General features: G+C 38.3%; 5 protein-coding genes and 1 long non-coding RNA gene across 15 annotated transcripts; 4 read left to right on the forward strand and 2 right to left on the reverse strand.

Moving 5' to 3' along the window:
• Window positions 1-834: 834 nt before the first annotated feature.
• On the forward strand, window positions 835-39,891 carry clmna (calmin a). Its single transcript, XM_077239155.1, has 13 exons — window positions 835-1,244; window positions 21,983-22,044; window positions 24,340-24,435; window positions 24,525-24,608; window positions 24,703-24,795; window positions 26,933-27,126; window positions 27,213-27,406; window positions 28,098-28,180; window positions 28,259-30,250; window positions 31,407-31,570; window positions 31,928-32,006; window positions 32,710-32,768; window positions 38,277-39,891. The coding sequence occupies exons 1-13, from the start codon at window positions 1,160-1,162 to the stop codon at window positions 38,440-38,442; spliced, it is 3,351 nt and encodes a 1,116-aa protein (XP_077095270.1). The 5' UTR covers window positions 835-1,159; the 3' UTR covers window positions 38,443-39,891.
• A 1,331-nt stretch (window positions 39,892-41,222) lies between these two features.
• On the forward strand, window positions 41,223-43,817 carry LOC143746915 (uncharacterized). The gene is made up of 3 exons (XR_013206622.1): window positions 41,223-41,363; window positions 43,348-43,397; window positions 43,694-43,817. It is a non-coding gene; the product is annotated as an uncharacterized LOC143746915 (long non-coding RNA).
• Window positions 42,780-53,578, reverse strand: map7a (microtubule-associated protein 7a). Of its 4 annotated transcripts, none has more exons than XM_077239156.1 (15): window positions 53,239-53,578; window positions 50,288-50,401; window positions 50,047-50,121; window positions 49,786-49,949; window positions 47,358-47,463; window positions 47,101-47,214; window positions 46,792-46,940; window positions 46,551-46,666; window positions 45,663-45,880; window positions 45,154-45,310; window positions 44,780-44,951; window positions 44,351-44,452; window positions 43,932-43,982; window positions 43,663-43,855; window positions 42,780-43,417 (listed from the first exon to the last, which is right to left on the reverse strand). In XM_077239156.1, exons 1-15 carry the CDS (start codon window positions 53,369-53,371, stop codon window positions 43,407-43,409), a joined length of 1,875 nt encoding a protein of 624 aa, XP_077095271.1. In that variant the 5' UTR covers window positions 53,372-53,578; the 3' UTR covers window positions 42,780-43,406. The 4 variants fall into 4 exon arrangements, with proteins under 4 accessions (XP_077095271.1, XP_077095272.1, XP_077095274.1 ...); XM_077239157.1 differs by having other exon boundaries at window positions 46,792-46,916; window positions 53,239-53,486; XM_077239159.1 differs by lacking the exon at window positions 47,101-47,214 and having other exon boundaries at window positions 46,792-46,916; window positions 53,239-53,486.
• On the forward strand, window positions 52,703-70,531 carry LOC143746913 (uncharacterized). Of its 6 annotated transcripts, none has more exons than XM_077239161.1 (8): window positions 52,703-52,712; window positions 62,248-62,274; window positions 63,761-63,899; window positions 65,229-65,292; window positions 67,964-68,034; window positions 68,141-68,217; window positions 68,406-68,491; window positions 69,232-70,531. In XM_077239161.1, the coding sequence occupies exons 3-7, from the start codon at window positions 63,772-63,774 to the stop codon at window positions 68,447-68,449; spliced, it is 384 nt and encodes a 127-aa protein (XP_077095276.1). In that variant the 5' UTR covers window positions 52,703-52,712; window positions 62,248-62,274; window positions 63,761-63,771; the 3' UTR covers window positions 68,450-68,491; window positions 69,232-70,531. The 6 variants fall into 6 exon arrangements, with proteins under 6 accessions (XP_077095276.1, XP_077095275.1, XP_077095280.1 ...); XM_077239160.1 differs by having other exon boundaries at window positions 69,415-70,531; XM_077239164.1 differs by lacking the exon at window positions 52,703-52,712 and adding an exon at window positions 53,257-53,391 and having other exon boundaries at window positions 62,198-62,274; window positions 67,964-68,033; window positions 68,146-68,217.
• A 1,425-nt stretch (window positions 70,532-71,956) lies between these two features.
• On the forward strand, window positions 71,957-81,970 carry znf395a (zinc finger protein 395a). 2 transcript variants are annotated; one of them, XM_077239167.1, is made up of 10 exons: window positions 71,957-72,290; window positions 75,008-75,230; window positions 75,333-75,520; window positions 75,607-75,713; window positions 76,686-76,879; window positions 76,982-77,082; window positions 77,183-77,414; window positions 77,577-77,675; window positions 79,660-79,778; window positions 80,475-81,970. In XM_077239167.1, the coding sequence occupies exons 2-10, from the start codon at window positions 75,087-75,089 to the stop codon at window positions 80,584-80,586; spliced, it is 1,296 nt and encodes a 431-aa protein (XP_077095282.1). In that variant the 5' UTR covers window positions 71,957-72,290; window positions 75,008-75,086; the 3' UTR covers window positions 80,587-81,970. The 2 variants fall into 2 exon arrangements, with proteins under 2 accessions (XP_077095282.1, XP_077095283.1); XM_077239168.1 differs by lacking the exon at window positions 71,957-72,290 and having other exon boundaries at window positions 74,975-75,230.
• Window positions 81,971-82,927: 957 nt separating this feature from the next.
• On the reverse strand, window positions 82,928-110,314 carry pnoca (prepronociceptin a). The gene is made up of 3 exons (XM_077238200.1): window positions 110,228-110,314; window positions 90,757-90,909; window positions 82,928-83,975 (listed from the first exon to the last, which is right to left on the reverse strand). The coding sequence occupies exons 2-3, from the start codon at window positions 90,877-90,879 to the stop codon at window positions 83,382-83,384; spliced, it is 717 nt and encodes a 238-aa protein (XP_077094315.1). The 5' UTR covers window positions 90,880-90,909; window positions 110,228-110,314; the 3' UTR covers window positions 82,928-83,381.
• Between the last annotated feature and the right edge of the window lie 18,909 nt (window positions 110,315-129,223).

The following is a 129,223-nucleotide window of genomic DNA, read 5'->3' on the forward strand; positions in this document are numbered from 1 at the left end:
GAAAAACTGAAACACTAACAGGGCCTAAATTTAATAGAGATACTATTTACAATGTTGGTCTAATACACTCCTAAATATTATGGATCTTTAATTTGCTTCTTGGAAACAGGGAACATAATTATTGTTTCTTTCTATTTATTTATATATATATTTATTTAGTGTTAATTTTGTATTTTGAAGTAATTTTTAAAAAATAAAAAATAAAAAAGGAAACCTAAAAGTTGTAGGCAAATAAGTAAAAGTTAGAAATACCTTAAAAGTTTCAAATATTACGACATACAAACATCATTGTTAGATCTAGAGTCAGAGACAATTTCTCAATATCATAAATCATAAGTCATTTTTATATGAGAATTATTTCTAATTACAAACGTTCCTTATGATGGCATATAGGCTAGCCTACTCATAATTATGAAAAAAAAACTTTCGATTATTTTGAAATTCTCAATATATTCAGATATTAACTCATAATTCCCCAGTTTTACAGAAGAGTCTTAAACCTAGCCCTAGACTAAATTGCATGTTTGAGCTGTTTTAACTGAAAGCAACTTGTATAGGATATCTTACAATATGTCACTGCCATTGTTATGCCTCAAGATGCACACCAGTAATGTTTTTTAGAAGGCACGTTTATAAACTGTTTATCTCTTATGAACTAAGACCTAACGTCTTAATCTAAGCCCTGTCTGTGAAAGAGACTCATATTTATTTAAACATGCTTCCATTGCTCGCTTCGCCAATCGGTTCGGCTGGGGGAAAAAGAATCAGTTCAAAACAATGATTCGAGAGGGAGAGAGAGAGAGAGAGAGAGAGAGAGAGAGCCCTCAGAGTATCAGTGGTAGTGTGGGCGTGCACAGAGAGAGAATCCTGCAAACATTAACCAGGTGGTTATTCCTCACACATTTCCCTCTCATTTTCCTCATCCAAGCTGCGCTAGAGAGACTTTCCTGTGCGTCACGAGGAATTAAAGTAACTTTACTGGAGCAATGCGGGAGCCGCAAACAAGCATCTCTTCGGATACAGACCCCTGAAACCCCCACAAACTCCACTCATGGCCACCGCCTGGCCACCCGCCACATAGAGCACTTTATAAGAGAGAAATCTGTCGAAATCACGGGACGAGAGCCTCATATAACGAGCAACTCGCTGTTTGATCCAGATGGCGGGACACGAGTGGGATGATTGGTTTGAACGGGAGGAATTGATCGGTCAGATCAGCGACATCCGAGTGCAGAATCTGCAAGGTAAGAGTGCTGGAGCCTGGAGGCATGGGATGGGTAAAAGAGATCACGAAGACACGAACATTGGTGTATAACTAACTGGAGATGATCCAATGTCTCCATTCACCTCTCGCTTTGAAAAAGAGATACATTTACATGTAACAAATATACCGGCGAGATATAACAGCGTTGCGCTTTAGTGTTCCATTATGGCAAGCCAATTTAACATGCATTCCTTAACGCAATGTATGTATTTTTGTTATAGCCTACCTGTTTTCTAAGTATTAGCGTATAATTAAATTAGTAGTGACTGTTATATATTTCAGTCTCATTGATAGGCTAACTGTTCAGTTGGATACTTAGATACAAGGAATGGTCACTGAATTTAAATAGTGAGTTCAACTAATTATTTTCTTATTCACACTAGCAACAGCTGCCATTGGCAATGCAACAGAGTTGACTGATTTAGATTTTTTTAGCATCTTGTCATGATTAATGGGATGATGTGTCAATGTTTTAATTTCCCGAAACCTATTTGACTTGATATTAAGACAGATTAGTACTTGTGTGCGGTTTCTTACATTTCCTTGGCCTTCTAAAGCCCAAAGTATACTTCGGTTTTTATGAGTATGCAAGGGTCCGCGTAATAGTAGGCTATGTGCGATTTTTGTAACTTTTTACACGCAAGACGTCGCACATGCTGAATTTGTTTTGCACAAATCACCTATTCCTAGGGGTCTAATGCTATGTCACGATTCGATACTTATCACGATACGTTATTATCGCGATACTCCAAGACATAAAAGGTTAACAATTTTTTTTTTTTTTACTGTTGATTAAAATGCTAAATTTGAAATTACATTGTGGGTGTAAATGAATAGGCTTGGACTTGGTGCTGGTAACCCAATGAACAGGACAATAGTGACACCAGAATACAAATTTTCATGATTCTGAGGCTGAAAATACATAATTATTTCAGACGAATACGTTAGCACTCTGTCACTAACTAGATATAGGCTATTTAAAATAATGTAGGCCACTTTTAGTTTTTACTGGTAACATAAAACATTTGGCATTATCAGGAACCACAAATATCCCCCCCATTGCATTACTATATATTATGTTCAACATTATATATTTAGTAGTTTAATTTAGTTCCGACAATAAAACTCTGTAAACTTTAACTTTTTTCACAGAAATTTTCATTTTTGGTGAACTATACACAATACAGATTGTCACTATCCACGATAGGTTACATATTGTTAGAATTTTGTATCGCTATATATTGTGACACATTATATTGTTACACCCCTAGTTGTTCCACAAGGTTGTTTCACAATAGAAAATGAAACTAAATAAAGAGATGGAACAACAACAAAATACCGGAGACTGCAACAACAACAGACTCCCCCATTGATAAGCACTTGTGTAAAGGCATTATTAGATAGCTTCTCAAAGAGGCATTTTTATCGGTCATAACTTTTGGAGAAAAATAGCTCAGACCCTGGACAAAGATGAAAATTTCTAGAATGCATGTCAACTGCCTGCATTCGCGTACGCTATCAAATAGTGTCTATTTTGAAAGGCTATGCTTTCCACTGTTATTTTTTGATTGAGTCAGTTAAATTGAGTTCCCTATCCGTCGGTCACTCTTGACGTACGTACTTCCCTGTCTGTGTTCGCCGCGATCGTTCCCCTGCGTGCTTCAGCACCAAGGAGAGCAGTTCCCTGAAAGAGCTTTCACGGGTGGAGCGCGTCTTTTTAAAGATGTCAATTTACATGTGTGTTTCTGGATGCGGTCGTTAACTGGGATCGCGGGATGGTCATGAATGTTGCATCGTGTGTCTGGCGCACGATGCCTCTGGCGCGATCTAACCCTCCTCAGAGGTTTAGTTCAGGCGGTGGTGCGGGTGACCTGAGGATTACAGTGAGCGCGCTTGCTTCGGGGAATCAACCCCCTCGGAACCCTCATTCCTTCCACACTCCGCAACCAGTAGAGCGGCCAACGGAATGTGCTGGACCATCCACGAGGTGTGTACCAGTCGCTTCCTTCGGCGCTCCCCGCGATGAACAGATGTCGATCGCTGCATCAGAGGGTGGGTAAGACTTCACTGCGGAGGACGATTCGGAGCCCGAGTCGGACGCGGAGATGATGGCCATGCTTTCTTGGGCCGCCAACCTGGTCTACGCACCCGTCGCATGTCACAACTCACCGACCATCTCCTCTGGAGTCAGAAGCATCTGAGGTCGCTTCGAGCCATGTATGTCCCCGGTGTGCTCAACAGTGTGGCCGACGAGCTGTCATTAACTGTGCTCCAGGGAGAATGGCGACTGCACCCCCAGGCGGTTCAGCTGATCTGGAGAGAATTCGGGGAGGTTCAGGTAGACCTGTTTGCTTCCTCAGAGACCTCCCATTGCCTGCTGTTTTGCTCCCTGATCGAGGGAACACTCGGCACGGACAGACTGGCACACAGCTGGCCCCGGGGACGAGGAGCAGGTCCTTCTGGTGACTCCCTATTGGCCCACCCGGACCTGTTACGACGTACGCCGAGAGTCTCGGTAACGTATGGTAACCCCCGTTCCCTGAAGGAGGGAACGGAGACGTACGTCCCTTCACCACATCTGCTGTGACTAGCCGGGGCAGCCAGCTCATCGACTCGGCTCATCGGCTCGGCTCCTCAGCAAAAAACTGAAGTGCAATCGCACCTACTGCTCATTATATACCCGTGCTGCGTGGCTGAGCAGCTGATGCAAATGATTGCACGCCAATGTGCATTGGCTCGTTTAGTTTCACTCAAAATAGATTGGCCTCTCTATCAAGATTCCTGTTCGTCGGTCACTACGCACGCCTCCGTTCTTTCCCTCAGGGAATGAGGATTACCATACGTAACCGAGATGTTACTCTTTTACCCATTTATTATATTATTAACAAAAAGAAACACCATTAAATTATATGGAGAGATTCTTTACAATATTGAATTGGATCATATAATTATTTCTTTTTAGAATGTTCTTTTGTATGTTGAGATTGTGTTTTTGAAGTAATCTTTACTTGTTGTTGGTTATTAACTGTCTGACTTTGAAATAAGACTACAACTTATTTTTCAGGCAACCCATCATTTACTCAATTTTTGAAAATATGTACTTGTCGTCAAGCATAAAATACTAGTGAGATGTTAGTATTAACATGGACTCAAAATTTTAAAAATATTCTAGTCACACTATTGGATAATTTCTATTATTTAATAAGTATATAAAATAAGTATGAGTAACAAGTAGTTAGTTTTAAGGAATAAATGTTACAGGGGCTTGCCTTAGTAATTATTATTATTATTATTATTATTATATAGTACTTTGTATGATTAGTAACTTGACAGCTGATAGAAGACCCCTATACATATTTGAGAAGTTCAGACAACCAAGTAATCATCCTGACTGAATTATGAATCTGTTGTTCATGATGCAGAACCAATGGGTTACTGAAAAAGACAATGAATTTTGCCCTTTTTTTTTTTTTTTTAGAGACAACTTTCTTGATAAGGGAAGCAACAGTTATCTGAATATAGTCTGCATGTGACTGTTCACCTGCAAAGCAGCATTAGGTCCTACTTATTTGATGCATAAACAAGAATAAATCGTTGCCCTTGAAATAATTGATTTAATGAGCAGGAGTTTTACACATCACTGATTGTGCATCACTGATTGATTACTTTAATGTGTGCCGTTAATCGCTGGTTAGTGTTGGCCGGTGGCATTTACGGCTGTTATCTGTGTTTAGAATTGCAGGTTTCATGACTATGAATGACTAAATACATGTCAAGAAGTGAGAGAATGAACATTAGGCCCTCTAAAGTAGCTCTCTGAAAACTTTCAAATTGAATATAAGCCCTCTAGGCTTCTTCTGTGCCCTAGTGCTGTTCATTGCAATAGGGATTTAGGATGTAATGTGTCTTGGATTTAGGATGTATAGGGCTTAGTAGCAAAGAAATTACTGGAGAATATAAATGAAGCATTGCAGAAAACCGATGCTGGAAGCGGATTACATGATATCTTGTCTTTATTGACAGAGCTATGCCCTATGCATTGGACCTCTGGAATATCAATTCAATAGTCTGCAGGCCCTTGAGAGCTTCTAGATAATTTGGGATGCAGACTCATCTCAGTGCATGTCTTCTGCAGGTTTGTTTTGAAAAGGAGGCAAAATCCATATCTATGCATGCACACATGTTCCACTATAAAATATTTGGTGACAACTTGACAAATTAAATTTTTATTGTTGTTTTTTTATTGTTGATAGTACTTACAGTTGATCATTATGGTATATTTTCTTTTTTATGATTGCCATATCACTTTGAGGATTATTTTGACATCTGTGCACTGTTATGCGAGTGAAACAAATATATTTCTTGCATTCTACTAGTTGATATCTTCACTAACAATATAGGACTTACTGTCACAATACTGCGTGTGGTCAATTCAAGAGTTCACAAAGACTAAGATAATCCAAACAATTGTATAATCCAGGAAGACGAAAAGTACATGCACGCGCGCACACACACAGGGTAACATGTACAATCACCAACCAGATGCTGAACAGAACAGGGAGACTTTATAAGGGGACTAATGAGGGAGACCGTAATCAGGGAGAACAGAAGCAGGTGCGAATGGTTAACTAATAAGGAGACACAATGAGGGCAAATGAACTGAACTAGGCGTGACAGAAGACATAACAAAAGTTCATAACCATTACACTTACATTAACTTTTTTCTCACCAGCCACTGTTGCTAGTTGCTTTTTTTTCTTTTTTTGTACAAGTTACATTTTATTAGTGGTGTGAAGATACACTTAGCTCACGAGACGTTACACAATATTGGGTTCACGAGACAATATTTTAACACATTTTTACCAAATCTTTAATGACAAAATATATGACTGGAAAGTAACCAAATGCACAACAATGCAGGAGGGGTGTATTTTGAAATGTTTTGACTAATCTAGGGTTGTCTGTCACTTATTATTGTTTTGGCAATCGAGTAATTAGTCGATTATTCTGACGATTAATCGAGTAATCAGATTTTTTGTGTAATAATAAAATAGATTTTTAAATGACGCTTTTAAACTTATAATAACAATGAGCTAAAAATAATTGGTTCAAACAAAGTATCAAAATCAATTATTAATTTGGTTTAGTTGAACAACACGGTTAAAATACTAAATGTAATGCATAATAGAAACATAATCAAGCTATGCACACATTGCGTATTATAACAAATCCCAATATTTTAGACTTTTTGATTTTCCCTTTATTTAGACTGAAGCTTATGCTACAAGAAAAGCATCTGTTTGTATTCAGGGTTTAACTTCAAACTTGGTCTTTTAGTGCTTTTTATCATAAAGGTCTAAAAATCTTCTAAAATGGTGATAAACTTGCCACAAAGCAGAGCGCTGCTGATGATAGCAGTATAGAGTAGATATAAGAGTCGGACATCTGCTGAAGCGTTCTGAAGTGCTGAAACAGAGCCAGTGTGCGCTAGAGTAGAAAAAGTGCAATAAAGTAGAGATCAGTGCGAATATACTGGACTCTTATTGGATGAGTTGTCAAGCAGGACAGATTTTCATATGAAGTGTTGAATGAGAAATTACTCAAGTACCCCCTCCCTCCCTGTTTCACATGCACACTTACATACGTTTTAGGCAATGTTTTTCAGGAAACCCTGGTCTACATTAGAAGGCTTTTCAAGAAGAGTTGACCCTAGGGTAGAAGACTGGGTTTGCAGAAATGTCTGAAAATCAGAACACTAGGCCTATCTCCCTGTCTTTTCCGTTATTCTCCTGTTTTTATCTGTAAGTTTCCTCGGGCAGCTGATGCTACTCCGATATCCACTCAGGCTCAGCATAAATTAGCCTCACTTAAAATTCTTCTCCTCTGTTCCCTGTTTATGCAGAGAACACAATGAAATTATGAAATCTAAGTAGTTAATTCCTGTTGTATGGCATGCTGTTTGGTTAAAGGGATCCTTTACTCACCCTCATCATTTACTTTTCCAAACTGTTATGACTTATTTTCTTCATGGAACATATATGAATATCTACCAACATATCTATATCAACATATCTATAAAGAAGATATGTTGGAAAAACTTAAATTCTTTCATCATTACTCATTACTACCCCTTCAAGACCTCATCCTCAAGTTGTTCCAAACCTGTATGAATTTCTTTCTTCTGCTGAACACAAAAGAAGATATTTTTTAAAATATGTGTTACCAAACAGACAGTTGATGGGCCCCACTGACTTCCATAGTACGGGGAAAAATACTATGGAAGTCAGTGGGCTCCATCAACTTTTTGTTTACCGGCATTCTTCAAAATATCTTCTTTTGTGTTCAGCAGAAGAAAGACATTCATACAGGTTTGAAACAACTTTAGGGTGAGTAAATGATGACAGAATTAACATTTTTAGGTGAACTATCCCTTTAGAGGTAATGAACTTTTTGAAACGTGCTTTCCCTGTTGTTTATCTTCAAGCATAGTTCTATATGTTCTTGGAATTACCTGAACGGTCTCAGATTGAAGTTATTATAGTGCAGAAAGGAACTTGGAAAACATGGAAAGTCGCTGGCATTTCCCATGACCCTCCTTTTTAGATCTGAGGGATTCTGTTTGGCTCTGGAACACCCAGAGCCGCATCATCGGTGGAGGAGAGCCGTGCTGTAGTAGGTGTATCTTTATCTATATTTAGCCAGCACTTTCTCCAGCACGCATGAGTGACTGGCCTGCCTGACATAGGCTGCATGTAAGGAGGATGCAGCTGAGTGCTAGAAACCTCTGCAGCTGAGAAATTATGTAAGCTTGGTTAACTCTATAGTTTCCAGGCCAGGCTGTTAGTAAGTATTTCTTGTATCAGCATGAGTTTAGATTTTCATATTGATTATATCATGGAGACAGTGCAATTTATTAGTGATGGTTCCCAATGAAATAATAATATTGTTCACATCTGGTTTTCTTAAGTCATGGTACAAAACTTTGGCATTTAGCTTGTTTAAAACATTGCCCATTGACTTCCATTGTATTTGAAAAAAGAAGACATTTCTAACATAAATGTTTCCATTTCATGCATTGTACTGGATTTAGCCAAAGGCTATTTTTCATCTGTAGTCCCCAGGCAGGTCAACACTAACATCAAATGCTACAAATTTTCCTTTAGGTATACCGTGAAAAACATTGGAAGAAGTTACTATATTATTTTTAACTCTTTTTCATTAATTTCCATGCAACTAAAGCTAAATTATGATCAGATAACCCAGTGATCAAATTATAACTCTTGATTATCCTTTCGGGTTTATTAGTAAATATTAAATATAAGTGTGTCTTTGAAGATTTGGCAATTCTTGTTGGCCCTTTAATTAACTGATTTAGATGGAATTTATCTACAATAGTTTTCAATTTTTTCCTCTTTAATTTATCATCCCATTTCAAATTAAAATCACCCATTAGAATTATTTCTTTGTTATGAATACATTCTTTTAAAATTCCTGTAAGTTGATCATAGAATGTATTGTTTGCAGAAGGAGGTCTATATACACTTAAAACAATAAATGACATTTGAGGAGATAGAATCATTTTCAACCCCACAAATTCTAAATGATTAACAGAGTTAAACATGAGACGTTCACACTTAATGCTGTCTCTAACATATATTAACACTCCCCCTCCCCTTCCTGAAGATCTATCCAGTCTAAAACATTGATATCCAGGCATGATAAATACACTAGAAGATGATGATTGTTGAAAAAGTAAAGCAACTCCTTTTTGCATTATGGAGGTGAGTTTTGCATGGGAAAAGTAGTAACACATTTTTTTCATGTCAACATTTATTTTTATACTAGCTGCCCAAAAATAACTTTTTAATACTTGAAATTTGATGTAGATTAATTTCACTTTTGTACACTTGTGCCTTTTCTGATGGTTACTGAACTCTTTTTTTTTTCTGTTTTAGAATAATGATAACATCAAGAAAGCTGTTTTATTAGTTGCAGGTGTTTCTGGCGGCTGGCACAGGCCAGTGGTGATGAAAGATGAATAGTAACAGTGTTCTTCTGTTAGTTTTATAAGTAGTCTCATTGTTTAAACAGCCTAGTTTTCCTGATTAGACAGTCATGATAGAAAGATGATAAAAGTCTTATTCTAAAGCAAATGGTGTAATGACTTGGACTTGAATGAATGGCATTGTTCATCATGAAACATCCATCTTTTGTCTCTAAAACAGAATATTGTGGGATTGCCATATTTTGTTCTCATGATACACAAACTGTCAAGAGTCACAAAGGTTTTTTTCCATGACAGTTATTGTTAGTTTTACATTGTTCACTGCAACTTGCTTATGGAAAGAAACAAGCTCTAATTGCTCTTACATAAGAGTCTCTTGGTGTCAAGTAGAGTTTTGCGAAGGGATTAATTAAATTCTTTCGGCTGACAGATAATAGCCATTGTCCAACAATAACACCCCTTTGCTGATATTCAGAACTAAATGCTCCAGGCTTACAAAACTGAGATAATACAACTTTTTTGATTGTAGGCCTATATGTGGGATTAAAATATGTTTTTCAAAATAAGATTTTACAAAAAATATGTTTGTGCTGTTCTTCATTTACTCAATCTTTTCATCTCTTTATACATTCTGCATATCTCTGATTGGAGGTGAGCTCTTTTCCCTTGACATTGCACATCTTGACTAGTTCCCTCATTCGCTCTCCGGGGACATGTGTACGATTCGTTTGATGTTTGAAAACTGCTATTCACATTGTGAATCCTTAAGCCTCTAAAGATATATAATTGTGACGATCCCTTTATAAGCATGAAAATGCTTGTGTTCACCTCTTTTATCTGGGAGTAAGTGCTGCAAAATACTTTTTATTGGTGAATCTTACAAAAATAATAAAGCCTTTTTAGGACGATAAAGAGGTTTTGCATTGTGACAATTTTCATGACAATTAAAGGCACAATATGTAAGATTTTTGCATTAAATGTTTTGTTCACTTGTGTACATCTATGGCGTAATGTCATTGTTATCCTCGTTTTTTCTCTTTTACTGACTTAGAAACCATGGCAACACGGTGAGTCTCATGAAAAAATGCGGAAGTACTAGTTGTAGCGTCTTGTACGGATTCTGTCGCCAAAGATAACACGTAAAACTGCACTGCTTTACCTCACCATTTAATTCGACAAATAAAGTGACTTGTATGAGTAGTAATTTAGAATTAAACATTACGTTACGTTTAAATAAAATCATATGATCAAGCGTAACGGTATTAACTTTATTTCATTCATGTGTCCCGTCAGATTGATTTCCATCTGCAGTGGAGGTTAAGATGACAAAACCCATCATTCCTTGCTCCTTCACAGCGTCATCAAACTACGCTTTTGTTTTTGTTTTTAATATGCGACCTGTAGAGGCAACACTTACATACTGTGCTTTTAAGGACATATTAGTTTGTCATTACCATAATGCAAATGGTAATACCATTATACACAATACCAACTCCATTTTTAATTACAGACCTTATTACAAACCTTAAAAGATAAAACACTTGGATGCATTCCGGTGCATGAGAATTTGGCTGGAAAATCTATTTAATCAGCGTGAGCAGAAAGGTACAATGCAAAAAAGTAAACTTTTTTCTCTATTTGACCTGAGCATATAGTGCTTTCCAATAAAGTAGCATTCTCCGTCTACTAAGGCCGCAGGGTGTCTGTGTAGCCCACACAGTATTGAGACAGAAGCATATCTAAATGTATTTATTTAAACAGGGAAAACATTGACAATCTCACAATGGCTGCTTTCAGAGTTTTAGGAAAACTGAGACTTGTTGACATTATCTTTTGTGCTATCTTTTAAATGAAAACAGTACAGTTTTTGACCATTTAACTTTTGTGTGGAAACCCCCACAAATACATTTCACAAGACCTTCTTTTGACTTCAATGTTACCCAATATATGCCGGTCATTCCACTGACTCCTCAACAGCTGTTTATATCAATGTCAATCTCAATATAGCACCGTTAAACACAACCAGGGTTGACCAACGTTCTGCACAATAAAAACAGAACACTAAGACAAAAAAAATCATTACTAAAATACAGTGCAATACAACTTCCTCATTGATAATGCCAAATCAAAAAGATTTTTTAAGTTAAAGTTAAAAACAGATAGTGATGGTGGAGATCTACTACAGAAGATTCCACAGCAACCGAAAAGGTGAGGTCACCCCTACATTTCAGCTTTGACTTTGGGATGCACAAGCACAACAATCTCTGGTTGGACGACCGGAGATACAAAACTGGACGATTTTCAATCAGTAAATCCGAAAAGTAAGGAGGAGCCAAAACGTTTAAAGATTTAAACTCTAAAAGAGAAATTTAGAAATGTACTCGATAACGCACAGGCATCCAGTGGAAAAAAAAAATACGTAAAACCGCCGTCATTTTGGTACTAGGTACAAGTATTGCAGCCACATTTTGAACTATCTGCAAGCGGGATAGAGCTGACTGACTAATCTCAAAATACAGTTAAAGTAATCCAACCTTGATGTAATAAAGTTTTTACTTGACAGACTAGGTTTGACTTTTGCTAGCAGTCGATGCTGAAAGAAACATGATTTGAACACAGAAGAGGATAACTGTTTATACAAGAGATTTCTAATTCTGATCCTGCACCAGCCAATCAACTTCCATTGAGATGAATGGGAAGGGTAACAGTTTATAGACCTCCTTGTTTGCGCCATCAATCAAACTCTAATGTTGTGCTTTTGGAAGCCCTTTTCATGACTACATAAGTGACTAGTGGTTTCTGTTTCATTCCCCTCTCCTACTATATATGGGAATCTCTCCTGTTTGAAATTCACAATGTCGCCTGGTGATAAGAATGGTTGGTTTCCTGCTGGTTGATATCTCACTTGGCAAACCCATTCTTTGCATGTTAAGCAAATAAGAGTCACATAATTCAGAGTCTGCATAATTTATCAAGTGACTGAAAGAGTAAAGAGTCCTGAACAATAATGATTCTGTTTACTGAGATGTGATAACTTAAGTGATTCTGTTGGTTTTGAATTATTAGCATTTGATTCTGAATTTGATCATGTTCTGCAAATCTGACCATCCTAAGAGATAATTGTGTATCAGAGAGAAGGTTCTTCCACAGAATTTGCATTTCACCAGAAGAATTATGTCATTCTGTTTGGACGAAACATTGCTTTCATGAACGGATGCATATATCTTTGCTTTGTTATTTCTTGATTGATTTACTATGGATAACTAATTAAGTTATATGTGGAGCCTGGGAACTGAAAATAGAGCAGAGTTTGCTTTGTTAGGCAAAATTATTGCAAATCAGCTAATACTTGGCATGTGAATAAAACCTAAGTATATCACTAAAGCCGTCATGTTTTAAATTCATTCAGCCCTTGACATACATAATACAATAACAATGAGGGCTGCAACAACTAAACGATTAAATTGTTTATAAAATACAATAATGAAAATGACTGCTTCATTATTGATTACAGTTTATTCATTAACGATTTTATTATTGATTAGTTGAGTCTTCACAGAGAGAACCTCCGTCAGTGATGGCACTTTGAAGTGTTGAAAAATCAATTTCTATTAAAAAAAATCCATGTACTTACATTTTTGCAGTAAATGCAATAATTTCAGTTTTGTAAAAAACCTTTGTTGAGGATTAACTGTTGCTTTCACCATTAAACTTCACATACTTAATGCACAGGGAAAAAGCCCTTCCATGGACAAGTGTTGCAAATGAGTTTAGCTACAAGCACTATGATACACACACATTGAATGGCTGTTGTCACAGTTTTATCTGTTTATTGTATCTGTCCCTATACAAATAAAATATTAAATAAATAAATAACAGAGAATGAAAGCGGTCATTTTGTTCAAAATAACAATTTGTTGTTGTTGAAAATCTATTTAAGTTTTAAATGAACTATAAAGGGATCTTAATCTTATATGAATGATAACTTCAAAAGGAGTAAGTGTTGGAAATACTTCATTTGTTTTCGTTATTTCTATGGGTGGATCTCACAAAACCATTCGAAAAAATATCTGCCTCATAATTCTCACCAAAAACTAAAGAAAGAAATATATAATTGTTTTTACTCAAAGAAAATGGGGGTGGAAGATTCGATAAATCAATGAATAAATCTTAAGATTAATCAGTTTACATGCTGTATTTATAAATACAAACTGAACTGCTGACCACAGGACAAACAAACTACAGTCCTAACAAAGACATTCTCATGAAAGGTTCCAGCTCTGCTCATGTTGAACCTTCAGACACACAGAGTTCAGGCCCGTCTGTCACACTTGAGAGCTCAAAGCTGTCCTGCTTTGTTTGAGCGCTGGCTCTTTGGAGCTGGAAGAAGGCCCCCTCATTAAACAGACATGGTCTGTGCGGAAAGATGGAGAGGGCTGTGTTCTTGGCTGGGGCCCTTGGCCTGAAATGCTTTATAGATACTTTGGCAGGGAAAAAGAAAATGGAGGCTGGGGTGTCAATGTTCTTTGTGATTTCTACAAAGGGATTGCTTTTGTAGTACTGTAAAATTGATACTGCTTTACTAAAGATCAAAGTTATTATCTAGTTTCATATCTTTTTTATGATTTTATGCAGTACACAAACGTGTATCATCTAATATTGTAGGAACCGTTCACACAAAACAAAATATATCAGGTATATTTTTGGCAGATTTTTTTTCTTTTTAAACGTTTATCACTATCGGTCAGTATTGAGTATTTGTTTGTGCATGTGCATTTTTTCTTATCTATTTTTACATTGAGAAGAATTTTGCCATTATCAAATGCTCACTTAAGATTAATTTAATAACACTGCTTAATGTAATATTTAGTTAATTTCAAAATGAATATCCATTTTCACACTGTACATTATAATATTATGCCAATATTCGTTTGTTGCGTTTAAATTGTGGAGTGTTAGATTTAAAATGTATTTAGTCAAAGTAGTACAGGATTTAAATATCAGCCATTTATTAATTATTGACTCATCATATTGTTCATTAACTAAATTAAACATAAATTAATAGATAATTGAATGATGCATATGTACACGACCAACCATTAAAGATAGCTTATTTTAGTGTGAACAGACATTTATCTTTGGGTTTGAAAAAACAGCTAAAGCGCTGTAGGTGATCAAAACTTTACCAACCTCCAGCATGTCATACTGGGCTTGGTAATGCAAAAGCAGTCATTTGAAACCAGAATCCTTTGCAAGGATTAGCTCTTTATTAGGGCCGACCAGAAAGAACTTGGGTTAGTTGTTGGAAGCCAGGAAACACTGTTTCATCAAACTTTGCATTACATGTTTAAACATGGGGGTGTTTTTAGTTAATATTTATTTGAATTCAAGAATATGTAGTCAAATGGAAAATGTAGATAAATATGTAAAGTGTTTTAGTTGGCGTAATTTAGCACTTGCTGAATTCAAGGAGACATTTAACAGCGGCCACATTACCCTAACATTGAATGATGGATTATTTGCCAAAATAATTTTTAGTAAGAAAGCGCTCTGCTGTGAAGCATTTATGGTCTTATTAAAATGTGTTGTCACAAAAATGGTTTTAACTTGGCCACTCTCTGAATGTGCACTATTGTGCTGTTGAGTTCTGTGTATGTGGCGACATGCCTAGACTTCCTGTTAGACTGTTGGGTCATTATTCCATCATGGCATTTAGACCACAGTTATTGATTCCAGCAAATGGAGCCTCTTTATGTTTTGGCACTAAATATAAATGAGGAAAGCCATGCCTCCAGTGATATCCCCATCAGGATCTTCCTATTCCTTGTGTGTGTGTACTGCACACCTATAAAATCCAAATGAGCCGCCGGCAGAGGAAAAGAAAACTTGAGAAGAAAGCATTCGTCATGATGTAGACTGTGTAGACGCTTTGCCTGACAGATCATGTAATCAAGCACAGTCTCATGGGAGGCTCCCCAACCACCACCATCTCTTTAGGCCAGATGTCTTTTATTTCAAAGCGTGTACACAAGGTCCAAAGAAATATCTGACCTTTCAGTGTTTCCCCTACCATTGTTTTGGGGGGGCGCCCCGCCCCCCCAAAACGACCCCCCGCCCCCCCTAAAATGCTGACGAAATCCAGTCATAAAAAAGGAATTTAGTGTATAACGTGGAATTTCACGGAATTTGTAAATTTGAGGAAAAAATAGAAAGCAGTTCAGTACACTTGAAATCAAATCGCGATGTAGACTAGTGTGTGTGAATATTAAAACACAAAGACTATTTAAATACGAATCCTGCATGTTCTTTGTGAATGAATGGTGCCGCCGACGCGCAGTTTCATTTACCACACACACACACACACACACACACACACACACACACTGAAGCACGTGTGACGCTTGCGCTATTTTTTGGCCTATATGAAGACACAAACGCATGAACTTCCTCTCCAGGCTCTAGATCCACTCTGAAAGTCACTTCGTAATAGGGTTGTGAACCGAGAACCGGTTCTTATGCAGAACCGGTAGTGTTTTTGGTTCTGATGCGATGTGTGGACGAAGTGCTGGGAGCTTATCCTTTAATAGCGACGTCTCACCACATAAATATTAAAATTGTAATGAATGCACTGTCCCTCGCGCTATTTGTATAACAAGTTAAAAAAAATTGCGTCAGATATCAACGCAGAGAGAGAGAATAAGACAGTAGAGCTGCACCATTAATCTTTAAACGATCTCGATTCAAACACCCACGCGATCTTATTCCTAAATGACAAAAACTTCACACCGGGACATTCAAATCTGTTTGCGCTGTCGCTGACATGAAACATCTAACGTTAGCTTTACTTTCTGTCTTTTCAACAACACAGTATCGATATTTCTGTGTTAAAAATATTCAAATGATCACAGAAGTACTGAGATAAAAGTTTATAGTTCGAGAATAAACACTGATGTTAAAACAGTTAATCACCTTTTGAAAGTCGCTTCAAATAACGAAAATTCGCTTCAGAATTTACAAAATGTATATAATGAGCGATTACATCATGAATGCCTTTTTTCAAAACGTGTTTTTGTCTTATCCTGAATCACTACGGTAAGGCTGTAATAAGCGTTTAGACTCAGACTACTTTACACTGGTCGGTTCGGCACTGCTGCGGAGTAGCCCAGTGCCTGCGTGACTCACTCGCGTCATTGACATAAACATAGAGAAGTAGCTCCGGCTACAATGTTCTTCCGCAAGACGCATGCATTTCTGTTTATTAACTGCTAGAGCACTTTAATCCAGTAAGGAAACAAGTGAAGTTTCACAGAAATCAATCATTCAAACCGATTTAAAAAATATTATGTTTCACCTGTCTGGATCTTACATGTGTGTTCAAGCATATTCTACCCCTTCTGAGAGGGTATTCCACTGCTGGATATACAATAACAGGGTTCCCACGCGTCCTGGAAAACCTGGAAAACCTGGAAAATGAAAGACCAATTTTCCAGTCCTGGAAAACACATGGAAAATGGGAAAAAAAGTAAAATGTCCTGGAAACTTTTGTGTTGTCCTGGAAAATAATTTTCCCTCCTTGTGGATGAACGCAAACGGGTTAAACATTTTACGCATGAATGTCTGTTTTCAGCTGCCTTCAAAGGGTAATATTGGGCTGAAGCGCTTGTCTGCTTTCATTTCTGCATGTAGCCAGCACAGCGCCCCACGTGACACAAACCTGCCAATATGTACGCATTTTGCGTAGCAGGTACGCAATTTGACATCTCAGTATGTAGGACTTGCCCCTGTAAACTACGGACATGTGACAACACGATGCAGCAGCGTGGTGAAGCACTTTCAGCTAATCATTGTAGAAAAGCGGAGAATAACGAGTCTACCGAACCTACAACGTAACATTCCCGTCCCTCTCCTCCTGCCCTCTGCCTGAATGTTCCCCATTCGCTGCAGTTGGGCTTAAAAAGGTAAACTGTGTGTGTGTGTAGGCCTGTCGCGATAGTCAATAAATCAATTAATCGCACGATAAAAAAATGAGCTCGATAATCTTTCCGGTCGCAATAATTTCCATTTGCATGCTTGTGTGTTTTCCTCGTCTCTCTCTACCAAAGAGACTGGATGACAACTCTCGGTTTCTTAGCGTGAACTAGAGCTTAGATTCTCTGCCCGAGCCCGAACTTGACCCGACCCGCGGGCCGATATTTCCCGACACTATCCTCGGGCCGGGCCCTTGATCTAGAGACGTACGCACTCCCAACGCAATAGAGTGCGGCGCGGCACTAGATTTGATGGCCGAGTGCGGGCGCGGCCGGTAATGCACTCACTCTGTGTGTGCGGATTGCGGGAGAATAAAACGCAGGGATGCAAACAGCGCGCTTTTCGGCGCCTCACGCTTTTTTCACTTCAGTTTGGGTGACTTGGGTCTGAGACTGAGAGGGTCTTATTATAATTTCACAAAGTCATCTGAAGCCATTCCATAGCTTAATGTGAGGGACAGAAGTCTATTTACATCATTAAATTAAAGTTTACGGAAACTCGTTTGTTCCCTCCTCTGCGGCTGTCAATCATTCTCCATTCAGTATTCAAACAGCGCGCGCGCCTCGTCCGGTTACAGCAGGATGCACGGTAAAACTCTCTCCAATATGATATATTCACATTATAGTGCTTGATCTGTAGATAAAAGGCTGTGGATTTGCATAAAATTACTTTATTTTGTGTATTTGTATATTATGTTTGTTGCTGTTTTTAAACGACTCGCTACCGTGCCTGTTAGCACAAGGACTATGAATCGGCATCAAACGCACAATAACTGGAATTTAAAACTGTGAAGAAACAAATGAACAATAAACTGTTGGACAGATATATGAGAAGAAAAGAAAGGAGCTCCACCAAGACATAAAAAATGTCAAAGCAAAACAGAGAAGAATAATGAAAAGCAGTGAGATGATGCAGAAAGAGGCAGACGAAATGGCAATGAAAGCAGAAAAAAAACAGGACTTCACATTACTGTCCAAATCCAATGCTTATCGCAAAAGTGTGGCCGAGAAAATGGAAGAGCTGCAAGCCCTAGCAAAAACACTGGAAGACCTGCAGGAGAGTGTCAAGAAGCTACAATAACAGATTTTTTTTAGAGTAACATTTTAATTGAAATGACATTGCTTTGTTTTATATTGACCTTTTTGCACTACAGGATAGGATTTGAGTTTGATATTAATATTTTTTATTCATTTTTGTAGTGATTTTCATTTTTACTTGAAGAATGCAGGTGTCAGATGCACTAAGTCAACTGTAAGTAAACAGTAAACAGATAAAGTAAAGGAAATTGTTTTGGTGATTTATTGAACATAACATATTTTGTGGAGAAAGTACAATAGAGAAAGATTGAGATGAATAACCATTTAAGCAATATCTGGTTAAATGTACAAAATATAAGGTACAATTGTAGAAAATAGCAATTCTCCAAAGCTTGGGATATATGATATATACCGGTATTTTACCCTAGTTTGTCAGAATATTTTACTTCAGATCCATTTCATACACCAGTAGGCTAAATGGATTTTGCATTTAAACACATTTAGATTTACAAAAGGTCTATCCATTTCAGCAATATAATTGACAAAAACGGTTACAAAGATTTGATAAATCAAAATAATTTAGAGTCAAAAACACACAACTCATCAGTTTATGCCATTATGTATACCAGATGCGTAATGTGCCTTGGTGCGGGCAGATGCAATTAATTTAGAATTCCGATAATAGTTAATATTTTCTAACGTTAGTGACTGATTGCGAATACTGCTTGACTGTGAGAGTTTGGACTTTTAAACTGATATCAGCAAGTAAAATAGCAGTGTATGAACTAAAGTAGATAATAACTTCTGTTTTAGTAGTGTGGCATTGCAAGTAGAGGAAAGCAGGTGGCATTGTGAAAGACAACAATCTTTGCACAACTATAATACAGAAATAACGGTATAGGTACAATATCACATTTGTTTCAAAATATATCTCGATATGATAATATCGGTATATCGCCCAGCCTTAGTTGTGATAACTTGATTCGCACTGTAGCAGCTGAAAAAGTCTTGAAAATGTCCTGGAAAAGTCCTGGAAAATCATTTCAAGAAAAGAGTGGGAACCCTGAATAAGATATAGGAGAGGTCCCAAATTATCCTTGAGAATGCAACATTTTTTATTTTCCTTCAGAAAAAAATATTGCTAAATAATATGTTGCATTTGTTGACATTGCCAGTCTGTTAAACTCATTTGACAAGTAGGGCCTATCAGAAATAAAACACAAAAAGGATTGTGTATTTTCCCCGTACTACTATTTGTATTAGTTTTAATAATTTTTATTGAATGGGAACCGGAACCGGAATCGTTTGGCGGAACCGGAATCGGAACCGAAAAATTTCTTACGATTCCCAACCATAGACAGTATGTTCCCAACCCTACTTCGTGATCATTTAACCGCTTCATTTGAGAACAACTATCATCATGACATAAACACACAGAAACTCAAAAGGTCTTCACGGCAACCCGTCAAAATAAAAGTTCGGTTTAACTTGACAGAAATATATTACTGTTGTACATTAGAATTTAGATATGTCCCAATGTAATAATACACTAACACTAATCCAAATAAATTATCATCAAAACTGAAATTTTTAAGGAATAATCCATGTTTTAATTTTAACAGTAAAGCTCATTGTGCAGCAAGTTATTTGACAAAAAGTTTATTTAATTTCACATGATTAAAATTGATGATAAATGATACAATTTTTGTTTTATGTCTTCATTTTATTACCAGAAAAAACACAACACAGAATTAGTGTTAGTGTGAATTAGCGCAGAATTAATTAGTGTGACATTTTTTTTCATATATTTTAAAAAAAAGTATTGTTTAATGATTCATAATACATGATTTCAATTAATTAGACATGCTTTTTGATTGCAAAAAAATTACACCACATATCCGTAACACGCCCGCTCCGCAACACTAGCAGTACCCCCCCCCCCCCCCCCCCCTAAAAAAGAATCCTAGGGGAAACACTTTGAGGAAACACCTTTCCTCCCAAACATGAAGTAAAAGAGTCACCACTTGGTACCATATCTACCTTTTTCACATTAGAAGCAATTTGTTATTGGTCATACTGTAAGTCAGATGTGATTTATTTTGAACATGTTTTTGTTCTGTTGATGAAGAATAATGATAAAGCTTGACAGAAAATGCCACTCAGCTGGTTTATGTGGCTTGTGTGACGAACTACACCCCTTACTATTATTTGAGACAACATAAGAAGGATAAGATAAAGCATCAGTTACAGAACTAATTTTTTATTCTTCTTATTTTTTTTAATGAACGTCATTGGGTCTTGTGGAAGCTCAAACGTGCTAGGTAACACACAAGAATAAACCTCATTAGTTCTTGCAGAAGGTCAAACGTGCTTCGTAACACACGCAAATTAACCTCCTTGGTTCTTGCAGAAGCTCAAACGTGCTGCGTAACATGAGAATGAACCTCATTGGTTCTTGCTGAAGCTCAAACGTGCTGCTTAACATGAGAATGAACCTCATTGGTTCTTGCTGAAGCTCAAACGTGCTGCTTAACATGAGAATGAACCTCATTGGTTCTTGCTGAACCTCAAACGTGCTGCGTAACTCGAGAATAAACCTCATTGGTCCTTGCATGTCAAGCAAGCATGCGTGAGCATGCATTTAACATATCTGATGATTGTTTATTTGTGAATAAAAGCCTAAAAGAAATCTCTTCATCATATAAAGTGATCGTGTCTCTTCAGAAAATTTGGACTGAACCGCTCAATTCATATGAATTAGTTTTACAATCTCTTTATGAACTTTTTGAAGCACCAAAGTGGTATTCATAAACTGTCAGTATAGAGGGACAGAAATTCTTCAGATTTCATTAAAATATTTTTATTTGTTTAGAATATGAACAAAAGTCTTGCGCGTTTAGAATGACATGATGGTGAGTAAATTATGTCAGAATTTTAAAAAAGCCAGGTCTGCAGATACCCTGAATAAAGCAGTTTACATGCAAAGCGTAATTGGGCTGAAAGGCAAAGATGTAGGTGTGTCAATCTGGATTTTGCATAAACAGTTTATGATCTTTACACAAGCACACAAAAACAGTTTGAAACATTTCATGATGTTTTAAGCATATTATATAATCAGTGAAACTGCATATGAACCCACTCTGATTGCACTGATATGCAAAGTAATTTATGGTATATTTGCAAGAGACAACAACCTTACATAAAGTCCATTGCTCAAGAGCACAATGATGGTAGTTTTTTACTAGCCCAGACCCTCTCAAAAGCATAGTTTTACTCATTGCATTTTAATGTTTATTCTACAGCAAAGTGTAAAACATTTAGGTATTAATGATGTTTCTAAAAGTGTTTGTGGAATCTTAGCATAATAATGCAAAGGCAAGCAAAGTTTGCAATTGGCTGCTCATTAAATAAAACCGCTCAGTGGAGGTTTGCCGTTTATAGTCACTGGTCATTCCACATTGACTATAATGATTGTGTGCTGTTTGGGCTTTGTTGCCATGGCGTGCTCACAAGTGAGCAATTGCTTCAGGCTACATGTGATTAATGACATGGAGCTGCTGTTTTAGATGAAGCAACTTCTTGCCGTTTCATCTCCGTGCATCATTTACCTCCGTTGACGTGACGCTGTTGTTTTTGTTTCTCTTCCAGTTGAGAGGGAGGTGGTGCAGAAAAGGACATTCACAAGATGGATGAATCTACATCTAGAGAAGGTCAGTAGGAATTTATTTGGATCCTATGAACCCAGTAGATGGAGTTTATAGACTTCAGATGTTCAGATTATCCTCCTTGTGCACAGATCGAGGCGTATTTGTGGTGGTAACATGAATGAATGAATGAATAATTTATTTCTTTTCTTTCTTTTTCCTCTTCAGAACATGATCATTAGTAACAGAACATTTTTTAACAAGATAATAAAAACAAAATCTCAGCATGTTCAAAAGAAAAGAAAAAATACAGAAAAAAAAGAAGGAAGAAGCTAACTTATATTTACCTTCCCCTTGTAACATGTAGCATACTACAAACAGGAAATGTATACCTCCTTCTCTCTGCTGAATTATTAATGAAGGAAATTGAAATTGTAATTTCTTAGCATTAATTATGCATGAGGTTGAAACATTAACCTGAGTTGTAGGAAGAATATCAGGGCTGAGGAAATGTTTTTTTGGGATGTACTATTTTTTCCACATCAGCCAATGGCGTTTAAGAAACTGCGTTTTGCTCAAATTTGCTCAAATAAATTATTTACTTACTCAATTTTATGTATGTATGTGTGTGTGTGTGTGTGTGTGTGTGTGTGTGTGTGTGTGTGTGTGTGTGTGTGTGTGTGTGTGTGTGTGTGTGTGTGTGTGTGTGTGTGTGTATGTGTATATATATATATATATATATATAAATCAAAACATGAAAAAAATGTAACTAATAATAGTAATTATTATATATAATATATATATATATATATATATTACTATTATTAGTTTAATTTTTTTCATGTTTTGATTTTTAGGGCCAGATTTACTAACAGCTATGATTTAGTGCATAAAAGTCATGGACACAGTTATTTTTGCGGCTGACCTTATTGCATATGCATTTTTAGGAGTTTCCCTTTCAGATTCAATTTATAGGAGGAGAGTGTTTAAATGAATCATGCAAGGTGATTTACTAAGGTTTGCGCTAGTCAGTTTACTGGTATTCGTGCCATTATTTAACGGGCAAAAAAAAAAACACTTCTAAACCAGACGCTAATTTGCGCTGCTTTTGGTACAATCCGTTGGTCATCATGGAAATGATCCGGCTGCATCTGTGTTATTTAATTTGTGCATCGTCAGTAGATCACCTGCAGAACTTTCCCTTCCTATCTGCGCTTTTTTTGGAATTGCGCTCCCACGCTAATTTGCCCTGTTTAGTAAACCTGGCCCATACTCTTCTGATGCTCCCTTCGCCCACTTTCACTATCATATTTTCCCTACCAGAAATGGCGAGACAGACACAAAACACACACACATACATTTGCATAAGGCATTAGTCATTGAACACAACTCGTTTAGGCCTGCTCTTTTGTTTTCTCTGGCTGTCCTCCGCGGCTCTTCTTGTGTTGTAGACAGCTTATAGATTGTAATGCTGCCATTCTTCAGAGCCTCATAATACTGACTGAAAACACTCAACGATGAATTCTTTGTTTTCATGCATAATGTCGCTCTATTCTGTGCCCCTGAGTTTTGGCTTCTTGTCAAAACTTCGACCCACCACCGGACAATTACACTTTGTCTGTTCTGTTTTGGTGGAAAATTTCACCTTTAACCCTCCAGTTTCCACTGTTGTCCCATCATATCCTTTGTATTCTTCTGAGTAATGTTATTATTGGAGAAGAGTGGGATTTCCCTCCTACAGATGTTAGCTTGTTATTTATTTATTTAAGATACAGTGAAATTTACCAAGAGTAAACACAAAAAATGAAAAATCTGAAAAATCATTTACTCTCCCTCATGTCGTTCCACACCTAATCTACCGCCTTGAGTTTGACCCTTCAAAAAGTTCATAAAGAGTTGTTACATATATAATAGAACTATAAAAACAATGTGGATTATCATAGACGTGCAAACATTGGTATCTTTGAGTTGAGGTGAGTTGCAAAAGACTTCAGCAATTGTCAACATTTGAATTTGTTATTTGACATTTTAATTTTTTTTCATAATACTGAATTTTAAAAAATATATATTTTTCTGTGACTTCTCTTATATGAGATCTGTATTTTATTCAAAGGATCAAAAGACTTTATAGTCGTTGTACTGCTGTGCAAAACAACAAGATGATGTTGGTATCCCTGTGTTCTCAAACATTCACATAAGACTGAAGCATAAAAAAACTCCACAAAATTTAGACAAAAACAACAAATAAAAAAAAATGTAGATCAAATGTTTAAAAAAGATAAATAAGGTAAAACAATATCACAGAAATATTATCTTTTGTATAAGTTTAGATACTGAACTACATGTTTTTTTGCTGTGCAGTGTAACCCTCGTTTGGAGGTGCGGGATCTGTTTCGTGATATCCAGGACGGGAAGCTTCTGATGGCTCTACTTGAAGAACTCTCAGGATGCAAACTGGTGAGAATCATTTCAGTAGATTTTCTGAATTATTTTACTTCATCTGTTCTCACAAACAGCTAAGAAAACGCTGACCTTTGATCTTTCAGCTGCATGGGTTTAAGCCATCCTCGCATCGTATTTTTAGGCTCAATAACATCGCCAAGGTATTGACATTTCTGGAAGAAAGAAACGTATGTATCATTTGAGGTTACACATCCTCACAAATAGCAAATAAAACACCCTGAATGCTTTTCCTGAAACTGTGATAAATCTGTCTGGTTTTAGGTGAAATTAGTCAGCATTGACGCAACGGATATCGCAGATGGCAATCCATCCATTGTGCTTGGGCTTATCTGGAATATCATACTGTTTTTCCAGGTAGCATAATCTTGTTTTCTTCCTTTTTGTTTCTTTATTTCTACATCGTTATGCTTTTACATTTGGACTAGTCCACATTTGATTGAATTAAGTTGTGGGAAATGGTTAATCAGTGGATTATTTGCGACTCAAGAGTCTTTTCTATGTGGTTTAAAGTGGCTGTGGGAAACAAGGTCTGATTGGACCAACGATTGCTTATGATATCCTTAGGGTCCAAAATGTGCACTAATCTTATCTTGTCTTTGAGACAGGACAACTCTCTTATCACTCATTTCTAATATAGGGATGGTAACAGATGACCGTTTGACCGATGGTTGACCGTCTCAACGTTAACCGATCAAAGTTGTCGGTAGTCGGTAAAAAAAAAAAAAAGAAGTGATCTCTAAATTAGGCTATTATAGACAGCGGACTAAACGCTACTACAGTTAGCCGTCTTATTCCAAGATATTTTTATGTGAAGTGAACTAATCCCTCACACTCAATTTTTCATAACTCGCCTGTTTGTACTTAATAAACCAATAAAAACATTTGGCGCGAGGTCACAGCGTTTGGGTTTGCGCGCTCACAAGGTTTGCGAAAAGTAAAGGCTACAGGCTAAAAGACTGGAGGTTAGAGCCAGGGCAGACGACAGGATGAAGTGTGCAAAGAAACGTAGTGTGTGGGACCATTTCACCAAAAAGAATGACACAGTAAGTTGCAACTTGTGTGATACAATGCTTAAATACAGTAGTAATACTGTAGAAATACATTACATCTACATTTCAGTGGTAACAGATAGGGCTGCAACAAACGATTATTTTGATAATCGATTAATCTAACGATTATTAGAACGATTAATCGACTAATCGTCGATTATTTCACAGACTAATCAGTAAGTTTGGAACGATTATTCAGCTTTTTCAATTACTTAAAACATTGAGTTATACATATTCTTATTATAATATAAAAAATTAAAATCAGTTCAGCTTTTGAAATAGTTGTTTTAATGAACTTTGAGCCAACTAAACAGGTCATTCTCTTTAAGTTTTCAGATTTCGGTCCAACTCAAAAAACACACACAAATGCTCTCCAAGCATTGTTGAATAGGCCCACTGCTTTTCTTAGAACTGAAACAGAAAAAGGGACATTTACTTCAGGACACAAAGAATGGTAAAATATTAATCTGCAAACCATTATTATAAGTATAAAATTACAACCTTTTTTTTACATGACAATTGAGCTGACAGAGACGTTCTCATTCACCTTTTAATTTACAGTATGAAAAAGTAACTGCCATGATATTCTTCCTGACATCTCCTTTTGCAAGTCATGATTATGGAACAAAATACAGGCAAGTGATAAGACTAAAATACCTAATAGTGTTACAATAATAAAAACAGCCCTGACTCCTAAGCTCGATCAAGTTTTATTTTATGCAAAATAAATCATTACATTACTGTAAATATATTATTATTGATAATATTATTAGTAGTATTGCATTCTCTAATAAAGAGATTTACCGCTAGTTAGTTAGCTCTAGCTGGAGAACACTCAATTCTCACCGGCTCCTCTTGTGCCGGGATGTTTCCTCTGTAAGTGCTCCAACGTGCATGTTGTGCTCCCGTGAAAAGCAAGTTCCGCCTTGGATGTATTGCACACGATTCGTTTGCACTCCATCATAATTCGCGCTGTTTTTTCTTTTACCAATAGCATTTGTAAGGGCTGCATTACACTCTAGATCAGCAAATCTACACTCTACAGCGTCGTAGCGGCCAAATCGCGACATGGGACTCATGTTTCGCGCTGTAGGGGATTTTAAAAAAGTGACGTGAGTGGAAGCGCGGCGCCGGGGCAATGTGTGTGTGTGTGTGAGCGGGAGGCAGAGAGAGATGTGACTGAGTTGCGAAATTGCAGGCGCGGCTCGAAATGGCTGTTATTTCAAATAGCGTGGCATATTTTAAACTAATCGGTTAACCGGTTTCAACCGGCTACTGAGGCTCGGTGGTCGGTCAAGAAAATTTTTAGTTTTCGCCATCCCTAGTCTAATCAGTGTTTAGATAGGAGCGAAGAGTTTCCTGAGCAGCATGATAGGAAAAGCCACCACGCTGATTCAATGGTTGTCATCTACTCGTTCAGTAATGAGCTGTTTGAATTACAGATCAAGGAACTTACAGGGAACATTAAGAGCCAGTTCCCCTCCTCCTCCAGCCTGTCCTCCATACCCACCAGCTCTGATTCGGACACTTCGCATTCCAGCACACCTTCAGATGAGAGAAAGCCCACCATTGCACCAATAGGTCATGGGAAGGCAATTAAGACCCTCTTGCACTGGGTCCAGAGACGCACTAGAAAGTAAGAGAGATTTCAGTGGCCACTGGGAATGTTTTTACTTAGTTATGCCAGATTTCAAAGCATTGCTTGCTACTTTGTTCTTCCAGATATGGAGTTGCTGTACAGAACTTTGGAAAGAGCTGGACAAGTGGTCTGGCTTTCCTTGCTGTGATAAAGTCCATTGACCCCAGTCTGGTGGATATGAGGAGGGCTCTGCTCCGAACGGCCAGAGAGAACATTGAGGAAGCATTTAGGACAGCACACTACAGTCTTGGCATCGCAAGACTCCTAGAACCTGAGGGTAAATATTAAAGAGTCGGTTGATATATAGTGGCCTCAAAAATGTACACTACTGTTCAAAAGTTTTTGAAAAACGGCATTTATTTGATCAAAGTAGAGTAAAAACAGTAGAATTTTGTCAACTTTGCAATCGTCAATTTTTTTTGGATTCATTGCATCCTTGCTGAATAAAGTATTAATTTCCTTTAAAAATATTATATAAAATGATATATAATATTAAATAATTTACATATTTAACGCGTATACATTTGTAAATATTTTATATTTATACATATTTAAATGATATATTATTATATATTTTTATATTTACATATGTGATGCGATCTGGGCCCAAGATCTTTTAAGCGAGCGGCTACTTCAGACTCGTTGTTCTCTTATGCTCCACTCTGCATCTCACGATAATATTCTGGATAAAAAACTTTTAAAAACTTGCGTGCCGTTGTAGTTTACACAGGACGGGCGGGAAATGCGCATTGATATACCTTTATTCTAGATGTTATTTGGTTTATTTTAATAGGTGAACTGCCTTTGTAGTGTTAAGAGAAGGAGAGCTGTGGGCGATTTTGTAACACAATGTATTTCAGATACATTTCAGAGGTCTTGAGGGCATTTGTCATATCTTTGATTTGTTTTAATATACAGTAGCTATTTAAATACATTAGCAGAGTTGAACTAAAAAAGTCCTTCCTCAGATGTGATGTTGAATCCCCCTGATGAACAGTCCATAATGACCTATGTGTCCCAGTTTTTGGAGCACTTTCCTGGAATTGAGGAGGTAGGAACGTTTCAATGAATTACAGCAACAATATACAAGTCTCATACATCTCAACTAAATTTGCTTTATTTTCTCCAGGATGAAAAGTCAGATATTCTGGAAAGAAGTAAAGCCAGTGCTCGTATGAACGAACCTCCTGTTCGGAATGGGGTTCAGAGAAAACGGGAGTCTTATACGGTCAAGAGAGACTTGGTTCAGCCACCGCCCAAGATCTTCATCTCCTCTGTGTCTGAAGATCGTGAGCAGATCACCTCTCCAGTCCTATCACAGACCCCTGAGGACAGACCATGGACCAGTGAAAGGTCATCAGTGGGTTCAAGTCCCAGTCCTGCAAACGACAAGCCCCTTTATCACCCATTGGACTTGAATAAAGACGTGTCCACCACAAGCTCTCCGCAACCTTCGTTCTCGGATTCTGCTGTCAACTCGCCCGACTCGTGGAGTGAAGTACTTAGCGAGACTACTAACTCTCACCGGATCAATAAGGATCCTATAAGCGAGAGCAGTACGGCTGGTACTGTTGAAGTGACCTCAGATTTAGGGTCACCATTTTCACCAGAGAGCATGCCGGAGAATCATTTGGACCGTGAGCTTTTCATAGATGAGGGAAACTATTCCCTCGGCTCCATGGATAGTTTACATGCCAAATCCACTGCGCCATCTGAGGAGGACAATGCTTACAAATATATCTTAGATCTGAAAGAAGAACAATCTGCTTATCATTCGTCCAGCGACAACATGAGTAATAAATCAGATACAGGATGTTTAGAACAAACTGAAACCAATCCTTTGGAGCAACAGGAACCAGTCAAGCCATCTTTTAATGATCCTTCATGTTTGGAAAGTGACCCAGGATACTTTCAGGATAACAAGGAAGCCATGCCAGCTCAACCGGAGGATGAGAGAACACTTACTTTCACTGTTGATGAAGAAGTGAGTGGTAATCTGGACTCTGAATCTTTGCAGGACAATGTAGAGTCTTCCAATACAGATGTTTTGCATAGGAATGCTTTCGAATTGACAGATGGACCTGAGGAGAAGCCCTTCATGATTGATTATGACAGTGAGCCGGAATGTCCAGTCTTGCAGTTTGAGAGGGTTTCTATATCAGGAAGTGAGGAGGATATTAAACTGTGCACTGATCTGGCTGAAGAACCAACAGAGGAACCAGGCAAAAATGATCTTGAAAATGGTCATTCTGACACCAACAATGATAGTAGTGACCTCCGTGATGGGGAACAAGTAAGTGTTTTAGAAATTGAGGTAAAGAATGACAACCTGGAAGAACCTGTCTCAGACCAGAGCCAAACAGAAGAGGTACCTAATGAAGATCAGGTATGTTATATGTGTGGATGTTCAGTTGCAAAGAGCTCAGCTGAATCAAGCGAACAGGGTGACAATTGTCTGTCCCATTTAAACTCAACTGAGAGGGACTGTAATTCAGATTCGAGACATTTCAGTAAATCAGAAGCAGGTGGAAACACTGAGGACAATCCAAGGGAACAGAACAATGAATTAAACGGATCTGTAAGTGATCTCAAGAATGAGCCAAGAGAGAGTAAAGGTATTCATGAAGATCTGCTTATTATAGGTAAGAGCTACATGGAAAGTGGGTCAGACGGCATAAGGAGGACTGAGTTTTCCCACAATTCAAATGGTGAAAGCCAAGCTCAGGTTTCAGACAATACGGAGCCTGGAGGGGCCAAGGATAACAGGCCTGTATCAGTAGTAGACTCTCACTATGGCGTTCTGAAATCTGTCACTGAAGCCATTGTGGTGCCTCTTTCTGACTCCACCAAGCACGATGGAGAAGGCGACTCTACATCAACCCAGCGACAGTGTCTAGAAGTTTCCAGCTTTGAGTCACCAATTGAAGCGGAAACCACCTGTGAGGACTCAGAGACCATTATTGGTGTACGTGGGTACCTTGAAAGACATCCCGCGGAGCTACGTCTGTCTCTCAGCATGACTCCGCTTCAGCCGGCACCTCCTAAACGTTCACTTACCGAATCGGATACGGACACCGAAGACACTTCAGAGGAACACGGCAAGGGATTTAAGTCGAGAAAGGTTATTTTTCATTCTCACTTTCCTTTAGCCTAGAAAACAGGCTCAGTTTAATGCATAGACTGACCTACAAACAGAAGGTATCAGCATATGAGCTGTTTTAGGGTCATGACCTCCTTTTCCAAATGTAGTTCACTTGAGCGCATTACTCAAAATGATCCTTTTTTTAATGATCTATTACAGTTGCTATTGAGTCCTGTGTGTATAGCCCAAGTATTCAGAGCCAGAAGAAATAATACTGTTTTCATTTACTTCTCTAGCACGCTTTCCATTCACGATTAAAGATTGATAGTTGAGACGAACTATGAAAGACAAGTTCATTTCCCTCACATAACCAGTATGTGGATGAGCTCTCTGTAGAGTTGGGTTCAGTAGTAGTGTCATCCACTCTCCGTAAAACCATTAGATAAGGGATAAAAAAGTATTTTGGCTTTCTCGGAGCCGCACATGCTGAGGCAGTGTGAGTTTGAGTCAGGTTCATGCAATTTCCCTATTCGCTCTCCTTTTTTTCAGTTGACCTTTTAAAAAGAGTTGTAAAAAGGCCAAATGGGAAAACAATAGTGTTTGAGATTCTGTCATATTCACACAGACTAAATTTTTTTTTGGAAGAAACGCTCACTAAGGCTGCATTTATGTGGTCAAAAATACAGTAAATAGTAATACAGTGAAATATTATTAAAATTACTGTTTTTATTTTAATACATTTTAAAATGTAATTTATTCCTCTGATGGCAAAGCCGAATTTTCAGCATCATTACTCCAGTCTTCAGTGTCACATGATCCTTCAGAAATCATTCTAATGCTGATTTGCTGATCAAGAAACATTTCTTATTATTGTCAATGTTGAAAACAGTTGTGCTGCTAAACATTTTGTTGAAACCGTGATAGATAATAAATATTCAAAAGGGCATCATTTATTTGAAATAAAAATCTTTTGAAAGATTATAAATGTCTTTACTGTCACTTTTGATCATTTCAATGTATCCTTGTAAAGTATTATTTTTATGGCCTTCAGTATACTTGTGCAAGAATGGTCATCACAATGATAATATTACCAGAATGGATATTAAATAGCTTGAGTCTGTATTCTGGATATTGAACTTTAATCTTGCATTATAAATTCACTCTATTCTGCATGTGTCCATTTATGTCCATTTAGGACAGACTGGGATCTTTGCATCTCCAAGACCAAAGCCTGTTTGACAGACACCCAGGGGAATGGGGTGCGGTGGAGCCTGATTCACCAGCTGAGCATTGTGAGCTCATTAAGACAGATGAGGACCTGACCAGCGCTGGTGCCAGAGAAAACACTGGGGCTCTGAGGTACGGCTCTATTAATAGAGACTGCTACAGAGACAGTCTGTGCCACAGGGGTGTGTTCTGTTTTCTGATAGATGTGACCTCATAAACTTCTTAGAACCATTGCAAATTTCCTTAAATGTACTTGTTTAGATTTGAAAACTTTGGTTGACTTTTGGTGAACAGGTCATATCCATTTTAGATGAACGATGCAAACATTTTGATCTCATAGCATGTTCTGTTACTGTATAAAAATGTGCGTTTTCCATTACAGCTGATTGAAGTCATGAAATTCGCTCTTTATTTTCCATATAAGAGTTCAGTGAGGCATATGAAACGTGTGTTTTATCAACCATAACACATTTATCATGCTCTTAAAAGGGACGAAGTGTTGACGGATGCAAGCCAACCATTGACTACTATACACTTGAGAAGGGTCGTTGACACCAGCGAATCAAAGGTTTGCTAATGTTCTTGATTGTGCCCCCCCAATCAGCCCTGTTAAAATATAATTATATCTTATGATAAACACTACCATTCAAAAGTTTGGGGTCAGTAAGATTTTCTTTTTTTTAAAAGAAATGTATACTTTTATTCAGAATGGATGCATTACAACGATCAAAAATGACAGTAAAGACATTTAGAATGTTACAAAAGATTTCTATTTTAAATTAATGTTGTTCTTTTGAATTTTCTATTCATCAACATGATAATAATAATAAATGTTTGTGTGCACCAAATCAGCACATTAGAATGATTTCTGAAGGATCATGTTACACTGAAAACTGGAATAATGATGCTGAAAATTCAGCTTTGCCATCACAGAAATAAATTACATTTTAAAATACATTAAAATAGAAAACACATCAACATTTGAAATTGCAAAATCTCACAATATTACTGTATATTACTGTATACACAATATTAATTCTTACTGAATTTGTTATCAAATAAATGCCGCCTTGGTTATCATAAGAGACAAGTTTCGAAAACTTTTAAAAAATCTTACCGACCCCAAATTTTGGAACAATAGTGTATGTAATTATATCATCTTAGGTGTCCAGATGATTAACATTTATAAAGGCTGACAGCCTTTTCTCTGGTACTAAATATATTGACTTCACTTTTTTAATTTCACAAATCTGTTGGTTTATTTTTAATAGGGACAAAAGGGGAAAGCTTTAGACTGCAGCAAAATGGACAGTGCCATCATAAATAAAAGGTAACATAGATTTGTGTTTCTGTCGGTGGGTGCCCAGTGCCCATACTTCATACAAAGCGCAGTTTTGAGACACACACGTCCATTCCTGACACTTTATTTTTTGCACAGAAATGCACTGTAATCTTACATAATAAGATGTCTTTACTTTTACTTGACTTGACATGGTATTTTTATTATTTTTAATGTTCCTTGAGGTTTACTTGTAATAATGCGTTTTCACGAAAAACCCATATATACAGTATGTGGAAATCTCATTTACAGACAAAGCATTATAAAATCGCTTTCTTAAGATTGGCGATGTACAGGTCCTTCTCAAAAAATTAGCATATTGTGATAAAGTTCATTATTTTCCATAATGTAATAATAAAAATTAAACTTTCATATATTTTAGATTCATTGCACACCAACTGAAATATTTCAGGTGTTTTATGGTTTTAATACTGATGATTTTGGCATACAGCTCATGAAAACCCAAAATTCCTATCTCAAAAAATTAGCATATCATGAAAAGGGTCTCAAAACGAGCTCTGTAAACCAGGTCAGGCACTTCTGCCGCTGTTTCTGGTTCAAAAGTGGCTTGACCTGGGAAATGCGGCACCTGTACCTCATTTCCTGAACACGCCTGTGCACGGTGGCTCTGGATGTTTCTACTCCAGACTCAGTCCACTGCTTCCGCAGGTCCCCCAAGGTCTGGAATCGGTCCTTCTCCACAATCTTCCTCAGGGTCCCGTCACCTCTTCTCGTTGTGCAGCGTTTTTTGCCACACTTTTTCCTTCCCACAGACGTCCCACTGAGGTGCCTTGATACAGCACTCTGGGAACAGCCTATTTGTTCAGAAATTTCTTTCTGTGTCTTTCCCTCTTGCTTGAGGGTGTCAATGATGGCCTTCTGGACAGCAGTCAGGTCGGCAGTCTTACCCATGATTGCGGTTTTGAGTAATGAAACAGGCTGGGAGTTTTTAAAAGCCTCAGGAATCTTTTGCAGGTGTTTAGAGTTAATTAGTTGGTTCAGAGGATTAGGTTAATAGCTCGTTTAGAGACCCTTTTCATGATATGCTAATTTTTTGAGATAGGAATTTTGGGTTTTCATGAGCTGTATGCCAAAATCATCAGTATTAAAACAATAAAAGACCTGAAATATTTCAGTTGGTGTGCGATGAATCTAAAATATATGAAAGTTTAATTTTTATCATTACATTATCCAAAATAATGAACTTTATCACAATATACTAATTTGTTGAGAAGGACCTGTAGAAGCTGTCAGATCCAATAGAGCTGACTGCTTCATCTGTCAACAAAAGTTTCTTCTGTCTAAAGAATACTAAACTGTGCCTTGTTTACAAAACAATCTGCAGTCAAATTCTCTGAACAAACATATAAACCTCCGACGCGATCCAGTACGCCATTAAAAAATAAACCATTCACTTGTTCCTGACGCTGGTATCAAGTCTGTAGAGAGACACAAATGAGCTGTTTAAACAGGACACATCGAAACGAATGTTCCTTTACGCTTCTAAAGTGAACAGGGATTTGTATACTATCCAGTTTAGACAGCGTCAGTGTTTATAATGGGTTCTATTTGCTTTTTTTTGGTGATTTATTTATTTATTTATTTATTGCGAGGTTGAACATGGTCCACATGTGCGACCACAAATAACTATATACAAGACCAGGGTTTGCTTGTAAAAGAAAGAAGAAAAAATATATAATAGATAGATAAATAAATTAGGGGGTGGATTAACAACACCAGCACAGCTCCAGGATTTCCACTGCTCCTCCTTGATAACGTTCTGAAGCAATCAGTACTGGTGGCCTATTGAGTTATAATATGAGAGTCCAGTCCAGTCCAGGCCTTAAATGTTTTTGGTTTGGCTTTGTTAATTCTCGCTGTAGTGAGTTCTAACAGCGCAATGTATTTAATTTCTATGAGCCGCAATTTGGCTGCTGGAATTGTCGGCTCATGCCAAATCTTGAAGATTATCTTTTTGGCCGCAGTAAGAGCAGTGTGAACAATCCTACTCTGGCTAACAGTCAGATCAAGTTCCGCATCATCATTCAACAAACAGAGACTGGGGTGCTTACGGATAACCTTATCACATAGTTCTGCCACAACTTGAAATTCCTCATCCCAAAAGTTACCAATATATTGGCATTCATAAAACATGTGCATATAGGTACCCACAGTATTTGAATTACAGAGTGAGCAGAAGAGGGTAGGCAAGCGCTTCATTTTGTGCAAGATATTTAGAGTAGCTTAAGCCTTATGAAGCAGTTTATATTGTATTAACTGATGGGCAAGATTTTTTAACATCGTTGGAATAGTGCTCCATTTTCAATCCCCATTTAGTTTGCAAGGACCCAATTCCTTTTCCCATAACGTAGTGATAGGAAGCCTACCACAGCCGTGCTTGAGCAGTCTGTTGTAAATGAATGACACTGATCCTCGTGCCTGTGAAAAGTTCACACAGTCCATCAGAGGGTGAGAGTCCAAGTTACAGTTTCACGTGACTCAATAAGCGCGCATAGCGCTTCTCAACCTTAAATACAGAAAATAGGAAATGTCCAGGAAGATTATAACACTTTTTCAGATCTTGAAAGAACTCTGGACAATTTTTAAGTTAATCTTGATCGTTATACCTTTGTGAATACTGTCTATAGAAAAAAAAACTAACCGGATTGGTGCTTGCAACACGGAGCAGTTACAGCTAATGCCCAGAGCTCCAATTCAGCTAAAACGGCAGTTAACGGGGCATTTATATAAAGAGTGTCTTTGTGCCTCTTAACAGACACAAAATACAATTAAAATGTCTGTCCAACATGAACAGGGCCCTTACATGTGAACAAGATCCGTTTAGCAACTTAGCCATTGTTTAAATTCACCTAAATAGTGTTTTAGACGGCTAGCTGTAGTCTCGCGCTGAAGTCCCTTGGAAACTCAGTTGTAGCAGGAAAAATGTAAATATCTCTCCTCAAGTCATGTGTGCCCAAATGGAAGGATAAATAAAGTTTACATTACCTGCACAGTGGTTGCACCCGTCTTCGTCCACGGAATGGCTTTTTTCTTCAACCGGCCCCCTGTGTATCCTTGTCAATCTTTAGCACGTAGTACTCAACTTGTATAGGAGTTTGCAGATCAAGTTGAAGTACAACCATCCACAACTACAGAATCTCGAGGTCATGGAAAGGAAGACGATGAAAATTTAAGTTCTTGTATTTTCGCATTCTGTTGCCACAATTTGGAACGGCACAAACGCAAACCATTTCTTCTACCTTTCTATTTACCTTTTTCCGGCTACAACTGAGTTCCCACGGGACTTCAGCGCGAGACTACAGCTAGCTGTCTAAAACACTATTTAGGTGAATTTTAACAATGGCTAAGTTGCTAAACGCATCTTGTTCAAATGTAAGGGCCCTGTTGATGTTGGACAGACATTTTAATTGCATTTTGAGTCTGTTAAGAGGCACAAAGACACTCTTTATGTATATGCCCCTTTAACTGCCGTTTTAGCTCGAGTTGGAGCTCTGGGCATTAGCTTTAACAGCTCCGTGTTGCAAGCACCAATCCGGTTCGTTTTTTTTTTTTTTTTTCTATAGACAGTATTCACAAAGGTATAACGATCAAGATTAACTTCAAAATTGCCCGGAGTTCTCCTTTAAGCCCTGATTATCAAATATGTCACAAAGAGTATTTCCACCTTGATCCGACCATGGTTTAAACACAAAAGGTCTGTTGTCGGATTGTAAATTATGATTATGGCTGATCGGAGATTCAGATGTGAACTTAGATGAACTTCCCATGAATTTGCACACCTCGTGCCAGATTATAAGAGAATTGCACACAATTGTATTCCCAAACCTCAGGTCTTTCTTTGATAAACCCGTGAATAAAATATCCTGGAGCTGATGCGGAAGCACAGCTGATGCTTCAACGTCCCGCCAGACGATCTGTGAGTCAACATTTAACCAAATCTTAAGAGAGCGCAGCTGACATGCCCAAAAGTACAATTGTAAGTTCGGAAGTGACAAGCCTCCTTTGTCAGATCTTCTCTGATATGTTGAGAGTTTAATTCTTGGTTGTTTCTTGTTCCAAATTAATTTTGGAATCAAGGAATCCATTTCTTTAAAAAAGGTTCTACGGGGAGAAAAAGGGATTAGAAATAAAAGTCGAGGGAGGATATTAATTTTAATGATTGCGATTCTGCCTTGCAGTGAGGCTAAAATAACGTCCCATCTCTGTAAATCTTGTCTGATAGTAGTAAATAAAGAACTATAATTTTCCTTAGAGATAGTCTGTAGTGATGGAAAGATCTGAATTCCCAGATATTTAAATGTCTTACTAATTGGGATCGAGGAGGACGCTAATGCAGTATTGGTTGACGCCAAGGGCATTAATACAGATTTGGTTCTATTTGCTTTTGACGTGACGCTCGTATGCGGTGTAGACAAGTGTTAGCCGTTAAGTGACTGAAAGGCAGTGGGCGGGGCCTATGGTGTGATGATGTATAACTATTCGTTGATGTTTTGCTATGGAGGAAGGCATATGCAAATGCATATAACCATGTGACGTCACAAATCCCCCAACATCCATATGAGCTTGATTGAATAAATGCTTTGTTTATAATGAGGAGGACTTTCTATGCTCTGAAACTTGCAGGATGATTTGATGGTACAAAGACCTCTTAAATGTCAAAAGACCAAGGCAAATTTGATTTCTCATGTCATGACCCCTTTAAGTTTCATTTTCAACACACCATGAAGTCACTTGACAATCATTTGTCTCCATTGTTGACATGTTTCTTATTTAAACCACAGTGCCAGATGATTCATATACCGTATATTTTTGATTAGTTTTCTTGGAAGAGAAAGACTGTACATTTTAAATGTGTATATCTGCAAAAGGTTAATTTAGTCAATTCAGGAGTACTCCAACATATAGATTAGCATCAAAGCTAACAGAAACAGACTAAAACAAACTGATTTCATAGGGTATTTAAATTTATTTAAATTGCCCCTATTATGTTATTAAAGGTCTAACTACAAAAAACACTTTCATTTTCTCATTATATACATCTCAACATATCCTCTTTTCTTAAAGTGTCTGAAACATTTTGATAAAGGATTCGGTCTCTCTAAACTCCTCCTTTCCGAGAGCCAGTCTGCTCTAATTGGTCAGATGATCCAGTCTGTTGTGATTGGTCTACCACTTACAGAGTATGTCATATTTGTCAACACATGCGAAACTCTTCCAGGCCAGGTTCGTGCATTAAGTAAAACTATTTACTATATACGAATTACTGACAACTCGTTTCAGGCAGTTCAGAATCGGTTATTTTAGGAGACAATGACTCAATTTATCGTGCACTTTAATTTTAGAAACTTTGCAGACTTTTTACATTCACATGCAGCTATATTACACACTACATGAAAAGTAATATCTGAAAAAAAAAGATAATAGGGGCAATGGGCTGAAATTCTAATATTATGTGTGTGCACTTTTGTTTCATTACAGCTTGGAGAGCAAGACTGCTGTGAGTCATGAAAGCACATATGATACAACCTTGTCCGAACTGGTCTACATCCTCTTGGCTGCTTGGCTCTTCGTGTACTGCCTTCTTGTCCTGCCTCAGATTGACTTAAGGATGCTTCCTAAACTCCTCTTCAACATAGATGAATGACTGCAATATTATTATACAACAGAATTGATGCTCACACCTACTACTCAGATCATGTTCTAATAGATCAGCTTCCTGACATACAGTAAAAGTAAGAAAGTACAGACATTCTGATAAAGCACTCCCTATTGTGCTGTATGGAATGTGAGGGTGAGTAAATTATGACAGATATTGTTTTTTTTTTTTTAAATGAACTATCCCTTTCACATGAATCAGGACCTGTGACCCAAATGTTTTAGTAAATAAAACAGATTGGAAAATTTGCCATATCGATCAGCTTTGTTGCCTTTCATATTTCCATTGACATCTGAACACAATGAAATATATATATATATATATATATATATATATATATATAATTTTTTTTTTTTGGTTGAAGGTTTTTTGTAATCACACACACTATTACAGGTCCACATGCTACGCAATTAACAAATAGATTATTTATAATGCTTCAGAAGAACATGCTTTTTGGCCTTTTATGTTGTTTGTACGTACACTATATGAAGAAAAGCATCTTTAAGACTGCAACTGTTTGTATAGAATAAGCGAAGGTTCTTGGTATGCTTTAAAGCTGTTATGCTACAAGTTTTCGAATGTATCTTTTGAAAAAAGTTATCGCATTACATAGACCCCTTTATTTTTTTGCATTATTTTTAGTAAAAATGAAGGCTTTCAGCACAAATAAATGATTATGTTCCACCAACTTTTATATTTATACATCACATAGGGCTCTCTAAGTTAAGAGACACTTTTAAGGTGTCAACAGCACTTTTTAAAACTCAAGACAAGAACTGCCAAAGATTCAGTAAAAGAAACCTATTCCCAACACAGTGAACAAATTATGAATTTGCCTATTCTTTTAATAATAAATCCTGCACTTAAAGTATATATTTTATCCATTTTACAAAATGCAATAGCACACATAATTTACATTTATTAGTGACAAAAATAATGACACATTTATTAGTCATTTTACACAAATAAGTTATATTGACTGAATTTGTAATATTGACACTGAAGTTGTTAGTGGTGGTTTCCCAGGTCTGGTATAATTCCCTAAACGGAAGGTTTTAATTTGAGCCTGTGGGGCTTGTAATATGTTGTAAAAAATTTGCTTTTTTACTTATCTGAAATGTACACTTCCACAATATAAAACAAGCACACTGGTTGCTGAGTGCTTGTCGCATGATCATAGCAAATTAAAGTGAACTCTGGACTAAGCCAGAATGTTAATGCATCCTGATTCATTTATACGCCTATACAAAATATTTCCAAAATTGTGAACAAGCCAAACTTTCTGCATGAGAATGTGTATGGGAAGTAACTTTTGTCTTTAACATTTTTAAAAGTCACCAAATGAATCTATGTCCTGCTTTTGTAATGAAAATTGTTAAATTTTCATGTTAAAATGCACTGGAGTGCAATAAATGATACATTCTTTGGTTGCCACGACTGTTGTGTGCTTTTTTGTATTTCATTTTATTTTTACTTTATTTTTTTTAACTACTTACGATTAGTTTTCATCTTTAAATGACTAAACATAATTTAGGCACATATCAAACCCCCCAGCATCATATTTTAACACATCAGGCATTAAAGACCTTTTATTAATTTTAAAGTTCTTTTTTTTCAGATTTAAGCACTTACTGTAACAGATTTGAAGGGAGACATTGCCTTTAATTCTCTCTCTCTCTCTCTCTCTCTCTCTCTCTCTCTCTCTCTCTCTCTCTCTCTCTCTCTCTCTCTCTCTCTCTCTCTCTCTCTCTCTCTCTCTCGCCCTTCTTTCTCGGTCAACATATCTGCATACACAACACAGTCTTTCTTCTGCTGATATGGCTGATAGAGGATGCTTGTCAATTCTTAAGTGGACACATTACATTAGATATTCTATTTATAACAAAATTGTGAGTTGTCCTGATTTTGGTAAATATATTTACTGAAACCATGACTACTCAAAATGACCACTGCTGCTTGTGTAGAGTAGGAGAGTAGAGAAAAAATTAATTAAAAAGTTGTTAAGCTTGATGGTACCCTCCCTGACCTATAGTACGCCTCAAAAACATGAATGAAAAGTATGATACCATCTTCTGCACCACTGTTAAAGAGACCTGAATTATCTCATTCCTGGTAAATGATGTCACATATGAGTGGAGTCTAAATTATTATGGGCGTAGAATGGTTGGCGTGACGGGGTTGAGTTCAGACTAAGGGACATAACTTTATAGTCTGGTTTTTATTCAAAAATTATTCAAATGCAATAATTCTTTTTATTCATTATATTGGAGTTACCAAAGTGTTGTGAAAAGTCACTGACATCACCGAAATGCAAGAAATTACCTGTCTCTCTCTCTCTCTGTGTGTGTGTGTGTGTGTGTGTGTGTGTGTGTGTGTGTGTGTGTGTGTGTGGTGCAAAGAAAATATCACATATTAATACACATACTACTTTTTAATAGGAAATGCTGGAAATTGGATGCAGATGTGGATTCAATTCAGCAGCAGAGTGAGTGGATCTTGCTCTAGTCTCCGGACAAACGGAAAATCCTAATTAATTTGCTTGTAGCGTCACCTGCTGGTCGACTCAAACATCTACGTTTGTTTATATCTTCTGTCCACGTCGAGCTAATCAAGTTGTCGAAACACCTCAGATTAATATAGCTGAAAACAAACTACTGGCTAAGCACAAAGCGATATCATTTGCATACTTCATATTCTGCTTGTGTGAGATCACATATGATAGAGGAAGAAACAGTTGGTCGACTCTGACAGTCAAGCAGTAACTGTGGACAGGTGATCCAATTAGCCAAAATTTAGTTGTGAATTCCACTGTCGTCTTCAAAGAACGACGCCATTGTCATCTAACGCGGTTTAGCTCAGATGATTCAACCAAATTGTTGTTAAAACTCACTTTAATCCCACAAAATCTGGTAAGTGCTGCAAAATTCAATCCCCCCGAGGTTTAGTGTCTGTTATGTTGCATATCTGTCACTTTCCAGGAATAGTGTACAATGGATGTCCCATTTTGTCCGAAATCGTACTGTATGTCCCAAAAATCGTATTTTTGTCAGATAAACTATTATCTAACATGAAATCAACCTAACATGACAAGTAGATACTTTTAAATGGAGCATTTTTGTCCTGTCAAAGATTTAACGTTAAAAGTCTTGCCTGTAACGTTAGCCTATAACGTAACTATTAACTACAACAATGTCGCATTTCGGGCATAATCTGTTTAATTCAATTGTATTAAAATAAATGAAAAAGTATTACAAAAAAATTAACGGGGCTTATCGACATAACAATTATTGAAATAACCTTATTTTATGTTTGACCTTTTTCTTTTTTATTTATTTAAAATGTATTTATTTATATAAAATGTATTATGATATTTAGGTGTGTGTGTGTGTGTGTGTGTGTGTGTGTGTGTGTAGCAGACAAAAACATGAACATGATGAATAGGACATGTGGCTTTGCATGGTTAAACGACATACAACTATTATCACTTAGGGTGTACTCACTTTTGTTGCCAGCGATTTTGACAATAATTGAGTTATTTTCAGAGGACAGTAAATGTATACTGCTATACAAGCAGCACATTGTGGTAAAAAACACACCAACAACCAGTCTGTTTTTTTTAAGCTTATTTACTTACACCAATAAAAAAAATTAATTAAATGTTTACATCTTTACACCTTATTTGCATAAGCCTTTATCATTGCACAAGGTCAGCGGGTACCGGCACACTATTAATGTTCATAAGGCAGATGAGCACGTAATAATCATACATTTTGATTTGCAAAAAAGGGGTGCGGAAATGTTCTTATTTGGAACAGCTAAATAGCAGCAGTGCAAAACCAGCTACAAAAACTGGAGATTCATGAGCTCACTTGCGTGGCATAATACTGTGATTCAAAAGCACTATTCAGCAATAAGGACAGGTGGAAATGACACCTGTATATACTTGTACCCTCAAAACAACAGCATTGCAAAGAGAGATCCTTAATTACATGAAAACACAGATATCTGGTTATAAAGAAATACAGTACACATATGCTAACATTCAAAATTTTGGGGTTAGTAAGATTTTTGTTCTTATGCAGGCTGAATTTATTTGATAAAAAAGCAGTAATATTGTAAAAATATGATTATAAATCAAAACAGCTGTTTTTCTGTTTTAAAATATTTTGTCATTTATTCCTGATGCAAAGCTGGTTTTTCAGAAATTATGCTAATATACTGATTTGCTGCTCAAGAAACATTTCTTATTGTTATCAATGGTAAAAACCAGTGTGCTGCTTAATATTTTGTGGAAATCATTAAACATTATTTTTTTTCCAGGATCCTTTGATTAGAAAATGTAAAAGAATTTGTTTTAAATATTTTTTGTAACAATCTTAGTCTTCACTGTCATTTTAATGTATCCTTGCTGAATAAAAGTTTTAATTCATAAAAAAAAAAAAAATGATACTGACCCCAAACTTTTGAACTGCGGTGCATTTGTGCATGATAAGTTCTGTTTATATGTGCCTGATAAGACAAATAAATCCATAAGACTATTACATCACTGCTCAGAGATTCAAAGAGACATCATTCTCTTCATAACACCATAAATGTACTGACTAAAACATAAAATATGACTTGACTAAAGCTAAAATATGAAGCATTCAAGTTTTATTTGGTGGTTGTACCTTTAAGACATTATTTCTATTATTATTATTAAATCACCCAAAGTTATCTGGCTAATTAGCGATGCATGATGTCACTCTAGCAAATCAAGCAGTAATTGGCTGTTTTAATTGGGCAGTAAGGTAAAGAACTGTGTTCTGTCGAAGGAATTGTAACTTGTTACTACAGGGTTTTTAAAGTGCTGGGAAATCATGTGCATATGTTGTTTTTATGTTTTTTTTTTAGAAAGACAAGCTTGCTGAAGTTGCCCTGACGGTCGTGGCATCATATGACAGGTCCGTTGGTTAAATAACCTCTAAAGCATAGGGGAGGGAAAATATTTTGTGTATACAAACTGAATGACAACTTGTCAAATGTGAATTTATCTAAATCTAATGTATTAATAATATAAAAACAGGTGGCATGCATTTAATAGTATACTAATATTTAATCTAATCCTTGAATAATCAAATTTATTCTTGAGTTGCATAATATTAAATTGTTATGTTAAATATAAATGAAGATTTCAAAAGTTATCCACGGATGAATTTATTCGCATACCAGTTTGTTGATGGGCTTGTATCTCATCCAGGCCAGAAAGACTGCGGAAGGATCGGCGCTCCTTGAAGGCCACAGTAGGAAGCATATCCTCCTCGTCCCTCAGCTCCAGATTTGGCGTTTTTCCTGGACCTGGTAGCCTGATTACAGGCTTCACATTCTCACAAGGCAAGTTATCCTTCACCGATGGGGTTTTCTAATGGGGACAAAAAATGAGCAGGGCTTCTAGATGAGGCATAAACAAAGAGCCTGCCAGACAGTGATAGCTTTACCTTTTCTTCAGAGTCTGTCTTTCTTGTCCTTTTCATGATTTGTTCCAGGCGCTGATTTGGATAAAATTGAAAGCACAATATATATGTACGACTACAATATCATTTTTTTTAAATGTAAGTCTCTTATGCTCACTAAGGCTGCATTTGATTCAAAAGTACAGTAAAAACAGTTATATTGTTAATTTATAATAATGTAAAGCTGAATTTTCAGCATCATTACTCCAGTCTTCAGTGTCACATGATCCTTCATTCTAATATGCTGATTTGATGCTCAAGAAAAAAAATTCTTCTTATCAATGTTGAACATTTTTCATTTGAAAAAGAAATCTATTTTTTAACATCATAAATGTCTTTACTGTGACTCTTGATCAATTCGATGCATCCTTGCTGGATAAAAGCAGACATATCCTAAAGCATACCTTTTTCCGTTCTTGGCGTTCGGCCTCCTCTCTCTGGAAATGACTCTCTCTTTCCAGTCTCTGCTGTTCTGCCAGCACCCTTTGACGAGCCTCTTCCTCTCTCTGAGAACACATTATGGAGCAATATAGGAATTTTTATTCAATCTGCCGATGATCCATCTAATATGATATGATCCTAGCTTTATTTTAAGGGGGGGAAATGGTCTGAAGCAAAAAAGATGGTAACGTCAGTAAGAGTAGCATACTCTTTTGTTTGCATTTTTGCAAAAAGTCTTGAACAATGATTGTTTCCCAACATATTTCCTGAGCACTCCTCCTTCTGTCACTGGTTGGACAAATAGACAGTCCTGTCTTAAAATCACAGAACACTTTTCATATGGCCTTATAATTTTCTCCGTATTAAACCGAGTATGGAAAAAGCTTTAATGCCTGCTGCTGAAGCCTTTTTTCCTCCTCTTTCTGTCTGCGAGCGTTTTCCTCCTCAGCCTGAAGTCGCTCTTCTTCCTCTCTCTTCCTCTTCTCTTCCTCCAGTCTCAGGGCCTCTGCCTCCTGGCCGGCTCGTTCTTCGGCTCTCCAAAGCGCCAGTTCCTCTCTGCTCTTTCTGCAAAGAGGAGACACAAGTTCACTGAGATACCTAAACCACTTCGGGAATTTTTAACTCTTTAGTTGCTTCAGCAAAGAAACAGCCTAAGTTGTGGCCTTTTTCACTTGCATCGATGATAATCAAAAGTTAAGCTTTAAAATACTTAGACACAGAATAAATCTTACACTGATAGAGGAAAGGTAATAATCCTAAAGTATACCTCTCTGTCTCCTCTTTCTGTCTGCGTTCCTCTTCCTCTTTCTCTCTCCGGAGTCGGGCTTGCCTCCTTTTCTCTGCCAGTATGCGAGTGGCCTGCTCCGCGTCTGTAGTCCAAGTAGTTGGTCTGACTTGAGCGCAGTCACCAATCTGACATGGTTCTGAAAGTGAATCAAGTATAAGAGAGACATATTTCACCAGGGTATTACAAATATACTTCACAATATCCACAAACACTTTTATGGTGTCAACAGGACTTTTTAAAACTCTGCCAAAGAATATTAGTTAGATAGTGAAAACTATTCCCAACACAGTGAACAAAAGATTGAATCTGATTATTCTTTTAATAATAAATCATGCACTTACAGTATATTTTATGCATTTCCTATTAATCTTTTAATAAAATCCATCCCATCCCACCAAATCATTTCAGCATAAAAGGTTCTAAACTGAATTATAAATATCATTAAATTGTGGGAATCATTGGAAAATGTGTTTGAGTCTTTTACTAACCATTAGGAATCTGAGAGCCTGCTGGTGGATTCAGAGGCCCATTAGTAGCTTGGTTCAACTGGAGTTGGTTATCTCGCAGACGTTGTTGAGTTAGTGTTTCGTCAGGTTGTGGATGACCGGAGGAGAGTTCATACTCTGGTTCTAGATCCTCTTCTGGCAGCGGAGGTAAACTATCTTGTTTAAGTGTGGCGTGTCTGACATGCGATCTGTTCTGCAGCCTTGGAAATGGTTATAGAAAAAGAGAATGGGTCAAAATTACCCACAGTAATTTTTTGGGTTTTTCTGAGTGTGAGGAAACTTAAGTGTTACTCTTTCTTGAAGGAAAGAAAAATCACAAGTGAGATCTTTTTAAAGCTGTACTACACAACTTTAGCCTCTCTGTCACTGCTGGAGTTGTTTCTTATGTCATCTTTGCTTTGCCACTGCTCTTCTGCATGACATGCAAGGACATATGACATGAAACTGAAATTTACCTCCATATAGTGCAGCTTTATTATCCCGATTGTTTACCCGGCTTAGACAGTAATGATATTACAAGGAGAAAATGTTTTAAATTGACATCATTTACTCCCCCTTATGTTGTTCCAAACCTGCATTAGTTTATTTTTTCCTTTGAACACAAAATAAGATATTTTAAAGAATGTTGGTAACCAGACAGTCGACGGGAGCCATTGACTTCCATAGTATTTTTTTTTTTTTACTACTATAGCAGTCAATGGCTACCGTCGACTGATTGGTTAACAACATTCTTAAAATATCTTCTTTTGTGCTTAACAGAGGACAGAAACTCATACAGGTTTGGAACAACTTGAGGGTAAGTGATGACAAAATTTACATTTTTGCGTGAACTATCCCTTTAAATCTAAGATTACAAAAAATAAAATGTACCATGATGATGGAAGGACAGTATGCCCCGGTGGGTTTGTGTCCTGTTTGGGCTTGATTTCAGTTGTTTGTAGTTGTGGCTTTTTCAAGTCTTGTTCCTCAAAATCACCTTTTGCCACCTGATATAACAAATGTAAAAAAAAAACATTTACATGCAGTACTCCATGCATCAAAGTAACTTCTGGCGTGGTGGAGGGGGGGGGAGGGATGTTGTATTTAAAAACTAAAAGGTTCTAACTCCCACCAGCTCTCTGTTGGTTGTTCTGCGGATGTTGACTTTTGGACTTGAGCTCGCAGGCCTGCTTGGCACTATCCCACAATGCACCTTTGGCTTTCGCATGGTGCTGGAGTTCATGGTATGACATGAGGCTGAACGATGACAAACATGAACAACTGAAGACGTATGGTGTTTTTTTTAGATACGGATGAATGAGTACAGAGAAATCATGTGAAGCAATGAGCAGGAGAAGAAAACAAAGTTTATATTTGTTACACAAAGCTGCAGACTTTGGTTTTGACTTGAAAGATGCAGTTTGTCACTCTAAAGTGATACCTGTGTCTCGTGACAGACACACAGCACTCTTGCTTCTGGCTAGATAAGAGACGGTAGGGGTCTGAAGACGACGGACAAGGTCAATCTCCCACTGACTAAGAGAGCGGTGTTTAGCTAGAGAAGAGCAGAAAGCAGAGCGACCAACAGGAAGTGGTCAGAAAGGGAGTTGGGAAAATAGATGCGAGGCTAGAAGACCGTTTTAGTGCCAGTTACTGCTGTAAACGGTTACGTTTTGAATCATGCATTGAGATATTCACCATTTTTGTTTTCGTTCTTGGTGACCCTTCGTGAGCAGTGGCCAGGTTTCGGTTTGGCCTTCTGACTTTTTTCCATCGTCTTCCGCACCACAGACTCAAAACGTTCCTAAAACATGGGATGAAAACACTCCCATGATTCCATGCTCCATATATTTTTAATCATGGTTACAAAATCTCAAGAGCACTTTTTCATCATCGTTGCTGCACTCAGTGCTACAGTGTTTATGAAACTGATGATATACACTACTACCAATCAAAAATGTGGACACTTCGCTCAACTTATGAGCTTAAAAACCTTTTGATCTACATACATGCATACATTTATGCATTTAGCAGATGCTTTTACCCTTTTGTAAATAATGTTTGTGTGTATATGTATGCTTGTATATTATTAACAAAAATATATGGGCTGTTAAGTGAGTAAATGACAGAATTTTCATTTTTGGGTGAACTATACTTTAATGGGGTTTTTATATGATTTAATTTTTTAATTTATTTTATGAAATGATAGTCTAAATAAGAAACTAAAACTGCCAGCAGGTGGAGGTAAACGTCTAAATGACTCATTGCGTCATACGAATTGTTGAAACGACTGATTCATTCAGGAATGAAGTACTTGGGTCTCTTTATGAACACAATATTAACTTATTTATTAAACTGTTAAGTAAAATGAATCATTTGCACTCATGCTATTCAGGACAAAAACTGCACTTGTGTGGTATTGCTTAACATATCATGATATAAAAATCTGATTACAAACTCATACAGGGGCGTTCTTGCCGTGACATCTTGAATTTTAGGGGCATTCTAACTGTATAGGCACTTTTTTTCAGACAAGTGTGTTCACATAGAGGACAATGTGGATAAATCTAGATTTAAATTCTCAGAGACAAGATGTTCAATGCATGACTTGTCATTTAAAACGAGGCGATCTGAACATTATGGAGTGCTAACACTCTTGTGTTATGTATGTTTCATTCATACTCAAAGCCGGAGGGCGCTCTCTTACAGAAAGTCCAAAACGGATTCATAGAAGAAATAACTTATGGCGTTCCAGGAAATCGGATAAAGACCAAGCGGCAACATTCTAATCTGAAAAATGAAGCCTACCCGAAAAACTGCAATACATCGAAAATCCGCTAGGGGCAGGTCACAAAAGGGAGCAAATGTGCATAGGACCCCCATGTTAAAATGTCCCTTTTTCACAGCATAAATTCATGTTTTTACAGGTTGGTCCCATGGACTTTAATTGTATTTTTCGATAGGTTCCGAGTGCCTGACAACTGTGAGGGGGTGAATTTTTTTCTAACTCGTTAGTTTAGATCGTATTTAGATATAAAATGTATGACAAACAAGGGCGTGGTTAACTTTGATTGACAGTGTGATTGACAGCTGATAACGGGCTGTGCCTGGAATTCCTGAAATTTGACGTCTCGGCCATGATCTGACACAACACATCACCACCTCTGTATCCTTTCTGAACAAGATTTTCTAAGATGGCGCCGCCCATACCCCCCATAAACGGCCTCAAAACCGTTCTTCAGAAAGTCTATGGGTGACGTCACAGACACTTTGTCCATATTTTTTACAGTCTATGATAAAGACATCCAGCTGTTTGCTATAGCAGCGGCCGAATAAAAAGCAGATACGTTTTGACTGAAACGTGAAGACAAACGCACGATTTCGACAATATAGGGTTTATGTGTGTTTTTTAAGCCATCTCAATGTATTTATTGCAGTATCAAAAGTATATCAAAGTGCTCACCAAGGCTGCATTTATTTAATCAAAAATACAGTAAAAACTGTAATATTGTGACATTTTTATTAAAATTTAAAATGGCTGTTTTCTATTTTAAAATGTATTTAATCCTCTGATGGTAAAGCTGAATTTTCAGCATCATTACTCCAGTGTCACATGATCCTTCACAAATCATTATAATATGCTGATTTGCTGCTCAAGAAACATCTGATTTATTATCAGTGTTAAAAACAGTTGTCCTGCTTAAAATTGTTGTGGAAACCATAATGCATTTTATTATTCAGGATTCTTTTATTAATAAAAAAAGTCCAATTAACAACATTACATTTATTTATTTTATTTATTAAATGGAAATCTTTTGCAACATTATAAATGTTTTCACTGCCCCTATTGATCAATCTAATGCATGCTTGTTGAATAAAAGTTTTACTTTCTCTCTTATTATTATCTTACCACACATGTTTGAATGGTATCATGTTTCCCACAATAATATTAAATTATTGCGTAAAATCTATTTATATTTATTTATCTTAGGTCTGTTAATTTAAAAATTATTACCGATCTGAAAAACGTATATATATGTGTGTATATTGGTAGCATATATAAGCTATACGAAGAAAATCTCCCCTACCAAGCATCAGTCACAATTTATCTCATGCACAAACTCACTCTTTCTTCTTTGATCCTCTGTCTGCGTTTCTCCTCAACCGCCATCCTCCTCCTTTCCTCTCTTTGTCGCTGCTCCTCCAACTTCTTCCGTCGCTCCTCCAGGTGTTTCTCGTAAAACTGCTTGGCCCGCTCCTCCCTCACCAGCCAGCCGTGCTCGCGCAATGCTACAGTTCAGGAACACCAATAAAAACTTCAGAAAAAAAGCTTTCTGTTTGTTCTTCAGTTGGTAATAATGTTATATGTTGAGAGTAAGGAAGATACCCAGCTGTTTTTGGTACACCTCTCTCCGTTCCCGGGCCAATCGCAGTCTCTCGTCCACTTTTTTCGCGTTTGACTCTAAATGACAAAACAAATGTATAATACATATAATATAATAAATTCAACTGTTGGTATAATAAGTCTTTATTGACTTTGTATCCATGGCAGCAGTATCAGGAAATTGAAGGGTTTGAGAAAGGAAAATGCAAATCGAATTGATGGATAAATATTAGCTATTTCAGACCTGTATTATTTCCATTTCGTTTATGGATATTAATCTGTGCTGATTTAATGTGCTGTGGAGCACATGCTTTTCTTTTCTGCTCCAGGGCCGTGGGTTTCACATCAGATCTGGAATCTGGGGGAGAAACAAAAACAGACTACTTGTATTTAGAAAAATGGATATATGTAAACACCAAACATAAAAATCTTAGTTTTTTGGTCTCTAAAAATTCTGCTGAAATTGACCAGACTTTCCAACCCATTTTGAAAAGCAGACTGGCAGTTTAGAAGTTAAGGGATGTTATGATTTACAACATTATAACAAGAATGAGGAATGCTTAGCTGAATGCTTGGTTCCCAAACTTTTTAGAGTGGCGAATCCTCTGAGGCATTTAACATGCTTTTGCATACCCCGTCTCTTCTACTTGGATTGCAGTCACTCCTTTTCCATTAATGGACAAAATTTGCCCCCTTAAATTGTTTTCTGGTGGATTTTTACCTTTTATAAAAGTCAATAGAGAATTATGCAAGGATGGTAAAAACAAAGTGATACTTTTAAATATTAAACTGCAACTGCCAGTAGGTGGCATTGTCACTGTCTTAATGAGTGAGCCATCTAGTCAGTCAGTCATTCATTCAGTAAGGAAGCAAGTGGCTGTATTTATGAATAAGTCATTGAATCATTGACTCTCCCGTTCAAAGCCGCAGATTCGTTCACTAACGAAACACTGCTGTGTGTTGCTTGGAGACTCACAACAGTTCTGCTGTGGTTTTTGTTGGAACTATTATCTCATGCAAAATGGAACAAACAAAATTGATAATACTGTGTGAACTGTTGTATTAAACCAATGTCACATTTGCAATCGTGTGGATATTTGTGAAAAATTGCATTCTTGCCCATAACATATCAACATTAAAAACAAGAACTCACACAGGGTAAGTTTTTGAATTATAGATAGTTTGAGTCTAAATCGATCTCTATGCAGTCTGTCTATTTGTGCTTAATGGTAGTAAATGCTAAATCCCCACTTTTACAAAGGTTCATTGTTGAGAACGGCAGTGATGTAGTGCAATTTGATAAGGCAGCATAATCTGCACGCCACCTATCATATGCACTCTGTTTGTGTGGATGCAGTAAGTTTTGACCGAAAGAGATGAGGTCATTTGTTTGGATGTCATGTATTTGACCTGTTACAGCACTATTTTGCCTGTTAGAACTACATGTTCGGTTTTAATGTTATTTTAAGATGGGGTGGAATTAAATGAATGGCAAACCTCAGCATTTTGCTCATGTGTCCCCTTTGTCAACTCGCGTAACCCAGTTTGGGAACCACTGGCATAGTGGAAGCCTTCATGGTGATCTATATCTTCAAAAATTCTTCAAACAAGCTCACAATTATGTTAATTCAAACATTTGAGTGGCGCATGTATTGGTTTCATAATTGTTATTCAGATTTGCACCAATACCGTTGTCTCATGAGTGTGGTCAGTAGAATTTGTGAAGAAATTAAGACTTCAGCAAAGATGCATTAAATTGATTTAAAAGTGTCAGTAAGACATTTTTTATGTTACAAAAGATTTTGTATTTCAAATAAATGTTGTTCTTTTGAACATGATGCATTTTTTTTTTCAGGATTCTTCGATGAACAGTTTTCCACAAAAATATTAAGCAGGACAACGGTTTGCAACATTGATAAGAAATGCTTCTTGAGTGGCAATTTAGCATATTAGAATGATGTCTGAAGGATCAGACACTGAAGACTGGTTATGTAATGATGCTGAAAATGCAGCTTTACATCACAAGAATAAATTACATTTTTAAAATGCATGAAAATAGAAAACTTTTTTTTTTTAAATCAAATAAATGCATCCTTTGGGAGCATAAGAGGCTTCTTTCAAAAACATTAATAAATCTTACCGAACCACAAAATAATGAAGAAAAACATGTTGTTAGCTAATAAATATATCTTGAACCATTTTAGCCACATACAAAAAAGGTGTTTTAACACTGGGTTATATTGTTCAACTTTTCATACTGATCCGGTTTTGTAACTGAGACAAACCCTGGGTAAAAAGCGGTGCTTTACTAGTATGAAACATTGCTTTAGCCAGAATAGTGTCCTTAACCTGGGGATAAAAAAAAGATAATTTAGATTTGTTTAATGTGATAATCCTATATATTTAACTGATTAGTGTATTAAAGCAAATACATGCTTGGCCTACCATACTATGCAGACCTCTCTCTATCACAGCAGTGTCTTTAAAAACACCTTTGTAAACACAACTTGTGGGCCAAAAGGCAGATATAAAGATGAACATGAGACCTGTCTCGTGCCAGTTTTGACTGTCCTATGAATCAAGAACGCCCAAAGCTTGTACACCATTACAAAGGCAACATTTGTTTTACTGTTGCTGTGTAGAACAACAAATTCAGCGCCTGACTGAAGTGTTAACAGTGAACTCTTGAGGGGAACTTAACACTCCAGAGCACCACAACAGTGACATCGAGGGTTGAAGTGTGGAGCAGGATGCATTCAGAACTGCTGAATTTGCATGCATGAACATTTTAATCAGTTGCTCTAAGAAAATTAAAGCAGATGTACTTGTCATTGGGGCACCTTACATAACAGACGTCTACCATGTGACGCAAGACCCTTATAAACCCCCTTTAGCTCAGCTAGCCTCATCTCTCTCTCTCACACACACACATTCTTAATACGCCACTATCTGAGCTAACCATGAAGAAATACCTTGTAATTTAGTATATACTGGACACATGGGTAACGATTTTGTTTTTATGGCTCCTAAAGAGAATTAGTCCATGTTTGTGCACAGTATTTTAGGATACATATACCCGGTCAAAGTTGTACGCAGTTTATTTTTGGACCCTGAATTAGCAGATGCAGTAAATGTGAACAGAATAGCAATTTATGATGAGAATGAATGTCATATTTTTGCCTGCTTCTCACCAACCTTTCCGTTTCCTCGCAGTGTCGCACATCTTCAGCTGTCCTTTCTCTGCGATCGCAGCGAGACCCAGCTCTGCCGTTCTTCCCGTCTTCCTCCACTCCCGTTCCTGCTCCGCCAGGCTCAGATGAGCTGGCATCTTTCTGTTTCAAAGCTCCTGTGAGTCTGTGTGTGTTCGTCTAATACATGCAGCGCATCTGTGTTCCCTATGCAGAAATCTTCCGCTCCAGCTAACCGCTTGTCAGGGCATCCCTAAAAGGGAATAGACTGGTTGAGAGAGAGAGAGAGAGAGAGAGAGAGTGAGAGAGAGAGAGAGAGAGTGAGAGAGAGAGACCGAGTATGAGACAGAAATTCTTCCTGAGGGAAATTGTGTGAGCAGCTGATTTGCTCCTGTCTGGGCTGCGTCCAGCACACATGCACGGCAAGCAAACTCAGTGAGCATACGTATGTACAGAGTGCATATGTGCCATCCTACGACAAAAGAAAAAACCCATCCAGCTGGTAGCAGCTGTGATTATTGGAGGTGTGTTTCTCTTTTAAAAAAATCCATAGAGCCCCTTACATTGCATTGCCCAGTCACATTGATGGCATGCAAGCAGCTGTAGCAAGGATGAAATATTCACAACACAACAAATAAGATTCTAAGTGGTTGCCTGGGTGATCTGATATGCAAAATTGTGAGACTGAATGGAGGCATGACATTGCATGCCAGTGTCCAGAAATAGCAGCAGACTGTGCAACCCTGCAAAGAAAACATGATTTCAATCAGCACAAGTACCTTGTAACATGAAATATACAACTAGTCACAGATGAGATTAATGGGGAAAGTTCTTGTCCTGTATCTTGGACATGCTTTTCACATCCCATAATGCTTTTCTACAGATCGGCTGCCTGTGCGTGAGGATCTGCTCTCAGACAGAAAGATGACGTTATGCGTTCACTATCAGTAACACCTGTGATTCCATATTAGTAGTTTTATATACAATAGTGGTTCTCTTGTGTTATATTGCATCAGTTTTCTTTTAGCAAATACTTTCTATCCAATGCAACATGTTTCGGGACAAACGCCCTTGAGGAATGGGTTGGGGGAGCTCATAAATCACCCTTTCAGCACTCCGTTTTGAACCTTCAAGCTAAACTGTAAACCACTAAGACACACACCACTCATGCTTGTAGTGGAGACAGGCTGTAGTAGGTTGTCACACTTTTCAGCACAGTTTACCCCATATAAATTCAATTTCTATACAAAAACCTTTGGCTACAAAAAAGCGGATGAAAATTCCTACCATTATTGCATAGAAAAAAAACAGTTTATTGAACATAAATTGGTTTTAATCGGTTCTGGGGCGGGGCATGTTGTCACAATAGAAACTTGTCATTAAATATCCTGCTATGGGCGTTACCGTAAACTTTAAACGGTACAACAATTCATGAAACGGCAAAAAATTTATATAAAGACATTCATGTCTGATTTCACAGACAAGGCTCAAGTCTAGTAAAATATGTCAGTGCCATTGTTTTATTCTCATGATTTTTTTTTTCTAAGGCACATTTTTAAAAAGATGCCTATATGTTGTAATTTAACTAAAGCTTAATTCTTGCTTAATCTAAGCCCTGTCTGTAAAACCAATCTTAACCCTTATGTGCTGTTGTGGCTGTTTTCAGCCACTATGGGGTATTTTATGAAAACAGCCACTACTTTAAACTGCTGTAAAAATGTATCAGATAAATATTTTTTTCAATGTTTTTTGGATAAATCTATTAATCAACCTCAGTCCTGATGAAAACTACTAAATTGTTTTTAAAAAAATCAGGATTTTAACTCTTTAATTGCCAAATTCATAAATGATGTCACTGATTTGGGGGAAAAAACACACAAAATGACTTATTTTCAATATAAAATGTGATTGTGGACTGGATTTTTTTTTAACCTTTTATCACAGTCTTGGACATGTCAAAGATGAGAAACAACATTGGTTTTGATGCAGCATCAGATTTTAACTTTTTCTCCCTGATTTACTGTTCGTGGCTGTTTTTGCCCCATTGACTTCCATTATAACCACATTTTTTGATTGCAAAGCCATGACACCATATAATCATGCATTTTTGATTGTTGGTGGTTTTCCCTGTTGGGAAGAGGTAAAATCTATAATTTTTACTGTTGATAACCAGGTGGCACCATTAACCCTTTAGATAGCCCTGTGCAAAAAAAAGCTTATTTTTCTGGGCTTTTACATGGAGTATAATAGCGTATTAATGTGTGTGTGTGTGTGTGTGTGTGTGTGTGAGTGTTAAAGAGAGAGAGAGTGTGAGAACTCACCTTGATGCGTCTGAGAAAATCAAAACATGCACCTCAGCTAAACAAAAACAAAAGCGGGTGGATTTAAACACTTGCATGCAAGCCTGCTGGTCATTTGATGGTGAGAAGAGCAGCAAGCAACATGAGAAAGGGCTTGACTTGTAGTGAAGTTTTAGAGATGATTATGCAGCCTGACCCCTCCAGTGAGCTGCAGGATGTATTGTTTTCTCCCTCTGACACCACAGACTCAGAAGAGTCTGATGTGGCACCCTCATCATCCTCTCTAGCTTCTACTGAAGGCGAGGAGGATTCAGAGGCTCCTGGATCTGGGTGGATTGGGAGAAACGGCGAAGTGTAGTTTTCCACCAACGTGGAGACAACTCCCTTTCTTCAGCCTGCCAGAGGCGTGACTCCAGGGCCGACACGCTATGCCATCGCAAGGGTCCAGAACATGGATTCGGTGTTCGGTGAACAGCTCCCACCGCCTCTCAGCCCGCGCCTCAGGCTGACGCTCGACGCCGCTCGCGCTCCCACAACCGCAAGCCGCCTCCTGAGCGACGGGGTCCTCGGCCCAAGATTGTGCTGAACCCTGAGCCTCGAAAGCCGTCCTAGCCACAGGAATGAGAAGAGAGAGTGCGTGTCTCGCAAAAGCCGGACCACTCTCTCTGCAAAAGCTCAAACATTACCCAGTCCCCTTACAATTGTATGTCCATACAGCAGTCAATGGGCCAGTCACAGAGCTCGCTCACCTGCAAACAAACGCCGTTTTTACGGCGACGCACAGAAAACACAAAAAGAGTATTTTTCTGCCTGTGTCACTAAGGGTTCACATGTCCACAAAGTGTGCATTCCCAGATACTGTCAAAACAGTGCCAAATTCATTCCCAGCTCAGGCTGCGCCCCCCCATGAATGTAGATCACGTGCCTACGGTCATGTACGCACCACTACACACAAGCACTGTTCACACAGTTATGAATTCATCCCCAGTAAAAGCGGGAAACATTATAAAAGTGACGCGTGTGCCTACCACTGTTTATGCACCCCCACTTATAAACACTGTCCTTACAGTGTCAAACACAACCCCAGCTCAGGCTGCGAGTTTTACAGACAGCGCGCGCTGTTGTAAGCACACACGCGCCCATTCACTCAGCTGCTCAGCGCGCGCCCGCGCCTCTGAGAGCTATGAGCTCAGGCGATTCGCTGGCCGGGTCCCTACGTCACAGCGGCCCGCCCCTAGCCTGTATTCAGCCCATATCTGTACACGCAGCGGCATGGGAAAACATTCCAGATATGCCGAAATGGGTATTGAATATAGTAAAGCACGGATACTCGCTCCAGTTCGCTCGTAGACCAGCACGTTTTACGACTGTGGTCGAGACGAAAGTGAGAAAGGAGTGTTCACATGTTCTACGCACCGAGGTGCGCAAACTAATAGAAAAGGGCGCTGTGGAAACTGTTCCCCCCTCTATGAGCGAGGCAGGTTTTTACAGCCGCTATTTTCTCGTCCCGAAAAAGGATGGCGGTCTCCGCCCCATCCTAGATCTCAGACACCTGAACAAAGCACTAATGATTCGCTCGTTCAGAATGTTAACAACCAAGCATATCCTCGCGCTAGTACGCCCAGGAGATTGGTTTCCCTCAGTGGATCTGAAAGATGCTTACTTTCACATTCCAATAGCGCCTCATCACAGGCCGTTTCTGAGATTCGCTTTCGAGGGACAGTCTTACCAGTACACAGTACTTCCGTTCGGCCTGTCCCTGGCTCCCCGTACATTCACGAAATGTATGGACGCAGCACTTTCCCCCGTAAGACGAAGGGGAGTGCGAATACTGAATTATCTCGACGATTGGCCGGTCCTAGCACAATCAGAGAGTCAGTTAATAACACACAGATCTTGGATTATCAGCCATTTAGAATGCCTGGGTCTAAGAATCAATTTTGCAAAAAGCATACTATCTCCCAGCCAGAGGATTTCTTTCCTGGGAATAGCTCTAGACTCGATGCAAATGACAGCGCGTCTCTCATCAGAGCGCGCGCTCACCATCCGGCGCCTTGCAACATCATTCAGGGCGGGCGCGCGGGCCCCGTCAAGCGGTTTGAGAGGATGCTGGGTCTCATGGCCTCAGCATCGGCCGTACTCCAGCTAGGATTGTAGCATATACGTCCTCCAACGCTGGCTCAAGAGCCGCGTCCCTGCTCACGCGTGGCGTTCGGGCCACCTTTTAATCAGAGCGAACCACGGCTGTATAAAAGCCCTGACGCGCTGGAAAGCCGCCGACTGGTACCAGTCAGGCGTGAGCCTGGGTGTGAACACAAGGAGAAAGATGATCACAACAGATGCCTCCAAAATAGGTTGGGGGGCCCTTTACGAGGGCAGCCCTGTCTCCGGCTTTTGGTCAAACCCGGAGAAGCGCCTACACATAAACTGTCTGGAGATGAAAGCGGTCGCTTTGGCTCTAAGAGCCCTGCTTCCACATCTAAAAAACGAACACGTCCCGGTCCGAACGGACAACATGACGGTAGTGTCGTACATAAATCGCCAGGGTGGACTCAGGTCGAGCTCCATGCATTCAATGGCCAGGAGACTCATCTTATGGTCCCAGCACAACTTGCGTTCGCTGAGAGCAGCTGAGGCAGACATGCTATCCAGAGACAAGATTCTCCCAGGAAGAATGGGCTCTCAACCCGCTGACGATTCAGTGGTTATGGAAAATAACCTTTGGCAAAGCGGAGATCGACCTCTTCGCCTCCAAGGAGAACGCGCACTGCTCTCTTTTCTTCACGAAGAGCACGGACGCGCTCGCCCAGAGCTGGCCGAGCCGCCCCTTATATGCCTTTCCCCCGATCGCGATGCTACCACAGGTCATCAGTCGGGTCAGAGAGGAGAAAAACGCAGTGCTTCTGATAGCCCCACTCTGGAAGAACCAAACATGGTATCCAGATTTGATGCAAATGCAATCTGCACCACGGCCGATTCCACTGAGGCCAGACCTCCTCAGTCAGGCCAGCGGGATGATATTTCATCCCCGCCCCGATCTGTGGGCCCTTCATGCATGGCCCCTCAACGGGTTCCCAGGAACCTCACGAGCGGAGCGCTAAAAACCATCGCTGAGGCGCGTGCGCGCCCTCCACGAGACGCTTATATGCCCAGAAATGGAAAGTGTTCAGTGACTGGTGTAATGCCAAGGGCCTGAACCCTGAGACATGCGAGATTACGAACGTACTCGCTTTTCTACAAGGGCTTCTGGAGGCGGTCCGCACCCCCTCCACGCTCAAAGTATATGTGGCGGCCATCACAGCGTCACACAACCCTGTAATGGAACGTCCATTGGGAAGAAACGACCTAATTATTCGTTTCCTAAGGGGCGCTAGGAGGAGGAACCCTTCACGCCCCCCCCCCTCAGTGCCGATCTGGGACCTAGCTACTGTCCTAGACGCTCTTAAAGGGCCCCCGTTCGAACCACTCCGAACCGTGCACCTTAAACAGCTCTCGCTCAAGACTGCGCTCTTGCTGGCACTCGCCTCGGTCAAGAGAGTGGGCGACCTGCACGCGCTTTCGACAAGCGCTGCCTGCCTAGAATTCGGACCTAACGACTGCAGGGTCGTCCTTAGACCGAAACATGGGTATATTCCTAAAGTGCTCACCACTCCCTTCAGAGCACAGGTTATCTCCGTAACTGCGCTATCGTCTCCAGCAGACGAACACGACGCTAATCTACTCTGCCCCGTTAGGGCTCTCAGAGTGTATTTGGAGAGTTCTGCCCTATTCAGACAGACAGAACAACTTTTTGTATGCTTTGGCGGCCGTATGAAAGGTTCCGCCGTTTCAAAGCAGAGAATCTCTCACTGGATAGTTGAGGCTATAGCGCTGGCTTATGAAGCTAAGGGACTTCAATGCCCCTGGGGAGTCAAAGCACACTCCACCAGGAGTGTGGCTTCTTCCTGGGCATGGTCGAGCGGGATACCGATCGAGGATATTTGTGCGGCGGCAGGCTGGGCCTCACCGTCCACATTTATCAGGTTCTACAACCTACAGGTCCCGACATTGCATTCCAATGTACTATCAGCATGATACTAGTTGAACTACGAGTTCGTATCTAGATTATGTACAGTATGTGCTTGTGTCACACTGAGCGCCTTCTAGCCGCTCTGTATTTTTCCCACATATAAAGCTCGCCTCTGCCGGCTAGTTGGATGATAACTTTGCTTTTCAGCTCAGGCACCTGCCTCTTGCTATCATAAGGCGAAGTTCAGAACGCACAGCGTTTTGCATGGTGTTCCCATAGCGTAAGCTACTTACGCAATAGGAGAGACCTCTCGAAACGGAACGACTCGGTTACTAACGTAACCTCGGTTCCCTGAGAGGAGGGAACGAGTATTGCGTAAGCTGCCGTGATTGTGCTTGGTTAGTTCGCTTCAGTCGTTTTAACCTAAAGAACTCTCATGACGGGGCGCCCAATAAATAGCTCTTGGCCACGCCCATCTTGGCGGGCTCTGACGCGCGCGGGCGCGAAGCGCGCTCATTGGTCGCGCATTCAGAGTCGCCCCGTCATTGGTTCGAGCAAGTTGCTGCAGCACAGCCAATGACCGAGCTTCCTTCATTTATTGCTGTCAGCTGTGCAGCTGCAATGCGTTTTACATAAAGACTTCAATATTCTCGAGAAAAGGAGTTTTCCCATAGCGTAAGCTACTTACGCAATACTCGTTCCCTCCTCTCAGGGAACCGAGGTTACGTTAGTAACCGAGTCGTTATACGTTACCAGTCGACACCAAAGTTACACTGTCATAGCTAAGCCAGTACCGTTTGTTATGCTACGTAACGTTAGGTAGCTACGTGTGCTAGTGATACATGCTTCATGAAAAAATAAATGCCATCAAAATGAAAACAGCAAGATTACCTGTCCAGCAGAAATAAAGCCATCATGGAGTCACTTTTCAGCCCCTTGAGATCACTCAGTTTGTCGCCACAGCTGGAAAGCCACGCCGATATTGACTCTCGTATGATTTCTTTATTTATCCAAAGACTTTTTGTTCATAGCCTTTTCAAATACTGTCTTCCTTTTTTTAACTTGTTTGACTTCGCTGCCTCAATATGCAGGTAACGTTATTGAGAATTTTGACTGTTCTTTCTCTGCCATAATTGTTATACCTAGCTTCCGTGCCTCTTCAAACGGGTGCGCGCATTTGTGCTGCTCCTGTATCAGCAGAGGTGGTATCCGTGGTAGCGAGGGAGAGTGACAGTCGGCCCAGCCAATCATTTCTTTCGTCCCGAATGGAATAATGAGCTGTGTTTATTACAGTCCTGAGAGAACTACAGACACTCGATTTTTATAATTTCTTTTCCAGAGTACTTACATTTTAATTATGCATTGATGTATAAAGACAGTTTAAAAAAAAATTGGAAAAAAGTATTTTTGGGGATTTCTACCTACAATACCTTTAAACCTATTTATTTCAGTTATTTGTCAAGGCAATATCTCTAATTTTAATTTTACATTTTCATCTAATATTTATATTTTATATCAGCTTTATTTCAATTACCGAAATGCATTAAATACTTACATTTTACTTTGGATATCACTATGTATCAAATTATTTATTTGTAAAAATATTATGTTTAATAAATATTACATTTAAATGCTGTAATTTTAAACAACTTTTTATATTATACACTTGAGGTTTTTTGGTAACACTTTACAATAAGGTTTCATTAGTTAACTACATAACATTAACTAATAATGAACTGCACTTCTACAGCATTTATTATTCTTTGTTGATGCTAATTTCAACATTTGCTAATACATTATTAAAATCAAAAGTTGTATTTGTTAACATTAGTTAATGCACATGAACAAACAATGAACAGCTGATTTTTTAACTAACATTTAACAAAGATAAACAAATACAGTAACGAATGTATTGCTCATGGTTAGTTCATTTTAGTTAATACATTAACTAATGTTAACAAATGAAACCTTATTGTAAAGTTGTTTTTTCAGTAAACTTTAGGGTTACTGAGATACTGTATAGTCACTGTGACAGCTGGCCTCGGTCTAATCTGTATATAACATAACATTACATCATATGTAAATTAGATTTATGTGGAACATGCGTCAGAGACAAAATAATTCTTTAAAAATGTTCACAAGGTTCAAAGTACATATCTATAATTTGTGTACATGCAAATTTCCGGTTAGTTACATTAACAGCATACCCACATGGAGACTAGTTTGTGATTATAATCAGGTTAGGCGAGCCTTTCTAGGGTGGCGGCACTTCTAGGTTTGTCAGATTCTCAGGATGTCTGAGTGGTAGGACTTCTGATGACTATTCATACAGATGTTTACAGTAATATTCTGTACAGATCGTATTTCATTTGTGATTTGATAAACAATCAAATTGTATAAGTTTATAATATGATGGCTAGTGTAACTCTGAAATTTCTTGGGTTGAATTTGTTTCTGTAACTAGATATCAGTAAGTACATCTGAAAACGAGTGTGAGAGGGAGAAATCTACACGAGTCAATGAATGAGTGATCTGTCTGATGGCATGATGACGGGTGAAAGAATGAGGAAATGGAGCTTGTTAAAGCTGTCAGAAAGGTAGTGCTATATGCTGACAAGAGCTGGCTGACGGGTGTCTGTTGTCTGCATGATATGTAGGGCTCAGGAGAAGAGACTGTCCAGGGACTGGATCTGAACGCTTTAAACAACAGGTCACTGAATTATCATCTATAAAGGTATTTTCTTTTTTCACTATATTTTTGCAAGATTAAACAAGTCAGTTTTATGTAATTTAAGTAGATATGGCTTAAACATCCAAGTTGATTATACTTAAAAGTTTAAGGCAGCAACTTTATTTTTTATTGTTGTTTGTGTGTGTATGTATGTATGTGTATGTATATATATATATATATATATATATATATATATATATATATATGTGTGTGTATATATATATATATATATATATATATATATATATATATATATATATATATATACAGTATACATATATATACAGTATACGTGTGTGTGTGTATGCACACGCACTTACAGTGTATTCTGTCATCATTTACTCACGCTTAAGTCATTCCAAACCTATATTATCAACTTTTTCTATGGAACAAATACATTTGATTCTGGTTTTTCAGATAAAAACACAAATTACGATGAAAAGGCATGGAAATGATCAAGCTTCAAAAAGGAAATAAAAACACAAAAATAGGTCATACCACTCTTGTGCTTTTATCCCATGTCTTCTGGAGACATAAAATAGGTTTGCATGAGAAACGGACTTAAATTTACATGGCATTTCAATTAAAATATTCCTCTGCAGTGAGCTGTTAACCACTGCGTGTGGGAAATTGAGTCAACTCAAACCGGCTCAGTCAGATACAGTTTCGGGCTGTTTTTCTTTTTTCTTTTTCTTTGAACTGGATAAACCAATTTATTATAAAGGTCTGACTAAAAGAGTGATTGATTCACAAATAAGGCATAGCTACTTGGTTTGTTTCTTATGCAAATCTATCCTATGGTCTCAGAATAATAGAAATATAGTTATATGGATGGTATTTCTGTAGCATTTTTTGAAGCTTGAAAACTTCAGTCACTGTTCTTTGTATTCGCATGGGAAAAACCAAGTCACATGGGTTTGGTGGATGAGTAAATGACAGAATATCCATTTTTGGATGAATGATCCCTGTGATGGTGTTTTATGTTTAAGGGCCCTTAGGAGAAGAACAAGAAGCCTCATATGGTTAATCAAGAGTGAACTGTGGCTTCTTGAGTATAGGATTTTACAATTTGGTGTGGAGTGTGTTGTTCCTCATAAAGTGATTTGTTGCAGCACTTCTTACTTCTCCTGTATCAATGGATACATTATGTGAAAACGTCTTTCTGTGGTAATCGATGTGCTTCATGACATAGGCTAAACAGTCAATATAAAAGACCTGATGATGCAAAGCCATGTAACAATTGTTGTTCATTTCTTGGGAGTTTTTTAATTGAATGGTAAGTATGTGACCTGTCTTTGCAACAGGATTGTGAACCTATTTTTTAATTGGCTGTTTTGTGTGTGTAAAGCACTATTTAGGCACAATGGAAAATGGTATGAGGTCCACTTTGACTATATATATATATATATATATATATATATATATATATATATATATATATATATATATGTGTGTGTATGTATTCAGCAATTGATCTGTCTTCTTGTAGGTACCACAATCATGGCACCAATCAGCCCAGATCTCTTTGGCTGGGCGATCTCAGAGCAACCAGAGGCCGCATTTCTCTCCATAATTGTCCTCTTCATCATTAGCATCGCGCTCTTGGTTCTCTGTGCAAGCTGTAGAAAGTAAGTGGTTTCTACTGAGTGACCTTTAAGTGATTTAGCTTGTTTTTGGTTTAAAAAAAACATGCCTGTTTTCAGATGACTTCATCTTTTGAGCCAACAATGCATGTAGCTATGTAGTCGAAAGTCACCTAAGCTATTGTTGTAAGCTACATTCCTAGACCTCACTGTCAAGATTTTCTACTATGCAAATTTGTAAGGAATAAGGCTGGAATGTGGCTATGTCACAAAACACAAAGAACTGCATCTTACACATTAGTGCTCATGCTTCACATAAGAAGGCGTGAAAAAGAGACCAAGCAAATAAGCAGTAGCCTATATTGTGGGGTTGAAGTTTCTGAAGTCTGTGCAGCCTGTCTGCATAGTGATGATATATAAGCCAGTGGGTCAAATACCAGTTAGCATTTCAGTCTCATTCACATTGTTTAAACTAAGGTAAATTCCTTATAAATAAAATAATATTATTATAATAAAAAGATGTGATTTTAAGATTTATTCACATTTATTTGGAGCTGTAGTTGCAGTTTTAATCTCAACCACTAGAGGCCAGCCAAGACCTCCAATGCATGATGTGTTGGAAAAACTTCAGGCATTTTTGCACTGACAATTCTTTTAGTATCATCAGTGTTGCTCTAAAAAATAATTACTAGCTACTAATTACATCTTCAAAAGTGTAATTAGGTTACTGTACAAATTACTCTCTCTAAAAGTAGTGCATTACTTATTTTTTCTAAATCAACCTTGACAGGAGAATTAAACTTCTTTTAATTCTTTGAAATTAATAAAACTAATAAAACTGCATAAATTATTCTTGAACTGTTTTACAGGGAAAAGGTTACATTAACAATATGCATTTTAAAATTCACTTTTGTTTTATATAGAATTGCTTTATACTCTATACAGCATTTAACGCAATTACATCAAAAGTAACTACTTACATTTTTCAAGGGAAAAGTAATTAAATTACAGTAATCACTTAGCAATGCATTAAACCCAGCATATCATAACATTTATTGTAAGCAATTAAATCTTGTTTGTGTTCAAATATAAATTGATTATTAAATTTAATAATGATTTTGAAAATTAATGAACATTATTTGGCGATTTTTGCAGTTTCAATCTCGGCCACCAGACACCAGCCAATAACTTCAGTGCATGGGGGATAAACCTTATGGCTTTAAACTTTATTGCACTGGCAAAATGGATGGATCGTATAAGCCATAAAGTCACTTATGTGTTTTATACAATACTATATACTTAAGTGCAAAAGTTTATCAGAAGCATGGCCGTGCTTTAAATCACAAATTATTTATTTATTTTATTACTCAACAGACATTCATTTGAGTTGGAGAGCAACAGTGCACCAGAGCAGAAGTCATCGCAACTTGTGAATGTGGTGAGTGACAAATGAAATGGCATATAGCTAAAAGAGAAAAGACATTGTTTTTATATATATAAACAGTGTTGGGTAAGTTACTTTAAAAAAAGTAATTAATTACCAGCTACTACATCTTCAACAGTGTAATTATTTAATTACTTTCTAAATATCATATCAACCTCGACCAGTTAAATTTTGTCTTTGAATCCACTATTGTTTTAATTAAATTGTTCTGTAGTCTATAAAGTATTTAGTGCAATTACATCAGAAGTAACTGTATTCAAATTACAGAAAAATTAAGAGTAATTCCTTCCCTTTTTCAAGGGAAAAGTAATTAAATTACATTACAACCAACACTGAATATAAGACTTTTGGAGGTCTCTTACAATAGGTTTACATGCATCATTTCACATGAAGTTTCTATTTACCTGTTAGTTTTAGTTTCCTTTGTCCCTGTTCATTATTTATGTTCATAGTTAATTGCTATGTTCCCATTTGTTTCCATGGTTATTAATGTTTTTAATTGACAAGGACCTGTTCCTTGTTTTCTCCCACCAACGAGGGTATGTTTTTCCTTAGTGTTTTCCGCTCACAAAGATCTGCGAAAACAACCAAAAACGCTGTATTCATGCAAGGCCAGTAGTTGGCGATGTGCCGATGTCACTTTGTAAAGAAACACTACGGCCCTATAGACAGAATGCGATTGGTCTCTGCTCTCATTGGTCAGATGGCTCAGTCTGTTGTGATTGGGCCATCTGACCAATCAGAGCAGAGTAGACCAGTCTATTGTCGGGATGCACCGATACCACTTTTTTCAGACCAAGTACTTACATTTTGGTACTTGCCGATACCAAGTACCAATACGAGTACTTAATAATACCATTATAGTTCTTCTAACAATATTTTATTTTCATCTCATGTTTTTCATTTTCTGACTGTAACAAAGTAAATAGGCCTATACAACTTGTATAATCAAATTGCTTGTGTTAAAGGAGCTATTTCTCCCCCTCTTCTTGACAATTTAGCAGAGCATAGTTTGCAGTCTGCTCTACTTTAATCTTCATCGCTTATCTTAAAATATCTCCAAACGGCTGACATTACTCCTCCGACTACCTGCTCAACTGACGAGAGTTTAGGCTAATGTCAGGTTGCCACAAGGGGCTGTTGCCGTTCACATATTGCGTTTTTTGCGCGTGCAAATTCATTATTTCAAATGTGGGCGTGCGGCAAGCCCGCTCATAACAGAAATGATGTGCATGCGGTGCAGCGCGCTCGTTTTTCCAACTAGTGGCCAGAGGTGTCTTACCTGGACATTTACTCTAGTCGTACCTCATCGAGTAACCATGGTAAGCCAGTGAATGATTTTACTTCGTTTTTGAAAGTAAACATCTTTAAATATACATTTGTCTTATAATATACATTATAATCTTATAATATATATTACCCCACTGGGTGGCGTTATTACACCAATTTGACACTGGGAGAATGAAGGGACGTGTTTTTAAACAGACCAAATTAAGTTTGTTGATGTATCTTTCACGCTCTATGGCATGCAGGGTGTGGACATGTAATTCATGTCAATTACTTTATGTTTAATCTTAGTGATTTCTTAAGTTATTCACGACTGCCGGCTGTGTACGGACGTCGTTTTGTGACGCTATTTTGTATTGAAGTCTATTGGAAGTCTGGTTTATTTTCTCCTAAAAAGGGGTGTTGACGTAATCGACAGTTAAGTTCCCGGATGTGCCGGTAGTACGTATGTTCATAGTTGCATAGCAACGACAGACGCAACTGGAGCACAAGCACTTGTGGAAAGGAGAAACATTCTACGGAAACTGTGCGGCTGCACTCTCCACGCGTTTTTACACGTGACATGTGAACTGCCCCTTAAAGTGGTATCGGGTGCAGTTGCATCGGGGTAGTTTTACGAGTACATGAGCACAGTATCGGACCAACACCCGAGTAATGATATCGGTATCGATGCATCCCTAGTCTGTTGTGATTGCTCTACAGCGTGTTTTGGACATGAAACGGCCGTTACATATCTGAATTTCAGCTGCAGAGGCTTCCTCAGTGCTTGATACACAGATACGAATGATGGCATCGGTCTTCATCCTTTTGAAGTGCCTGCAAATGGATTCACAGCACTGGAAACAGCATCTTCTCAACATGTCCACAACCTGAAACCAAACTCTTCCCGTCTCATCTGCAACTACAGTGTTTGACGGTCAAAGACAAAGTAGACATTGTTCGTGGGCAGCCAATGAAGGACCATAGGCTAGAATTATGCAAATTTGTTACATTATTATCTAGGTTTGTAGCAGGAAGTAAGACTGGATTTGCTGACGACTTGTTTTGGCTGTTCAGAATCGATTCTTTCCTTTAGGAGACAATAACTTTATTTATTGTGCACTTTGATCTTTAAAACTTTGCAGACATTTGACATTCACAAACAGCTATATTACACACTGCAGGAAAGGGAATATTTGAAGAAGCATTTTAATTCATATAATGTATTTAAAATAAAAAATGGATTTAAACAAAAGGAATTACAGCTAAATTCTTAAAATCATCCCATGATGGGAAAACCTAAATGGTTTTATACATGAAGCATCTGACCGAACCCTTTTTGCTCAATGCTCAAATGTGATGTAAATCTTGTGCTAAACTCTAATTCTTAATTGAACAGGCAAGAATGGGCGATTCATCAGGAGCCAGACACAACCCTGCTGCTAATGAAATCACGGGTGATGAAATCGGTAAACTGAGTTGTCAATGAATTTATTTTGAATCTGAATGGCTGTTTATCACTTTGCAATGCTATCCAACCCGCTCAGAAGATGCACTCTAATCTTATCTTTGAATTTTTAGAGCCTGAGGATTTAACAATCTCTCAAGAAGGAATCGTGTGCAAACCTTGGAGAAGTCACTATCTCTCTCAAGGTATGTCTCTCCAGGACAAAAAAGAAAATTGCAAGGAATTCAAACCACAAAAGTAATTCAATCCCTGTGAAATTGCTTTACTTCTCACCACACATTTTGATCCCAGAAATGAGAAATGCACAGAATAGTCTAACGGTTAGTTATTTGTGTTAGAATCTAACACACAACAATGCATGTGCTTTCTGCAGGTTCAAACCTACCAACTCAAATAAATGGCGTGTTGGGACAATAAGGGTTGCGGGGTCCAGTAACGCTGCAAGCTAACTGAGAAATCGTAAGCACTTGAGATGATTCTGTTCTACTTTTAAAATACTCCTAAAGGAATAATTCACCCAAAAATGAAAATGACCCCATAATTTACTCACCTTCAAGCCATCCTAGGTGTAGATGACTTTCTTCATTCAGCCGAACACAATCAGAGTTATGTTAAATAATATCCTGGTTCTTCCCAGCTTTGTTATGGCATTGAAAAGTGCCTGAGTTTTTGAAGCTCCAAAAAAGCCCATCCATCATAAAAGTAATCCATACGACTCCAGTGGGTTAATAAATGCCTTCTGAAGCAAATCCATGGGTTAACCCACTGAAGTTATATGGATTACTTTTATGATGTATGGATGACCTTGAAACTCAGGCACTTTTCAATGCCATTCAATGCCAAATCTGGGAAGAGCCAGGACATTTAATATAATGCAGACTATGTTCAATTGAAAGGAAATCTTATACCCCTTGAATGGCTCAAGGGTGAGTAACCCTTCTGTTTTTGGGTGATCTATTCCTTTTAAGTTGCATTTGAGTAAATTCAAATTACAATATAAACATGTTTTATTCATCTTAGTTTTTTAACTCGGATAATAAAAATGGTGTCGATGACATAGGTGTAACACCACAGACTTTGTGGTGTAAACAAGTCTGTAGAAAGTTCCTCCATCTTTATTATGCGACCTGAAATGCTCTTACTAAACAAAACACAACACTATTCGGAGATAAATTCTTTCTGTGTTCTTCTGGAGCCAGGCTGAAACCCTGCTTTGTGGTGTTGACTCCCATAAAGTGCCAATAGGACCCCCCCTTCCCTCAGCATTGACCGTGCTGAATCCTTATGTAACGGTTCAGACAGAGATGAACAGTGTCCCTCAGGGGAGAAGGAGCCTGATCTTCTGGTCACACCTGTTCTGACAAATAGGGGTCTCTTTTCAGATGGTAACCAATGAAATGTGACGTAGGCAAGAAAAAGTCACATTCCATCTGAAGATGAGGTGGAAGTTTCGCCACCATCACTACCAAAGAGACATGAAGAAATGAAGATTTTCATTGTATCTTTTTCTGATGAATTCCAGTATTGTGAAACTATTCTGTATTCATATTCATTCTTAATAGGGGTGATTATAGATTTTATCTGTCAGATCAATTGATCTGGATATGTTCGACTTGATGGATGCATACTGGTGAATATTTTTAGGTTTTGAACAAATGTACGGATTCCTGTGGGTATGAATACATCCTATAAAACCTTTAATGTAATAAAATGTAAAATGTAATTAAAGTAAAAAGCTCTTTAGAATTAACCCTTCTGTTCTGGTGAGATTGACTTTATTTAGGGGAAATATTTGCTCTCTAGAAATGTGGCCTCTTTTCTTTTAAAATAAGAAGTGAAACAATTGTATTCATATTTAATGATTAATAATTGTGTAAACAACATGCAAGAAGCCATTTTAAGAAAAATATGAAAATGCATGATTTTTGTTAAATATTTGAGACGTATGGATAGAAATATGGATAATAGAAAAAAAATAGATTTGAGTCATTAATCATTTTCTACAAAACAGAGTTTTTTTTAAATAAAAAATGAAACCTACATAACATATCTGCTAACTTGGCACATGGTTTTAAACATTTTCTTTAAAAGGAGACGATCATGCTTGTCATTTCCTTTTTTGCCATTGACCCTCATATTAAATGGGCTAAGTTACTTAAATCAATTAATTGAACAGACATTGTGCTTACCCTAACTCAGCTAGATCTAAAGTAAAATATTACCGTATGCAATATATCAAATGCTAGATAATCCAGGGTCTCTGTGTCACCAAATGTGACATTTTTAACTGAGGGTGTTTTCATTCATGTTCAAATGGACATTTTGTTTATAACCAGTTCCTTGCTAAGCATGTTTTTACGATATTATAAAAAAAAGACTATAAGAGTTAATTTGCATGCCCTATCTAATAAATTCTAAATGTGTGTAATTGAATGTTTTTGTTTTGCTTGAACATTATACATATTCAGAATCACAAATAAAACATTGTGAAAATATAAAGGGCCTGCAGCAGAAAAATGTTTTATCATAATCATTATCAATATTTAAGTCTATGTATTATGTCGCACGTAGCCTATACTGTTAAAGCATCGCACCAGTGACAACATACTTTAAAAATCTATTAAATATTTTGAACTTTCTTTGACCTGTAATTTTTGTCCGTAATACTCTCGTTCAACGGTAGGTAAATAAACAACAATAATAATAAGAAAAACACTGTTATGTTTAAACCGAACTTCACGTGACGCCTGTTCTTGCAGTGTTTGGAAAGCGCACGCGGATCTGTGGCAAACGTGCAGAATGCATGTTCTTGAATGTTCTGGCGAGATGACGGATGTGCGCTCTCTCACGTACGCGTTTATTGGCTTCGGCTGGTTCACGAGTGCAGCGCGTGGGGAGGCGAGTCACCGCTCTCGACCAATGGCATGCGGAGGTGATGCCAGCGGACGGGGAAAACTCGAATTATGTAACCCTTTCATGCCCTCCCCTTTAGAAAGCAGCTACTAAAAAAAAGAAGAAAAATAAAACACAGCAACTGAATTTACTATGGTTTTTTTGTGCATTTAAAGATAACACGCCTGCTGTTAGTTGAACAAATAGACTGATACTTTATTAACCCTCTCATTGTAAACCATTAAAATTCATCGATTCGTGTAGGATGTGAGACAAATCATAAGACAAGTGTTTCTGGTTCCAAAGCGTATTGAGATCAAAAAGATAAATTATGGAAAACATTTGAAAATAAATCACAATGTGTGTGAGATGTTAAAGAACACGAAGGCAGCTCTGGCTAAATCTTTGCATTTTAATCAACTCTTATAATTTGCATAATTTATAAAGCATATATGTATAGCATATTATTTTCTGAAAACAAGTCAAAGATGATCCGAAGACGTTAGACGGGCTAATCCTATAAGGGCAATGCATACAGTGCAACATCTACCAGCCCTAAAGTTACTAGGTACACGGTGTACCCATATGCAAAGAAACGCATACTGCACGATTCAGACACATATATGACAGCTCAATGAGTGCCATTTTAATGCACAATTCGTGTTATGCAATAAAAAAAAGCATATATATATATATATATATATATATATAATGTGCTGGAATCCACATTTCAACTCATAATTTGCACAGTGAGCAACAATGTATCAATTTGCACGTTGTTTCTCTGCATTCCTGATTGAATACATTTTACTGTAGTAATGCAAAGCCACGGAGATTTAATAAAAGTGGTGTAGCACGAAATAGTGTCTTAATGTGTGTCCATTGTGTTTCTTTACCCTTCCTCAACTTCTGCGTAAACAAGTTGGAATTGTAGGGCGTGTGTCTTGGAAAGCGCTGCTTAGCCAATGAGCGTCGACATCCCTACCACGTGGTCAGGTTGTTTACTACAAGAGCAGGAGCCCGCTAGAAGGCGCTTGGGTGAAAACCCGGCACTGGATTACTCTGATACGGCTCACCTTTGTGAAGACGGAAGCAATACGGATTAAAACAAAATCAAACACAAGATCACCTCATTTTTGTCATGTAAAGCGAACACCGTAGATGAGAATAAACTGCTTTAATAGTGGTGTTCTTACGGCATTTGGTGCTTTATCAAACATATACGGTTACAGTAACTGTAAAGATCCAGGCCGGGATTTTGAATACCTAAACACAAGCCGTTCTGGTCTCTGAAAAAGGACATTTTCAAGTTACAGCCGGTCAGAGCGAGCCTTGTGGGAAGGGGGTGTGTTGAAATTTGGCAAAGGTACGTGTGTTCATTGAAAGTTTTTCTCTCTGTTTTAATGCTTTTGTTTCTTATTATTGCGCTGTTTCTAATACAAGACTACGTTGTTATGGTTTGTACATAGCATGTAAGGTTAGTAAGGTTCGTACATTATTTCAGTGAATTCACGTGAAAAGCTTTTGGATGATCAAGTTTGATACTTATGGCTTGTTTGTGCGACGATGTGCTTCGTTTTAGCAGAATATTATTTTAGTTGTTCTATACGGATTCAAAATCTACACAACTGTGAACTTTTGCATTTGATATAAAATTTTAAAATATATATTAAAAAAATCCCAGCACAATGGAAAAAAGGTCAGTTGATTCAGTAATTCGGGTTTATAATCTACAAAAACGAACTTTTTAGCATCTGAAGAGATACTGTCCGGCTGCTGCTTTCTGAGCAGTTTCGAAAAAAACTGCGTTTAACGCTTTCAATGAATACCAGATGGATAATCTGCTCTTGCTGCGCGTTCTCGTTGCGTCGCTTCTGCAACGAGGCTGCGAGTGCGAGCATGTGGGGACTCAGAATGACGCGCTGTCATTATAGTGTTCTGAATAAACTCTCCGATTCCTTGAATGAACGGCTCTTTTGAGTTGGATCACTTAAATGATTTTTAACTGGGCGTTAATGAATCGGTCTTAATGTCATGTTCTATACGAGTTGTTTTAATAGTCAAAAAACAGTAGAAATAAATGAAACATTCATGACTTGATTGTTGACACTTAATACGAGACAGAGCTGGTTTAATAAAATGATCAAATTTATTAAAACCTGTAAAAACTTAATCAGCCTGAGATTGTTTCAAAGCAAAATTATAGGTTCTAAGTTTAATCTAAGTTGAGCTGAATCATGGCTGCAACAAAATGAACTCGGATACATTAAATCACAGTAAGCACTTACTAATATAAAACCGTAATAAACAGCACTATGTGCCTATGGCTTCTTTGGAATGTTTTGGAAAGATGTAATATGCCACGCCGGTGTGTGGGGAACACGCGATGACGTAATTACGATATGACGTAATCGGATATCCGAATCGCTTTTTGAACCGGTTCTTTGCAAGAAAGTGATTTAAGGAACCGGTTAAGTCGGACTTTCCATCAATAGTTCTGAATATACCGAACATCCATGTCCATCAATAGTTCTGAATATACCGAAAATCCATGTACCAAAACCAATACTATATTCTCCAACTTTTATAATAACCTAGTTAGTTATAATTAAACCGCTATTTTTAACAGATTTTTGAAAGGATACTTTTTTTTTGAAAATAATTTTGTTTTTCACAAATTTCTAATTTTAGAATAAATAAGTTATTATTAGACAAAAAAAAGCAGCAGCCATTTTTTATCATTCACAATTGTCGTTGTAGCCTATATTGCAGATTATATCTAACCGCTGCTGCATATTGTGCAACACTGACATGTCAAGTAGGCCTAGAGTTCAAAACACTATAAATACTAAGTAATATAGTAATATTGTATGATATTAATGATTTGCACAGTATTTTCTGCTCTGTTGATGTCTGTTGTAGATATATTCTCGCATCTAGCTAGACACTTATCCATTGGTTTACAGGAGATTTACATTTTTGATGAAGCTTTTCTTCTCATTCACCTCTATTATTCTGCTTGTATTAGCTTTGTACATATAATAAATAATAAAATAAGAATAATGCAAGCAGCTCCCATGCTGCCAAATATGTAGTATTTGGCAACCAAGGGAGTTTTTTGGTTCAATCAGTAACAATTACTCTGAATCACCTTTCACTGGAATGGAGGAAACGTAATACCGGACTGCAGCTGGCAATAATGGTTATGGTATGTAGTAATTACCAATTACTACAGGTTTTTTGTGGCTGCCGTCTCATCATCCAAGTGGATGGTGCACACTGGTGGTGGTTGAGGAGAGATCCCGACATGATTATAAAACGCTTTGGGTTTACAGTAGTATATATGAAAGCACTATATAAAATGCCTCATTCATTGTTTCATACATTCATTCATTCAATTCCTCTGTGCCTCAAACTCTTGGGTGAACATTCTGAGGTTACAAAGGCTAGCATGACCATAACCGTTTTAATGTCTTGCGTCAGTTAAAGTAGTTTTTGCATGGTTCATTATGTGCTGACAACGACTCATAGTCATTCTGCACAGTTTCACGTAAACTTAAAATTTTGCATCATTCGTCCTGTGATGTCTTAATAGTTTGACACTTAGTTGCCGGATGTTTCGCATAAGGATGGTGACTCATGCTGATTTCACTGATCAGATTCAACAGGTGACAGCATTGTTGAGATTAATATTAATATTTTGTACATATATACCAGTAACTTGTCTTTTTGTTTATTTCTTGAATTTGTAAAGGGCAAGGTTAATATATCTAGTAGTAGTTATACATTTATAACTTTACACATTTAGAAAGTTAAATCATGTTTATGATCTTATGCCATAATAAATACTTTATTTTGCTTTGTTACAACTAGTGCTTGACTGTTATGGGTTTTTCCATTTTCAATGATGCTGATATCTAGAGAGCAGGGTGTCGAAACTGAGATTTTTTTTTGGCCTATTCCTGATATATACACAATAAAATGAGGCCAAAACATTAGGCTCTCTTTCTGGCAATAAGATGTGCTGAGTGACCTGAACTACATCAATCATTTGTTTGTTTCCTCTTGTCAACTTCCTGTCAGTCGTCTGAATAGCGCTGCTGAATCTCCATCAGGAGTTCGTCAAAGCAGTTGAGAGGATTCAAGGTGCGAGGAACTGAAAATGGTACCGAAAACCAGGCTTGGGAAGCGTTCCCCACTGGGCACCCTGGTGTGTGGCTCCTCAGCGGATGGCCTGACAGAAACGGGACCCCATGGATGCCCGGAAAGTGGGCTTCACAGAAGCAAGCTTTACCCTGGACAGAAGGTAACCATGAATGTCTTTGTTGTTGTAGAGTAAATCAAAAGTTGACTGGTATTCTGAGTGAGATGCATGACACTTCATGGTGTTTTTCCTGATACGTTTCAGGTGTATGTGCACTGCGGAGGACAAGAATGTGGAGGTGTGGTCGAACAGCATAACCACGTGGACAATGAGGTGTCTATCTTCCTGCCCCAGCTTAACCAGCACGTTCATCGCAAGCTGGAAGATGTATGGACAAACCCCACGTCTAGTCCTAACTCCTCAGTCTCCTCATCCATTGATGTGCCAAGAAGGTATGGCTTGTTATAGATGTCAGAATGATGAATGTTGACTTTTTGAATGAGGAGCACTCCCTTATAACTCTACTTCAACACTGCAGGAATCCAGAAACAGTGGACATGGATGAGATTATGGCTGCAATGGTGCTTACAAGTCTATCGTGCAGTCCAGTAATCCAACACTCAGCTCCGGGGAGCGTAGCTCCAAGTTAGTTGAACCTTTCACATTCATAAATGCTTTACCTTAGCAATGGTACAGTGTACAAATGTGGTATAAACCAGCTAAGATTACTCATTGCTTGCTGAGATAGGCATTAGTCACCAAGAAGAAATCCCTAACAACTGCACGTACAGTTTTCGCTAGTGGAACAAAATCTTACACTTGTACAGGATTGCATATCATCATCATTTTTAACAACTTCTGAAGGAGGGGGGGGGTTTGACAAGTCTGTTATGCTCACCAAGACTGCATTTATTTTTATTATTAAAAATAGTAGTATTGTGAAATATGATTATAATTTAAAATAGCTTGTTTCTATTTTAACATATTTGAAAATGTAGTTTATTCCTGTGAAGTGCTGCTCATGTTGTAAACAGTTATGCTGCTTAATATATTTTTGGAAACTATTATATATTTTTGCTCCGTATTCTTCTATGAATAGAAGGTTCAAAATAATTATTTTGCATATTAAATGCATCCTTGCTCATATTTAAAAATTCTACTGACCCCAAACTTTTGAACGGTAATAATTTTTTATTATATTATGTGCTGTATGACATTTTGTATTAATATTAATTATTTTTATAATATTTATATAATTTTTCCAATGTGTTCTAGCATTTAGATCAGGGTTCGTAGATGTGCTGGAAATTCTTGTATTTTAATATAGTGTTTTATATGGACTCATCTAGGTTATATAGGATGCCAAGTCTACTTACGGACATTTTGAAACTTGTTTTCTTTTAATTTGTCACTCTTTTGTGGAATGCTATAACAAATGCTATCATGTTTTTTTTTTTATTGCACAGTAACTTCTGATTTAATGTGATAAAGTACGTATATGTGTGTAAACATGTAATTTGCCACAGTTGTTGGTGCTGGAAATGCTTGAATTTGACTTTGGGAAAAGGATCATATGATGAAGCGTAACTCAGTCAGCTATTTTTCTGTTTGTATTAGCTTTGTGTGGAATGGAAAATGGTGGTGGCGAACTGTCTGATGGTGGATATTGGAGCTGCGACCATGGAAACGGAAGCCCCGCCCCATCCCCACCCATCGCAGAGATAGACAAGAGCGCCCCCCTCATTGATGAAGGCCTGGACATGGAACTGGACCAAATGTTGTTTAATGAGCCAACACCAAGAAAACGCAAGGTACATTGTAAACTGAATTTCTATACTGCATAATATATGAGGTGTTAGTTTTATGGAGTGTGTAGATTAATTGTCTTGTTTGTGTTGTTTTTCACCCTGTAGAACTCAGTAAAAGTAGCATATCGGTGCTTGTGGCCAAAATGTGGAAAAATACTGACCTCAGTAGTAGGCATCAAACGTCACATCCGAAATTCTCATCTTGGGTAAGCATCACAATTACCAAACGTCTCCCAAAGTGTCTAGCCAATGCAGCAATCTGGGACATTCAGATTGTCAACACACTGTGTGTTATGTTTTCTGCAGACAAAGTGATGAGCACTCGCAAAGAGAAGAAGACTTCTACTACACTGAAGTCTATCAGGACTTGGAGCAGACAGCTCCCCCTGCTGGCCCCCGGCCCTCTTGCGCTTCCCCATGCAGTCCCAGCCGGCACAGGCCCCCTTCTCCCTCCACCCCGGAGATTCTCCATCCCAGCCCGCTCAGCCAGTCGGCCCCAAGCAGCTCCTGGCAGGTCCATACTGAGCACTCTTACCAGGTGAGATGCTTTACATTGTTGTGATGTAATTGAACACAGTGTTTCCCTTGAGGGCTTTTAGTGGCATCAAAAATCTGATTGGTGTCACATGTCACCGTTTGCATGTTGTCCTAAATGAAGAAACGTGGATGATTGTTTAATATGTTGGTGTTGATTCTTTAGGCTCATCCACCCGTTCCGGTTGTGACTCCGTGTAAACCAGTTTCTGTTCCTGTGTCCTGTCATTGGACTCCGTCTCTCACAGTTCACCAGAGCAAACAGGTGAGATTAAAGAGACCATATTATGATCTTTTACAAAGTCTTAGTTTTGTTTTTGGAGTCTACTAGAATAGTTTTTCATGCTTGACTGTTCAAAAAACGCATTGCATTACATTGTTGCAGCACCTCTCCTACCAGTCTGTCAGTAACACTCTAGAGTGCTTTTCCCGTACAACGATGTAACTCGCTGATAAACTACCATAGTACAATGCATCGTTGGAGAAACTAACCAACTTGTCACAACTGTTTCCTGAGACAAACCTTAGTGACATGGTTGCACTTCTGTCCTTTGAACAACATTGGTTCAACAATATAGGAATGTCGTTAATGATGTCACGCGCAGGTGGAGGAGAAATAACTTCTGCTAATTAATCTATTCGAGAGTTCCGAGATACTGCTGTAATGAACATGGAATAAAAATAGTGAAGCAGTCATTAGGTGCCATCTCATTTTGCTTTATTTGATGTTTGATTCATCGAGGGTTCCCTCATACGACATGTGCACCCTTTAAAAATGCTACTGATTGTTTATCAATGCTATTGATAAAATGTACCAAATGTTAGGTTGCTTATTGTGGCCAAAAGCATGATCTATTAAAGTCCACATGTCATTTAACAAGAAACTATGCTTCTTACTACAGTTTGAGAGCTGTAGTTCCAACCAGGTAAGATTGCGATGCTGTTTGCGAATGTTTGTTGGAACTATGGTTTCGAGAAACGCCAAATCGTTGAACTATGTTGGTTACCACGGAAATTGCGACCATACTTGTCTAATGATGGTTTCGTGAAATGCACCCCTGTTTAGTTCCAAACTCTTTGAAGCCCCTCCTTCCGAAGAGCACAATGAGCTCCGATTGGTCAGCTAGACCAGTGTGTTGTGTTTGGTCAACCGCTTCGAGCATGTGTTGGAAATGTCACGCCCCTTGCCATAACTGCGAGTTTCAACACCCTACTAACACAACTCAATCAGGTCTCGCCCCTTTTTTTTGCGCATGCCTTGAATGGGAGTTATTTAAATAAGGAGTATTGTCCCTGTTTACACCTGGTATTAAGATGCATTTTCTTCAATCAGATCATAAGTATACGAGGGAGACACATTCCCATTTACACCTGGGGATTTAATCTCTCTTTTGTCCACTACCGTTTTCGACTGCCTCTGGAAGGGAATGAAAGTGGACAAGCTCAAAACGTTTAAGTACTCGTTTACACCTGTATTTAGCATCGTCCACTTATGACCCGATCAACCAAAACACAACTTAATACCAGGTTTAAACAGGGCCATTTTTACATGTTTGTTTCCAGTAGAGAACTCAAGACTACCATCGAGGCATACAGGGGGGTTCAGAAAGCGCTTACTGAACTCCCTTTGGAGTGACTTTGTGCTTTGTAACATTGCAGACCTTTTTCAGGCTCAAACAACAAAACGACACACTCTTCCATTCCATTATCATCGTCAAGGTCAAAGAAAGCACATGTGTCTTTAAAGAGGCCTTATCGCTGTGAATATTTATAGGTAATGGATTGTTTATGCATTAATGTTTTCTCTGAGGCGTTCAGAATATACAAAGGACCACATGGTCTCAAATACATTGTTTTCGCACTGGAAATGAGGGTGACATGCCCATGTTGTTTGTATGTCCTTTGTTCCGCCCACAAGAAATGCTGATGGTATTGCAGTGCCATCTAGTGGAGTTCAGGCCAATATGTTCTCTTTGTCTAAACGCATGCTTGTCACTAAGTTGAAAAATCATGTAAATGTATTGTGATCTGCGTATTTTGATCTATCTGGTTTATAACAGCCAAAGGTTTTTATCAACAATATTTCTTTGACATGATTTGTTTCTTATTGCATATTTTTTGTACAGTTTTACTGCACTGATGCATTGTTTGTACCACGGAGTTGTGTTTGCAGCTGTAATATATCCTGCAGTGCGTCATTCTGTGACTAATGGTGGTCTCTCTCTCCCTCTCTCTCTCCTCGTCCCCAGGCCTCACCATTCCGCCGTCGTTCAGTTAGTGTTGGTGAACAGTGGCTCCAGAATAACAACGCCACCTTCAGGCCACATCCTGCCAGTGTCTCACCTCCAAGAAACCATTGCACTTCCAGGTACCTGTAATTACTTTTCTGCTGACGTCACCACGGTTGGGTGTGCTGGGGAAAATAATAGTAACCAAAAACATCTTAGGATTTTAATATAAAATTAAAACTATCCACTGTATTATTTTTCAGCCAAATATTTAATAAACACACTATTGTTCAAAAGTTTGGTATCGGTAAGATTTAAAAAATTTTTTTTTGAAATTCTCTTGTGATCAATAAAGCTGATACAAAAATACTGTAAAACAGTGATATTCAGAAGTATTATTTTTCTGATTGAATACATTTTAAAATGTCATTTATTCCTGTGATGCAAATCTAAATGTTCAGCATCATTACTCCAGTCTTCAGTGTCACGTGATCCTTCAGAAATCAGTATAATATGAGGATTTGGTGCTTAACATTGCTTTTTATTATTTTTATATTTTAAAAAGTGATGCTCGTAATTTTTTGATGACTAGAAAGTTTGAAAGAACAACATTTATTTGAAATGAAAATCTTTTGTAACAATGTAAAAGTCTTGACTGTCACTTTTATCAATTGAATGCATCATTGCTGAAAAAATTTTACGACAAAAATCTTACTGAACCCAATCTTAAACAGTAGTATAAATGACATAGTCAACTGTGTTGTGAATAACATTTCATTAATTCTGTTGGATTTAGATTAGTCAAATTGAACTGTGAATTTATTTTCTACTAACAGGAGGATTCGGGGCGAAGCCAAGAAATGCAGGAAGGTGTACGGCATTGAACACCGAGACCAGTGGTGCACCGCCTGCCGCTGGAAAAAGGCCTGTCAGCGATTCCTCGACTGAATCCTTCTTGAGATTAGAAACGGAACACCAACCTTACAGAGACTCACAAGAGGGGAACTAATCTGGAACTATGGTTGGAAGAAACCAAAAGAGCACCTTTGTGACTTAACTTTTTCTACTTTTTATCACGAATACGTGTTTTGCGTTTTATTAAATGTGCTAAGGAGCCATATTGGTGCTGGAAAAATGATAAAACAAAAAATGACAGCCTCTGCCCCACAACTCCTGCAGTCTTCCTGCATCTTATAACATATCAAGAACTGATGAAGTCTTACCTTCCTTTTACATGCAGTAAGCTGCAATATACTTAATGTATATGCATGTTGTTTAATGTGGTTCAAACATGGTTGTCATCAGACACGGATGGAAAGTTAATGTATCATCCCAACTTAATTTCTGAAATGAGACGGGAGAGAGGTCTTTACTGCGGTCTGATGCTTTCACGGGCAAAATTGGCAGCTTACGGTCAATTGTAGATTAACAAGAAAGCAGAGTAAATGTTTCAGTATCATATAACGTTTATGTTCATGTATGCCATGTTTACCTGCTGATAAGCAGTTTCTTTCTTCGATTTCCAGTGTAAAATTTTGTAAGACAAACTTTTAAAAAAGGAAATTGGAAGAAAACAGGATTTTGTATTACGATTTTGATATCTGCAATGTGTTAAATCGCGTGTCATGTCATTATCGGTGTATATGTCACAGGTTATACTTCTGTGAAATGAGACGTTTCAATTTTCTGTCATGTCATTAAGGAAGTATTTGTGTAAACATGCATGATCTGATACAATTTATTCAGTTACTTTTGTGCTTCTCGCCCCATTCCGCTCATTTGCTGTTTGTTTGTTTGGTCTGTGTTCTTGCCAAAGAAAATCTCAGCAAGATAATACATCGTAGACATCTCTGCAAAATTATGTGAAATATATCTGTTGACCATTTATGAGAACATTGTAACCAACTGTTTGATTGGTTTATATTCTTAATACTGGGTCCAAATATTTTCTTATTTCGAATAACACTTCAATGTGTCATCCTTTTTGTTTTTATTTGTAGCTCAACTCTATTTTTTGCAAAGCTTGATGCTTTGACATCATTAAAACTGAATGTACCTTATCCTGAAGATGTCCGGAAGTCTTTATGCATTTCCAACAGTCAGTGTCATATCTGTGTAAGAACATCCTAGTCTGAGAGACATTCAATGAACCTCATGGAGAACAATATTTTTGTAAATTTTTGTAAAGTACTTCCAAAGTATTTCCTTTTATGAAACGTCTTGAACTGTCTGAGATCTGTATAGTAGATACAATTAGAATTTCTTTTCGTGAGTCTTATGTTGCTTCATGCCTTTTTTAAATAAACTTTTGTGCAAACAAGTATGACCAACAGCAATTGTTGCATTTTAATATTTGAGAATGAAAAGGAGGGGATCTTTCAGTTTGCAATAAAATGAACAGGTCGATATTAAACAGAAATATTACATCGTCTTAGACTGAAATTAATGATGAACAAAATACTTCAGGACACAATCATGTGCTGCATGACAAGCTACAGAAAATAGTAAACTATTTTATTGACAGTTCAGTTTTACTATGTACAGTTCATGTAGTGAATATCTGATTTTTATCTTCGGAATAAAGGAAAAAGCATGACTCAGTAATGTTTGCATAAAATCAGCATTTCATATGGCACAAATTCAAATAAAGTTTGACAGCTTAAAAAAATAATAAAATGAAAGCTTTTGGGGGGGGGGGGGGTCTTGCTTTTTACTCATGCTCATATCATTCTGAACCTATTTTATTTTCTTTCTTCCTTAAAACACGAAAGGAGATGTTAAACAGATTGTTCAAGCTGCTATTTTCCCAATACAATCTCATGGCAATTCGTAACTATTTTGTTTTGGCAAATTGGTGGCTAGTTCGAATTAATTGGTACATTCACATTTGTACTGTTTAAACCGAATGATTCTTATGTTTAGGAATGGGGTTAGGGCTGGAACTACACGCTCAGATCAGGATGTTTTTTGGTTTAAAGCAAATTTGTTATTTATACAGCCCATTTAGCTAAAATGACAAAAAGTGACACAAATAGACTAATATATTTAATGCTAAGAACAGACAATTAATCTGTTATCACTTCCCAAATCAACATAATTGGTTCGTGACTGAGATTTGTTTGATTTGAGATTTGAAAGCAAAAATTAGGAGATAGCCAAAGTGATAATTAAAAATGTACTTAAAATCTATTAGATCTTAATCGTGATTTTGGAGCTCAAAACGACATAATATTGAGTCGGTCATCGTGACAATATATATATATATATATATATATATATATATATATATATATATTACATTTTTGGTTAACTATTCCTTTAATCGTTCTATTTTGTGCCTAGTAATCACCCGACATCCCACCTTAATTTGGAGTTTTCACTGTAGGAATTCTCATTGACCAATAGGTGGCAGTGTTGTAGAGGAGATGGATTCAAATCTAGTAAAGTTTTTAAATGGTCTTTGTACAATGTAATCAAACTAAAGGGGCCTTCATATACAATACCAATCATATGCAATCGTTAGATGTCTCGAATTGAATCTGAGTTTTCTTCAAACTTCAAGCTAATATTACTTATTGTTAGCTTTGTTTGACACAGATTAGATGCTTTAATGATTAAATGCACATCTAACCCTGTGGCACTATGAGAGCTTTTTGTGTTCGAGGAGAACAGTGCATGATATCTTATGAATGAGCATAACAAATGGTTTGCTGGGTAAGTTTATTCGCTTCGAAGATCAAAGCTTACTCATTCTGTTGGGTGACATCAGCAGACATACTATTAAACTCGCTAGCTCGAGTACTCATGCCCAAATACTGCTTGAGGAACTCGCTAAAACGCTTCTGGTTGTTCCATTTGCGAGCGGATTTGCGGACGCCTATGAAACCCCCATATCTCTTTTGCAAAGACCTGCCAGGATCCATGAACTTCCTGTAGCCATACTTGTTTTTGAGGAAGCCTCCAAAGCGTTTGATTAGGTGGATGGCAGCTTTTTCCTCCTCGTCGCCTTCCATCTCGTTGTCTCCATCTCGCTCTTCCTCAGATTCTTGTGCCGACTGTAGTTGCAGGAACTTGTATTTTTTACTGAGCTGCATATCTCGGTCCTGATCATCCATTTCCAAAGCCCGTGTTAAGTGGTCAAACCTCTGGAGGGTTTCAGAAAACTCCCCATCATCTTGGTCCACAGGCAGAGAGGTGTCCACCTCTTCATCTGCTCTTTTCAGCATGGCACCTCCAACCGATAATGAAGCTTTTGGTTTCTGCTCCACAATGGTCCTGCGACACATCTCCCAGGAGTCGCCTGGAGAAAGTTTACCATGACACTCTACCAGACACACCTGAATGAAGACACACACAAACACACACATTCCAACATCAATATGCTTTAATAATTCAGACACACTCAGAGGTGAAGAATGTCTGTAAAGTTATTTTCAACACAATTTATCCATTGACTGGTCTTAGCTGATTTAAAGGGACAGTTCATGAAAATTTTGTCATTATTTACCCTCAAGTTGTTCCAAACCTGTATGAGTTTCTTTCTTCTGTTGAACACAAAAGAAGATATTCTGAAAAATGCTGGTAATTAAACAGTTGACATTGACAGTAGCCATTGACTGTTGCCTCAGAAGTCTGTCCGAAATCAGTTTCATGAGGTACCTTCATGCTCAAACGCTGCCCGCAAAGTCGTTGCCGAAGTTTTCAGACGCGGCTCATGGGTGCCGTCCACTGTCTGGTTACCAAAATTCTTTAAAATATCATTCAGGTTTGGAACAACTTGAGGGTAATGACAAAATTTTCATTTTTGGGTGAACTATCCCTTTAAGATGGTCTCCCAGTCAGCTAAACTGGTGTTCTGAGGAACTAAAGTCACCAGTCACGACCTTTTTTTAAAGTCTATGCTATGGTCACGAGTCACGACCCTCGCATATTAAAGTGGGAGGAGCGCGAACTCTTTTTTATGTAATCCGGTGCAATCAATTAACCTATTCGAATTAAATGTCTGGCTTCAGGAGTTTGTTAGTGACCAGAAAGAGGGAGAGAGACAGAGAGAAGAATATGGTCATTCATGCTGAAAATGAATAAAAAACACCTCAGGGAGAGCCTATACGTAACGATGGAGGGCTACTCAGGCCAATCAGTTTCCGTAAGCAGCCTTGCCAAATTATGTTATTGTGTTTTACTTAATTACACAACAAGATAACTGAATCACCCCAGCTGTTTTGAGTCAAAGGTCCATCTTTAACCAAATTAGCACTTCTGCCCCCGCAAATGCGTCTTATTGACATGAATCAGAGAGTGTGTCCTCCTCTCCTCGGAGCTATAATCAGCTGCAGTGCACAACCACATTCCGTTGTTATGATCATTATAATTATGTCAACTAATGATGAGTTTCGGGGAAATTCGATACAGTTGAGGCCACAGATCTTGAACAGTAGGCTGCAGACAAATTAAATAAGATGAACGAAACTGTAGAAGATTTGTCACAAAGAAAACTTTTACATATTCTGAAGAATTATGCCTCTGACTTTTGAGTGGTTCCTAAGGTGCTTTAGCACGTTACTTATGTGGTTTCTAGTGTGTTTTGAGTGGTTATGTGGTGTCACTGTCAATAGAGTGGACTCTCTATGATATTATTCCGGTTTAGATATGTCTTGGATAAATCGTTTAATGTACGTGTATGAGATTTTTCTTCTTCTGTTATAGTCTGAGAATGCATGAGAATTAATTGTGTCTTATTTGGGGATCAACTTTGTACATTTCTCATTTGAAGAAAAAATTAAAATAGAAAGAAAGGAGACAATTATTGTCGTATAGTAGCCTATAAGAGCATATAGCTATAAAAATGAACATGGATGATGTGGTTTTGGAAGAATTTAATAAGAATACAATTTGAGCTCTTATTAAATCTCTGATTACAGATGTTTGTATGTGAACACTAGGGGTGTAACGATACACAAAATTGACGGTTCGGTTTTCCCACGGTTTTGACGTCTCGGTTCGGTTGGGTTTAGAAAGCTAAAATTGCTTCTTCTTTTTTTAAAACAGTGGTTTAATGAAAAAAATTTCTTTGTCTTTAAATTAATTCAATTACAATTAAACGTTTCACAAGGATTAAAAAAAAATTCTGCTAAATCTGTAAACTATATAGGGAGCCGCACATTACTATAACATTAAAGGTTGTAGACTAGACTTTTAACCTAAATTCAGATGCTATTTATTTTTTAGATATAATAATCAACACACAACACATTGTATGAAAACATGTAAACTGAACATAAGGCAGTTTTTGGATTAACTTGTGTTTTTACTCTAATTTGTTATTGAAATATAATACTTTACACAGTTGTCATTTTCATGAAAGATATTTTAAACATACATTAAATAATCAAGATATCATTAACAGGTTAAGTAAAATATAATATATAGGCTAACATGTTGCATTTATTTAGTGCAAGAGTTCATTTATAGGAACCAAAGTTGTGGACACTGAATCACTTGCCTGTTGAGGTAAATATAATGCTAGTGACAAGCTATGCTGTTTTATTGACGTCTTTCCGCTGCTGAAACACTGATTGAGCGATTACACGAGTTATGATGACTTTCAGTAAGTATACTGCATTTTTCAACATACCTTCAGGTGTCCATTCTGTAACTGGGGAAGAGATGATCGCGTTTACCCGCGCGCGATATTTTTTTTCACAGGATGGTAGGGGAAGACTCATGAATATTCATTAGGGAACTCATCCCCAGTGACTGGTAGGTTTAGGGGCGGAGTTAGGGGTAGGTCATCAGACCCCCAGTCAGGGGCGTCATGCAAGCAAAAATCTGAGGCAATTCTTTTCTGACGGTTAGACTAGGCTAGCTATCGATAACGTTACACTGACACAACTTAAGTTAATGCTCTGATTTCGCAGCTAATATCAAATCCATAACTATTTGATCAAGTTAAAATTTCCAGGTCAACCACAAATAATCCCACTACCTTTTAATATCATCCGATAACTAATTAAATGCCGATTTGTTGCTTTGCCCACTTACCTCTTCAAGACCATATGTAAAACATTGCCAGCTCAACGTGCGAGACGAGTGAGTTGCTTGAACATACACAGCAAAGATTCTAGAGCGCTGATTTGATATACACAGACACCACATTAGGAAAAAGGGGCGGGCTGATGCCTATTAAACATCCAGAAGAATCAGGCATGTGATTGGCTAAGGACAAAAAAGCAGGAAAATATACAGATTTTCTTGTTTTATTAACATTAAATAGATAGTTCTCCCAAAAAAATTAATTGTCATCATTTACTCTCTCAAGTTGTTTTAAACCTGAATAAGTTTTTTTTTCTGTTGAAGTTATTTGGAAGAATGTGGGTAACCAAACAGTTGATGTACCCCAGTGATTTCCATAGTATATTTTTCACAATGGAAGTCAATGGGGACCAGCAACTGTCTGGTTACCCACATTCTTCAAAATATCTTCTCTTGTGTTCAGCACAATAAATAAATTATTATCGGTTTGGACCAACATTACAGTGAATAAATAATGACAGAATTTTTAATTTTGGGTGAACTATCCCTTTAAGGACAAGCGGCTGCATGTTTATTATTAGGGCTACTGTCTCTTTAAGACATGTACGCAACGCGTCTAATTTGACAAGCAGATCTCTCTCAATTTTCTCGGTTTGCTTTCAGTTTAGACATAACCAACTTTCCTTATGTATTTTTGTGTAACCTTGTGTGTATTTGAGAGTATTAGCGAAATAAGACTCAAAAGATAACTTAGTCCAGTAACCAGGCGCTGTTAGACAGGCTTTTTTAGTGCATGTGCACGTCGGGTGTTCGCGCTCAGTTAAGCGCATGTTAGAACAGCGCATCTGCAGTGAATGACATGTTTAACCGGCAAGGCTTTAAAGCACATGCAAATAATTAACTTTTGTGAACTCACTGAACTGATGTGTCCCGTTCCTCTGCGCTAACATTTGATATGAGTATTTGTCGCGTTGTAGCACTTATGCTGTTGAGACGGAGGCGCCAGAACTGCAACTGATAGAATGCACGATATGTATTTCTACAAAAGCAGTCAGCAGCTTGTTTGGAGCAAGGATCATAGCGCAAATTTGAACTATATCGATATGGTCTAATTCCATATCACATTAAAAAATATATAGATATATTTTTTATATCGATATCGGCCAGTCCTACTTGTGGCCTAACGGCGATGTTTTTGTCAACTGACAACGATACCACTGCAGCGCTAGAGCGACTGAGGTACGAAATTGAGCAGTTGAACAAGCTGAACGCAAATACGTCCTTGCTGATACTTGGAAAGGAAGGAAATAATCTGTACGCACGTCAGCCTGTTATGTCCTCATATCTCTTCTCCTTTTCACTCCGGCAAATTGGAAAATCCGGAAAAATCACATTCCTGAGAATAGGCTACATTTGAGTCGTCATAGGCACTGGTAATTATGGAGCATAATAGGAATCAAAAAAATTATCAGGGAGGAAAAATATGAGGGGGCACGTGCCCCCTCACTTTAAATGGGCATGACTCCACTGCCCCCAGTGACGGGTAGGTTTAGGGGCAGGGTTAGGGGGTAGGTCATCAGACCAATCAGGCATGTGTTCCCTAATGAATATTCATGAGTCTTCCCCTACCATCCTGTGAAAAAAAATATCGCTACCCGCGCGCCGCGCTGCCGCTTGAAATGAGGAGCTTAGTAGGCCTACAGCGATCTGTCACGCCACAGCAAAGAGCGCTAAAACGCCGTTTATTGTTTGAATTTCGTGATCAAATAGACAGAATTTGAAAGATTACACCTTGCTTATTATCGAAAGTAACAAAACACGGAGCTTGTTATTTGGTGTTAATGGTGGTTAGGCTACAAAACTGAACTCGTTGTGTACTGTACACATAAGACACAAGGTCCATTGAGCCGGGCTGGGCGGGGCCGGGGTAGCAGGGGGCGGGGAGGGGCGTGTTCGGTACGCAATGAGAGTATCGCGATTCGAATCGTGTGTTCTGTATAGCGGTTATTCGGTTCGGTTCGAATATCGTTACACCCCTAGTGAACACAATCTGTAACATTGAGATCTCTTCTGAAAGTGAGACAAGAAATCAGTGAGATCATTGAGGTAGTTTTTTCCTGAAGAACAAAATTCTCGGCACAGTTCTCCAAATGCTTTCCATTTAATCTCATTGGAGAGATATTTAAAGGCGTGGTAAAACACGATTTCACTTTTCACGATTTCTCACTTTTTTAGTGTGTAATGTTGCTGTTTGAGCATTAACAACATCTGCAAAGTTACAGCGATCAAAGTTCAAAGCAAACGGAGATATTTGCTTTTAAAGAAACCAATTTCTAGGACTACAGCAAACAGCCGGTTTTGGACTACACCACATTCCTCCAGGGTTGCTGACGTCAGCAAACCCCAATAAACCCCTCCTCCGAGAATACGAAATAAGGGGGGCGAGGGCATTTGATATTGCGTTGGAGAAGAGTTATTGTGGTATAGGAGTGTTGTTGCAGCCGCAATGTCGCCGAAACGCTGTTATTTTCATCAGTGCCCGGATTGCAGGTCCACTTTGTTCAGCCTTCCTGGGGTCGCGGGAGTTAAGGCTGATTCATACTTCTGCGTGGGACCTACGCCGGAGCCTCTACCCCGAAGCCTACGCTTTGGTTTTAATTTATACTTCTGCGTCGTTGTCCGCGTTGACGCACGCAGAGGGAGCATGTGAAACCCGAGGAAGCGGTTTGAGCAGACCAATCACAGCGCTTGCGTCCGCGTAGAATAGACGCGTTGTTACATTTTTGGAGAGGTGCACGTCAGGGTACGCCGGAGGGTACGCGTGCTACACACAGCCTACGGTATAGCTACGGCGTAAGTTCGACGCAGAAGTATAAATTGGGCTTTAGGGATCAAAGGTTAATTATTACCCAAATCTCGCTCTCTGTGAGGCACATTTTAGGGAGGAAAGCTTCCACAATCTTGGCGAGTTCAATGCAGGATTCGCACAACGGCTTGTGCTGAAAGATGGAGCAGTTCAAACTTTAAGAACAGAAGCTTTTGTTTACGGGCCACAATCTGTAAGTATGATTTATTTTTCGTCAATGTGTTTTCCTGTAATAGTTCGTATTGTTAATTGTAGGTTGTAGCAAGGAAGTAAACAAATGACAACGCTGTAAACCAGCTTGTTAAATGCTCTTTCATACTTAACGTAATCCAACAAACACCTAATGTTACAAACTTTTTAAAAATCTCAACAGCGAACCTGGAATTAGAGTAAATTATTTTTTGATTAGAGCTTTTTTGTATTGTTTATCGCTTGTTTTTCTACAGGCATGCTAAACATGTTTCTGTGTTTGATTTGGCTACTGTAGTAAATCCAATGTTTAGTGTTCGTTTTGGGTTAATAGTTCTGTCGACAGATATTTGGCTACAATTGTTCTAAAAATACAAAAGCAACCGTGCCATACAGTCAGTAACGATCACTATAGATCCGCAGTCTTTACTCAAAAAATGCCTTTGAGGACTGTAGTATAATTTGTTAGAACGATTATATGAAATTCTTGTTTATGAAGCTTATTTTTTTGTAATAACAAAAAACGAACCTTTCTGAAATGTCGTTTAACAGCTGTTCTTGAACAGGTTCTGCTCGATCATCTTCACTAACATTCTCTGGGTCTGATTCGGGCTCAAATTGGTATGGTTTTATTGACGCCATCGTTTATAATACACCAAAGCACAGACTGGCTACCGGTAAAGGTACGGGGTGTGACGTTTCCGGAAAACGTGCACTAGTCGGTAAGCGAATCACAACACACTGGGCCAGCTAACCAATCTGAGCCCAGTGTGTATTTTTGAGGGACTGGCTTCATAGAACCCGGAAACCATCAAACCATTTTTACAAGGAGGGGCAGAGCAGTGTAGAATAAAGGTAAAATATATGAAAAATAATGATTTTTTTTTAAAAAACGAAGCATGAACACATGTTACAGTGCACCCCACAAACACAATCAAGCCTTTGAAAAAAATGTGTTTTACCACCCCTTTAAGAGATCTAATTTGTGATATTCTTTTGTACAGGGAGTGATGGCCACTGTGGGGGATTACCAAATTGTTGAAGGCATATTCATTAGGGAGTTTTTGGCTGCAGAAGAGGCAATCCTTCTGGCAGTCACACCATGCTGGGTTACACAGTCCAAGCAACAGTAGCGTCCACAGTGGAGTCTTCATCACGGAGTGTGAGAACAGCTGAAGTGTAGTCTGTAGAGAAAAGAGATGATGGTATGTGAGAGAAAATATGTCACAGAAGCAAAACTTGGCAAAACAGTATGTGTGTATACATTAGTTTAAGGTATTAAAAGACTTTCCTGGATCCTGTGATTGTTCAAGCATTATTAGCACTATCTTTTGTGACTCAAATCAAATAAACTCAAAATCAAAAACCAACTGTAATAAAAATAACCTGAATAACTTCAGAATAATGTATATATACAACATTTAAAAGTTTGGTTAGTGTCTGAAAGATTAATTTTTATGTTTTTGAAAGAAGTTCAAGGTTGCATTTATTTGATAAAAAATACAGTAAAAACAGTAATGTTAAATATTATTACAATTTAAAATGAAAATAAATTTTTAAAAATAGCATTAATTCCTGTGATCAGAGCTGAAGCTCATTACTCCGGTCTTCAGTGTCACATGATCCTTCAGAAATCATTCAAATATAGTCATTTGGTTCTTAAGAAACATTGCTTATTATTATTAATGTTGAACAGTTGCGCTGCCTAATATTTTTGTGGAAAACTATTTTTTTTCAGGATTCTTTGATGCATAGAAAAGGAACATCATTTATTTGAAACAAAAATGTCTTGAAAACATATAAAAGTATTCACCGTCAGTTGAATTTTTATAATTGATTCTGTTATTTTCCTGTTTATTGCTGATAATCCGTATAGTTTAAAGCACTATATAAATGAAGGTGACTTGACTTGATCAATTTAAGTCAGGGTTCTATGTTGTTTGGACTTGCTGTTTTCCGTCTTAGTTTGTCACCATATTGTTACTAATTTTACTTTGTCATTCTGTTCAGCTATTCGTCATTGGTTACCTTGTTTGATCTGTGTATTTAAGTCCATGTGTTTCATTTGAGTTTCTTGTCTATGTATTAAAAACTTTACTTTTTACATTCATCTTCATCGTCGTGTGCCTATCTATCTACAACCACCAGCTGTGACAGAAGACTGGACCCAGAAAAGATTTTGTGTAACTATTTTTATTTTTTATTTAGTATTTTTGTCTTTCATTTTCCCCCTCATCATGGCTTTCTTTACCTGCAATAAGACTGTTATGCCTGGAGCAGATGGACCGTTCGCTGGCGGATTATACACAGGACCTTTTAGATCTGGCCTGCCTTACGTACTATGACGATGACTCGCACACCATCTTTTTCCATGCCAGCCAGAGTGAGCAGGCGCAGGCATGCCTGCCAGCGAACGCTCTCCTTGAGGACATCCCTATGTTGGGTGGGTGCTGGTGCAAAATGGACTGGATTTCGTCGTCAGCCCCGAAGAGGACACCAGCCCCACTCCCAACCCAGAGTCCAGCCAGACACCACCATGTGAAATGGACATGAAGCCTGAGCCCACCGCAGACTGTTATTTTTTCTTTGGAGAGGATGATTCCCTGATCCCACCCGAATCAGACTCTTCATATTCAAATCTATGGATCCCGCAGCCTCCCTCTCCCCCCTCCTCTCAAAACCTCAGCTAGTCCTTCTACCCGGACTCCGCTGTCTCAGCCCCTCTGTTCCTCCTCAGCCTCCTAACAGTGATATGGATCCACTTCGGGTCTTCTGTGAGCCACCTACCCCTGGGCGAGTGAATCCCCTGGCTCTGCCTCCAGCCGCTGATCCCGTCACTCCACCTCAGCCCGTCGCCCTGACTCCTCCACCTTCACGTCACCCCCCTCGGCTCCTGCCGGCTCTGCCTCGGGTAGACATCGACATGACTACGCCACGGACCTACGATACGTCTGCTGTGCTCTGTCTCTCCATCCCAAAGGCTCCGTCTGGCTCCGCCCTACCTGTGGGTTCGCCTCAGACCTCAGTCGCTACAGTTCAAACTCAGCCCTCCGGTACCCAGGTTCCACCTCGGGGGGTCGACGCTACAACTTTGTCACGGCCTCCAAAGCCTACGGTGTTGTATCGGAACACCGGCTCTCCGTCTGCACCCAGCGCTCCACCACCATCAGCTCATTGTCAGTCGTCGCAAAGGAAATCCCCTCCATGGCTCCTCCCTCCTTCGCCGCCGCCGTGGATCTCCATCCTGGCTGGACTCTGGGATTCCACCTGGCTTCCCCTGCTCCAGGCTTCTCCCTGGCTCAACCCACCATCTACACCACCTTGGTTTTCTTAGTCTTCACTCCTCCTGGTTTCCCGTCCTCCACCAGAGCCTCCTCCTTCCTCTGTTGGCGCGAGGTCGCTCCTCTTTGGGACGGGACGGACTGTCAGGATTCTATGTTGTTCGGACTTTGTTTGCCGTTTTACTGCCTTAGTTTGTCACCATAGTTATTCATTTGATTTAGTCATTCTGTTCAGCTGTTCATCATTAGTTACATTGTTTGATCTGTGTATTTAAGTCCTTGTGTTTCATTTGAGTATTGTCCAGTCTCGATGTATATGTGTGATTGCGCTATTCTTGATCTGTGTTTGCCTTTTGGATTATCTATTAAAAACTTTACTTTTACATTCATCTTCATTGTTGTGTGCCTATCTACAACCATCAGTTGTGACATTTAATGCATCCTTGCTGAATAAAAGTATTAATTACTTAAAGTTTAGTATGGTATTGGTGAGCATAAACCCTTTGAAATCTGTCTAGAAGCTCAAGAGTCCCCAGTTAAAATGAAAGCATCGTTTTAGAAGAACTGGAATAAGACTCCCTGAGTAACTTGATTGCAGATTAATCATAGTTTATTATAAATTAATGTTGTTATATTGTTGCAGTCTTTAGTTGGTTGCTGGGCGACTTTGTTTAATAAGTTTTAATGGACTGTTTTCTTTATGGAAGCTTTAGATACATTAATTTAATAAAATAATTTCAACTCAGTTCAATATTTAATGATCAATTTATTTGTTTATTTGGCAAGTAGCCATGTAATGAGCAGAATAATATACAGTCAAAAGGTCATTATTGCAAAATAATATCCTTCAGGGTATGTTTATTTTTTGATAATGACTGTCTGAATGTACTTTATCCCGCACATAATCTAAACTTGATTTAGATGTAAAAATGTATCCTCTGGTGATGATAACAAACTATATTTAAAGGTACTTTTTGATTGTATTTGAGAAAGACTTAGCATTTGCATGTACTTCATTAGAAAAACTCATCATCTGTAGTAATTGAAGCTAGAATTAGTGCTTGTGGCATAATGGGAGCAGAATAGAGAAGAGGAGGAGGATTTGAGCCGCTGTGATGCATGCTGGTTAAGCAGTCTTAGTCACCACATTATTCCAAACAATAGAAAGGACTATAAAGCTTCAGCATTTAAGCGCTTTAAGAATAATAATCTTATTCTGTGGCTTCCTGCTCAAGCAAATAAAGCACCGATGAGAATGTACATTTCAGCATTGACAGGTGGCCTGTCATGCTATACGCACATTGATTAGCTGCTTCAAAAGCAACTTCAAGATAAATCAATTTCACCTGCATTACACTTGTACTAAAGGTGTCACTAGGAACAAAAGAAAAGGTGTAAGTCACGGAGAATCGATAGGCACCCCTTGAGTGAGTTTTATTGAGTTTGGTCACTGTACGAGCAACAGACAGAAAAGACTATGGAAAGACACATAATTATAAGTGTGTGAGTGAATTACACAACTTTATGTAGGGAAGAATGAACTAGATATTGATTTTTACCACCCCCTTTAGCTTATTTAGTTTTTTTCTCTTCTCTGGAACTTGAACTTGAAGATGACGCACCTAAATGGATACTAGCCAGGGTGCAGCAGTGTTTAGAGGTGATATTTCAAGTGAAGATTGTTTGTTGCAACTACAGTATTTCTCTTTAGCAGTTATTTATTCTTATTGAAGTTTCTCATTTGAATTTAGATGACCAGGGCAAGTTTTTCTGTGCACCTCAATTGCCCCATAAGTTCTTAATCTCACTGCAGTTTTTACAGACCTATACATACATGTGGGATGCAGAGCTTGGCAGGCCTTCAAAATGTAATTAACTAACTCAATTACGTAATAAAAAAGACTTAACCAAGATAGACACAGTGATTTAACTCCTGACCTTTGGAATTATCTCATATACCCAAAGGAAAGAACAATCTCTCATTGACTAAGTGGGAGGAAATCGGTGCAGTTTGAGAAACTGCTTTTTATATCATAAGAAAGCTTTTCTGTTTTGAAAAGGAAATAGTGCTCTATTTACAGAATGTCAGAGTTTCATATCTTTTCTGCAGTAGCAGTGCATACAAAGATTTGTGACATTGTCTGCACAGTGCAGCTGGAGTGGCACTTATACCAAAATAAGATTTATTTCAAATTGTTAATGCTGAAAAGAGGAGGAATAAATGCATTTACTCAGAAATTAAAATTGCACTCTAAAAATCCTGGGTTTAGCCTGTGTTTTGAGGTAATTTTTTCAGCGTCTTGGTAGTTTTTGTGTTACCTCTCTCCTGGGTCAAACGTAAAAGCCCAGCGTTTGAGTTATTTAGCGCTGGCTTTTTGCATGTCCTCTTCAGAAGAGAGTAGTTCTCAGTGACATCGAACTTGCATTTCTTCTGTAAAATACAGGTTTTGTAGGCTACGTTTCATTTTATTTATAAACTTGTAGCCTACTGTGCTGTACATCATTTTATTTTATGCAAAGCAACATACAGGGACGCGATGTGAGTCATCTAAACGAGTGTTGCATCGGTATTTTCATAGTGGGTAACATAAATGAAACACGGGTTAAAATGGAGATAATTCACGTTTCTTCTTTAATCAGAAGCACCGGCATTACAGCATGAACAGCCGCCTAACTCGCATACTAACTCACTTCTCTTTTCTCTTTTTTTTCCCCAGCGCTCTGATTTAAAGGAACAGAAGCACAAAATAACCTCTACACAAATAAATATAAACATTTTCTTAAATAGAGTATTATTTTCCCCAAATAAAATAATCAATTTACAAATAGTGAAATAAAATAAAATAATGAACTAGCAAATTTAAAGGTTACAGTCTTCCCCTGCTTATCAAAGAAACATCCTCTTTTCTATGTCAATATAATGCTGAATAACTTTACAACATCGCAACAACCAACTAACATGACAACACCAGCATTGCATATGCAATATAGTGCATCAAAATGTATATTACCAACACTCCTAGAATACACATTCCTTATATGCTGTATGAAAACTCAAATTATGTGTTATATAGTACAGCAAAAGTACAGTGCACATACAACTAATTTGTGCATAACACATCAACAAACAATATCTTTAAATTTCTCAGGTTTCTTAACCATGCGGCCACTGCAAGTCAGTTGAGGTGGGTCCACTGATGACAATATGACCCTCCCCGGGGCCTGAGAGGCTGTAGAGAAAACACTAGGCTGTGGCACAGATTCTGGCTGAGACAAAGTAACAGTTTGAGCTGAACATTCAGTCCTTGCTCCAAGTGCAATCTGCTTTTCAGGTGGGTTAGGCACATAAGGTGGGGTAGGGGGTCGGAAAGGCAAAGCTCCTGACAATGCAGTGAGTGGAACAGAGTGAGGGGCCACAGCACTATCCACCACATGAGGCACAAATACTGGAGAGGAGCTGGCAGGCAAATTCCCTATGGAACCCCTGTAAGGCTTTAGGCGATTGTGATGTACCACCCACCGTCTTGACTGGGGATTTCTTGGAACTGTAATCTCATAAGTTACACCAAGGCTGTTATCCTTTTCCATTCTCCTCAGAATTTTATACGGCCCTTTCAATTTAGGGGCATATTCTGCTTCTGCTGCGTCATCCAAAAAGTCAAAACTAAGTCAACTGGATTATGTGGATGGAAATATGTCTTTTTGTTATACTGCCGTTTCTGATTAAGCCTAGCTGCAGTGGACTGTGCAGTAGCATCTCGGAAAGCATAGGACAAACATGTGGTCACATCTCGGGGATATTCTGCAGGGGTAACTGGTGTACAGGAAGTGACAGTAGGGACTACAGTTCAAAAGGATATCGGCAGGTAGTAGTGGTTATTTGCCATGTGCAAGAAAGTTAGGAGAGAACCCGGTGCTGAAATAAACACTGGAGTTATAAGCCAGTTCCACTTGTGGCAGATACCATCCCACTCAGCCCCACTTTCACAAATGTACTTTGCGAGTTGGTCTTTCAATGTTCGATTCAGTCTTTCGACCATACCATCGCATTGGCCGTGGTATAGGTACGGGTTTTCTCAATGCCAAGTTGACTGCACAAATGTTTAATCAAATCGGACTCAAACTGTCTACCTTGGTCTGTATGGAATATCTCAGGGTATATCTTTCTGTATCTATATCTGTTTATTGTAATCCTCAAAGATGCACTGTGCTACAGTTGTAGCACGCTGGTCTTTCAGGGGGTACAGATTGACAAAGCGGGTAAAATAGTCCATTACAACTAAAACATACCTATTCCCAAGCGAAGTAACAGGTAGCTCAGTGATGTCAGCAACAATTCTTTGGAATGGTTTTTCTACATTGATCGACTGTAACGGGGCCCTTTCATGAGGAGCGGTAGAAGCACAGGACTGACAAGATAAACATTCAGCACAGAATTTATGGGTATCACGAGACATGTACAGCCAATAGCACATTTTCCTGGCTCTCAAAAAAGTACACTCAGCATTCAAATGTCCACTGAACTTTTCTCCATGAAAACACTTAAGAGCTGTTTGAATGAGTACCTCAGGCAAGACTACTGGTAACCAGGAGGGCTATGAGGAGATGATTTTACTCTATGACACAATACCTCTTGGACTGATAATTTGGGGAATTCATGCCAGAGTTTCCTCAGCGTGGCAGGAGATTGTTTGAGTCTGCCTAATGGGGGCCTTTGATTACCATTCTCTTTCCAGTCCATGACAGTACTAAGACAAATGTCAGCTTTTTGCGGAGCTTGGAATTCAACCAAATCAACTGACAGTATTGGACTCATGTCAGGAAGGACTCCACAAACATTTGGAACTTCGGCAGAAGAGGAGACTCTTTCAGCAGTGGTATGGCCGAGAATGACACACTGCACTGCTTTTGTTTCTGTCACAGGCGAGCTAGGACGCCGCGACAAGGAATCAGCGCTATTATGCTGCCTGTATCCACTTGACAAATCCATTGTACTAAACCAACATGCACCTGACAAGCTGTCTAGATTCAGCATCTGATGGTCGGGGTAAGGGGTACAAGTCTTTTACAGTGACTGCATTAAGCTTCCTGAAATCAATGCAGAACCTGTAACTGCCATCTTTCTTTTTTACTAAGGGTGTATTCACACCAGGAAAGTCCGATAGTTCACTTGCTTTGGTCCGGACCAAATAATATATATATATATATTTTTTTTTTGGTACGGTTCGCTTTCACACTGCTCTTTTTGCAAATGAACCAAAATTTGTAAACAAAACCATACGTGTGTAGGTGTCATTGGTTGTTGCGTTAAATCTTACCCAGATACAATAGTGCTATTTTCTGATTGGCTAACAACACCAGAGGAGACGCGCTTGATTCCTGCCGGTTCCACAGTGAGAGCAACTCGGCCAGAGTTTTGGGCGCTGCGGCATATTAAATATATTACAAATAGTTTTTCAGCGTGAGAAATACAATGTGTGGTGGGAGAGCGTGACAAAAGACCGAAATGAGTGACTGTCACGCTCAATGCGTGACACTTGAGAGCCCTGTCACTCATTCATTCATTCATTCCATTCCAATGATTCACACACGACGCGCAGAAACACGCGCAACAGTATCGTGTGGCCAGACAGCGCGCCGGAATGGAGTGTAGTAGGCTACAACAGATCACTTTCCCATAACGCAACTCTGACTACGGAAGCCTGTTAACCCAAAGGCGCAGTGCTTTCTTGCAATTGGGTCGGTTCATGTTCACACCTTAAACGAACCGTACCAGAGTTCGTTTGGAACCGTACCGAGACCACCTCTTCAGCTGGGTCTCGGTTCGGTTGTTTGGTCCACACCCGAGTTCGATTGCTGTATTCACACCTGGGCAGGGTCCGCACCCGAGTTCGATTGCTGTATTCACACCTGCCCAAAAGGTCCGCACCAAGGGGGTAAACGAACTAGAGTTCGATTCAATCGAACCAAACAAGGCAGGTGTGAATACACCCTAAGGGGGCTTTCACACTGGCAGTTTAGTTCGGAACGGGGCACGGTTCGCATGAAAAATCTCTAATGTGAACGCTGTCATGGGACCCGGGTGCGCACTGGGGTACCGAACTCGAGACTGCCTGGAGGAGGTGGTCTGAGTTCGGTTGCTCCCGAACCGTGCTGCGATTCGCGTGTGTGTGAAAGCAACACGGACTCGGGTGCGCACTTGTTCAGGAAGTAAAGTATCCTGCACATGCGTTTTAGTCGATTATGATGTATTTAGTTAAATAAAACACACGTAAGGGATGAAGATTTACCCTGGGTACGAGCAAGAGTGAGTCTGCAGTTTATTCGCGCATAGTGCGTGCATGCAGGGCAACAAATTAATGGAAATCCACTGTCTCCTAAATAGAGTCCATTTGCAAGCAGCGGAAAGACAGCTTATGCGAAACACACACACATTTAACCTGCGTTGTTTACTCAGCTATGAATAATAGCACCAAATTAATAAAAAACACAATATATTGACCCACGTCGTGTTTTCTATCATGCGCCATGCACGTTTGCAATGACGTAAGATGCACGCAAACGCACCAGAGTTCAATAGAATCAAGTTGAGTGTAAAACGAGACCAACGCTGCGGGGGGCGCTGGGAACAATCGCGCTCGGCTTCGGACCGCAGCAAACGAGCCCAGTGTGAAAGCCCCCTAAGACGACAGGGGAAGCCCAGGGACTACAACTTTCTTCAATGACATCATGAGAAAGGAGCTGCTGAACTTGCCTGTCTATCTCAGCTGGCATGTGTGGCAATCAGGGTTGTGCTAGTTACTAAGATATAGTAACTAGTTACAGTTACTAGTTACTTCATTCAGAAAGTAACTCAATTACTTTGTTGATTACTTACACTAAAAAGTAATGCATTACTGTTAAAAGTAATTTTTTAGTTACTTTAAAAAATTAAATTCTTTAGTGTTCCCATTAATGTTCTTTTATGCGTTATGGTCTACACAAACACAAAACTGACTTAAACATAAAGTAATTTTTAAACACTTTTATTTAAGTCAGACCAGCACAAACTGAATATATCACAAGGATTTCTGAGCTGACTCACTATGCTGACTCGCGATCTTCGCAGTAGACGCGCCAGAGAGAAATGCACATTTCATACGGATTACATAAGCAGAGAGCAGTCTGTAGTCTGTTTTCTTTCGTTTTGAATTGTTCTGTTTAAAAGAAGACATGTCTGTGAGGCAAGTTATACGCCGAGTTTCGGCTCATTTATGAGACGAGCTCCAGTTCACGCGCTGGCGCCTCCGTTTCGTGATTATCTCTCGTCTGCTATATTTACTTCTTATTTATTAAATCCAGGCAATTGGTTGATGAAACATTGATTAAAATTAAGATACAATTAATACAAAACGAAATTCACTTTAAAGAAAGGTTTTGTGCTTTCTGTTTGATGTCTCTGTGAAAGTGTTAAAGCATATTTTAGTGCTGCTTTCAGAGCGCTCACGTACGGAGAACAGTCACGTCCGTAACATTGTTTCTTCCTCCTAAATGCGAACACTAAAAATAAAATAAAATAAAATAAAATAAATATTTTGTTCTGTGGAGACTGAGAGCCAGCCCTTCTTCATCCGGTGGGTAGTATTACTTTGGTTTGGGCAGTGTAATTCACAGAATTACTAAACAATATTTTAGGCCTATAAATTCAGCCGTATAAATGTGCATTTTCTAAGCTTAGAAAATGGACAAAATTCATTTGATTCTAATCATAATGTAACATTATTGTGAAATGTATTTCTTTATAGGCTATTTGCTATTAGTATAGTAAATCCTTATGTTTTTATCCAACTAGGCTATGTGTGGGCCTTATGTAAAATACAGGACAAATCGCTTCCCTTATTGATTTGATACGGGACGCATCATTTTACTTGTATATACGGGACAATTCCGTATTTTAAGGGACGGGTGGCAAGCAACCCTACCACCAATCCTACAATGCGTCGCTGCTGCAAACAGGTTAGGCTGTAGGCTACACTTCAGCCAAAATTAATTAATTTAAAAAAGTAACGGACAACGCACCATATGGTAACGGTAACGGAGTTAATTTTGCGTTACAGTATGAGTTACTGTCAAAAGTAACTGCGTAGGCTACTGCCCAACACTAGTGTAAATGTACTATAAGCCCTCTGCTTGATGGGCTGCGCATCCCCAGTACGAATGGTATGCTTGACCAAATCTGTACGACCATAGTCATAATCATTTGGTCTGACGATATCTGCATATTTGAAAATCATAGTCTCTAGCTGAGTCTGTTGTTCTCTGTCCAAAGCAGATTGACAGAGGTCGACCTTGGGTTTTGGGCAGGGCTCAATTTGAGTCTGAATTTGAGCTACTGTGGGTTCCAACATTGTGTATTCTTCACCTGGTTGAGAGACTAAAGAATGGAAATCACCTAGCCTCGTGCCACAGGGAACATGAAAATCCTCACTTGTCGGATTCATAGCTCGAACACAAGTCACGCCTGCTCTTACAGAGGTTGCTGTACGTGCTACAAAAAGACCTGGAACTGTCTGAATTTCGGGGTCTAAAATTAATTGCATGTGAACTCTTTTTCCCCAATATTGGGTTGAATTTTTTGCCAAAACATTAATCCGTGACCAAAGTGGGATCAAAATGGGCTCTAAAGTCACAGCACTACTCCTAACAGGAACTATATGACGTGAACACAAGAAAGGAACAGTCCAGTTACACAATTTTAAATTATTCTCCCTGAGGTCAATTTCAGTGTGATGTTTGCTAAGAAAATCCCAACCAAGGATAACAGGCTGTGTAGCATTTCTAACCACCTGGACATTATGGGAGAACACTTCCTTACCCAGCCTAATAGTAATAGGCAACATACCAAGAGTGTCAAGATAGTCATCCGTCACTGATTTTGCCAGCAGAAAGGAATCTAAATAAGCTTTTTCATGAGTGAGGGTATTGACATTCTCAGTGTTTCACTGATCAAAGATATTTCTGAGCCTGTGTCTATAAATGCTTGTACAGCAATGTTCTGGATGATAGCAAAAACATAAGGTGTGGGAGTGACAGAAGTTACCAGTTCTGTTTGTTTGGGCCCACTCATAGACTTTGAGCAGATACTTGGCCCATAGTACCTGATACCAGACGTTCCCCTGCTGATCAACATCCCCATTGTCAAAACTGACATGATGATCACCAGACCAGGGTAGATGGTAGATCGTGGGCCATATCTCTCACCAGAAAACTTGTTGGAGGGCAATTCTGTCACATGACGATCCAGATGATGAGGGGCGTGATGTAAGCGATGATCAGATGTCGGGCTGAAATAATCACGATGATGTAGAGTCGGGCCGACATGTTGGCTATGACGATGAGAAGTAGGGCTGGCATGTTGAGCACCATAATGTGGAGGCAGGCTGGCATTATTGTTGACGATCTCGATGATGAGGCGATGGGCTGACGTGACGATCTTGATGATGTGGCGATGGGCTGACGTAACGATCACAGTCATGTGGCAACGGGCTGATCTGATGTTCTCGATACTGTGGAGATGGACTGACTTGATGATCTCTATAGCCTCGATGTCTGTCACCGTCTCGGGTGGATGGAGCAATAAGGCTCATCTTGATGATATGGAGATGATGCAGGTGACAATGGGTATCTCCTGAGAGCGGAGAGGGGATCTCTACCACGTTCAGGTGAGTACCCTCTCTGTCTGGAGGAAGCATGTTGAAAACTGTGCTCATGCTGTCTTTTTAATTGACCGAATTCCATCCTGAGAGTCTTAACATCAGCAGTTAGTTGCTTTACTGCAGTCATGATTTCTGATGAAATGTCTCCAGATGACGCTGTCTTTGTGGACACCATAGCAGAAGGCGATTCACCACTGGATGAAGTTGCTGATGAATTTAGTGTCAGGCTGGTTTTTTGACTGAGATGGGAGAGGGGTGCAAGCCTGAGAACTTCCTGTGCTCGTTCCCACTTACAAGTAGTAGCTAATGCTTCCTCTGGGTTAGTAGCGCCATGCTCATGACATTTTGCTTAGTGAACAGGGTCAAAATGCTTCCAAAACCAGTCTTGTAATCTCAGCTGCAAATACTTCCAAAGGCTCTTTGGGCATACGCGGTCTGGCATTCACAAAAGTCTGAAAATGCAGCAAAAATTGCTTCTGTCCAAAAACGTAATTTGATGCAGCAACAAACTGTTCATAGTCTTGTTGTATAACAGGAGACAGGGAGAGCCAGTAAGCTAAAGCAATTCCACTCAATCGCGTAGGCAAAATGGCGGCCAAATCTTGTGTCTGTGCATTAGCACAAGCCTTAACAGCAAGCTCTAATCGGGCTTTCCATTAGGAAAAACTGTCTTTATCCTTACCGTCCCCATGTAAACATGGTGTAAGATCGAATTTGGAGTGCAGCACCTTTGTTGTGTGATTAGACGAAGCCGCGTTCTCTGTACGATGAGTCATACTGTCCAATTCCTCATCATCACTCCCAATTCCGGCAAATTTGAGATTTGCTCCACAAGTCCGTCAGGCCAAGAGCCCATTCAAGCCCATTTCCAATTTTTCCAAATCGAGGCACCAATCACAAACGTTGAGGCGGACTTTACACGATGATGATAGTGCGTCGACCTTTCGTTTATCAACCTTCAACGCTTTGATTGGTTTTAGGTCTATCCAATTGCGAGAGTGACGCCCCTTTGGAAATGAGCTGTGAATTAACCCATTAATGAATTAATTGAGAGTCTTCTCCAGACCCACTCTCTTAAAGGGGCAGGAGCACAAAATAACCTCTACACAAATATATATAAAACTTTGTATAAGACACATAAAAATGTATGAAAAACATTTTCTTAAATAGATTATTATTTTCCCCAAATAAAGTAATCAATTTACAAATATTGGAATAAAATAAAATAATGAACTAGCAAACGTAAAGCTTACATAAAGATAGGCCTTCTAAATCTAAATACTTTGAATGTTAAATGTGTCCTCAGAGCTGTTTACTGTTTGTTTATGAGCAAGTTATGGAATCATTCACAGCATATTTCGGCTATGACGAGTGAAACGCTGGGTGGTGGCCTGAAGTTAGCAGTTCCCCCACCGATACCATCTCCGGCACAAGAGACAGGCAGCTTCGTTACGGTGGAAACGTAATTTCAGAGACTGGTCGATTACACGTGAGTTATCTCTAAATGTTTATTTTTTACTTCTAATGTTGGTTAAATGAGTTTAAATGTAGGAAATATTGTATAGCCTACTTATTAAAAACGGTATAAAATATAATTTACTGTAGGCTAAAATATAAAAGGCATATCGAAAATAAAGGAAGTTATAGCTACTTGACCAGAGGTTGTGTGGAGTATTTTACAAAAGTTTAGATGATTTAACTTAATTTGTAATCACTCATTCATGTATGAAGTAAAAATAAACGATTATGAAATAATAAAATCAACCCATTATTGTTGGGTTAAATAAACAACCAAATTTGCTAAAATTAGTAAAATTAGCCCAACAATTTCTGCCCTATATTTACCCAACTTGTGTTGTTTTTAACCCTGTGTTTTTTAGTGGTATAAATAATTGAATGTTTTAAATATGACATTATTGAAACATGAAAGCCTGTTTCTGCTTCAGAGTAAAAAAATAATTAACAAATTTAAAAAAGGGAAATGCGATTTAATATCTGATAATTGTGACTTCATATTTTTTCACAGTTCAGACTTTATATATGTATATCACAATATTATTTTATATCACTAAAGTTGCACCTTTATTTTTTGTAATTCTGACTTGATTTTTCATAATTGCAACTTTATTTGGCACAGTGTCACTTTACAGCTCACGATTGCAACTTTATTTGTCGCATTTGAATCTTATTTCTCGCAATATGATTTTATCTCTCACAATTGCAACTATTTCTCGTAATTGTGACTTCATTTCTCAAAACTTCTCTTTATAGTTTATTTCTCACTGAGACTTTATATCTTGCAATATGACTTTATATCTCAGTGTTGCTTTATTTCTTATTTCAAAACTGTCTTATTTTTCGCTCCGATACGGGCTCTATTAGAAATGATGAACTTATAATTTATAAATAATTAAATATATACCCTGTCATTACAACAGCAAAGTTTCAGTGTTTTGCTGCTGCATTTTATTTTAATTTACGGAACAAAAGCAGCATCAGATCTGTCTCTGATTCTATGGGCTGAGATGGATCAGATCTATTTTATGGCTTTTATGCGGAATCGTGTTTTTACACAGAATCTGGTGCAGGCACTCTGCCTCCTCCGAGCAGCTTTATCTCAGCTGAGTAAACAACCCTAAGTGTTCATTTAGTCCATAAGCTTTAATGTTTTCTTTATTCATACTTTAATATACCTTCACTTATGTTAGCTTCTTTTCCATATTCTGATCAGATAAAAGGAGGAGAGACCCATGAATAAATGGATTCTAACAAGTAGACTGCAACATTTCTGTCATTTATGCTCCTAAATATCATGATGAGAAACATCAGACGTTGTCCAGTAAACAAAGCAAGTGGAAAGAATTCCATGTTCTGCTTCATTTCCCGTCTCCATCACCAGATACCCTCTTGGAGATATTGTTCATCATTTCAGACATGTTACCTCCTGAGATTTTGAATGTATTGGTTAAAGACACTCACTGGCTCAATTAAGCTCCAGAAGTAAATGGGGTTAGTTTTGCACAGCCCATTTCTCAATCAAATGTGTCATAATCAAAGCTAAATACCAGAGGGGTTCTCAGTGGCGGAGATGCGTGGTTCACTGCTGTGTCTAATTAGACCAGAATTGTGCAACTGCAGATGGAAAGCTGGAAAAAAATTGCTGCAAGGGGTCTGTGAGCTGACAAACACGTAATTACGATCATATATACCCCCTGTTTCACAGACGAGGCTAGTCCTAGACCAAAATGCATGTCTGAGCTGTTTTAACTGAACATCTTAAAATGTCACTGGCATTGTTTTGTCTCAAGATGCACACCAGTAATAGTTTTTTATAAGGCATGTCAATAAAAGCTACTTAAATGCCCTAATTGACTTAAGGCTCAATCCTGGCTTAATCTAAGTGCTGTCTGTGAAACCGCGACATAAAATTTACCTTATGTAGGCCTATGTATGACACCAAACAAACACCATAACCTAAGGAAATAAATAGTGATACAGTATAATATGATCATAATGGGCTGGCCATTGGGGCGGCGACTATATGACGCTAACAGCTGTACCTGGTTTGAATTAATGACGACAATTTCCTTCAAGTGTGACGCTTTAGATCAGTTAAAAAAGAAGAAATCTATAACCATTATCACCAATCCAGTATTAACCCAAGAGCCATTAGTATCCAATAGCTGATGTGTACAAGTGTCATTATTATTGGCTGTTAACATAATGAATGTCAATGAAATGACCAGTGATGCACCAACACCCCTGAGGAACATTTTATTGCTAATACGTTGCTCTTAAATAGCTCAGGAGACTATGTTTTCTTTAAATTCCTTAGGAGAAATAAAAATGAGACAATTGTTGACGTAAAGTGAGAGTGTATAGAGCTATAAAATGAAAGTGGACGACAATACAGACAGATATGATTTGGTTTTAGAAGAATCTGATGAGAAATGTTTGGGTTTGTATTGTGATCTCAGATGTTTGATTGCTTTGCATACTTTTGGTATCTTGGCCAATCTGAGCACAGTTTGAGATCTCTTCTGAAACTCGAATGCCCTATACACAGGCATATATCCCAAACGAAAGATGACCAATAGTGGCGATTTCTGTGGTCATGGCTTCTACACGGTGGTTCTACGTCGTACAGTGAAAGAGGTTCAAAGACGACCGTTGTCACGGTCTTGCGACCAAAGATTGCCTGCGATAATTTCATGACAGTGTCAGAAATTTAGCATGATCATCTCACAGTGTGTTTGCTGCTACGACCTACGTCTACTGACTAGCCAATAAAAATGCAACATGAAATGGCGTATTGATCAACTTGACCTGGTGCTAAAACCTCAATCTCCATTTGCAAAAGTGGCATGCCAATTTGCCCTCTTTTCCCTAGCAATGACCGCTTCCATATTCTCCTCTTTTGCTTCCTCCTATTTTTTAGGGCTCATAAAAACCTCAATTGCCAAAGTGCGATTCATCTTGCACTATTTATTTACCACTAGCACATGCTGATGACGTTTTATTCTTCTATACTAACTTGTGTCGTAGCCTACGATTCAATAGGTGTCACCATCGTACAGTCTACATACATGTCATACCCAAGTTTATTAGTTCTATGTCGTACAGTGTTATTTGTAATGATCTTATAGGATTGCTGAAATCGCACAGTCTGTTGCAGAAGCTCACATCAGTGCCAAATATGACACAGACAGGCAGACAGGTAATGTGAAAGGAAATGAGACAGAAAATAATAGAGTGTGTAGTGCACTTTGTTCACCTGTATAAGCAGGGGCACTGCAGCCCATGGAGGTCAAAGACAAACATTTGTGCGGACACACGCATACACTACAAACTCACAAGCAGATCAATGCAAGCACAAATTGAATGCCAAATTGCCCCAATAACCACAACTAAAAAAATATTTTTAAAATAAATAATTAGTGACTGGAATAGAAGGATTCACCATCACTTAAACAACTGTCAGGATGGGCTTTGCATTGACACACACGATATAAAGATAGATGATCTAATCAAAAAAGCTTAAGGTTGTTTCGTGCTTGTGATGCAAAAGTAATTGTTTCATCTGCGGTATTGAATGCAGTTGTTAAACTCAAGTTAGGGGCAGAGGAACTCCTTGGTGAAATATCATCCTGCAGTGCAGTTTTCATAGTCCAGCATCAAACAGACATGTTAGTCTAGATGGCAGATAAACTGTTTGGAATTTGAAAAAAGGATTTTGTGATATTACTTTCAGGTTTGTACTCTTACTATGGCATTTAACACCTGTTTTCATGATTGTATTGTAAGAATGAAGCATAAATCTGAGTCACATCACACTGCTGTACTGCACTGCACATCCATCTTCAAACAAAGCCTTCCTTTTCTCCAGCCAGTGCCTAATATACTTTATAGCTACTATTTTGAACTGGGTGACCATTGTTAAATATCAACAACACAAAACAAAAAAACTAAACAATATAATGCAACATAGTCCAATAGATATATATTCATGTAAAAAAAAAATCATGTTTATTATAAAGCTAGATTATAATTTTTATAAATATTTCCAGTGATTATGCTTATATATTTTTCTTTTATGCCTTTTAATTTATTTGATTTATGATTATGTTTTTTTTGCATCAGGATATTTAAAGCACCAATTTCAAGAGTCAAATTCACAGTGGCTAAATTTGTGCCATGCGTTTCGGACGAGCTGATAAATTTGCCATCATAGCATCACTTTCCCTCAATGATTTTTCTACAATCTCAGAAAAAAAGGCACAAAAGCTGTCACTGGGGTGGTACCTTTTTAAAAGGTAATATGTACACATAATTAGCTTTAAAGTACCAATATAGTAAATAGACTACAAAGGTGTTAATTAGGTACAGCCACAGTAACAGCTTTTGAACCTTTTTTTCTGAGAGTGTATCTTGTGAAAATTTTCTATTAATCATTATGTGGATTTTTATTTACATAGTTTTTAAAAAAAAAGTACTGAAACGATCATTCGTAATAATGCGTAAACAGCATTATTCAGTCCCACTTTATATTAAGTGGCTTTAAGTACTATGTACTTACATTGAAAAGCAGGTACAATGTACTTATTGTGTTCATGTTGCATTGTAAAACAATTTTGCTGCTATTGAGGTGGGATACGGGTAAGGTTAGGGACAGGTGTGGTGGTATTTGAAGGTTTAAGGGTTGGTTATGGTGTAAGGGAAGGGTCAACAGTGTAATTACAAATGTAATTACATAAATTAATTACAGCTGTAATTACATTCAGGTATTTTTAAAATATAAGTACAATGTAAAAACATGTAAGTCCATTGTATCAAATTATTAATTTCAGTGTTAGTACATAGTAATTAAAGCCACTTAACATAAAATGGGACCCATTATTCTAATAAAATACAACATACGACACTATGCAATTTGCATAGAAGGAATCAATGGCATGTAATCTTTTTCTAAACTCTTTTGAGTTGTAATTCAGACAGGTTTTTGTTATATAATAAACAGTATTACCACTTTGACTTTTTTTTTAATGATCATAGCCACAATTCTCGCAAACTCAGCTCTGATCTTTTAGTGGCACTCTGTGGTTTAGAACAAGTTAGATATGAAATAATCTGTTGCAACATCAGAAAGTTAAATTTTTGAATCATCCAAGGCAGAATTACATCCAATGCATCACAATCTTTAAAGGCTAATTCATTATGACCTCATGTGAAATCAACAAAAAATTTACGTCACTCTTAATTTTTGTAACCTGAGCACTAAATCCAAACTAACTCCAGCAGATAAGACATTTATAGGCACTGGCCACAGATAGTAGAAAATTGCATGGTAATGGCCCATGAACGGAGCAGATGCTGGGCATTTTGCTGCACCAAAAGTCAGCTTGCTTTCAAAAATTATTCACAAAACTGCCGATATTCCCTCTCAGCTGAATCGAACACCTCAGAGTACAGTAAATTTCTCCCTAAAGTTAAATGAGGTGTATAGTAGCCTGGATTATGCCTTGTAAAGAGTTGCATTGATTTCACTATGGACAAATCAATGGCATTGTGAGAGCAAAGTGAAAAATACGTCCCTGTCATTCACAAGACAGAACACAGAAGACACAACATGTTATAAACCATCATTTTTATGCATAATTTGATGCTTTATATCAGTAAATTATCGGGAAAAAATATAAAATGTTTATTGCACGATTATGCAATAAACTACAGATCTGATGGGATATTTCACCCAGAAAGGATAATATCATCTATTACACCCCTATGTTTTTCAAAACCTGTATTACTTTCTTTCAAAAGAAGATATATGTTGGGGTCCAAACAAAATTGAACACAGAAAGAAAGTAATAGAGTAAATGTGAACTATCCTTTTAACGTCCAAGTTTAACAAACATTTTATTACTTGAATTTCATACTCTAAATTTCAAATAATCAGCAATCAGATTCGTGCAAAGCGGCCTGAGTAAACTGAGTGAATCTAAGGTGTTTCTCCCCCTCTGTCAGCCTACCTGAGCTGTGTGCGGTTCAGGCACCTGTCCTGAGCAGATCTGCTGAAACTGAAGGCGGTTATATTCTCCTATTGCCTGCTTCTGTTTGTTTCCTAAGAGGATGCTGTTGCTCGGTCGTCTTATAGAGACACACCCCTCCCTGTGGTCCAACCCCTTACCCCCTGTTTTACAATTGTGTGTATGTGTGTGAGAGAGAAAGAGAGAGAGAGAGAGAGAGAGAGAGAGAGAGAGAGAGAGAGAGAGAGAGAGAGAGAGAGAGAGAGAGAGAGAGAGAGAGAGAGAGAGAGAGGACACAGAAGACTGTCTTGCGTATTGGGATGGGTGGACGTCAAGACCTATCTTCTACGTCAAGGACTGCAATCTCTCAGAACAAGCTAGAAAACTAAAAATACAAGCAAAACATTTTCCCAGAATACTTGTACACTCATCCACAGCATGTCCTCTGTCCATTCATGCTCTGTGCTGCTCTGATGAAGTGATGCTCCAAGACAATTATGCTTTGGGAGCTGTGCATAAAGCGTAACCACTGGCATTGAAATGGATTAAACTTCAATCTGCGCTGTTTTCGATATCTCATTTGCAGTGTTAATTTTTTAATGAATACTGATCAAGCAAAAAACACTATGAATTTGAGGGTAAACAATGGACATGAGGGAGGTTAAACCAAACAGACCCAAAGACTTGTTTTTTATAGAATGAATAGGTCTTAATAGAAATACAGGTAAATTTGAAAATTATTGATCGCAATGTATACAATAATAATTGAAACAGTAGTTCAGATTGTTTGTCCTTCAAAGAATAGATGAGAAATATTTGGGATTATACTGGAATCTCTCTTGTCTTGGCAGATCTGACACAGTTTGAGGCCCTAGAAGAGATAGGCTGTGTGAGATTACTGTTTTTTGTTATTTTTTTTAAGGAGAAAAATGAAAAGGCATAAGCATTTGTTCTTCATTTCTGTATTAGGAAAACAGTTGAGATAGAAATCTCATTCAGGAGTTTTATTTGGGGAAGTTTCTTTTTAATTATGATTGAGTTTTCAGCAATCTTTTTTTTCTTTCTTATAGTTTATAGACAAAAAAGAAAAGAAAAAAAGGACCACTATCACATCTCCCAGAATTGATTGACAGAAAGTGAAGTAAAATGTAATTTACATGTATAAAAGAATCAAAATTGGGCATTTTTACATTCTTTATATTGTCTAATCATAGCCTACTAATATTTATTCTCATTTGAGATTTGAGATTTACAAACAATATACTAAACACAACGTCCCCTGAGCAAGTTAAAAAAAAAACAAAAAAAAAACAATACTTGTTTAAGACATATCCAATAATGGAGTACTGAGGTGAGAAATTCACAGCTCTCTGAATATGACTGTGTGTTTTACAGTAAATGAACTGTAGATAAATGTGCCCGACGGATAGCGAAAGCTCCTTTGCATAGTCTCACAATGAATGGCAGTTTTCAAATAAAACTATTTCATGGTGATACCACAAAATCCCTAAAACAATGCAAGGACTCGAAAGTGTTGAGATTGCTTTTCTAACAGTGAGTCGTGTGTGAATTGAAACCCAGTCTTGTCTAGCAAGTCCAAAACAGCCAAATCAGAACAGGCCAGCACTCTGTCCACAGGTGAAGGGATCAGAAAATTGGCCCTCCCAGCTGTACCCTCCACAGCTGCTTAAGCCAGATCTTACAAAGTGAGTTTAAACAGTCGTGTGTTTGTCCTTGGGCAGGTATATAGAGAACCTCTGATTATGGTGATGGTAAAAACAGCCTCTCGCTGAGATGACCATCTCGTGATGCTAAGAGGGGCTTCTGGCCCAAATGATGTATCATTGTAGCTCTCAGCATGATAGCATGGAGTGGGGAGATCTGATAAGTGTGTTACAGGATGAGTTGCGTTCACTGATCTGGCTTCAGTGTGTCACCATGCTGAGGAAAGGGAGCCAGAGAAAAAACTCATGCTGAGAGAGCAGAAAGCATTTTGCGAGATTTTCTGGGGATCAGCTCTAGGGCGAGTCTACGATGGGCAGAACTGTTGGTTTGGATCTGCACTGGTTGCTGATTATTGTGTTCTGGACTCAGGGCATGATGCATGGAAGATAAAATGTGCATATTAGAGAAGTCCAAGTCCCACTCAATGCAGAGGAAAAACAAAGGAAAGCCTTAAAAAAATCCCTCAGCAGAATATCCAACCTGATTTAAGTGTTTTTTCCCCAGTGATCTGATAATTGATGTCATCACTTGGCATCTTCTATTAATTAGTGCTTGAAAAGTAACATCTAAATTTAAAAAGGTGCCAGAATGGGTAAAAGAGTTGCAAGTCTGTACAACAAAATGTTGGGCTGCAGATATCGATAAACTTATGTCCCATAAATTAAAGAAAAATATTGAATACAGCCATTTTTATGTAATAGTTTGAGTAACTGGGTTGAATGGTTGGAAAGAGTTTAACAAATGTAGTCAACAATCCCATTTTTTCAATTTTTACAAATATTGGTATTTACTTGCCTTTCCAAACGCCAATTCTTGAACGTCACATCACATTTTTGAAATGTTTAATTTTTGCTCTCTAATACGGAAAATAATGTGGTAATATAATTGTGAAAAATCAGAGATTCAGCTAAATAATATGTTTTTGGTAATTAAAAGGAATTATTATCAATATGTTTTACTACAGTTGATATGAGTGGATATGAGTTCAGTAGATTGTCAAAATTGCATTGCATGATTTTATTTGTTTGATACATAGGCCCAAATTACCAGTTTTAATGGAGTACATTTAATGTGTTTAAAACTAGTTACTTTTCATGCCAGGTTAATTTTACTTTTGTAGATAGTAGTTTATTAAATATATCTAATAGGTCTCACATCAAAAAAACATTTGTATTTGTGCCTCTAGGGCTTTAAAAAGTAATGAGACACCAAAGTTCAACATATTCACGGAGCGTTCCACAACGTAAACAGATTCCCCTGTTGATGATGAAAGTGTGCTTTGTTAGATCTGTCAGTTTCATAATGATATAACAAACGTGTGTCTGAAGACTCAGTTAGCCTTTTTGTTGATTCAACACTGGCAGTGTCAGAACAGTGCAATTTCAGAAACCCTCCCAATGGTCCTTGTACAGCTGTATTTTCTTCGTGGCATCATCAGCTTGATTGTAAAGTAAACATTCCCAAGTTGTTTCAACCAAAATCAGTTTCAATTTGATCAGATAAAAATGAATGCAATCAATCAAGGGCCCAAGAAATCCCCAGTATCATTAAAACATGAGAGAGAACAGAGATGCATCATATGCAATCAGTTTGATTAATAGAGCTGCACTGCACTGGTAGAATCCCACAGGATTATTCCTATATGACGTTAACTGATTACTTTATATTTTTTACTTCCAAGAAGAGATAAAGATGTACTAAACTTTTTGGGGGGCTTCAAAGCAGATAAAGGAAAGGTAAACCAGAACAGAACAAGGCTGTACATTTACACAATAACAAACCTAAACAGCTTATGCTCAGAATCATGAACACTGTTATCAAATTAGCTCTTTAAAATGCCTGAAACAGTGAGTGGGATTTAAATGAAATATTTTCTTAACAAGTACTCTGATACCAAAGAATGAACATTCAGTGTTTTTCAGATTTATACGCTTTTGCAGTAATTTATTCCTTTGTTCAGTTCTTTTGTTCTTTTGTTAATTCGTAGAAAATCATTGTAACTGCATGGAATGGAATACTTTACAAATAATAGATACAAATGAATCATCTTACTCATCTTACATCTTAATCATCTTATACTTTTTCTGTCCAATAATTTATAGCAAATGATCCCTGAATACCTTTGAAGGACATGACATTCTTAAAGGGATAGTTCATTAAAAAAGTCAAAATTTACTCACCCTGATGTTGTTCTAATGCCATATGCCTTTCTTTCTTTTATGGACCACAAAAGGAGATTTTTTTCTTGTCATACAGTGTAATGGTAGTGAATAGCGACCAGCATCAAGCTTTTTAAAAAAGATACAAAAGTATCAAAGAATGATCCCATGCAACACATGATATTCCAAGTTTTCTGGGGGTATACGATGTCAAATTTAAAGTATTATTTAACAAAAATCCTGACCTTGACCATTGGTCGTCCTTAGTGCACAGATAACTCTGTTAACACCGCAGTTCACTCCCTCTCGCCCAGAAGGTTTTTTGTTCAAATCTGTCTAATGTCATCAGACAAATCAGACAAACGTAGTTCCGGTCAAGATTACTCAGTGAAGAAAGTACACGGATACTTTTTGGGGGGATTTCTAGGTGTTGTATTTCATGGTGCGTTTTTGTTCATCTTGAGTGAACTGCGTCAAACAAACGTGCACTAGCCGTGCACTGAAGGTCAAGTTTTCAGTTAAATAATACATTAAATATCATATTGTGTACCCCCAGAACACGTTGCATGAGACCAGGGTGAGTAATTTATCACTTAATTTTCATTTTAGGGTGAACTATCCCTTTAAATTCCATGTATAGTATCCATGAATGTGATTGTTTCATATTTAGGTGATGTTATTTGTGGAATCAGACAAGTTTGTCTTTGAATGTCTAGACCAGCTATTTTTAGGATGCATGAATGCAGTGGAACTATTATAGAAAGTTCGAGACAGCTCCAATTTGCCCTTGTCGCTTAGCATAACCTAAGTATAACAACGTCATATCAATTTCTAACGCCAAGGGCGAACTGCAAAAGAGTAAAATGGTTTTGGAGTGGTTGTCAATCAAAGAGTATGAACTTCATGTTGAAACTTAATTGAAAAATGCATCTCATGATATTTATATAGGGTGTCATTGCCAAAGGGCATTAGCAGCATCTTAAAAAAGCCAACAAATTAAAAACATTGTTTAGGTATTCATTGTCGCGTAGTTCCTCAATTAAGAAAAATAGTATCTGTTATGCTTGCCACAGCTCAAACGTATTTGCTATTTAACAAGATGTCAAAAACATGTTTTCCAACATGAGTAAATAGCTTGACTATACTGTCAAACATTAAATCCTCTTTCTCATGGTCATATGATGTCCTTACATATGGGTTTTTGGACACTCTGACCAAGTCAACCGTTGTACATATACACAGGAAAGTGACCATGTTGATGTTTAATGACCATGCTTAGTGCTTTAGAAACTGAGAGACGGTGAGAGCTTGAGATCGGGGCAACAGCATGTGCACTAAAGCCGGCTCCAGACGGAAGGCTAACATTGGTTGTCTTACGCTTTGCCACCAGCAGGCATTAGACAGCTATACTCACTGTGAATCACCACAGCAAACTTCATCTGAATACATTACCAACTGCTTTATCATATCAATGCTCAATAAACAGATGGGGTTACAGTATATTTGGACTCTACATGGCCTAAGGATGATTAATCACACTGACTAAAAAGTGTCCCTATTGTACAGGAGTTTCAATACATACAAACAGGTATTGTTCAAAGACATTTTAAAATCTAAAAGTCCAGCATAAAATAATACAGTATATGAAACTTGTTGGTTTGCATCTGCTTTGGATGATGATTGGATGCCGAACGGTTTGGCATGGCATGATTACAAACCGGTCTCAGTCCAGAATTCTGGTAGAATGCGTGTAGTGACATGGCCAGTCAGGATTGGCCATTTTCTATCCATTAACTATCCAAGTTAACTCCAAAATTAAAAGAAATATCTCTTACTAACATCTCATATGGTCTGTAAACTCTTGCGTAATGCAACGACTAACACATTTGTATTACATTCCAAAGAGGTTCATCAGTCCCACAGTGGAAAATGAAACCATATCGGCTGGGCCGGATCGACGCAAAAATGGAACGGTTAAACCTCTCATTCAATGCAAGTCTATGGGATTTGTTCATCTGTTTTATCACCCACCAGCGAAAATCACGAGTCTATTTCTATTTAATACTTGGGGTTTTAGAGGTTTTGAAAAAATATTGGTGCTTGCTTTAGTAAACTCTACTAATAAAATATATAAAATAAAAGGGAATTTGTCACATTGACAGGTCATTCATTGATTATATTACACAAAATGACATGATCGGTTCCATATACTGAAACTGTCTACTAATGTTGTCGAACTAAATATTTATAATATTACTGCTCACAGTAAGCCTACTCATTTAATTAATCATACAACGTCACAGCAGACTGTTGTCACCAATGATACATCATGGAAGGCAGCTACTCATCAAACAAAATCTCCTTGAAAATGAATCACCATTGTGCGACAAAACCACATATTTATTTAGTCAGAGAGCTTTTCTGCCAAATGAATGTGACTGCCTGTACGATGCTGAACATTCTGCTTGAAGGAGCCAAAACAAATGCTGCCACACATGTGAGGAGAACTTGACGTTTGGTTAGACCACGTTTTCTAGACCAATCGATCTTTAAATCTGTTTGCACACTGTACATTCTTCAGATAAAGCTTTAATTGCATTTGATTTAATTTATTATTTATTTAGTATTCAATTATTATTTCAATTTAATTATTAAATTATTTATTTATTTTTTCAAGACAAATACAAATTGATACAAATCTTCAAGGTCCTTTATGTTCTTTGGTTTCCCAGCATTCTCTGCACATTTAAGTTTTTCAGTGGCTACATGTAACAGAATAATTTGGGTAAATTTAGTTATTATTTTGTTGTGTAGGACATGTATGTGTTATGCAGTTTACAGTGCAGTAAAACATTTGATTTTTATTATTATTGTTAACTTATAAACATTGTAGAATGGTGTAAGTTAACGCATTCATTTGACGGTCAAGCCATGAAAAATCCTTTTCATTATTTCAGTCATTTTAGCTTCTAATTAAATAGTCATTAGGAGTTGCAACTCCTTTATGATTACCCTAAGGAGGAATGACAGACTTTTCGAAAGGGCACATTTTGCTACCTCCAGGCTATATTTAAAGAAAACAGCAATAAGTAAGACAGTAATTTTTTTCTTTCAGTTTAGTTCACAATGTAACAAACTAAAATATATCAGCATGAACCTCATCATTGACAATTTTGATTTGCATTTAATAATGCTGTAACTATAAGAAAACCTTTGCCAAGCTCTGCGATGCTGTAATTATGACAGTAAACGAGCAATTATATTTTTTATGTGTTTCCCCTTAATCCAATGTGAAAGGACGCGGAAACACTGGGGTTTGGAACATTGCGAAGATAAGTAGCTTATCTCTCTTTCTGCAGGTGTTTGAGACTGCGATCCAATCAGGGAATTTCAGAAGGAATTCATTGACTTGTGATCACTTGTAAATCCAGTATGTTTGTGAAAAAACAAAAGGCATTTAATTATTTTTTGGATTCACTAATATGCCAAACTATTGTCATGGTAGTCACTTCAATGTGATAGAATGTAACTCAGTTCATCTGAGAGAGGTATTTGTAAAAAGAATTGGCTGTACATATGCTTATTTTTCTCATGATTATCTAAATAATTCAGTCATTGGGATTCTTGGTATATATATGTGATTACATTCTAAATTGAATAGTATAATGAAAACTGTACAGTATACACTGCATTCTGCCTACTATTTTGTTTATAAATTATCAGATGACCTTGTCGCATTGCATGTTTAATTCAGCTAGTGGTACTAGTTATCATATCAGAAGCAAATATGCTTTTTAGCATTTATACAACTTATGTAAAAATGCCTTAACTCTTGGCAGTCCAATCAAGCAATGAATCAAGAAATGGATTTTGTGTGTGTGTGTGTGTGTGTGTGTGTGTGTGTGTGTGTGTGTGTGTGTGTGTGTGTGTGTGTGTGTGTGTGTGTGTGTGTGTGTGTGTGTGTGTGTGTTTGTGTGTGTGAGTGTGTGTGTGTGTGTGTGTGTGTGTGTGTGTCTGTGTGTGTGTGTGTGTGTGTGTGTGTGGGAATATATTTTAAAATATAAAATGTATATCATTTATTGAAATTAATTTTAATGTATTGTTTTTAAATATTACAAATTTCCATCATATCATAGTATATTTTACCAGTGATTGACTTAAAGCAGGACTCTTTAAAGCATGAAATAGATGTTTCCCCCGTCTTCTGTCTTTGATGTATTTATGGCTTGTCAAAATGTTTCCTGCAGCTCCAGAGTGATTAATTACATACATGTTTGATGTTTTTTACAGTTCACTTGATTGGCTTAAAAAAGAGCAGTATCGGTAAACGAGCACTCATAAACATGCATAATATTTATAGCAGAAATAATAAGAGTAGTGTGCTAGTATGCTATTCCATAAGATTTAAAGATTTTTCTTACATGCATTTTCGTAATGTTCTTGGCTGTTTTCTAAAACCTGTCATTTAAACCCTAATCTTTAGAGAACAAAAGAGCAGGATAAACTGTGATAGATAAACTGTGTGTATTATTTTTATTATAATAAATCATAATCATTATAAGTAGGGAAAAAATTGCATCAGCTTTCCTTTAGCACACTTTTGAGCCACAGAAATTGCAATGTATATGAAAAACTCAAAAAGGGTTTTTTATTTATTTATTCTTTTTTTTAACTGTGAAGGACCAGGAACTGTGTGTGTTTATATGCTGCTAGGCCAACTGTGAAATTTTCTCTGTACATCCTTGATAAGTCCACTTTAAGACCCCTGTCTTTCTCATTTAAGGTGATACAAGGAAATCCTCCACGTCGAATATGAGGTCCTTAGGTCGGTGTTATCTAGCCGGAAAGCCAAGAGCAATTTGGGTTTAATTTCTAAAACAGCAATCTCTGTAAGTGCAACAGAGCGAGGAATTATGGAAGCATGGCTTGTCCGTATGCTTGGTGCGTGGACATTGAAAATTATTAAATAATTAACTACTCAGAGACGATTCTTCAAAAAGAACCAATGAACATTAGAATCCTCAAATGGGACAATAACAATGATAAGAATGTTGGTAATTGCGTTTAGAGAATTTTCTATACGAGTCTATCCGAGGCTTGTCGCAATGAAATTGTGTCATTTGGACAATGTCGCTATTCAAAAAAGCTATTAAGTCTTTCTGTGAAACTGAAACTGTGTCGGACTTCAGATCAAACCCAACATTACAGTTTGATTAAAAAAGGCGCATTGATGCCACATCTGGCAGGGGCACGGTGAGGCTGGAAGGATGACTCTGAGGTGCTCAGAGGGAAGAGCAGTGTTTTATTTTCAGTTGGACCATTCTGCAAGGAAAAGGGCAACTCTCTCAGCAGAAACCGCACTACAGATGCCATTCATTTAAGAGCTGCTCGAGTGTGTCATCTCATTCCAATAAAAAGCCCAAAGGTTACTGTCCCAGCCCCCTCCTGTCTCTCTAACACACTCCCCATCTATTTTTTTCTTCTAACAACCACCCTCTGTCCATTAAGTTAATGGACCCATCGTGATGTAGCACACATTTCCAGTTCTCCAGTGTTGACAGATATTCTGGGTGACGATGGAAGTGTTTGATTGTGCATCTAAAGTGTACAACTCAATACTTTCGCACTCACAGACCCCTTTCAGTGCTCCACTTATCCTAAAGTAAAGTTCTTAACTAGATAAGCCAGTAAAGAATAATGGAGGAAATCACAACAAGCTTAGATGGGGATTCCCTCCTTAAAGAGAAAAAAGCCTTATTGAGCACGGCTTCTTAATCAATTCGTTCTGCTGCTGATTCAGAATCATAAAAGGAAAAGCCTTTCAGGATTGTGACATAATTACTTTTTTAATACTCATTTAAAATGCAGATGTTGGCCAGGAACAACGCTGCAGCATCAGAGGCGAAAGAAATCTGTGGTTCATGTGGGAATGAATTCAAATGAAAGGAAAGCTCCATTAGACTTGGGCATAATTGATAATTACCCTGTGTATGCGTAAATACATCTTGCGGGCCAGTGTGGCTATAATTGATCTGCCTTTCATAATGCGTCCCAGAGGAACTATGTCAGGCAAGTTTTTGAAGAGAAAAATATAGAGATAATGCAACCCTCTATGGACTGTAACATTCAGTCCACTGAAAGCGAGTTTGATGAACCCATGTGCAGCTTTATTGAAAATAATCTAAGGTGAAAAAAACAAAACAATGCCTGAAGTAATATTGACCAAGAACATAACATACACGTGAATATAAACATGAACTACAAAACTGGACTCACTAACAGGGTCACATGACTCGTACGCGAGTCTAATTCCGGCGAAACAGTGACCTCTGACCCAACCAGAGGTGTCAATTCCAGGGGTCAGAAAGTAAAAGTCCTGCCATGTGTTTATTCCACCCATTAACTCAGCCAGCTGATTTCACTAATTAGTTCTATCTCCTGCCTGAAAAACTGTGCTAATTAGCAAATCCAGGTGATTGGAACAAAATACTGATGAGGAATTTTACTTTCTGAACCTGGACTTGACACCTCGGGACCCGACTTATGATGTAGGATGTTGGAGTAGCATAAGCTTAGGTGAGAGCTCAAGCTCCTCTTCTCTTATATCGGAATCCTTTGACATTTCTTTTTAAAAATACTTGTTTCAGACTTCTAATTAGTGGCCGGTGTTTCGACCGGTGTTTCCGCGTTTGTAAATAAGTCATGCGTCGGGTCAAAGGTCACTCTTCCGCCGGAACTATGTTATATGGATATTTTTCTAACAAAAAAATGCAGCCCTTCGCTTCAGAAGGCCATTATTAACCCTGTGGATTACTTTTATGATGGATGGATGTGCTTTTTTCACTGATCGGATCGGGACAGTGACAGTTTCGCCAACTCATGGCCATCAGGCAGTCCCGTCGAACCCTGCATTTAGATCTAGCAAATCGTAAAATCAACACTTAGCCATTAGCCATTGGCTAATTTAAGCAGGGTTGCCAACTTTTGAGGAGAATTATGAAAGGGGGGGTGGGGTTGTAAAACAAAAAGGCAAAAAACACAAAAACATTGCATCACAAGAAGTGTATTGTGATTTTCAAAACATTTGGTAACTAAACAGAATTTCATTAAGTTTAGTGACATGTTACGCTTACATGGTACAATAGCCTACTGCTTGTATTAGTGCTTGAGACAAATTTCACGATTTAAATTCATAAGCTTGTGATACGATTCCTGAAATCACTGAAATTCAGTGGTGTTTAGTGTGAACTAAACTTGGACTCCAGTGTCCACTGACTCCGCTGAAGAAACACAAGGGTGAGCAAATGAGGACATCATTTTCATCTTTGGGTGAACTATCCCTTTAAGACATTCCATTTTAGAATGGCTCTGAACACCATTGGCTTGGGAATTTTTATTACCAACAACCTCTGTGACCCTGAGAGATGAATATGAACATGAATTTATCCTTCATCACCATTATCTTCTGAATGAGTGCTGCAGACATATTGAATAGATATTGAAGACTATCTTGGTTTTATTGCAAATCATATTTCAGGTGGCTAATCGTTTATGGCTTTTATCTTCAAGAGCTGTATGTCATATTGTTTGCGACATGTGGTGCCACAAAAGCAGTAATGGAAGCATAATTGGCTATTGAAAACAAAGAAAATATGAGATGAGAAATAACAATGGGAAATGAATCACTGCATTTACCTGCCGATAAACAGCTCGAGAGAAATGCCTTTTGGATACTGGAAGGATTTGGGTAGACAAACTGTGTTTGAAATGATTACATATAGAATAAGAAGGTGAGTGTTTCTGTGACTTTATAGTTGAAACATTCTTTTCGGGTATGTGTAACTGCATTGATCAGATGATATCTGTGTTGTGATGAAATTGAACAAAAAGCTTTGTTTTAACTTGTTCTCCTTGACTGAATCTTCCATTTGAGATGTAACTTGGGCCTTTCTCTCACTGAGGCAATCATCAGCTCACTGAACTGAGCGGACGCACCAGTTCTCGTTCCGTCCTGGCCGGGAGACATGGACGTCTTCCGATGACAGAGATCTGTGGACGCTAGTCCTGAACACTCTGACGTGTTGATAGGCTTTCTAAAGATAGAAAGCACCCCCATGATAAATACTCCCAATTGACTGAACTCAGCAGCTGACAGACCTGAAAGCATTTTTATGCATTTTACTGTTCTGTTGCTGCACCGCAGAGGCTACAAGACGTGAATAATCCCAAAAGGAGATAAATGCTCTGTAATGTGTGAGAGAGCGAATGGGTTTAAGATGATCAGCTGAAGCTGAAAACAACATCAATTCCTAAAAGAAACCAGCAGCTTGACTAAAGGAGTGGTGGTGATGACTATTGATTAATTAAGCAACAAAGTGCATTTTTCTTTTTGCTTAGATATCCCACATATCAGGAAATACCTGATTATTTCAATCATGACAACTCTCGAAATGGTTTAGCATTTTGTTAAATACGGTAATGTTAAAGTAGCCTATTTGGTCTTGAGGCAGACTAAAAAAGGGTTAACTTTAAGGCCGTAGCGTTTTTAGCCAGCTGAAAATATGGGCTGAAATATGTGCCACCAGAAACTGAATTTCAATACTTTAAATTTGAATTTAAATTGCTAAACTTGAATAATTGACTCTTGAATTGAAATTCAGTTTCTGGTGGCACATATTTCAGCCCATAGTGGACTCTTGAGAGCGTTTTGGAAGCGCAATGTTTTTTTCAGTGGAGACGCATTGCTTACTATGATATGGATTGTCCGCTGAAGTGTTACTAGTATCTCATTTCACATATTGTTTGTTTATGTATTTTATCTGCATAAAAATATCGATACAATGTAAAGTATTTGCTCTGGCTCTTGTTTTATATTATTTTGTTCCGTTATTATGTTTATTGTTGTCATCTATTGATGTTGTACAAGCAGGATGTGGCGGTTAGTCTGTGTTGTATTTGTCCCGCCCCTCCTCCTCTGTGATTGGACAGCTGTGTAAAAATTAACAGGGATGAGCACTGCGGTTTACCCAAAGTTGAACGGCAACCTGTAAAAAAACGCTGAGTGCTCAACGCTTCGGTGTGAAATAGATGCTCAGCGCGGTGCTCCCACTGAAAACAATTTGAAAAATACGCTAGCGGCAGGAAAATAATGCTTTGATGGACACACAGCCTAAGGGATGCAAAGTATTATGTTTACGTTTATTTCAACTGGGTTTAACAAGTAAATCAGTCATGCATTTCTGTTTCTGCTTACTATGTCTGCGAAAGGAGTTCCTCTCAGAAACTTACAAAAACAATTTAATGAGACTGTTCAGATAAAATTCTTGCAAGTGGCTGACCTGTGATCCGAGAGGCAGTCTATTAACTGGCTTACTAAACACAGTAATGATGGACAGCTGGTGAGGGTCGAGGTGCTGCCTTCAGAATTAGAGAGTGCAAAATAGAAAGCAATACAAAAATAACATGCTTATCAGTGTAACAAAACAAGTTAAAAAGTGTAGTTGCTGCATTATCATAATTGCAGAGATGTCACTCAAGCAGCATATGGATTTGCAAATGGTAAGGGAAACTATCAGGCAAGGTATAAGCTACAATGGGTGTTTTTTTCTGGCCCTAAAATTGGACAGTTGAAAAAAATATTATTTGTATTGAATATTGATTTAACAAAATCATATATATATATATATATATATATATATATATGTATGTATATATATATATATATATATATATATATATATATATATATATATATACTGTATATATATGTAACACGTTGTATCACTCTATTGTAAAGTTCTAAATAAACTGATCAGGTTGAATGGGCACAGTATAGCTAACGTCTAAGTTCGGAAAGGAGGATTGAGACAGCAATTTCAACACAACTTGAGATATTAAACAAAATGTACTGTATTGGTACCAGTTTGTAAACATACAGTTAACAAAAAAATAAAATAAAATACAATCAAGCCTGTTGAGTATAACAAATAAAATAAATGGTTCCCCCAAACACAGTTCAGAAAGTCTTTTCCTTGTGTTGTTATTTGTTTTTTTTCCTTTTAAAGTCTGATCCTTCCAGGAAAGGAATATTGAAATAGGAAAAAAAATAGAAGCAGAAGTGGTCACGTGACAGGGAAAAGAAAACAGAAAGAATTTACTACCCGGGTAGTTTTAAACTCAGTTTCACTCAAAGTATCCAAAGTCTATGGTGTGTTGTATTCTCTTATCTGTTTGATGACAGATTAAGGATACTGAGCTTGCTCCAGTGAAAGATGCATTGTCCTTCAACTAGGCACTGTTGGCTCGCCGTTCGCTCGTCCGCAGTCAACTCAAGAAGTACACATCAACTGGAAACAAGGAGGAAGAAAAAAAACCAACCGGAGTTCTTCGAAATAAAAGTATGAAAAGATGTTTCTTCCCCCGGATTTCAGTAGAAAAGAACTAAAAAAAATGTTCTTCACACTCTATTTCTTTCTTTTGTTTGAATAGTTACACTCTGAATCGTCTTATTCTTTCTCCGCTCTCTCTTGCGTTTTGTAATAATACTTTTTTTTCCAATTATTTTACTAGTCATGGAGAAACGCCCTCTAGTGGCAAAAATAGTAGTTACTACATTTTTTCCAAGTTAAGAGTCTGTTAACTACCTAAATTTAAAGGGGTTACATCCTCCCCCCCTAAATCTGCATGCGTCCCTGCATGTAGTTAATTTATACAATTTCATGAGGTAAAAGTGAACTAACTCTAGGGCTCATGTCATAGTCAAGGGCTTGGGAGAATGCTTTGTCGAGTCCACCAAATAAAGATTGCATAATGAGGACTAAAGGATTCCCTAAAGTCGGGTAAGTCAGTTTACGTGGTGGAACTATTTGTCTAGTAGATCTTCTTTGTGTGAAATGTTCCTGCACCAGTTCATCACTTGATTGAGGTATTCCTTCAGTTTCAGAATTGTCAGACTCTTTAGAGACATCAGCTTTAACTTCATCTTCCTCTTCTTGGCCTTTGATTAATTCTTCTGGAGCAGTCAAATCTGTTTCTGCACCAACTGACGGGGTGTCAGTCAATTCAATCAACACTGATGTTGTCTGCGGATAGAATGGTTGAGCCTCTGGGCTTAAGGTTGACTCTGCATAATCCTCATGTTCAGATGTCCTAGTTCCTTCCTGAGACTGCACAGGACACATGTTTCCTAGTTCAGCAGTCTGTTCTTCTGAACTACATACTTCTCCCTCAGGTTCAACCACTTGTTGGCTTGGAAGCGGGAGGTCAATTGTTTCGATCCAAGACAGTGACTGGGGTGAGTAGTACTCTACTACCAGATCCTCAGGAATGTGATCTGAAATATCATCAATCTTATCTGTGGGAGCATCCTGGGGTACACTGAAACTCTCCATCCTCGGTTGAGACTCTGCACTTGTAGATCCATCTGTACAAGTAGACAGAAATCCACAGGGTAAAAGTAAATCCCTGTGTAGGGTTCTCCCTGGACCTTCTGAGTCCACAGGTGCAACAACATAAACTGGTGAGTCATCGATCTGCTTCACAATCCTATACACAATTTTGCTCCATTTGTCAGCAATTTTATGCTTTCCACGAAGTCCCACATTCCTTATGAGCACTTTGTCACCAGACTCTAGGATGGATTCTCTGACTTTGAGGTCATATCGTTGTTTGTTCCTTTGTGCGGTTCTGTCACTCTGTTCAATGGCTAGTCGGTAACTCTCTTGAAGGCTCTCTTTCAATTTCTTTACATACTCTGAATGAGGCACTTTACCAGGGTTCCTGGGAGTCAGGCCGAATGCAAGGTCAAGGGGAAGGCTTGGTTGTCGACCAAACATCAGCTGGTATGGGGAGAATCCTGTTGTGTCATTCTTGGTGCAATTATAAGAGTGCACTAAAGGCTGAACAAATTCCTTCCATCTCAGCTTGTTTTCTTCAGAGAGTGTCCCGAGCATCCCCAAAAGAGTCCTGTTAAACCGTTCCACCGGATTGCCACGTGGATGGTACGGCGTTGTCCTGGTTTTCTTTATACCTAGCAACTGACAGAGGTCTTTTATGACAGAGGACTCAAAGTCACGGCCCTGATCACTATGAAGTCTCTCTGGGAAACCATAATGAACAAAGAAGTGGTTCCATAAGGCTTTGGCGACTGTCTTCGCTTTTTGATCAGAGGTTGGCACAGCAACGGCATATTTTGTGAAATGATCAGTGATTACAAGTATGTTCCTTGTGCCCTTTCCATCTGGCTCCAAAGACAAATAGTCCATACAGACCAATTCAAGGGGACGACTTGTGTTTATATTGACAAGAGGAGCACTCCGCTCTACCCTTGCTTTGCGTCTCACACACCTCTCACAAGACTTAATCCTCTCCTCTACATCCAGTGCCATTCTGGGCCAATAAAACCTTTGACGCACAAGGTCTACTGTCCTTTCAATGCCCAGGTGACCAACGGAATCATGCAGTTCTGTAAGAGCCACTTGTCTGAAAGCTTTAGGAAGGACGAGCTGGAATAGAGGCTCCCCTCCAATGATGCGCTTCCGGTACAAGACATCATTAGTAAGAACAAACTGGTCTACAACTCTCAACATCACCTGGACTTCTCTATCCTCATGCAACCTAGCACGGCAGGAAAGGTGCTTGCTTGACTTAACAATGTCAATCACTCGGTTCACAGCAGGGTCATTCCGTTGCTCTCGAGCCCAATCCTGCTGGGACATACTTGGAAGCGTGCTAGATCCAAGGAAGGAATCTGTGGATAAGAAATCAGGTGGAATAGCTTCTTCACTCATGGCCAGACACTCAACAATTGCTGGTTCGCTATCTGCTCCATCTTCAGAGTTTGCACTGTCGAGCACGTTATGCCTCTGACACACTGCTTTCACAGCCTCCTTAGAGAATGCTGGTTCCGATCCTTCTCTCACAAACCGAGAAATGAACTGTTGTATCCGATCGTCCTCCTCCTTGGAACTATAATCGTACTCGTTCTGTGTGTGTGGTCTTCGGGATAAACCGTCTGCATCTTGGTTCCTTTTCCCGGCTCTGTACTCTATGCTGAAATCAAAACTTGAGAGGGCAGCTAACCATCTGTGTCCTGCAGCATCGAGCTTAGCTGAGGTCAACACATAGGTTAAGGGGTTGTTGTCAGTCATGACGACAAATTTGGCCCCATAAAGGAAGTCAAAGAATTTGTCTGTCACCGCCCACTTGAGGGCAAGAAATTCAAGTTTATGAACAGGATACCGCCTTTCACAGTTAGACAGTCCGCGGCTTGCATAAGCGATTACTCTATGTTGGCCATCCTGTTCCTGATATAGAGCCGCTCCGAGTCCATGCAGACTGGCGTCAGTGTGCAATATATAAGGCTTCCTCGGGTTCGCAAATCCTAAGACAGGTGCAGATGTCAGCTTCTGTATTAAGGTCTGAAAGGCCTCTTCACACTCTGAAGACCACTTTTCATTGAAAGGTCGTTTCCAGTCAGCAGGGGAAAACTGAGCTCTTTTCACACCAGACAGCCTTTTAGGTGAAAGATATCCAGCAGTTAGACTGTTGAGAGGTCTGGCAATTTTTGAATAATCTTTAACAAACCTCCTATAGTATCCTGTAAATCCAAGAAAGGACTTCAGCTCCTTGATGTTGTTGGGTCTAGGCCAGGAGGTGAGTGCTGCAATCTTTCCTGGATCGGTTTCTACACCTTTCTCTGACACTACATGCCCAAGGTACTTGACAGAGGTTTGAAAGAAATGGCATTTCTGAGGGGACAACTTTAGACCATAATCTTTGAGTCTGGTGAGAACACGCATGAGGCGATCTTCATGTTCCTCAAGTGTACTGGAAAACACAATGAGGTCATCAAGGAACACTAAGACTTCTTTTAAATTCATACTGCCTACACACTTCTCCATCACACGTTGAAACGTGCTTGGCGCATTAGTGACCCCTTGTGGCATGCGATTGAATTCCCAGAACCCTATTGGGGTCACAAATGCTGTCTTGTGCTTGTCTTTTTCCTCGACCTCGACTTGATAATAGCCAGATTTTAGATCCATGACTGAAAACCACTTGGATCCAGTCAAAGATGCAAAAGCCTCCTCAATGTTCGGTAGGGCGTACGCGTCCTTAATAGTCTGGCTATTCAGTTTTCTATAATCAACACAGAGTCTTATGGCACAATTTTTCTTTTTCACTACCACAATGGGTGAAGCAAAAGGGCTCTCTGACTCGCGGATTATGTTAGCGTCGCGCAGCTCTTTAAGATGGAGTCTCACCGCTTCAAGGTCTGATGGATGAATTGGCCTTGCTCGTTGTTTAAACGGAGTAGAATCAGAAAGACGAATTCGATGTTTGACTTCAGTAGTATGGCCATAGTCCAGATCACTGAGAGCAAAGACTTCTGGAATGGAATTAAATTGTTGCGTGATCCTAGCTTTCCACTCTTCTGGCAAAGGAGATTTGCCAAAGTCAAGAGTGATGGAGCCTTTAGTGTCTGAGCACACTTCTGCACACGGCACTGCAAGCGGGGAATCTTTTGATACAGTTTGTGTAGGATTGGAAAGAGAAAGTGGTACTGAAAGCTCAGCTATGATCTTCTTTGACGGTACTGTAATGTCATGATCTGTGCAGTTTTGCACAAGAACAGGCACCCTGAAAGAAGTCCTGGCTGGGCAAGTGAGAACATAATTACAGAACAGAAGCCCACTTGGTAAATTGGAATGGGAAAAGGGCTCGACAATAATAGGTGTACCCAAAGGCAGAGAAACATTCCTTGCATATCCAGTCAATACCATCTTCTGACCGGCAGAAACTGTATGGGCCACTTTGCCTTGGAGCTTCACATTCGCAACCCTCCCATTCCTCAGCTCAATTTTATGTCGGTTACTCAATTCTTTTACAAGAGCTGTATATACATGGCTCTGGGGGCTTCTGCGATGACTCTCAAGACCTTTAGTACAAACTTTGTACAATGCATCCAGAGTATTTGTCCCAACTAAGGCTGGAATTTCACTGTTGGTTTTGCAGTCAGGAACCACCAGAGCTAATGTACGGACTTCTGCTGTCCTTCCAGCAATTTCTTCTGGAAACTCAATACTAAGATGAAGGTATCCCAAATAGGGTACTA

The sequence above is a fragment of the Siphateles boraxobius genome, unplaced genomic scaffold, assembly GCF_051911475.1.
Source record: "Siphateles boraxobius isolate OS27281-9 unplaced genomic scaffold, OSU_SipBor_1 22, whole genome shotgun sequence".
Lineage (NCBI taxonomy): Eukaryota > Metazoa > Chordata > Actinopteri > Cypriniformes > Leuciscidae > Siphateles > Siphateles boraxobius.

Excerpts from the sequence above, each read along its gene's own strand:
- pnoca (XM_077238200.1), bottom strand. The coding sequence starts at position 90,879 with ATGAAGACTCCACTGTGGACGCTACTGTTGCTTGGACTGTGTAACCCA. Across the intron at positions 83,976-90,756 it reads AATATGCCTTCAACAATTTG|GTGTGTCTGGTAGAGTGTCA; the intron begins GTAATCCCCCAC and ends GTCTTCATTCAG.
- LOC143746913 (XM_077239161.1), top strand. The coding sequence starts at position 63,772 with ATGGCACCAATCAGCCCAGATCTCTTTGGCTGGGCGATCTCAGAGCAA. Across the intron at positions 63,900-65,228 it reads CTCTGTGCAAGCTGTAGAAA|ACATTCATTTGAGTTGGAGA; the intron begins GTAAGTGGTTTC and ends ATTACTCAACAG. Across the intron at positions 68,035-68,140 it reads ATCACGGGTGATGAAATCGG|TTTAGAGCCTGAGGATTTAA; the intron begins TAAACTGAGTTG and ends TATCTTTGAATT.
- znf395a (XM_077239167.1), top strand. The coding sequence starts at position 75,087 with ATGGTACCGAAAACCAGGCTTGGGAAGCGTTCCCCACTGGGCACCCTG. Across the intron at positions 76,880-76,981 it reads CAACACCAAGAAAACGCAAG|AACTCAGTAAAAGTAGCATA; the intron begins GTACATTGTAAA and ends TTCACCCTGTAG. Across the intron at positions 77,676-79,659 it reads CAGTTCACCAGAGCAAACAG|GCCTCACCATTCCGCCGTCG; the intron begins GTGAGATTAAAG and ends CCTCGTCCCCAG.
- map7a (XM_077239156.1), bottom strand. The coding sequence starts at position 53,371 with ATGCCAGCTCATCTGAGCCTGGCGGAGCAGGAACGGGAGTGGAGGAAG. Across the intron at positions 49,950-50,046 it reads GGTGTACCAAAAACAGCTGG|CATTGCGCGAGCACGGCTGG; the intron begins GTATCTTCCTTA and ends CCTGAACTGTAG. Across the intron at positions 46,667-46,791 it reads GAACAACCAACAGAGAGCTG|GTGGCAAAAGGTGATTTTGA; the intron begins GTGGGAGTTAGA and ends TTGTTATATCAG.
- clmna (XM_077239155.1), top strand. The coding sequence starts at position 1,160 with ATGGCGGGACACGAGTGGGATGATTGGTTTGAACGGGAGGAATTGATC. Across the intron at positions 24,609-24,702 it reads CATTTCTGGAAGAAAGAAAC|GTGAAATTAGTCAGCATTGA; the intron begins GTATGTATCATT and ends GTCTGGTTTTAG. Across the intron at positions 27,407-28,097 it reads AAGACTCCTAGAACCTGAGG|ATGTGATGTTGAATCCCCCT; the intron begins GTAAATATTAAA and ends GTCCTTCCTCAG.